This window comes from Bactrocera tryoni, unplaced genomic scaffold, assembly GCF_016617805.1.
Source record: "Bactrocera tryoni isolate S06 unplaced genomic scaffold, CSIRO_BtryS06_freeze2 scaffold_25, whole genome shotgun sequence".
Taxonomy (NCBI): Eukaryota; Metazoa; Arthropoda; class Insecta; order Diptera; family Tephritidae; genus Bactrocera; species Bactrocera tryoni.
In genome coordinates, this window is record NW_024395977.1 from 22265503 (window position 1) to 22409681 (window position 144179).

Below are 144179 nucleotides of genomic sequence, written 5' to 3' on the forward strand. Positions count from 1 at the left end.
TAGCAAACAACCCGGCTAAAAAGAATTAGTAAAATGTTTTCCTTTGAATGAAAACCACTGACCAGTTACGTCTTTAGATTTACTTAAACAAATAGTTACTAAAGGAAATGCACCTGTGAAAGGTATATTAGCTTCAGTGCAGCGAAAGTTAACGTTTTTTCTTGTTGATATATTGAATTTATTCGCTTAAAAACTTATCTAAGGTAACTTTGCATTTTTTTGTAGACCTTCCTTAATTTTGATTTAAAGCTCAAATTCTAGTAAATTCTGCCAAATTTTAATGAAAAAAGAGGCGAAAATAGCAAAAAATATGGTAGGAATATAATGGGTTGTCAAAAAAGTCTTGCGGTATTTTTATTGATTTTTTTTTATTGAAATTTAAATGAATTTTTGATGACTCATGCCCAGCCCTTGACCGATGCTACGGCTGCTGCTATGCCGGTCTCTTTCGACCAATTCAGCGATTTTATCGCAATTTTCGACGACAGGCCTTCCGGAGCGTGGCGCATCTTCGACCACCCCTACACCAGAACGAAAACGTTGAAAAAAGTGAATCGTTGTGCGGTGGAAATGGAAACTGTATCGGGTCCATAAACTGCACAAATTTTATTGGCGGCTTGAGATGCATTTTTGCTTTTATCGTAGTAGTACTGTAAAATATGCCGTATTTTCTCTTTATTTTGCTCCATGTTTGCGACGCTATAACTCACGACCGACTTAAAAGAAACGACAATCAATCAAACACGTGCTAGCGCGTGAAATGAGCTTTCCAAAAAGGTATAACATGACGATGCGATGAATAAAACTAGAACTACGCGCTTTCAGCGCCAACTAGCGAAAATACCGCACGACTTTTTTGACAACCTATTATATACTTATGTGCTGATAGATGCGTATGAAAATTTAAATGTTGAAATGTGATATACAATAATAAGTAAGTAAGTTTTTTAGGGTATTATGATAGTATCTCATATACATACTATATATAGCACATATTCATATATGAAATTATATTATATTATATTATCCAACAAATCATGTTTTGAAAATAGCATAATTTAATTAGAATGTTATCAGTTTTGCATGAATTCATAAAAATACGCAAAATGTTAATTATACCAATTAATATGATTGTATGTAAACGTATAAAAATATAAGCAAAAAGACAACATACATCTGTAATAGAAATGTATATTTCTGATCAGCTCTGTGCACGCGCCACTGTCAAAATTTCTCCTTTTGAACATGCTGTCGTGAAACACGCTCATCGCATTTTGTTAGCCAAAAATATTTTTACGTTCTCCGCGCTGTGGACCTTCTCTATGACAGAGAACGTTTATCATAGACAGAGAACGTTTATCGTAGAGAAGGTTCACGGCGAAGGTTCAGCTCTGTCCATGCGACACTGTTAAAATTTCTTTTTTACACGCTTGTCTGTAGTTGGACTTTCTCTATAATTTAGGCACTTAGGTAACCTTTTCGCTAACAAATTGTTTCTTGAAGGAAATTCAAAGTAATCGTTAAATTCATCCTCAATTAGTTAAAATCATTATTGTGAAGTATAGTCCACTTTGAAATTTTGTATAAAAACTACCGATATTCACATTCCTTAAATCGCAATCAAAATATCTATATACTTACATATATAAGATCTTCAAGAATAATAGAAACAAAGATTGCGGAAAGACGAGTTCAAATTTTCTTCGTTCTGCACATCTACATCAACGTACAATCAGCTGATTTTCAGTTGTGTGTTTTTCTTTGCAATAAGAAGCAATTTTGTATTGCAAAAGTTAACATCAATGTGAGTGAGTATTAATAAAAGATATCAATATAAGTGAATATATTATAGTGAACATTTATCTATATATTCATTTCATTGAAATTTCATTGTATTATTTCATTTTGTCTCTTTGCTGTGTTTGACACCTGAAGCTATATCAATTTTCTTCGACCATCATTGCAGAGTGCGCACACCTGGAATAGGAAAGTTGTTTCTCCTTAAGAGCTTGTACGCTTTCGGGCGCGTTGAATATAGCATGATCGACTTAGCTATGTCTTCTTCTTCCCAATCGCGCCATTTGTTTCCGTCTCTAAATTCTTCAATCTATGTATGTGTAATGAACTTTAGTATATTTTGCAACATACTTTTTAGAATTTGGGCACTTACCTGGCTGTTGGTGAAAATGCAGCTAAGTTTTTGCTCCACATTATTTCTATGGAATTCCGCGGGTTTAATGGAAATCTTAAGGCGTTTAATTTCGCTAACTGCTCATTTTTGCCTTTGTCTAAAAATAATAAGAAATACACATACTTATGTTAGTAAAAGATACTTCATATCAATTAGGACTAACATTTCTGTTTGCAAATGCAGTATTTTTTCGTCTTTCTCATGGATGACATCCTCTCTTGCAGTTTGAGGGGCCTCTGCAAACTCGTATTTTTGATTTACATCAACAGGGGCGGTATTCTTCAAGATTGTTGTCAACAACCCTTTTTTGGAACGAGACTCCATCCTTTTCTGCCGTTCTTTACCCTCTGCAGGAGCAGTGGTTAACATCGGAAAAGCGCTAGGTATCAACTTCGTTGGATTCCGCGAACTTAAACTTTCAAAAAGTGTTTGGTTATAAAAGTATTGTAAGCAAAATGCTATATTTACCCATTTCAAACTGCAAATTTCTTTCGAAGGCTTCTGGCGCGAAGTGCACTTCACAAATGCACGTTAATTTTGTCCGTCCGACGACATAAATGAATCCAGTGTTTTAGTACTGTTTTATCCTTAGGGAAATGGAAAAATCTCCACTTCGTAGCACTATTTTTACCATTGTTATTATTACAACCAAACTGCGCATCGCATTTCAAAAAATATAGAATTTCACAGTCAATACTTCACTTGAAAATATAATTCGAATTCACATTCATAGGCGCGGACGAATAAAACGTCAACCGTGACGTAAGCAAAAACAGCTGACTGAAAGCAAACATGCGCACTGCGTAATCTCTTTCTCTATCATTCTTGTGTTTTCTTTGTTTATTTGTTTTCTCTTGCTCTTCTAATGAGGATCATTGATAATGCGTAACCAGCTGTCAAAATTACTTGACTACTGCTGAAGAAATAATTAATTTTTGAAGTGAAAACAGCCATTCTCGCGACAGATGAGATTTTACACAGATATACTCCTGTAAAGTTTTACACACAGAATTTTTGAACATTGTAAAAGTTGAATTGTAAGTTATTAACTTGCGTTGGATTGACCAATAAAGATTCAATATACTTATTCAAGCTTTTGGCAAAAAAATTGCTCATAACAGTACACCTCTGCTTTGTATTCAATTTGTTAAAAATAATTAAAACATATCGCTCTAAATTTATTTACAGCAGTACGGGTGTTGCTTGTATGTTATCAAAGTGTTGTCAAACCTTAACCCTTTTGTGGAATTACTATTTGCAACTCTGTGGCAGTGACGCCCGGAACACCTAGAGCGCGACAGACTGCAAGCCAAGTCTGTGAAATATTAAAATACATATGTATGTACGTAGTAAACTACCGAAACTGTACGAAGCGAGCTACAATTCGGATACAATATAATTGGATTTTTAGGTATATACTTTTTGAGTCATTTTAAAATTTTGAAGCGTTTTACTGCTCTTAAAGCTTATCCTCTAGGCACAAATACGGTATTCATAATATTTACATACATATATACATACATCCATATAATATTAACAGCCGTAGACAGTGGGCAACTAAATTCTATGTATAACTCAATGTCGATGTCTTGCTGAATGTTAAGCAATAGGGAAAAGTAATGATGCAGTTTGGTTTTAATTATATTTTTATTCGGAAATAATAAAAAACCCGTATTTCAAAAAATAGTTTTAATATAAAAACTTCAATAAGGTACTAAAACTTAAAAATTAGGATTTTGTTTGCCCGTTGTGGGAATCTACTTGCATAACTGCTTGTAAACATTTAGTCGTTGAAGTACCTAAGATTTTCAGCTTGAGGGGCTAAACCAGTGTGACACTTTCAAAAAAACATTTTTTGCTTTTTCGATAGTTTATATATTCAAAAATATCCTGTGAAATCGGAAATCGGCAAGGTCGTATCTTGAATAGTTTTTGAATGGCAGCGTTCTAAACAGCGACCTCTCAGAGCTGCAAACATATATAAATGAAACCTTAAAAGCGTTTTTCTCGAAACGACATTTTTCAAAATTGCTGACATCATAACTCAACGAGAAATTGACCGACCGACTGGGTGGGGTTAAAACTGGGTATAGTTGAATACATTTGCTATTCAATGAACTACGATCTTTTTGATTGGTTGAAAATTGTCAATTGGGCATTGAAAAAACGACCATTTTTTTCGTAAAAAAACGATTTTTTGAAGTAAAAACTTCTTATGGCGCGTTGGGCACTTTTGTGGGTGAGCATTTTCAGCCATTCTCGCAACAGATGAGATTTTTCACAGATATACTCCGGGTGTATTCTTATAATATATGTATACTATACGCGGTCTTTGCATGGGCATTCGTTCGTGCTCTCGCGACAGATGAGATTACATACTTATATGTATACTCAGACAGAGAACATGTGACCTGGTCTACAAAAAGGGAGCTAACGTGCGAAAACTAGTTTTCTGGGAAAAGCTGTTAAAAATAATCGTCAGTTTCTCGTTATCTCATTAATTGTTCTCCTTTTTTTGACACCTAAGCCCCCTTTCCATAGACCAGGTCACACATAAAGACATAGAGAAGGTGCAAATTGAATTCTGTATGATGTTCGATTGGACGGCTAACAGAACTTATAAGATTGCGTGGCAGAATTTCACCATTCTCGCTGCTATTTAGCAGAAATTAATACGTTCTCTGGCAGAAATATATGTAAAACGACTGAATTCATGCGAGAATGAATAAAGAGAAATGTTTTGAAGAAAAATATACAAAGTCACACAAAGAATGTAAAGAAGCATTCTCTGAGTCACTTATGCGTGATTTATCTTGCATCATATGACCATTTTTTTCAGAAAAATGATAAAAATTTTAATTTTTTTTACAAATCGTGAAAAATTAGGTAAAAAATAATTTAATTATATTTTTAAAATTTTTAATTATTTGGAAACAGATATATTTATATATAATTTCTTCGAAGAAAATTGATGAGCTTCATGAAATAAGCATATTCGCATTATTTCGTTATCATTTCCATATTTGCACCAATAGAATTTCTATGGCATATACATAAGTATGTACATATATTAAGTATTTCTTTGGCACGTTTGTCTGTCTGTTTGCGAAAGCAAACTCGAGCCACATACATATGTACATACATTCACAATAACAAGTGTCGCACGCATCTTTCGCATCTCTGTTGTCGGTCAACCAATGACCGAAACTGGCGTTTTGTCAAAGAGTCGAGTGCTGAACACATTGAGCGCGACAGACTGCAAGCGACATCTGTCAAATATTAAAATACACACGTTCTTATGGACACAGTTATGTAGTTGTGCAGCTGCCTCTATTACTGTGTCCCTAAGAACGTGTGTATTCTAATATTTGACAGATGTCATTTGCAGTCTGTCACGCTCATTGTGTTCAGCACTTGTGTGATGATAGAAAATCCAAGCTGTGCCGAAAAAAATAAACGAATGGCCGCCGATTGTCAACGCTTAACTTGCCGCTGTAACAGCTTTGCCAACAAACGTGCGTAAATATGTATGTATGTATACGTATGAGCGTGAATACATATTGACGCAGATTTTTGCGAGTCACGAAAAAATATTTTAGAATAGATAAATCAGCGTTTGAAAAACTACGCTACTCTCGTAGCATTTCATTTCACTCTTGCTACTGCTCTCACTTTGTCGGGAGCCGCAGCATAGCCTTAGCATAACAATGTAAAGTATGTGCTCTACTCTGCTCCGAGTTTTATTAGGTAAAAAACTATAGCTGGAGCGGGAGCAAAAAATTAAATTCTGCGCTATGCTCTGGCGTAGCGGTAGCAAAAAATTGAAAGCGGTAGCACAGCAGAGCAAATGAAAAATTTTCATGTGCTACAGCTCCCGAATGTGTTTGTTGTTTTTTTTCTTCTTTGCTATTTTCTGGCATAATATTTGAATTAATTGAATAATTCAAACAAAACAATGTTATGCAAATCATTTTGGCACTTGTTGCGTCAAGTGCCTTTATAAATCTAAAATCAAATATTTTAAGAAATATATTAATAAAGTGAATTAGATAATAATTGAATAAATTATAATTTTTTTTTTATTATGTAAAATATTTACCAATTTTATATTACCAAAAACATCATCTATTCCAAATGTATTACAATACTCAATTACTATGAATTTTCGAAATTAATTTTAACTATGAACATATACTTTCCCCCTTTTTATATACATTAGGGTGTTTTTTTTTTTGAACTATTAATTTTTTTCAGTCCAGTCACGAAATTTCCTTGGAAATACCCCAAAAAAAAATTCCCTGAAAATTTTAGCCCTAAATATTTACATTAAGAACTGGACCGAGGCATGTAAAAATTTTCCATAGAAAATACACTACAATCTTGGTTTTTTATCTTTAAATTCCTACAGATCAGAGGTATTTTATGGCATTTTTATATGTGCGGAAGAAATTGCGGGAATATAGCGCGGGAATTCCCGCAATTGTTTAATTGAAGGAAACATGAATGACGGGAATTCCCGCAATTTACGCGAATGTGTTAATCCATTGCACTGTGTATTTGCAGTTCTATTCTACCATTCCCAATATTTAGTAATTTTATAATTTTTTAGGAAGAATCAGTTTGAAATTGTACGCATATACATACTTCAATGTATATTGCAAAGAATCGAAAAGATTTCTGTATATCTAAAATTATAATAAACCTTTTTATCAACACTCCAATTATTCCGCTTTATCTTTATGTTAGATATCGCGTTTGGTTTGTTATGGATGCATTTGCGTCCTTGACCAATTATCTAGCAAAGTATCCGCAGTGCCTTGACGATGAAAATTCCAATGCCATTTTTTGTTGTGATATTAAATATATCGGACGGGCTCGTCTTAAAAAAAAGCTACCTGGTTAAGAAGCAAAATCAGTATAACCCATATACTAAGCATGTTTGGAAATGAAAATTTTTACTTATTTCTTTCTATTTTTGAATTACTAAAATTTTCCAATGATTCTTACATAAATTTTGAACAAATGCTTATGATTTGAAATATAATTTTTGTATTTATAAGCTGTATTGAATTTTAGCATAAAGAGATAAAATGTATCCTTTGTCCTTACCCTGCTTTTAAACTACCTCCCCACCACTTTTAAGCCAAATCGGTTCAGCCATTTTTGAGTTATAAACGACTTTCTTTTATATACCAACTTGTACCATACTTGTAAATGCCAGAAAAAGCAAAAAAGAAAAAAAAAACAACAAACACATTCGGGAGCTGTAGCACATGAAAATTTTCATTTGCTCTGCTGTGCTACTGCTCCCAATTTTTGCTACCGCTACGCCAGAGCATAGCGCAGAATTTAATTTTTTGCTCCCGCCCAGCTATAGTTTTTACCTAACAAAACTCGGAGCAGAGTAGAGCACATACTTTACATTGTTATGCTAAGGCCATGCTGCGGCTCCCGACAAAGTGAGAGCGGTAGCGATAGCATAGCAATAATTTTAGAAATTTTGCTGCTACGGAGTAGTAAATGAGAACCCTGAGATAAATATTATAAATCGACAACTGCGTTGTTGCCACTTTTCTCACTTCTTTCTGTGAAGAAGTATCAGAAAGTTGTTCAATTTATGACTTTTAGCATTTGCCATCGTCGCGAAAAGACGCTTGTTGGCAAAGGCATGCTCGGGGAGATGTTATGGCGTCTGTTTTTTTTTTTATTATGTTATGTTTATGAATGAAGCGAGGTCGCTTGTGGAATTTGCGCCTGCGTTTATGAATGAAATCGTTTTTGTTGTAAAATTTACTACATTTGCCCTTGGCCAATTTGGCTGCCATATTGACATGTGATCCTTTTGCTATTTGAGGCAATTGTTTTTGTAGAACAATGTTTCAATTTTTTGTTGGTGACATATTCACATGTGTACGCATATGTATGTTTGTATGCTTGTGCATTATTTGTTCGGAAGTGTATACAAATATATGTACATATAAGTATAAATGAATGTATATGAACATGCAGATCAATCCGCGCACATGTAATATATATGATAAAATCATGATTTGAATTTCTGAATGCGCACATGCGTATACATGGAATCATATGAGCAGATAATAAGATTAATATGATAGACGATATATTTATATATTGTTGTGATAAATTCAATTAATATTACTAAGAAACATAATACAAAAATATTTATTAGTATAGTATATTATGTAAAAATAAAATAAAATTGTTAAATATGCAAGTCCAAATTGGCTATAAATATTACTATCCATGCATTCATACAAAATTGTACTCATATCATAATTATGTTTACATGCCAATATGGAAATGCCGACGGCAAACGCAAAAGTATACATATTTGCATACATTGCGATTGCCTGGTTCAAAGCAAAAATTGAAGCATGAAAATATCACAATGCTGTGGTTGGGAGTATCATAAGGAGCCTACATACATACATATATTTACGTCTTCTTATTCTTGGGTATGGGAGACAGAGAACACAATCAAAATATAAGTTAAAGTTTTCACTTCTGTCTGCACTCCCGGAGTGCAACCCTTCGGTTTTTGGAGCAATTACTTAAAAGCTAGATACGGACCTTTAGTCCTAATATCATGTTCAGACCGAAAATTTAAAAGATTAGAGTAGATTTAAGCATTTCATAACCCAACAGTGTTCTCACTGCCGTTAGAAAGATCAAAAACCAGCTGTTATTGTCATTCCAGAATTCACATCGTTTAATATTTATCAAAAGAAAAGATTGTCATATAGTATTTTGAAATAAAAAGACGGCTTTTTTAATATTTTCCATATAATAGAAATAATGGATGCATTTTTTCATTTGTTAAGTCGATTTTCAGATGAAATTAGATTCATTGTTTTAAAAAAAATTTGTTTGTTAACATATTTTCCTTTGTGTCTAAAAGCGCCCATACACGAGCACACAAGTGCGTTCGATCGGTATGTGTGCGCTTGCGGTTTATCGTGTATGGGCTTGTTCGCGTACCGATCCATGTTCGCGAAAATGTTTGATTTTTTACGATCGGTGCGCGAACATGTTTATCGTGTATGGCGTTGTCGGCGCACAAAATCTCATTTTTCTCGTGTCGCCGAACAGTGAAGATCGCGGACAATGGCAAGTGTTAAGGGGAGAGCCTGCTTTCGAGGCTTCAAAAAATCGATTTTTTTGAGGATTTTGTTTGGGAGGGAAAGAAATAATTGATTGAAGAGAAATTTCTAGGCTTTATAGTTATATATTTGAACATCTTTCACAAATTTTTTGGATACGAAATCTTTGATATTCTGTCTTTGGGAAGCAATTACCCGATGCATCTCGCATGTACATTTTTCGGACGGCGGGCAGGATGCAGGTCGCAATTTCTATCGGAAACAAAAATTAAAGAGATTAATATTTTTATTAATTTATCTTCTAGTTAAACTAAGAAAATTCCAAAAAATGTGTAAAATTTAAAATTTTATTAAAAATTGAATAAATAGTGGCTTCTGATCAAAAGAATTTTACTTTATGCTGTTTAAAAATATGTTAAAACTTGACTTTTCTTAATATTTTTTTTAGTTTAAATATAAGATAATTTTATGTCAATGATAATAAACTTTGCCCTAATTCCATACGACTTTTAGTTTTTTTCCTATCCTGCCCGTCAGTTAAGAATAATCGTAAAAATTAAAAACCGAGAAATCACGCTTCAAAGTTTTCGCTTTTTGCCTAAACGCTCATACATATACATATTTAGTGTAAGAAAAATAAAAGTTTGAATAACTTATTAACGAAATACAATGAAATAGATAAAAATGCTACATTAGAAATAAATTCCAAGAAATGTTCCGCTTGCCTGTCGCATATGTTAACTCTGTGAAGAACGAACGCAAAATGGATTTGTGTGTCGTGTATGGGCAAACGAATTCATACCGATCGAACGCACTTGTGTGCTCGTGTATGGGCACTATAAATCAGCTGTGATAATGTAACAGATTTCCAGTGCTGACAAGTAGATTGCGCAAAATCAGAGTCGCACAGAGAGATTAAGCGTGGATCAGTTTCAAATCATTTCAATGAAGTGATTTGGAACTGTCATTTTTGTATGGCGAAATCTTGATAAATTTTTAAGATTAGTGGGATAATCCATTCAACAACCGAAATCGTGTGATTAAATGTCGGTCTAAACATGGTATAAGGAAAGTATTTGTTACCCTTAAAGGGGCCATACACGACACACATATGCATTCAATCTGTATGAAATCGTTTCGCCATACATGACATACAAATCCATTTTGCGTTCGTTCTTCACACAGTGAATATGTCCAACAAGCAAGCGGGAAATTGTTTGTCCGCGATCTTGCCTATTCGGCGACATGAGAAAAATGAGATATTGCGCCATACATACACCTCTTAAAAATAGGTGTTTCCCCTTATCATGCATGGGCCTCAGGAAACTGGGGTAGGGGCATCGTCACGGAGGGTACACCCGTTCCTGTCTATTTCGGCCCGACCTCTCTTGCACACGAGGAGCACGCCCGACTGGGTGAATTAAAGCATAATGTGTCAAGCCAGACAAAGGTTGTCGAAATAACACCCAAAAGGCCACGTGAGCAAATGGGGAGAAGAACGCCCAAAAAAAACTAAAACCGGCCATGAAGTGCTATCGATGAGAACGGTAGTCGATCTGACAAGTGAGGACAAAGGCAGCTATCCTAAAGATGCTAGAGCGAAAAAAACTACAGAGAAAGAACGGGCACGGTTCAGCGTAGGGCACAGAAAAATAGATTGAGAAGAATGCAGGCACGACACAATTTCTTCGAACTGATGCTATCGTGATTGCAAAAGTTAGTGAAATGACGTACGCAGACATTCTTCGAACAGTTAGCCAAAATGTCTCGAGATAAAAACGACAGCCAAAGGAGAGATTCTACTTGAACTAAGGAAGGAGCAAACAGGAAGCACCGAAGGATATAAAGATAAGCAGTATATTGGGCGACCAGGCACAAATCAAAACATTGAAGCAAAAAACCACAGTGGAGTTGCGGTACCTGGACGATATCACCACACAAAAAGACATAGCGGAAGCAATCCGATCAGAAATTAAAAACTTTGCCTCTTTAATGTATCAGCAATAAAAACCATCAGAGCGGCCTACGCGGGCACCTAGATAGCAGTGATAAGTCTTCCTGCGCAAGAAGCAAAATATTTACTACAGGCCCCGAAGATTAAGATCGGCTGGACAATCTGCAGGATAAGGGAGAAATCTCAACTGTAAAGTGCAGAGAAGAGGGTCACTTGGCGAAATCCTGTACTAATAATACCTTTTGCATTGCGTGCAAAGAGAGGGGAAAAGCGAACAACGAACACCAAATAGGCAGCCGAAAATGTCCCATTAACATAGCAGCGTGCAGTAAAAACATTTCACCTTATGATCCTGCAAATAAACCTAAACCACTGTGAGGCGGGTCAGGAGCTATTAACGGAAACAGTATATGAATATAGTATTGACATAGCAATAATTTGTGAACAATGCAAAAATAAAACGACTGACAAGTGGATCTCAGATACCACAATAAAGGTAGCAATATGGGCATGTGGATACAAAACGTTCCAGCACAACCCATTAACTGAAAGGGCATATTACGCAAGACTGAAAATATATGGGATCAACTTCTGCAGCTGCTACATACCGCTAAGTATCCAACTTGACGACCATGAAAAATACTTGACGAACTTGTGAAAGATCCAACGACAACTATACCAAACATAATTGCGAGGGACTTCAATGCCTGGGCGATAGAATGGAGAAGCAAAGTAACTTTACCGAGTGGAAGGGCTTCAAGCCTTCGCTGTGCTAGACGCTGTCCTGCTGAAAACAGGGACAAAGAACACCTTTGAAAAGAATGGACGTAGCTCCATTATTGACCTATCCTTTGCTAACAGAACCTTAATTCAATCAACTGACGGGCGGGTAAGCGATATAAGTATATACCCAGTGTGATCAGCTGGCTATATTAATAAATATCAGTAAACCCACGCAAGGACTACGCAGAACTACTTGGCGCCAAAGAGTGCAGTCCAAAGGTTGGAGGGTCAAAACACTTGACGAGGACCTTTTCCAATTTATGTTGGACGATACCCTGAAGGAAGATACTGATGTAGAACTCCAAGCCAAACTGCTGGTAGAACACATATCCAAAGCCTGCGATGCGGCTATGTCCAGAAGGAAGCAAATAGCCCATAGAAAGCCGGTATACTGGTGGAACAATGAAATCGCTTTACTGAGAAGCGAGTGCCACAAGGCGAGGCGCCGATTTCAACGTTGCATAGCTAGCGGCGATTGTACGAGGCTAAGAGAAATTTTCGAAGGAAAGGGCAATGACCTCAAAAAAGCGATAAAGGCGAGCAAAACTTCTTGCTTCAAGATGTTATGCGACAAAGTAGATGAAAACCCATGGGGAGAGACATATAAGACAGTAATGAGAAGGACAGGAGGAGGCAAGGGGCAAGCACCGACCTGTCCCTGTTTGTTAAGAAATGTGGTAGAAACGCTATTTCCTAAGCAAAGCCAAGAAGGTGGAAGTTTACTTCTCAAAAAAGTAGAGCCCACAGATGCAGCACCAGTAAATGATCTCGAAGTGCTACAAGCTGCTGAAAGGTTCGGCAATACCAAAGCACTAGGTCTGGATGAAATGCTGAACAAGGTCCTAAAGCTTGCAGTGAAATATAAATCAGAACCATTTGTGGAGCTTTTTACACGATGCCTGTAAGAAGGAATTTTCCCCAAGATATGGAAAATGCAACATCTAGTGCTATTACAGAAGGCAAATAAACCAGCAGGGGAACCTAGTTCTGGATGCTGGATTGGATTATCTGTGCCCGACTAGAAAGTTACCTAGAAGGGGAGGCTTGCAGCCTATCAAATAACCAATACGGCTACCGCAAAAAACGCTCAACTATTGACGCAATTAAGAAGCTCACAGGTATTGCGGAAAATACCATAGAAGGAGAAAGATGGATGTACGGCAATAAAGAATAGTTACAGGCGACAAAAATAACAACTTACTTGTTGAGCATCATACGGAGCTATTTGTCCGAAAAGCTGCTGCTCTATGACACAGACGAGGGTCCAAAAGAGTATACTTTAACTGGTGGTGTGCCACAAGGTTCCGTATTGGGTTCACTCTTATGGAATGTCCTGTATGACGGAATATTACGCCTCCCGTTGCCTAAAGAACTACAGATTATCGGATACGCCGATGATATAGCGGTAACCATGGTGGCCAAAGAACTCTACCGAATTTAGACGATATTTAGTGAGATGGTTCCAAAAATAAAACTCTGGCTAAATAGCTCAAAACTTCAACTCGCGGAACAAAAAACGAAAGCAGTGCTTATTACAAGCAGAAAAAAAACTAGAGAATATCTCCCTCAACATTGACGGACACAGCATTACAACACAATCAGCACCAATGTATCTTGGTGTAATGATTGACGCGAGACTGAGCTACAAAGTTCATATTGTGAAAGTCTGCAAAAAGCAGCCCATGTAAATGCGACCCTAACAAGAATTATGGCCAACATAGGAGGTCCAAAACAAAGCAGCAGAGCACTGTTGTTCAAGGGACTTATGCAAAAAACATTTGTAAGAATGGCACAATCAGTGTTCCGGCTAAGCGCAATTAGAACTATTAGCGCATTCCGCAAGGTATCTCATGGAGCCGCTGCCATTATATCTGGGAATGGCAAAATCACCGATTAATCGGAAAAGTACAAGAATGGGTGGAACGAAAGTATGGCGAGACAGACTTTTACATGACGCAGTTTCTGACAGGACACGGATATTTCAGAGAGCACCTGCAGATGTATGGTTATGACAGTGGAGTTACTTGCTCTTTCTCCGGTAACAATAGTGAAAATGCGGAGCATATATTTTTCTACTGCGCGAGATTTACGTCAGAGCGCCAAGCCCTGGAGATAGAAGTGGCAGGCCGGGTAACACCTGATAACATAGTGAATCATATGTTGCAAAAGAGACGAGTATGGTTTGCCATGGAGAGGACGACAGCTCTGATTCTGCAAGAGCTGAGAAGAGCCGAACACCGAAGAAGCAGTGAAGCTAGAGTCGCAAATACCGAGCTCATGACGTGAGCAAATAGGCTAAGCTGGCCCTGCGATGTAATGCTTAGCGGCGGTCCATAAAGCTGCGGATGACGGAGTTAAGGGTTTAGTACGTAGCCGTACTGTTCCGCAAGTCCAATATTGGAAGATATTACTTATTAGGCGTGGTCCCGAATGAGGTGCACCTTTAGCGAGCAGTACGAATCGAATACTTGTATGCACACCGATCGTAAAAAATCAAACATTTTCGCGAACATGGATTGGTATGCGCACAAGCCCATACACTAGTAAACCGCAGTCGCACACATACCGATCGAACGCAAATGTGTGTTGTGTATGGCCACTTTTAACGGGGCATCTCGACAGAAAAAAAATTATGTTATAGATACTAACTGTATTGCTTGTGGATTTTATCAAAAAATTTATATTTTAATTTCTAATATATAAATATTGTAATAAAATTTTATATGTCTTAAGATATGATTTTTTTTTTGTTCAAGAAATACATTTTGTAAAAAAATGGTGAATTTCCACTTTTTTTATTTTCCACATAAATTTTTTCATCTTTATAAAAATTTAAACGGTTCAAGAGGTCAAAACATGCAGAAATGAATATGTTATGATTATAAATGCCCAAATACAGTTATAGGCAATGACAATAGATTTCATCGTTAGTATGCCATAAACTTTTGTCTGTCGAGATGCGGGGTACCAGACTGTAAAGAAATTTGATAACAAATGTACATCATTCTATTAAACAAAAGATAACTAACAAGATACGTAACATAGAACAAGACAGCATGTCATATTTGCAATTGGTCAGAGCGAGAAAACCATTGAACATCTAATAGCGATGTGTTACATTATTTCCACTCTCTGAACAAAAGTAACAAATAATTTAACGTGTGCAAAACTGAAGAATTACAAGTCTCGCACATACGAGACTTGTAATTTATTTATGAGGAAAACGAGCGTTGCCACATCTTAGAAAACAAATAAAAAGCATTTTGCAACGACAGCGTTTTCGTTTTTTGTACTTTCGCGAGGGTATATTTTCTTACAGCCCTATCCACATGCCGTCAATATTTTTAAAGAAATTTGCAATTATTTTATTGAAATATAATGGAGGAACTATTCTTCTAAATACGCATCTAATATATATATATAAATTTGTCTATTACAGTAAATATGTAACTTACGGTATTTGTACATTTTACTTCTCTCTAAGTATGAATAAATGGCACAATTCCGATTTCTTTGGCGCCGCGATTTGAAGGTACCATTGGAAAGAGGAAGTCCTTCTGATTAAAAAATATATAGGGTTATAGGTACCGCAAACGCTTAGTTTACGAGATATTCGACCTTAAAGTTCAAAAATTCCCAAAATTCGAGCATTTCAACAAGCTATTTTACCGCATTAAACACACTTTATTCACATTTTTAACTTCAAATTAATTAATTTAAACTATAAACTTTTTAATAAATCCACATTTTACACTTTTAACAGTTTTTTTACCGAAGAAATCTTTATTTTAAAAATTACATTTTACACTCGTAGTGAACATCATGTGTGTGCTAAAATTACGACGAAATGGACCGCTGCCATGTGATAATAAGGAAATTCGCTGAAATGCCTTTTTTCCCAAAAATTCCTCTATCCATTCATATGGATATGTTCTTTATTTAATTTAATAATATTATATAATAATATTATTATATATAATATTTAACCATTAAAAATTATTATTATTATATAATAATATTTAACCATTTTATAATGAAAACTCAAACTTTGTTTGAATATTAGTGCAAGATAACCAACAAATATAACCACTTCACAACGGAACTCAATATATTTTTTTATTTTAACGCAGAAAGGAGTACTATGCGAAAGTACTTCAGTGACCCCGGGTATTCGCCCGACCAGGGTTATTTTTTTAAAGCGCGGCCGAAGGCCGCCAACGCAGAAAGGAGTACTACGCAAAAGTACTTCAGTCACCCCGGGTATTCGCTCGACCAGGGTTATTTTTTTAAAGCGCGGCCGAAGGCCGCCAACGCAGAAAGGAGTACTACGCAAAAGTACTTCAGTCACCCCGGGTATTCGCTCGACCAGGGTTATTTTTTTAAGGCTCGGCCGAAGGCCGCCAACGCAGAAAGCAGTACTACGCGAAAGTACTTCAGTCACCCCGGGTATTCGCTCGACCAGGGTTATTTTTTTAAAGCGCGGCCGAAGGCCGCCAACGCAGAAAGCAGTACTACGCGAAAGTACTTCAGTCACCCCGATATGATATAAATTTTACAATATTGTTATAGATTTTTACTTCTTTATTTTTATTAAACATAAATCGCATATTATACATATACATACATATGTATGTATAGTATATATGTATTCATATATGGAACAAGTTTTCACAACTCAATATTATAACTTGAAAACTGTTGGAAAGTATTTTTTATTATAATTAATATAGAAAAAAGAATCACGCAAAAGAACAAACAAAGAAAAATCGTTAAGAATCCTACAAATTTGGTGTTTGAGATGTGGCAGCGCTCGTTTTCCTCATAATTGTAAACAATCTAGCCTTTGCAACGATGAGTGTTCTAAGTGATTTTTAAATTAATAAATATAGGTAAAATATTACAAAATAAAAGTGAAATGTGAACTTATTTCAATCTTTAAAGTGTATATTTAAATATAAGAAGAGGAAAATGTTAAAAATCTTAGAGAAAAATAGAGAAATAACATGTTTTCTTAGTGCAAATTTTTGAATTTTTAAACGTGAATATTTCAAAAAATATTAGTTATTTTTACATTATTTTTGGATATTCCTCCTCTGAAGAAGTTACCCATATCCCATTTATATGGAAATTCGTTTTTTTTACCCCGCCGCCAAAGTAATCGGAATCGTGCCCATATGTGGGTAAAGAGATATTTATGTTGACATAATACTCTGTAACTCCTGAGTTGTTCTTTTATATTTTGAGATCCTAAAAACAAATGAAGCTAGTATATATGCACCAAATTTTATAGATTCGAAGAATTACTCACTCTTTTTTTGTAAAATAGCTGGTTACAGCAAAGTGCTTTTCACCTCATGTGGTGAGTGTTTTGGGGTTTTTTCTTGTGTAGTTTGAACAAGAATAACCTCATAAGCCCATTGTGAGGTTTCCTTAGAATATGGCTGCACGTTGAAAAAGTTAGAGTGCGATGTAACATCATGTGAGTGTATTGCGATTGGAAAGGAATTTCTTGATCGTGTAACGTCCCGGTTACTACTGTCTTTTACGGCAACAATAGTGATTTCTTATCAATAGTTCAGTGCATATAGAGAAGTGAGATTACTTATATTAAAGTTGGTTCAGATTTATAAATAAAGTTCAACGAGGGAAAAAATAAAGTTAATGAATAGTACTACTAGTATAACTGTGATTTCAATTCCTTCTTATAATGGGTAGCATTGATAGAGCATGCATATCTGGATTTCTTTGTCGTCTTTGCTCTGAAATGCACAGAATAGTAATACATATATATGGTGATCAGGGCAGGAAATTATGTTTAGTAGAAAAGATTAACGGGTATCTGCCAATTACCGTAAGTTTGCTAGTAGAATTTGTGTTATATAGTTAAATTTATTATTTTCTTAGATTTCTCCAACGGATCCTTTACCTAAAACTATATGTGAGACATGTTTAAGAAGAGTGGAACAACATTATGACTTGCTGATGAGACTAACGCGAATAAAACAAGGCAACTTTCCTAAAATCAAAAAGGTAAAGTTTGTTAAAAAAACTTCGGGAATCTTTAGGATACGGTGCCTGTATTTCATGGATAAAATGGGTATGGGCCGATAAAGGGGATTCTCTTGATCAATAATTAATATATAGATATGGAAGCGAGGGGTCGGCTTTAGAATAACGTCCCATGATTTCGGGAATAAAATGGGTATGGTCGGATACAGGAGGTTCTCCAGAAAAATAATGTAATTTTACTATACTTCAAATATTGGTAATTTTCAACTTTAAGCGCAAATATCTCGAGAACTATAACTACAGTGTACGACAAAACTAAAGCACGGAATCTGCCTTGCCGGTTTTAAATTAATAAAATTATATAAACTAGGTATAAAATTTAGTTTTATAGTTAGTTTATTCATTCTTCTTTTTGAATTAGAAAAAATTAAACAAATTAACTTATTAAAAAAATTTATAAAATTCCAGATATGAAAAATTCCAAAAATGTGGTGAGACAAAACTAAAACACAAAATAAGGTAAAGGTTCAGGAGAGCGGCTTTTCCGAAAACGTGCCCCAATTTTCACGGGAAATGTCTTAAAATTCGTGTTTTTAATTCCAATTTACGAATATATACGGCGCGTTATCTATTTTTGTGTTTTTTTTGTAGTAAAAACAAAAATTATGATTTTGCACGATATTTACGCTATAAATGGCATCACTGTTCGGAATTAGTGATACAAGCACCGATCGGTTTCGAAATATGGATACTCTCGATATTAGAGACTAAACAAGAATTGATAAAAATGAGAGAAACATAATAGAAAAATAATAATAGTTGGAAAAATAGAAAGAAATTAAAATATCGATATTCTCAATATTCGAGTCTGAATGAGAATTGGTAAAAATGAGAAATACGTAATAGGAAAATAATAATAATTGGAAAAATAAAAAGAAATTAAAATATCGATATTCTCAATATTCGGGTCTGAACGAAAATTGGTTCGAGCGCTCGAAAAAAAATAACCCTGGTCGGTCCAACACCCCGGCGTTCATAATTCTTCTGTGTCCAACTTCTTCTTCTTTCTGCAATAATAATGAATTATAAATTTTTCTATTATGTATTTCTCCTTTTAACCAATTCTCGTTCAGACCCGAATATTAAGAGTATCGATAATTCGAAAACGATCAGTGCATAAATCAATAGATTCGAATTTACAACAGCGATGCCATAATTTCGAACATAACCTTGCCATTTTCGTTGAAGTGAAGTGATTGTGAAGTTTTACATATTTTTATAAAAATAACAATAAAAACCATTTCTCTAATTAATTAATTAAAGAACATCAATAATTACGTGTATATAATTGATAGAAAATATATTGTTAACATCTAAAGGCGTGTAAAGTGCAAACGTGAATTTTTGATTTTGGGAAATACGATGTTTTTCTATTAAAACAAAGAAAATATTGTTTTTAAAAGCTCGCGCCTAACATATTCGTAAAGTAAAACTAAAAACGAGTATTTTAAGACATTTCCCGTGAAAATTGGTGCACGTTTTCAGAAAAGCCGCTCTCCTGAACCTTTACCCAAAATAATTTTATGATTGAAAAATTTATGTCTTTCAATATTTGGTTGTGCATATATTTGGCACGATTCCGATTACTTTGGCGGCGGGGTAAAAAAAACGAATTTCCATATAAATGGGGTATGTGCGGATAGGGTAACTTCTCCAGAGGAGGAATATCCAAAAATAATGTAAAAATAACTAATATTTTTTGAAATATTCACGTTTAAAATTTCAAAAATTTGCACTAAGAAAACATGTTATTTCTCTATGTTTCTCTAAGATTTTTAACATTTTCCTCTTGTTATATTTAAATATACACTTTAAAGATTGAAATAAGTTCACATTTCACTTTTATTTTGTAATATTTTACCTATATTTATTAATTTAAAAATCACTTAGAACACTCATCGTTGCAAAGGCTAGATTGTTTACAATTATGAGGAAAACGAGCGCTGCCACATCTCAAACACCAAATTTGTAGGATTCTTAACAATTTTTCTTTGTTTGTTCTTTTGCGTGATTCTTTTTTCTATATTAATTATAATAAAAAATACTTTCCAACAGTTTTCAAGTTATAATATTGAGTTGTGAAAACTTGTTCCATATATGAATACATATATACTATACATATGTATGTATATGTATAATATGCGATTTATGTTTAATAAAAATAAAGAAGTAAAAATCTATAACAATATTGTAAAATTTATATCATATCGGGGTGACTGAAGTACTTTCGCGTAGTACTGCTTTCTGCGTTGGCGGCCTTCGGCCGCGCTTTAAAAAAATAACCCTGGTCGGGCGAATACCCGGGGTCACTGAAGTACTTTCGCATAGTACTCCTTTCTGCGTTAAAATAAAAAAAATATATTGAGTTCCGTTGTGAAGTGGTTATATTTGTTGGTTATCTTGCACTAATATTCAAACAAAGTTTGAGTTTTCATTATAAAATGGTTAAATATTATTATATAATAATAATAATTTTTAATGGTTAAATATTATATATAATAATATTATTATATAATATTATTAAATTAAATAAAGAACATATCCATATGAATGGATAGAGGAATTTTTGGGAAAAAAGGCATTTCAGCGAATTTCCTTATTATCACATGGCAGCGCTCCATTTCGTCGTAATTTTAGCACACACATGATGTTCACTACGAGTGTAAAATGTAATTTTTAAAATAAAGATTTCTTCGGTAAAAAAACTGTTAAAAGTGTAAAATGTGGATTTATTAAAAAGTTTATAGTTTAAATTAATTAATTTGAAGTTAAAAATGTGAGTAAAGTGTGTTTAATGCGGTAAAATAGCTTGTTGAAATGCTCGAATTTTGGGAATTTTTGAACTTTAAGGTCGAATATCTCGTAAACTAAGCGTTTGCGGTACCTATAACCCTATATATTTTTTAATCAGGAGGACTTCCTCTTTCCAACGGTACCTTCAAATCGCGGCGCCAAAGAAATCGGAATTGTGCCATATATTTCAATACAGTGGCACATCGGCGAGGCATCGACTCAATTTAGTTAATGTGTCGCAGGAAATGCTTTTAATGCTTCCTTTACTTGGATGAATAAAGCGTCCTTCCTTTTTACAATTCTCACATCTGATTTTTCCATCTATAATTTCCTATTGGTCCTCTATGGGATTGAGATCTGGTGATTATGCGGGTCGCTTTAAAAACCCAATCCTGTTATCAACAAACCACTGTTTTACACAAATAGCAGTGAGTTTCTGGTCGATGTCGTGTTGATAAATCCATTTAAAAGGCATTTCTTCTGCAGCATGCGCCAGTATAATATTATGAAAAATAATTTTATACTTAATTTTGACCATAATACTATGTATATGATGAATTGGCCTTATTCCATCCCCTGAAAAACAACCCAACACTAGTATATTGCCTCCACCATGTTTCATGCCTGTAGTATAACGTTGATTTAGGCATTGTCTTTTCGGTCTGCCTACCAGCTTCAGTCCATCTGAATCTTTCATATTAAACTTCGATTCTTCAATAAAAAGTACAGTTCGTCTTTAGGTAATGGTCCAATTTATGTGCATCCTAGCGATATTCCAGTCATGCCAGCCTGTTATTTAAAGAAATATATGGCTTTTTTGCACTTCTGTAGCATGAAAATCGCACTTGCACAGCTCGACGTTGTATGGATATAAAAGGTAATTTTTTATCGCCCGAATGACTTCCTTATTCTCTGGTTCGGTTATTTTCCGCAGCCTTCCACCTCTATGCACTTCAAGGGGGGGGGTTTAGTGTTTTTTGCGGCGGACTGAGTAATATAATTTTATTAAATTTAATGACATGTTGTACAACTTTTGAAGTATATACATAAGTGAATCTCTATAAGGGCCTTGATAAACAGTGGTGAACAATACAACTCGTTACCGGATCATCTGAAACAAAAAAATTGATATGCGTTTTAAAGGTGATGTGTTTCTCGGTGGAGTTTTTTTTCCATATTTTTCTTTTTTTTTTATTAACAAGTTAACCGCGATTTGGGAAGAATTTAGTATACCATCCCAGGATTTCGGGAATAAAATGGGTATGGTCGGATAGAGGAGATTCTCCAGATCAGGAATATAGCTTATAGCCGCAGGAAGCTTATAGTTTTCGAGTTATTCGCATTTTAAGTTGAAAATTTGCAATATTTTAATTACATATTTTCGATCTATAAAATTAATTTTGCACTTATATTTTTCACTTTTATATACGCTAACACATCACTTATTCATTTGCACACATTTATTTTATATAATATAGTGCAAAAATAGCTTCTAATAAACATTTAAAATATTGTTGAATTTGATTATTTAAGAATAACAAATCAATTACAAACTGTCATACAATCAGTGTTACCTTATCGACATCATTTGTAAAATAACTAAATGAAATAAAGGGAACAGATTATACCCCAAATACGAAAATCAACAACCTATAAAAAACAATATCCCTGGTCGGTCCAACACCAGGGTGTATCAGAATTTTTTCGCGTTGAACTCCTTTTTGCGTGGGCGGCCTTCGGCCGCGCTTCAAAAAAATAACCCTAGTCGGTCCAACACCGGGGTGTATCAAATTTTTTTCGCGTTGAACTCCTTTTTGCGTGAGCGGCCTTCGGCCGCGCTTCAAAAAAAATAACCCTGGTCAGTCCAACACCAGGGTGTATCAGAATTTTTTCGTGTTGAACTCCTTTTTGCGTGGGCGGCCTTCGGCCGCGCTTCAAAAAAATAACCCTAGTCGGTCCAACACCGGGGTGTATCAAATTTTTTTCGCGTTGAACTCCTTTTTGCGTGGGCGGCCTTCGGCCGCGCTTCAAAAAAATAACCCTGGTCGGTCCAACACCGGGGTGTATCAAATTTTTTTCGCGTTGAACTCCTTTTTGCGTGGGCGGCCTTCGGCCGCGCTTCAAAAAAATAACCCTAGTCGGTCCAACACCGGGGTGTATCAAATTTTTTTCGCGTTGAACTCCTTTTTGCGTGGGCGGCCTTCGGCCGCGCTTCAAAAAAAATAACCCTGGTCGGTCCAACACCGGGTATATACATTTTTTTTCTCCCGTAGAACTCATTTTTACATTGGCAGCCACTTAAAGTTTTTTATATTTTTCTTTAATGTTTATCAACGATTATGTTTCCTGTATTTAGGGTATAATATTTCTTTATATCTTTTTTTTTAAATTAGTTTGTAAAATATTTTACCATAGTAACACTGATTATTTGACACATTTATTTTTACAAATTATGTCGATAAGGTAACACTGATTATATGACAGTTTGTAATTCATTTGTTATTCTTAAATAATCAAATTCAACAATAATTTAAATGTTTATTAAAAGCTATTTTTGCACTATATTATATAAAATAAATGTGTGCAAATGAATAAGTGATGTGTTAGCGTATATAAAAGTGAAAAATATAAGTGCAAAATTAATTTTATATATCGAAAATATGTAATTAAAATATTGCAAATTTTCAACTTAAAACGCGAATAACTCGAAAACTATAAGCTTCCTGCGGCTATAACCATATATATTCGTGATCTGGAGAATCTCCTCTATCCGACCATACCCATTCTATTCCCGAAATCCTGGGATGGTATACTAAAGCCGACCCCGCGATTTTTTTTAGCTAAAATCGCGCTAAAGTGGGGTTTAGAAAATCGTCGGGTAAATTTTAGAATGGCAACCCCCAATGTGGTATGTACGGATATAGGAGGTCCTCCAGATCAAGAATATCTATATCTAAATATAATTGCCGCTGACTTATGCTTTTTGAGATATTTGCATTTAAAGTTCAAAAATTGAACTATTTGTACAAAAACTCACCTTAAAGGCCGCACTCACACTTTCTTTTAAGGGGGTATTCTGGTCTAGAAGCATGAATTTCAGGTAATTTTTCAAGTGTCGTAAAAAAAAGGCAATTAATATTTTTAGTATCCATTTTTGACCACAATTCCGATTTCTTTGGCGCCGCGATTTGAAGTTACCGTTGGAAAGAGGAAGGCCTCCCGATGAAAAAATATATATGGAGTTATAGGTACCGCAAACGCTTAGTTTACGAGATATTCGACCTTAAGGTTCAAAATTGCCCAAAATTCGAACATTTCAACAAGCTATTTTACCACATTAAACACACTTTACTCACATGTTTCACTTCAAATTAATTAAATTTTTTACCGAAGAAATCTTTATTTTAAAAATTACATTTTACACTCGTGGTGAACACCATGTGTGTACTAAAAATTACGACGAAATGGAGTGCTGCCATGTGATAATAAGGAAATTCGCTGAAATGCCATTTTTCCCAAAAATTGCTCTATCCATTCATGTGGATATGTTCTTTATTTAATTTAATAATCAAATAAGTAGTATTATACAATAATATTATTAATATATTATCAATATATTATTTTTATTTTAACGCAGAAAGGAGTACTATGCGGAAGTACTACGGTCACCCCGGATATTCGCTCGACCAGGGTTATTTTTTTAAAGCGCGGCCGAAGGCCCCTAACGCAGAAAGGAGTACTACGCGAAAGTACTTCAGTCACCCCGGGTATTCGCTCGACCAGGGTTATTTTTTTAAAGCGCGGCCGAAGGCCGCCAACGCCGAAAGGAGTACTACGCAAAAGTACTTCAGTCACATAAATCACATATTACACATATATAGTACATATGTAGAAAGTATTTTTTTATTGTTAATATAGAAAAAAGAATCACGCGAAAAACAAACAAAGAAAAATTGTTAAAAATCCTACATATTTCCTGTTTAAGTTGTGGCAAGGCTCATAATTGTAAACAATCTAACCTTTTCAACGATGAGTGTGCTAAGTGATTTTTAAATTAATAAGTTTAGGTAAAATATTGCAAAATAAAAGTGAAATGTGAACTTATTTCAACGTTTAGAGTGTATATTTAAATATACAGAGTGAAAAACGTGAAAAAATTTAGTGAAACAGAGAAATACCACGTGTTATTAGTGCAAATTTTTGAACTTTTAATAGTGAATATATTAAAAAATAGAAGTTATTTTTATATAATTTTTGGATATTTCTCCTCTGGAGAAGCTCCCCTATCCGCACATACCCTATTTATACGGAAATTCGGTTTTTTTACCCCTCCGCCAAAGTAATCGGAGTCGTGCCCATTTTTTTATTAGTTATTTGTTAATTTTAGAAGAGTGGAGAAAAAAATTAAAAAGTAAAAAATTTCAAAACTTATGAACTGACGAAGTGGGGGTCTCCAAAGATTTCCTCGTGATGATACCCATGATTTCAACCCTCCTAGTTATCGGAAACCAAAAAAAAACAAGAAAAAAAGTTAACGTCGGTTGCACGGAAGCTATATACCCTTCATTTCTGTTAGTAAATATGTTTTCAGTTTGTATGGAAGCAATATGCTATAGTTATCCGTTCTGAACAAGTTTTTTAGAGATTACAGTGTTGCCTTAAAAAATAATCTATACCAAATTTCGTGAATATATCTTGTCAAATGTGAAAGTTGTCCATACAAGAACTTGATCCCGATCGTTCAGTTTGTATGGCAGCTATATGCTATAGTTAACCGATCTGATCAATTTCTTCGGAGATTACATTGTTGCCTTAGAAAATAATATATACCAAATTTCGTGAATATATCTTGTCCACACAAGAACTTGATTCCGATCGTTCAGTTTGTGTGGCAGCTATATGCTATAGTTAACCGATCTGAACAATTTCTTCGGAGATTACGTTGTTGCTTTAGGAAATAATATATATAAAGTTTCGTGAATATATCTTGTCAAATGTGAAAGTTGTCCATACAAGAACTTGATTCCGATCGTTCAGTTTGTATGGCAGCTATACGCTATAGTCAACCGATCTGAACAATTTCTTCGGAGATTACATTTTTGTCTTAGAAAATAACATATACCAAATTTCGTGAATATATCTTGTCAAATGTGAAAGTTGTCCATATAAGATCTTGATTCCGATCATTCAGTTTGTATGGCAGCTATATGTTATAGTGGTCCGATATCTGCCGTTCCGACAAATGAGCAGCTTCTTGAAGAGAAAATAACGTTTGCAAAATTTCAAAAAGATATCTTAAAAACTGAGGAACTAGTTCGTATATATACAGACAGACAGACGGACATGGCTAAATCGAATCAGCTCGACATACTCATCATTTATATATATACTTTATAGGGTCTACGACGATTCCTTCTGGGTGTTACAAACTTCGTGACAAACTTAATATACCCTGTTCAGGGTATAAAAAGATTACGGGTCGGCTTTAGTATACCATCCCACGATTTCAGGGTTAAAAGTAGTGGTTGGATAGGGCTGATGCTCCAGATTAAGAAAATATATAATTATAGCCGCCGCAAACTTATAGTTTTCGAGATATATCCATTTAAAGTTAAAAATTTCGCAAATTTAATTTGGCAATTTCTCGATTTATAGTAACTTTTTCTTTCACATTATGCACTTTTTATACACTTACACTTCACTACAATATTTCTACATATTTATTTTTTATTAATATTTTAGATATTTGATTAAAATAAGCATTTTATATTTTACATAAATATTATTACACGCACAATAACAATAAGTGTTCCGTGTTGTCAAATAGTAAGTATTGCCATATCTACACATTTATCAAACGAATAAAAAATAGGTTTATACGCCAAATACATAAATCAAAAAAGGAGTTTTACTCGAAAAAAACCTGGCACACCCGGTTGTTGGCACACCCCGGTGTTGGATTATTTTTTTGAAGCGCGGCCGAAGGCCGCCAACGCAAAAAGGAGTTTTACTCGAAAAAAAAACCTGACACACCGTGGTGTTGGCACACCCCGGTGTTGGATCGGCCAGACTTATTTTTTTTTGAAGCGCGGCCGAAGGCCGCCAACGCAAAAAAGAGTTTTAATCGTAAAAACCTGACACACCCCGGTGTGGGATCGCCCAGGGCAATTTTTTTCCTGCATTTGAGCTTTTTTTATTTATTTTTATTGTTTTCAATCGTTTGGGATATGGTAGCACTTATTATTTAACAACACGGAACACTTATTGTTATTGTGCGTGTAATAATATTTATGTAAAATATAAAATTCGTATTTTAAGCAAATATCTAAATAATAAATATAAAATAAATATGTAGAAATATTACAGTGAAGTGTAATTGTATAAAAAGTGCATAATATTAAAGAAAAAGTTACTATAAATGGAGATATTGCAAATTGAAATTAGCCAAATTTTCAACTTAAAATGCAAATATCTCGAAAACTAAAAGTTTGCGGCGGCTATAATTATATATTTCCTTAATCTGCATCAGCCCTATCCAACCATACCCTGAAATCGTGGGATGGTATACAAAAGTTTCCCCAAGATTATTAATCTAGAATAATGTCGCAATGGCCGGAACTACTATTATTTTTCACAAAATGGCGACTGCCTGAAAAAAAAAGTTTTTTTGGATCACTTTTTCTGACTATTCCGAATTTTTTAAAAATAATAAAAATAAAAATGTGGGGATAGGGCTAATGCACACCATAGACAAGCCTATAAAGAAGACTCTATGAAAATTTGAAGTAAATCGGTCGAGTAGAACCTGAGAAATCGTGGGTATAGTTCCGAAAAAGTCAGTTTTGAGAAAAACGCGTTTAAAGTTTCGCGTAAAGTTTTTTGTTCGATTAGTTCCGGCCGAACCAGTTTGGATGCCGTGTCAGAAAAATGCCTATATCTTTGAAAATAATTTGAATTTTGAAAAATCCTCTTGTACACATATCCTTGAATAGTTAAACTTTGAAAATATATAAAAAAAAATTCGACTTTTTAAAATTTCTAGACCAAAAAACAAAAATGCACAAATTCCGAAAGATCGTTATTATCTATTGATCCTTACGAAAATTGTTATAACAAAATGTGTTTAACTGATGAAAATTATTAGAAATTGAAATTGTTTTTAAAAACGGTAAATATATATTATAGATACAATAAAATGATCAAAGGTAATTATAAATTGAAAACAGTAGTTTTTAAAAAACGTTAAATGTATACTGGCGGGTATCTGCGAAAAGGAACAGGGATGCTGCGAAAAGCGGAGATGTTGGTTTGGTCGATCGACGTCGTAACGAACAAAGGTGCGCGAGATCCTTTCTCTTTCCCTTTTGTTCTAATTGGAATGTTGGATGGTGTCATCGTTTTTTCGTGCATGTACGTGTGTGTGTGTTAATGTATAGTTCTCTCTCGTGTGATGAGGTGAATGCGTGCTTTTGATTGGGTGTGGTGAACTGATGTAAATGTGATGTGACGTCGCTACTCATTTAGCCATCCCGGTTCCCCCTAGGCGAGTATTTACCCTAGAAGGCACTGTAGCGTAACTACAACGCTACTGAGACCTGCTGACCGGCGGGATGGCGGCCTAAGCTGTTGGCGCCGTGTTCATGTTGCCCGATTTTGGCGCCAGGGACGGGATTCTGCTGCAGAGGGTCCGCGCCGGCGGTATGCCGTCAAAGGAGTTCTTTGAGAATGCCTGACGTTACCGCTGGTGCGAGGAGCCGGTGGGCGCCCGGAGTCGCGTCTGGTAGTGTGGTGCAGCAGCGTGTGATGCGCCCGCACACAGATTTGGCAACGATTATTTGATGGGCACTCCTGTGTTGCGTGGGAAGTTGCCAGGCAATTCAGGCATACCCGTGCGCCTTTGCCACCTTCTGGCGTTGCATCGGCGGCATGACTTTAAAGATACCGCAGTGCGATAGCCGATGCGGACTGGGACATAATGGACATCGAATGCGCTGCGGATCCGCTGGTAATGCGGGTGTTGCTAGTGTGCTTTTACGGGGGGCCGTTGTCGCGGTGGAGCCTGTCGTTGGTCGAAGCGCTGCCGGTGCAGGCATTGGGCCAGCTTCAGAGCGAGGAGCGGAAACTGCCGAACGCATGGTTGGCGTTGATTAAGATGTCATATCCACGTCCATATTGCTCTGTGAGAGAAATGGTCATATTAGTTATAAGTTGTGGAATTTACAATAATATGGACCTTATGTGACATGAAAAGGATGCCATTTTTTTGATTCATTTGAATGGCAGTCTCACAACATAACGACCATATTCGTTTCTTGTTGTTGTGGACTCGTAATAGGCTTCGCATGTCTGATCTTCTTCTGAAAGTTGAGTAATCTGAGGTACTTATTCTACTTCCCAGAATTTTTTAAGTACATTATTTAAATATTCGTTTGTGATATCTTCCACTTGTGTTGTGAAAGAATTTATTTTTTCAGTGACTTGGCCACTTATAATCAGGGTTCTCATTTACTACTCCGTAGCAGCAAAATTTCTAAAATTATTGCTATGCTATCGCTACCGCTCTCACTTTGTCGGGAGCCACAGCGTAGCTTTAGCATAACAATGTAAAGTATGTGCTCTACTCTGCTCCGCGTTTTGTTAGGTAAAAAACTATAGCTGGAGCGGGAGCAAAAAATTAAGTTCTGCGCTATGCTCTGGCGTAGCGATAACAAAAAATTGGGAGCGGTAGCACAGCAGAGCAAATGAAAATTTTCATGTGCTACAGCTCCCGCATGTGTTTGTTGCTTTTTTCTTTTTGCTATTTTCTGGCATAATATTTGAATTAATTGAATAATTCAAACAAAACAATGTTATGCAAATCATTTTGGCACTTGTTGCGTCAAGTGCCTTTATAAATCTAAAATCAAATATTTTAAAAAATATATTAATAAAGTGAATTAGATAATAATTGAATAAATTATAATTTTTTTTTTTTATTATGTAAAATATTTACCAATTTTATATTACCAAAAACATCATCTATTCCAAATGTATTACAATACTCAATTACTATGAATTTTCGAAATTAATTTTAACTATGAACATATACTTTCCCCCTTTTTATATACAGTAGGGTGTTTTTTTTTTTTGAACTATTAATTTTTTTCAGTCCAGTCACGAAATTTCCTTGGAAATACCCCAAAAAAAAATTCCCTGAAAATTTTAGCCCTAAATATTTACATTAAGAACTGGACCGAGGCATGTAAAAATTTTCCATAGAAAATACACTACAATCTTGGTTTTTTATCTTTAAATTCCTACAGATCAGAGGTATTTTATGGCATTTTTATATGTGCGGAAGAAATTGCGGGAATATAGCGCGGGAATTCCCGCAATTGTTTTATTGAAGGAAACATGAATGACGGGAATTCCCGCAATTTACGCGAATGTGTTAATCCATTGCACTGTGTATTTGCAGTTCTATTCTACCATTCCCAATATTTAGTAATTTTATAATTTTTTAGGAAGAATCAGTTTGAAATTGTACGCATATACATACTTCAATGTATATTGCAAAGAATCGAAAAGATTTCTGTATATCTAAAAATATAATAAAACTTTTTATCAACACTCCAATTATTCCGTTATATCTTTATGTTAGATATCGCGTTTGGTTTGTTATGAATGCATTTGCGTCCTTGACCAATAATCTAGCAAAGTATCCGCAGTGCCTTGACGATGAGAATTCCAATGCCATTTTTTGTTGTGATATTAAATATATCGGACGGGCTCGTCTTAAAAAAAAAACTACCTGGTTAAGAAGCAAAATCAGTATAACCCATATACTAAGCATGTTTGGAAATGAAAATTTTTACTTATTTCTTTCTATTTTTGAATTACTAAAATTTTCAAATGATTCTTACATAAATTTTGAACAAATGCTTATGATTTGAAATATAATTTTTGTATTTATGAACTGTATTGAAATTTAGTATAAAGAGATAAAATGTATCCTATGTCCTTACCCTGCTTCTAAACTACCTAACCACCAATTTTAAGCCAAATCGGTTCAGCCGTTCTTGAGTTATAAACGACTTTCTTTTATATACCAACTTGTACCATACTTGTAAATGCCAGAAAGTAGCAAAAAAGAAAAAAAAACAACAAACACATTCGAAAGCTGTAGCACATGAAAATTTTCATTTGCTCTGCTGTGCTACCGCTCCCAATTTTTTGCTACCGCTACGCCAGAGCATAGCGCAGAATTTAATTTTTTGCTCCCGCTCCAGCTATAGTTTTTTTACCTAACAAAACTCGGAGCAGAGTAGAGCACATACTTTACATTGTTATACTAAGGCTACGCTGTGGCTCCCGACAAAGTGAGAGCGGTAGCAAGAGTAAAATGAAATGCTACGAGAGTAGCGTAGTTTTTCAAACGCTGCTTATAATCCACCCAAATATTGTATTTTGGACTAACAATTTATTGGAGATTTTCTCTATAACTTCAAGAATTATTTGAGGTATTAAGTCACTGCCTAATAATATGTCGCTTTGTGATGGGGTATGACAGTTGGGATCTGCTAATTTGAGATGTGAGCAAAATTTGTAAGTTGCGGTAGAACGATTGCTTGTGCATCTATTCGTATATCCGCATTTGGAGAAACTATGGTGATTGAGCAAATTTTGTTTGAATTTTGTATAATTCTTCCGCCCATTCCCGAAATGTGGAAATTTTAATTTTTGACAGGCAATTTTAGCCGATTTTGAGCTTTAGATGATATAAAGGTTCTTTTAGAGCCTTGATCTATTAACGCTCTTAGTTTGAATAAATCACCTTAACGTTCAATGGTGATGACCGCAGTGGGTAAAATAATTTTGCTTTCATTTTCTGAATGAAGCGCTTGAAATTTTGCTGCTTTAGAGCAACGTGGTTGTTTTTCCCTTTTTTCGGGATTTGAGGTTTCGAGATTACTTGATGTAGTTGTAGCGACTAACCCCGTGGTTTTTTGAACATTAAGCAATGAGTGGTGTTTTCGCTGACAGTATACACAATTGAATTTGAATTCACAGTGTTTTGTCATATGAGAATTCGACAGACAGTTTATGCAAAGTTTGTGTTGACGGACCAGATTGTTTCTATCAGAAACGGATAATTTTTTGAATCTCGCAAGATCTTAATTTATGACCTCCCTTACAGAGTTCACACAATGATTGCCATTGACTACTTTGATTTGACACGAATGTGTGACTTTTATTAACGTGTCTATTATATTGTATGTTATTACTGGCTTGGGGTTTGAACAAGTTTTTACTTGAGTCATTTTGATGACCTTTTGGCTTTATAGTTTTTTGTCTATACGCTCAGCTTCCTCGTATTGAGCAGGGAGGAATGTTTTCATCTGTTGCCAGGTGGGCATTATTTTTCTTTCCACTAGTGATTGTTCCCATCGTAATAACGCAGCATCAGGCAGTGTTTCTGCGCAATTGGTTACTATAATAGGGTCAAACGATTCTGTGGAGATATTTTGTGTTTTTAACACTGATAAACAATTGGTCACTGACGAGCATAAATTTTGAAATTCCTGCCTAGTTTCTTGTTGAATTTTTGCAAATGCAATAGAGTTTTTATTGGGTTTTCTATCATAACCCTTTCATTTTTGTACCTTTCGACCAGTGCCTCCCAAGCCACTTTAAAATTTTCGTCATTTAAAGCGAATTGCTTAACGATACTGCCTGGTTTCCCTTTTGTTTTATACCTGAGATGGTATAGCTTTTGTGCTTGTGAAAGTTTAGGATGGTTTATATAAACGGCAGTGAACATGTCTCGGAAGGACGGCCATTGGTCATAACATCTATTAAAAACTTTAGTATCACAAGCTAAGCTGGTACTTTTAGATACATGCCTTTATCTAGGTCACCTTTTGGTGTTGTAACTACTCTGGGAGGGGGCGTAGTGACTCTACTTGGCCTTACTAAACTTATTTGTTCAGTTATCATTCCCTTTGTTAACTCGTACTGGTCGCGGCAGTTATCTCACTTGGCTGTCGCCGAAGCTTTTGTGTTTTCTGGGAGTTCTGCGTCGTCAGTATCTAGTACTGTATCGTACGCTGCCAGAAGGCGTGCCCATAGATTGTTAACACTTTCTAGTTTTATATTCAAAACTGATTCCATGACATCAGTAACAGGGAAAGCTTGAAACCTAGTGCAATATCTTATAAAGCTATCACTTTCAGTGATAAATCTCGATATTGTGTGATCTTTTGATCTCTTTTCCTTTGTACCGTGCTTAGAGCGTGTAGCTTCTGCAGGTGTTTATCGTCGTAAGCCATTTTTGAAATTGTAAAAAAATAAAAATTTGATGAGATTTATCTGATAAATGCCGAAAACCGAAAACTCTTTTAAGTAAATAAGAGTTGTTATTCCCGTAAATTTACTAAAATACGCGTTAATCGTTTTTCTTAACCGCACTATTGTATTTATTTATTTATTTAACGCCAATCGGCACTATACATCTAATAACAATTATAATGCTAAATAAGACAACATATAAAATTAGGAATTAAACTCGTGACCTAGTTCGTATGCTAATATTTTAATAAAGCTTTTTTAACGATCGTTTTGAGGTTCTGTAGAGACCCGCTGAAGAAGTTGATGTCAACGTGCAAAGAGTTTACCAATCTACAGATTCTTTCCTTTGAGCCATTGATTACATAGTTTTTGTTCGATCTGCAAGTTTTCAGGATCCTCATCTGTCTAAGGTTAAGCTCATTTGGTACGATTTCAAAGTCTGCAAGGATTTCTGGGGCATCAATTAATCCATTGAGTATTTTGAATAAGATGAGGTCTGCTACCTGCCGTCGAGATTTCAGGTCATTTATTTTCAGGATTCTTCGGGCGTCTTCAGTTGAAATGATATCGTTTCTGTGTCTGTTATGAAATAGCAGCGCTTTGCAGAACTTGTGCTGGATTCTCTCTACTCTGTTGATCATTGAGTCCGTGAATGGGGACCAAATCACTGTTCCATATTCTAGAATAGCTAGCACTATTGCTGAGAATAGGCAGGTTAACGAGCAATTGTTCCCAAATTCCCTACACATCCGATTAATCAACGCTAGTACTTTGTATGCCTTATTTATTTATTTTTTTTTTGTTCAATACAAATTCCGGACCGCTTATTGTATGTAATTAATGCTGTTATCACAGCTTCTACTAATTTAAGATTTATTATTGTTTTTTTATGTTTTAGATATACCCCTAAATCAGGGTATGTACATACTTATATTATTATTAGGCTTGTATTACAGCGTAGGCAAAAATAATACTGAATATTATGTAATTTATAAGTATGATTTGGGTAAGTGCATATGCATATTAGGGTGTGTAGTTCTGAGGCAACCTTTTTTTCAACTGAAAAACAGGCTAAAAACTTCCGAAAATGTGAAAAAGAAAGTTACTCAAAAGATGAGCTCTTAATATTAATATTAAGAGGTGTCTATTTCAAATTTTCTGTTTTCCATATAAATTACATGGAAAAAAAATCATTTTTTTGTGGTGGTTATTATGCGGAGGTTATAATATGTGCACGCGATGGCTGCTAGTAGGGATGGTAAACTCGAATCCGAATCTACTGGAAAATCGAGTTTTCCCGTAAAATAATCGATAATATTAATATTAAGAGCTCATCGTTTGAGTGAAAGTTTTGAGCGTGTTTTTCAGTTGAAAAACAAAGGTTGACTCAGAATGACGCACCCTAATATATATATATCATATTAAATGTAGATCATTTGGAACATAGATAAACTCACTAAATTTGCAACAGCATATTATATCAAAGATACAAATTGGAAAACAACATTACAAATAAAAGCTGAGCAATTTACAAAGTTTGGTAAACCCAAAGCAATAATAATGGACAATAAATTCAGAGCAGAACAAATAAATAGCAAGCTTTTTAAGCAAAGAGTCATGGTGTGTAGATGAATATGACACATACTAATAAAATCCCTGAGATTCATTAAGGTACCTCACATACCATTACCAATCATATAGAGTAAAGTCACCCGAATATTATATTGGGGCCCCCTACATAGGGTTGTGCGCTGAGTTTGGGACCCGCCAAATGATATGGCGAATTAGACAGCGGCTACGCTGGCTAGGTCATGTTGTCCGAATGGACGAAAACACTCGAGCTCTGAAAGTATTCGACGCAGTACCAGGAAGAGGAAGACCTCCACTCTGTTGGAAGGACCAAGTGGAGAAGGACCTGGCTTCGCTTGGAATATCCAATTGGCGCCACGTAGCGAAAAGAAGAAACGACTGGCGCGCTGTTGTTAACTCGGCTATAATCGCGTAAGCGGTGTCTACGCCAATTAAGAAGAAGAAGCAGTTTAAGTTCTAAGATACACTGTTATCAGTACAACATCCTCTCTCATTTTCATTGATATAACTCACACGTTGGCCGATATATTCGGTATAAAGTCACCTAGAAGTTTGAAAATCGTTTTGTTAAGTATGGGAGATAACTGCACGATTCAAGCCATTTTCGACACACAGACATCCCGTTGCCAGGAAAAGTTTATCCCTGAATTTTAAATATATGTCTCACACATTGATCGATATTTGTCGTAAAAAGTAAACTAAGGATCTGAGCTCCAAATATTCGGTGCAGTATTTTTTGAATTTGGACAATTGTCGGTCATAAGATGGCGTACGCTAAAGGTATTATTCGTGAAAAATTTTATTCCGTTATATTTGTTTTGTACACTGGAAATGAAAAATTCAAATTGAATTTAAAATTGTGTTATATGGAAAGTGGCTGCAGTCCGAATTCGCACATTTTCACACTGTAACATAAGAATGTTAGAAGAACTGAATCTGGTTAAAATCAAACTAGCAGGCCCTGAGATATGACATTTAACCTAATAATTGGCGGTTCCACGCCCATTGTCGAATTTTTATACCGGCTATTAATAAAGAATCTGACCTGTTTAGTTATTGATTTATCGCTGTTTTAGTAGTTTTTAACAATACAAAGTACAGAGATACATTAAGGATCTCGCTGGTCTAGAAAATAGCGCCGCGATCAGGTTCGTAGAACTGAAACCGGTGTTCGGGGCCGCGGGATGATTTTAGTAAATTCTTTGAGAAAAAATCACCAAAACTTGTAGAGCACTTATGCCCGCAGAGAACTCCAAGCCCTGAAAGAATCGTCCCCCGTTAAGATATTTCGATAAAACTTGGTATGTGGTACAAAAAAAAACGAGTTCGTGGATGGGCCACGCCCGCAAATCGCCATTAACCGAAAACATATAAAGTGCCATAACTAAGCACTAAATTAAGATAGTACGGGGCACCTGTGGGCAAAATTTTTTGAAAAAGTTGGCGTGGCCCTGCTCTCTAACAAGTTTAATGTACATATCTGATAAATCACTTAAAATACAACAACTAAATTTGCTAAGTGCAAATCTTATGAGACCGACCGACAATGTGAAAATGTATGAAATCGCTCACTTCCCATATAGCGGTACTATTCCAAACTACCAATAAATCACTAACTAATTACGCCAGAGACATTATATTTTACATCCAACATGGTATTCGAGAGCTTTACGGAGCTGCTGTGAAAGTTGGACGATGGGCTTGACACCGCCCACTTTTTGGTGAAATCCCATATCGAGGGACCCGACCTACCGATTTCGTGTAGCAGTACGTGACATTCTTCTTCCACAATTTTAAATTCCACTTGATTCGTTTAGTTTTCTGTTCACAAATCAAGATGCAATTAATGCAACGGGATCACACTTTGCACGAATAATGTCCTTAGTGTGTGCCACCTTATACTGAAAATGTTTAAACCTAATAATAATTGTTCAAGCCTCATGCCTCCAGCTATCGTCCAATATGTGAGTTATCCCAATGAAAATAAAAGAGCGTGTTTTATTCATAACATTGTATCTTTGTACCTACAATAGATAAATTTGAGCAAAAACTTGACATAGCCTCTATATAACTAATACCACGATTTTCTTTACTCTATATCATTGAATTTACACTTTAAAATATTTCCCTGGATTTGATTCTTCCAAGTTGCAAGAGTATAACCTGTGCGGATGCACCCGAACTTAGCTATTCCTAATCTTCTTTACTGGCGTAGACGGCACTAACGCGGGCCAGTCGTACCTTCTTTTCGCAAGGTGGCGCCAATTGGAGAAATCTTTTCTCCAAGAGCAGATGGAAGAAATCGCACGATAGTGACTCGCCTTGTCTGAAACTTCGTTAGGTATCGAACGGCTCGGAGAGGTCTTTTCCGATCCTGACGGAGCTTTTGGTATCGCTCCTACGTCAGTTTACACAGCCGTGTTAGTTTTTGCGGGGATACCAAACTCAGACATTGCAAAAGCAGCTTTGAAATGAGACCATCTCTCGTGTCGATTCTCTTTTCACGGGTCTTTTCCAAGATTTGCCACATGATGAATATCTGGTCAGTTGTTGATTTTTCTGGTCTAAAACCACACTGATAAGGTCTAGTCAGTTCGTTGACGGTGTGCTTTACACAATACGCTCGATTGCACCTTATATACGACGTTGTGGAGCTTATCCCACGGTAATTGGCGCAGATTATGGTGTCTCGCTTTTTGTGCATTGAACAGAGCACACTTAAATTCCAATCGTCGGGCATGCTTTCGTCCGTCCTATTTTACAAAAAGGGTGATGTATGCTCCTTATTAGTTTTTCGCCGCCGTGTTTGAATAGCTTGGCCGTCAATCCCTCGGCCCCCGTCGCTTTGTTGTTTTTCGGGCTATTCGAATTTCTTCATGGTCGGGCAATGGACGGATTTTCCATCTCCTGGTTATGGCTTTACTGCCATCCAGCTGGCTGGAGAAGGGTTCTACAAGAGTACGCACGTCTAAAGCACTGGAGACGTGTCTTCCGTCTATCAACATATGATCGATGTGGTTAGGGAGTGTTTGATCCGAAAACAGCCAGGTAGCTTGATTAATCTTTTTATGCTGGAATCTAGTACTACAGATAACCATATTTCGGGCCCCCGGTGAAGTGGATCAGCCTTAACCCATTTGGAAATGTTTCATCATAGAAGCTGGACCGAAGCCGACCGTAATACCAAAGATATCGTCTTTGTCCACCCTGACGTTAAAGTAGCCAAGCACGATTTGGGATCGTGGGGGCGGCGGCTCTCATAGGTAAGCTCCAAGCGCTCATAGAAAGCATCCTTGATCACATCGTCCTTACCTTCCGTCGGGAAGTGGGCGCAAATCAGCTATATTTTGAAGAACTTGAACGAATTGTGGCTATACGTTCATTAGCCGGGATGAATGCCAGGTCTTGGCAATAGAGACTCTCTTCCACCACGAATCCGAAACCGGATTTGCGCTCCTTTATATGGCCACTATAGTAAATGCCACAAGGACATACTCGTTTCAGTCCTTGTCCTGTTGTTGTTTTTGTTTTAACGGAAATTCAATCCCCTTTGGGATGGTAAGTGTCATTTGTGTTGTCGTCGATGTTATCTAACGGGAGGCCCAAGAAACATGCTGTTTCGACGGGGTCGGACCAAAGGGAGGAGGGTGTTAGATGAGTAGGGTTCGTGGGGCATGCAAAGAGGTGGTCAGTGTCATGCGGAGACTCGTCGAGCTCAAGTCTATACTCCTTCGTCCAGTTTGTAAATATGGTCGCTGTGGATTTGGTGGGGGAAAGTGTGAGATTTCGTGCAGTAAGGAAACGAGAAAGGTCGGAGAGGTAGCTGTTTACCTTCGAACACATGCCATCGATTCCATTGCCCGACGCCAATATCGTGCAGTCATCAGCGTACGAGGTTGTGGAAACTCCCTCTGGTGGTTGTGGGAGTTTCGAGATGTAGAAACTAAACAGTAGCGGGGAGAGGACACCACCCTGCGGAACCCCCTGTTTAATTCTTCTTTAGATGTTTCACCTCGAAATAGTACGGATGACTGCCGACTGCACAAATAGTTCATGGTCCACCTCTTTAACCCTGGAGGGAGCGTAGTTTTTTCAATGTCCTGCAGTAGCGTTGTGTGGTTGACCGTGCCAAAAGCTTTTGACAGGTCCAACGCTACGAGGATCGTTCTTTCGCAGGGTGATTTCTGGTTGAGGCCACGAGCTATATGGGCGTTTATGACGCTAAGTGCTGTGGTGGTGCTGTGCACTTTTCGGAATCCATGCTGGTGGCTGGCTGACTCAGGTGGTGAGTAAAGGTCGGGAGTAACATGGCCTCAAGTGTCTTCACTACTGGGGAGAGGAGAGTTATCGGACGATAAGATTCCCCTTTGTTGAAGGGTTTCCCAGGTTTCAGTAGTGGGACCACTCTTCCGACTTTCCACACATCGGGTATTTGAAGAGTGGTCAGCGACAGGTTGAGGACCTTGGTGAGATATCTTACTCCCGTCGAGCCTAGATGCTTTAGCATTAGCATGTTGATTCCATCAGGGCCAATGGATTTGGAGGGTTTAGCTTTTTTGATGACACCCTGAACCTCCTCATCGGTGGAAGTAAGTGGCGCGCCGTCGTTTGGCATTTTGCGCAGCCGTCGGTTAACACATCGTTTAGCTTTGTCAACCGAAGGGTGTAGTGTGAACTGCCGGCTAAAATAGCTCGCGCACTTCTTCGGGTCCGAAGAGGCATGACCATTGAATTGAACTTCAACTCGGTCGTCATGTCTCTTCGGGTTTGACAAAGCTTTGACAGTAGCTCAAAGCTTACTCACACCGGTGGAGAGGTTGCAGGACTTCAGGTGCTCTATCCATTTCGTCCGCTTATGTTGGCTTACCATACGCCGAATCTCCAAATTGAGATCCCTTATTCGGGGATCGTCATGGCGTAAGGTGTCGCGCTCATTAGCTAAAACGGCTGATTCGGCTGGGAAATTAGGGCGGATTTCCGCTATTCTTCCAGCCGGGATGAAGCGAGCGGTAGCGTACGTATACGTCCGTAGGAATAGGTAGAGCGTTGAAGATGCTCTCAGTAAATTCTGTGAAGCCGACCCAATTAGCTTTGTTAAAGTTAATGTAGGTGCGGTTGTCCACAGAAACAAAATCAGGAGGTTTCTCGATCGAGATAATTATGGGCAGATGATCTGATGCAAGAGTTAGCATAGGTCGCCAGGTTATGCTATTTATCAGACCACCGCTAGCAATGGTAATATCCGGCGAGCTATTACAGGTGCCCATAACTCTGGTGGGGGCTTCGTCATTCATTGTGCAAAATGTCGAATCGTCAATCTGTTCCGCCAGTTTCATCCCCCTACGATCATTTCACAGGCAGGAATGCCAAAGATCGTGATGCGCGTTAAAGTCGCCTAGTACCAAACGGTTTTCATCACGAAGTAGCGCACCTATATTCGGGTGATATCCTGTTGCGCAACATGTAACTAGGGGTATTTATTTATTAAATATTTCGAGCTCGACATCGCCTGACCGGATAGCTATACCCTGACATTGTAGGGTAGTATCCCTGCGGTCGATGTCTTTATCAATTAGACGATACTGCGCGGTGTTGTGCAATATGACGGCTAGGCCACCACCATTATCACGCTCGCGATCTTTACGTAACACGTTGAAACCGGCACAACTCAGAAGACCGGTTTCTTGGACCGCTGCTATCGATACACGTTCCCGATTCATAAGTGCAACTATTCCTGGATCTTACTCTAGAGTCCGTTGCAGTTAAATTGAAGTATTCGAGTTTGTCGCGGGTGTCCGTGGGTGATCCTGGAGGTGAGGGAGTGACGTGTAGGTGGTATTTGTTGCAGCTGCAGAACCCGCAGGGTCGGTTGTCTCGCTTGGGTGTTGGTTGGCGACGCCACTGTTGTGAGTTGCAGGGGTCGACTCCTGCAGAATGGGGCAACGTACGATATACTCCAGTCATGTGTGGTGCGAGGGCCGGAACACGCCGGGAAGTGACACCAGCCAGTGCAGGAATTGCACTTAACTGATGTAACACTCCGACGTATGACGCTCTGACACACGGAACAGACTGTACGAGGAACCAAGAGTTGCTGGTTGGTTCTCGCACGAGGATTGGAGCGGGATGAAGGTTGGGGCCGGGAACAAGTCAGAGTGGAAGCTATGTTGCCTGATTGAGTTCCTGGGGACCGTAGAGGTCCTCTGTTGGCCACTCTGATTGAGTGGCGGCGCGGCTCGCGAACTATGTGCAGATTGCACAGCCGTAGAAGCTTGTTTCGCGGTATTGCGTAAGCACCATGGGGCCACGTAACGCGTAGTCCACTCCTTGTGAGTCTTAAAGCCAGAGCAGGTCTTAAGATGGCTCCATCCAGCCTTTTTGCGCATACGCAGCAGAAAAATTCCTCCGGGCCTGGGTTGGACTCAACGCCAGCACGAGTCAGGAGGATACGGAGCAACCCTACTGCAAGGCATTGCTCCAATGACGACAAAACACATTAGTACTCACCAATCCAAGCGGGGTTAGATCGCCGAAAAATCAGCCCTTGGTCGGATGAAATCCGAGTCAATTCCGGTGCGTAGAACCGGCTGTCGTGGGAACCGCACCTTTAATCGTAATCCTTAACACGTTTGCAGGAGTCGTTTTCAAAGAGGAGGTCTCTGATCTCAGGCTGTTTTCTTTTCATTGGTAGTGTTTTTACATGTCGGGGCCCCAAACCCAGTTCACAACCCTGGAGAGGGCTGGGTCGCCTTTTCACTTTTGCTCGCCTTCACAGATGTCCGTTGCTACCCATGGGATACATTGTCTAAGACCGAAATTTGTGAGCTGCGTGAGCTATATGTAAAAGAATCGTTTCTGGTCATTCACTGTCAATTAGAAAACGTTCCTTACTTGCGTGAACCTCTCCACATTTCTCCATCCTCGCTTTTCGAGCCCTTCCTTGTTTTAATTGGAGTTAAGAAAATGATATGTTATTTATCAAAAATATTAAAAAGTAAAACGAGACTCAGCTCAAAAGGTAAGAGACCAGCAAAAAAGCAAAGAAATTAATGCTCTTGTTACGCACGTGACCCTTTATTATTTATTTACGAAATAATGAAGGCAGAACGATGTAAAAAGGTCAAAGCGGATAGCATTGGGCCTTTTGTAGAAAAGCAATATGAACATTCTTTTCATGCTGTCGTCCAGAATGACTCAGCTCCATGCCATCGCGCAAAATCAGTATGTTTATTTGTTATAACAAACTGCTATTGTAAAAATATATAAAACTCCCGGCACTCATCCTTTAACAAACGGCGACAAATTCGACACAATGAAAAGCTGAATCTGGGGAGGCGGCTGTTTAAACGTTTGTGGGCACGTATCGAGAACAGAAAAGGACTGTGTTCCGTACGTCGGTCCCTTTTGTTAATGTGGGATGGTGTCCTCATGTGGGTTGTATTAGTGATGTGGTAATATTAGTGTGCGTGTGATGTGGAAGGTAAGAAGAGGTGTTTATAAAGTCAGAGGCTCATTTAGCCATCCCGGTCCCACTAGGTGAGTGTTTAGCCTAGGAGTCGCTGGAGCTGTTGTAGCGTTGCCACGCTACGCTGCTAAGACCCGTGGATAGTCGCGGTTTTGGTCCAGGCTATCGACGCCGCAACGAGGTTCCACTCCGCTGGTGTACGACGGGATACGCGGCCGCGATGGATGGGTGGCCGATTCACTTCTTGTATCGAGTTGTCATGTAGCAACGTGTGATGCGGCCTGTTATAAATTTGGCACAGACCCCTTGACTCACACTTCGGAGTGGTATGAGTGTGCGAAAGGCAGTTTTGACAATGCCCGTGTGCCTGGGTACGGCGTTGTTGCCGGTGCAGATGCTGTGCTGGGCGTTGGTGTAGGCCCGGTGCGTTGCACATCGGCCGCCGCCCGAGCAGTTTACGTTGTTGCTACTGACGTATCTACATCTATGTTAATCTGCATAGAAAAGATTATTGATTATAGATTTCTGTCAGATAATTCGACATGGTGATCATGCCAGGATATGTGGCATGAATGTGTCGTCGTATTGATCGACCATTTTTTCTTAATTTTCTTTGTTATTTTGAACAGTTTGATAATCTGACCGGTTGTTATGGGCTTATTTATAGTTTTTATTGTTAATTTTGATGATTTTATTGTATCGCGATAATATCGGTATGTTGTTTGTGGTTTTCGGATTCGCGATCATCGGTGGTTGGTAAAAAGCACAGTTTCATGAGCGGTCTGGTTATCGTTCCGTTTTGTGTACGGAGATCAACGACTCGTATGTGACCGTCGGAGCCATAATGTAGATTTTCTATGCGGCCAGCCCGCCATTCGGGAGGGGGCAGACAATCTTCATGGATGAGGACACAATCTCCAAGTTTTGGCGCTTTTCAGTAGTTTTCCAACGATACTTTTTGTGGAGATCGTTTATGTATTCTTCCTTCCATCGACGGGTGAAATTATGATGGATAATTTTAATTCTTTCCCATCGATTTACTAGGGATAGCGACTCCACGCCTGGCTCAGGGATGGCCAGAATGGGTGCTCCTTTGAGAAAATGCTTTGGAGTTAAGGCTATGAAATGAAATAATGAAATCCAAGGGGACTTGCGAGAGTACTGTTGAGAACAGCTTCAATGCCATTTAATAACGTCGTGAACTCTTCCGAAGTGGGATTTGAAGCTTTTCACAGCTGATTCTAATAAACCGCCCATATGAGCAGAGCTTGGGGGTATAATTCGACACCTGTTGTGATGCAAGGCAAAGCGAAATTGCGGCGTTGAGGTGGAAGTGCTGCTATAATCTGCGTTCGTATTTTCTTGCATCTTATGTTGCATAAGGCGCTGTTCGGCTTGTAGCATTAATATGTGGATGTAATTCAGGAATAATGTGGCAAATAGAGACCTCTCTGGAATTATTATGTGGTGGCCTTCGTTGTATGTTAGGCTTGAATTAGCAAGCCGACCAATGGCACGAACCAGACCTTTCGTGTCTAGAAATGGGTTTAGAACTAAAAGTGAGCTCTTTTTAATAATCGGCTTCAATTCTCTTAGAAGTGATATATTGTGGCTGAAGTAGCGCGCTGGGCGATTATGTTGCGCATGGGTGATTGTAGCTAAGAATCAGGAGACTCTATTAACCATCGGGGGCCATTCCACCAGAGGGTGGTGGTGGCAAGGTGCAGGGGCTTGCACCCTCTTGTACCTAGATAAGCAGGATTGTCAGCGCTGGCTACGTGTCGCCAAGTGGCTGACCCCACTACGTCAAGAATTTGAGACGTTCGGTAAGAAATATACGTCTTCCATGCATGCGGTGTTTTTTCTAACCACTTTAGTACAATTTCAGATTCGGACCATAGATATAATTTACATTTTGTCATGTTTAAATGCATTTGCACCATTGCTACTAATTTTGACAGTAGTAGTGCGCTACAAAGCTCAAGACGTGGTAGACTTAGTGTTTTTAAAGGAGCCACTTTTGCTACTAATTGGCTTGTGATCGTGGTGTCACCTTGCGTGCACAAATAGAAAGTAGCGCAGTATGCCTTCTCAGAGGCGTCGCAGAAGCTATGGAATTCGACTTTGTGTTGGGGGGAATAGTTTACCCATCGTGGAACTTGTATCTGAGAAATATTATTCAAATTGTTAGCGAACTGGGACCATTTTTCTCAGCGAAGAGGTTTCACTTGTACGTCCCAGTTGGTTCCATCTAGCCATAATTCTTGTATTAAGATTTTCGTTTGTATCATAATTGACGAAAGCCATCTTGCGGGGTCGAAAAGTTTTGCCACCGAGGATGAAATCTGTATTTTTGTTATGGCGGATAATGCGGATATGGACTCAGTCGTGTATGAATATAAGGAAATTAGTGTCCAACAAATTTTCCTTTGGTGTGTTTTTAATATAGTTGGGTGATTTGCAGTAATCTTTTTTAATGGAAACCCTGCTGATTTTAGGGCTTGTATTACCTGTGATAATGATTCGTATGCTTGTGGAAGACTGTGACTTCCAGACAGAATATCATTTACAGCTGTGTTCAAAATAATAGGAGTGCCCCTGAGAAAAATATTTAACCCAAAAAATTTATCATGTCAGATCATGAACGTCAAGCACTTTTCATGAAATACTTCTAACGGTATTCAGCAGGTAAAACACAAAGCATGAACTTCAGCTGTTTACATTATTTCCAATATTATGAGTTCAAATCTGTGTCGGTCACTAAATCGCGCTGTTCATAAAAATAGGAGTGTGAGCTACCAAGTGGTATAATACATTTTTATTTAAGCAAAATCTGTAAAAACTTAAAAGTAAGTACAAAAAAATAAAAAGGATGGGATTTTTTAAAGGATAGGTCATTTATTTGAATTAATGGGTAGAGGAAAACATCGCAGCGACCAAAAGCGTGAAATCATTAAAAATCTTAGAACAAACGGGAAAACTTATAAAGAAATTAAATAAATATTCGGGTGCTCTGATCAAATGATATCAAATTCCCTGTCCTACAAAAATAAAGCCGAACCACGTGGACGAAAACGCAAAACTACTAAAGTAATCGATCGACGCATACTCCAGTCGTCTAAAAAAAATACCAAAACGGCGTCTAGAGAAATAAAAAAGCGTCTAGATCTTAATGTTACTGACGTAACAGTTCGTAGACGCTTTTTGGAATACAATTTATTTGCGCGAAGTCTGCGAAAAGTTCCATAGTTGACAAAGAAACATAATTAGAACACGGCTCCAATTCGCCAAGGAACATGGCAACTGGCAACCGGAGAAATGGAGAAATATGTTGTGGACAGAGGAATTTAAGGTAGTTTTATTTGGTGGCACAGGGTCTAGGCAGTATATCAGTCGTCCACCAAATACGGAATATAGTCCGCAATACACCCTTAAGACCGTCAAACAAGGTAGTTCATGGTGTGAAAGTTTCTTGTACAACGGCGCACATTGGGATTTCCGTGGCTGAAATTCAAAAATGGCATGTTGTCTGATTTGAATGAAAATTTCACAGTTTGTTACCATCTATCTATACATTATTTTCCCAAAGTATTAGGATTCTATCTGCATTAGTTTTTTGTCCAGAACTGCCCAAAGTTGGTGAATGTGGAAAACATCAAAATTAGCAAAAAATTTACTCAAAAGTCAAATCATTGATACAATAAAACAACTATTGAAATTCAACTTTATTATTATTTTTCATTTATAATATGTATCAAAGAAAAAATGTGCATCAAAATCCATTAAAAAAAATAATGCATAAAAAATATTGTGGAACATCATAATTTGGACGTCAAAATTTCAATGTTCTTCAAATTCAAAGTGGTGCATCTTTTTAGCGCTGTCTACCGCTGTCGACATACATACACCGAATTAAAGCCTGAAGTCTCAGCTAAACGATAAAAAAAAAAATTCAGCTGCCCCAAATTGCCCCCTTGAAAAAAACAATGAGATACTCTAAAATGCCAAGTTACCGCCCAAAAGTATGCAATATATATATAACAAGGATTACAGGAACTATAGGATGTATCATTCCAGAAGAATTGGACGCATATCCACTAACGAAGATGTGATGCATCACTTATTAATGTCTTCGGGTCCGTACATAAACATATTTCGTATTAAAATAAAATTAAAAAAATTAGACTGTCACGAAGATGTAAAAAAGTTGCTAAAAGAGACTTGATAAAAGAGAATTTAGTTTGTATGGGAGGTGGGCGTAAAAGTGGGCGGATATTATTGAAATTTAACACCAACATATATAATGTCATAAAAATGCTATGTACCAAAAATCAGTGCTGTAGGTCAAAAATTAAGTTTCACCTTATATGAGAGGTGGGCGTAAAAACGGGGGCGTTATTTTGATTTTTTCATTTTTTTCTTGATTGGAATCCAAAACAATGATGTACCAAATGTCATCGTCCTGCGACAACTCCTTACATTTTTAGCCGCAGTATGCACTAGCAGAAACCTATGAGCGGCGTGGCACCAATCCATCTGATAAAAGAAACCATGGATCAATACGTGTATGTGTATATATTGAAAAAAGTTATGCTGCCATCACGGAATGGAATGGCTAACTTCGAAATCGTCAATTGCTTTGCATACGAACAAAGTTCGAAGTTCGATAAAGCATCCGCAGTATTTATTACATTACATCATATTTTGAAGCGCTTTAACTCGGTAGTCGATACGCAGTGATACAGAAAATCGTGCATCACAAAGAAACTTGATGCTTTTCAAAGTTTGAACGCAACGATGGTGGACTCGGATTGGTAAGCATAGCTTTTATTGGTTTATTAATTTATATTTAAATGGTTTATTTTTAGTGAATCTAGCAAAAAATGGAATTACGAGCGCAAAAAGTTGCTTCTGACAACCCGACTGCGTTATGAGGGCGATTTCCCTGCCAAACGCAAAAAAGGTCAGTGCTGTGGGAAAGAATTTTAAATAATATTAAAGAAGTTGACGCCAAATTCCCATTCAGTCGTGATGATATAACCAGGAAATTTCTTAATTTTATGGTAACGTAGAAACGAATTAAAAAATGAAATAATACATCAGGAGAAGCTGCCACCCACTGGCAATTTTACGAGGAAATGGACGATGTTTACGGCACTCGCAGCGATGTGACCGTTCCTCAGGAGACTTTAGATTCATCGCTATATGATACATATGTTGAGTGGAACTGGTGATTTTCGTGAATTAGATAGCAGACTGCCACAGTCAAAATCAAAATCAGATCGAAAGAAGTTCGAGGTTCTAAAATTTTTGGAAAAAGCAGCCTCTGCAGACAAAACAATTTTAAAAGAGTTGATGCAGGTAGAAAAAGAAAAGCTGGAAGTGGAAAAACAAAAAGTGGAAGAAATGCGAAGCCTCCGTTTGCTACTGACATCGATGTGTAATAACCAATAGAATACATTACCGACAGAGTCTAGTTAACTGTGCATAGCACATTTACGACTTATTTTAAACGTTTTTCTCAATGTTATATTTTTAAATAATCGAAACGAATATTTAATTTTTAATGAATTTATTTATTCATATCTCTAAAGCACATGAAGTACAAATTATAAATAAATGTTATTAAAACTTTAAAAATGAAATATTAAATTTCACAATTTAATAGGGAAGTAAGTATATGATTGTCAAATATTTTATAAAAATACAGTAAGCTGAAATTCAAATTAAAAATTTTAGATAAATTTAGCAAAAAAAAACATTACAAAGGGACTGAAAATTAACATGTGGACTCCTGCTTCAGCCATTGCATATAAGCATGTAAATATTAAGCTGAAAGTAAAGTGGTTAGATTAGTTCTTTTTCGCATGGCTTCTTCTCTTAAAATATTTGTGGACACATCAGGTTGTGAATTATATTCAACGTCTATTGGATTTATTATAGTTTCTTCATCAATATTACAATCATCGTTGTCAATAATAAAATTGTGAAGCACCATACAATCCATTATTATGTGCTTTGCCAAGACCAAGTTCTGGATTTCAAGATAATTAAGAATCCGAAATTTTTTTTCAAAATACCGAAAGCCTGCTCTATGAAGACTCTTGTCGAACTTGCACATAGTTGAATCTTTTTTGTTCTTGTGTAAGATACCCATTATCTTTGTATGGTACCATTAAAAAAGTCTCTAAAGGATAGGCACCGTCTCCCAATAAATGATATTGTGGCGAAATTTTAAGCGTCTTGTTTATGATAGCTTGTCGTATTGGGCTGTTGCGCCATATGGTTGCATCATGACACCGTCCTGGATATCCAGCGAAGACATCAGTAAAACGCATTTTGCTATCCGCTATTGCCTACATATATTGAAGTTACATTTTAGTGTTAAATATACCTGAAGAAGATAATACTTGCCTGTACAACAACTGAATATTGTCCTTTTCTATTGTAATAGTTTATGCTATCAGTTTTAGGCTGCTGAATGCGAACATGCATTCCATCAACACACCCTAACACAAATGGAAAAGGGCATAGTACGACTAGACTCACACTGCTCGACAGTAGCTCGTTGGCTTTGGTCGGTTGCTGGAAATTTTATTAACTTTGCTTTTAAGCGACCAATTGCTTTTATTGTACGAATAAAGTTGTAATATGCAGTACCAATACTTAAGAGAAAACGATCACTTAATTCACGGAAACTGTTTTGGTAGCTAAGTTTCCATAGAGCTATGTATATACATCTTTCTAACGATAAGCAAGGCCGACCAGTTCGAGGTGTTCTCCATAATGGCTTTAACATAGTTTGAAGCTTCTGTGAATGTATTTTTTGTAAATTTTGTATATAAAACGTATACTTATGTACATATTGTATGTATAGTTACCTTACACGTATCCTAAAGTGGGAGAAAAATACATCAATTGGCATTTCGCTAATAGTTTTCCAGAATCCAGAATTTTTAGGCACCTTTCTTCTAATGTGCTTTTTATCATTATTATATTTGAAATTATTTAAAATGCTCACTCTTTTATATTTTGATTTAAATATTTTACGAAAAATTTGAATGTTTCTGCATTTATTTTCAGAGAAGCGTGAGAAAACGTTTATAATTGCACTCTTGGCTTTATTTTGATCCACTTTGATATTTTTACGCTCGCTGAATTTAAATTTCTTAAACAGCTGCTTGCGAAAATAAACTTTGCAGTAAAAGTCTTGTAAAACGTCAAACTAACAATGCATAGTAATACAATGTTATTTGATGTTGCATACAGATGATGTATAAATACTGTAGTAAAACCGCATCAAAACTTTGCAGTAGTACGTTTTCGATGTTAGCCAATATGCCATTAAAGTGGTTATTTCAGCAAGATAACGACCCGAAACATGCAAGTAAATCTGCAAAGGAATACATTCGGGTCAATAAAGTTGAGGTTATGTCGTGGTCTGCTCAGTCGCCTGACCTTAATTCCATAGAAAGCTTATGTGCAGATATTAAGATGCTGACCGTAGATTATCAAATACAAGGGAATTCTGGAGCACAGTCCACGAGATATGTCAGCAAATCCCGCTGAACAGGTGTAGTGATCTGATCGATACCATGTCCCGCAGATGTGCTGCAGTAATAAAAAATGGCGGTTACTCGACTAAATATTAACTAAACAAACTTATATATACTAGTCATAATTTCCAATTTTTTAATTTATTATTAGTTTTATTGAATTTTGTGATGCACTGCTATTATTTTGAACACCGAATTATTGAGGTTTTTATTTAAATAATTTTTTTTTTCATTTACTGTGTATTACTAAAAATTTAAAAGTGCATAAAAAGCCTGCATAAAATGAACAATTCGTGGATTAAAATAAATTAATAAAATTCTTGTTTTTGTTGAAAAACAACTTTGTATTTTATGTTGTGATGCACTCCTATTATTTTGAACACAACTGTACATACGTTTGAGTTTTTAACAAAGGTAACTGTTTTTAATTCGAAGTCGGGTACTGGACTGGTGGGGGACCTTCGGAACATAACACATTGAAAATCTTGGTCGCCTTAATGCAGTGGTCGGCATTTCTTAGCACAATTGTACATTCACACGTACGCTTACGCTCTATCGTTCAGTCGTCGTCGAGCCAGCAACGAATTAACATCACGCAAGACTATAGCGCAAAACCAAATATGCCCTGCGAGAAATATTTTATGATTCTAAATGCCTTTGGTGCCATGCAATGCCTTTTATGTTCCAAGTCTTTTAAGGATAATAGGGAATATATCCTTAAAAGACATTTTGTTAATTTTTTTTATAATATTAATTATTTAGATGAAAAGAACGAAAATGTCTTTTTAAAGAAAAAAATTCATTTAAATGTTTATCATTTTTCCCTCTACTTATATATGTATGTATGTGAACAAATTTTTTCAGATTTGAAATTTATTTGTTCCAAACAACGCAATAAAATTTCTTCAACCCATTTAAAAAATATTATTTTAATAAGGAATCATAAAAAGATTGATATAGATAAATGTATTAAAGATATAACATTAACCCTGGTCGAGACCAACGGTCTGATACACTTAGTCGAGACCAATGGTGCTTGGCTAGGGCAAGTGGTGTTTACATACATTTGTATGGAAATACTTGTTGTATTTACGCTCATATATGTACAATATAGATACATTTTTGAAATTTCTTACCTCTCGATTTAGTTGAAATCAAATTGACTGCCTTGTTCACGCTTGGCGTGGCAATAGCGTTGACAAAAAATGTAACATTTTGAGAAAAATTACATATTTTCTTAACCTTTTAAAACGCTCTAGCGGCTAAAGTATTTGACCTAGGTGGATCAAATAAATTGCACCGGTTAGGTAATTTAAACGAGCTTTCAGCAAATGTATAATTCGCCCCCAAGGCCCTACCGTGGGCGTGGTAATAGGCGAAACTGGGTTTTCACCATGTCCCCCCTTTTGTTTCACTACAGTTGGGGGGTATGGGGCCGGGGGGGATCAAAACCATTTTGCGAGTTAGTTCATCCCTGGGGCTTTCAGGAAAGCCCTCAACCTCCCCTCTATCCCTACCAGGGGCGTGGCAATAGCGTTCACAAAAAATGTAACATATTGAGAAAAATTACAGTTTTTTTCTTAACCTTTAAAACGTTCTAGCGGCTAAAGTATTTGACCTAGATAAACATACAAACCAATTTGGACATGTAACGAACAAGAAAACATTTATATGCCGTGCGAAGTGATAGAAACATATATTTTCATACAAAATATATGGGGTCTAGCCAAGCACCATTGGTGCACCAAGGTGTAATATTATAATATCCTTTTTTCGTCCTTTTCGATATCCTTGAATTTTTTTTCTGAATTCTATAGACAATAAAATTCTAGGAAGCTACCTGGAAGCGCAAGTCGTTTGCTACACTCTAAATATATTTAAATAACATTTAAAAACAAAATATGCCTGGCCAGACCCGAGGGTCTCGATGAGGGTTAAACCATTAGTTTAAGCTATATTTATATTATATATATAAATTATTCCTTTCATTTAGAGAAACTGCAGAACTTCTTATTTATCTGTTTATTATTTGCTCTGAGATTTGAATAATCGTTTATTTATATATAGCTTTTAGTTTTATTGAATATTTTCATATAATTTTTGCTTCAACGTAGTGAAAACATACTTATTTAATTTTCAAATTTTATTGAACAATAATTTATTTTTTAATTTTGCTTAATTTTAATTCCAATTTCTGGGCTACATTTTTTTCGTGCTCACCAACACAGTGACAGATCCTCTCATGCCGACCACTGCCTTAATGTACGACTATTTGAAGATACAGTTTTTCAACGTCCCCATTGAATGCGTATTTCAATATACGCAAATTTAATATCAGGAGCATTAAATCTGGTTGGAGTGTGGGTCTTCTAAATAAGATATAATTTAGGGAATTCCCCCAGATAGTGAGTTTTGATGCAACTCTTGCTTTTGTTGTTTTTTTTGTCTGGCCTTACTACTGCATAAATAGGTAGGTAAAAGGAGTAGTATTTGCTGTTGACGATTTTTTCCCTTGGGTTTATTTCCTCAATGTGATTTAAATGGAGGTATTCTTCTAACACACCATCATATTCTGATTTGAGTTCACCTTTTTTAAATAAGTTTCTTGATATTTCCTCAATACCTTCGAGTATTATCTGTGGTATGAGATCGCTACCTAATAGAATATCTATTTGAGATGGGGTGTTGCAGTATGGGTCTGCTACCTTTAGGTGTGAGACCTTCTGCCAATGCTTTCTATTTATATGATAGCTTGGTAGCATGTTGGTTAATTGCGGTAAGACAATAGCTTCTGCTTGTATGCGCTTATCCGCTTTGGGGGAAAAGAGGGTAATGGGACAGATTTTATTTGAGTTTTGAATAACTCTTCCGCCCATTCCGTGATTTCAAAATTGGCCAGTTTTATTGGCAACTGTAGCGTGTTCTGTGCCCTAGACGCTATAAACGAACTGGCTATTACTTCAGCAGCATCACTTGAAATTGTTCGGAAAGCACTGATAACTCTTAGTGCCGACAGCCTGTGCACTGTGTTTATTTGTCTGGTATATGCGTTGATCCCTAGTACCTGGATCCATATTGGAGAAGCATATAACATAACCGATCTCATTACCTTTGCGAGTAAAAGACGTCGGCTGGAACCCATGCAGCCTTTATTTGCCAGCATTCCTGATAAGACATTCAGAATTTTATTCGCTTTATCTGCAGTGTTTTCTAAGTGATCTTTAAATTTGAACCGTGAGTTTATGATTACGCCCAGATATTTTAGGTGTGGCTGTGAATGAATCTCGCACTCCCCTATGGTGAGAGATATACTTTCTTCTAATTTTATTGTACTTATGAGCAAGACTTCTGTCTGTTGCTCAGCCAATTCTAAACTCGTTTAGGAGAACCATTTGCACAGACCGTTTATGCACTCATTGCATTTGCTCCGGAGGTCATCGAGGTGTTTAGCCACTGCTACCGCAATAAGGTCTTTTGCATATGCTACTAATTTAATAGCTTTCGGTTGGTGTTTCCTTAGCACCCCATCAAACATTATGTTCCATAGAAGGGAGTCTAGTACCGAGCCTTGCGATACTCCACTCGATATAAAGTAGCTCTTGGTGCATTCATCTGTATCGAATACAAGTCGCTTGTTTTCAAAATAACTCAACAATTTTCATAAGATATTGAGGAGCGCGAATGTCATATAGAGCCTTGATTATATTTGCCCACTTTGCTGAGTTGAAGCCATTATTCACAACCAGGGTGATCAACGCACAATATTTTTTTGTTCCGCCTTTTCATCACTTGCCACCCTCTGTGCATTTCGCAGCGTCTACGACATCGTATAGTGCGTCAATGGTGGACCTCTTTTTCATAAAGCCGTATTGTCTTTCTGATAATCCGCCGGTATTCTGGTTTGCTAACTCCAAGCGGTTTTTTACAATACTTTCATATACTTTGCCAATAGTGTCAAGCATGCCCAGAGGTCGATATGGTGAAGGTTTTTTGGTTTAGGAAGTAGAACCAATCGCTGGTCTTTCCTTGGGTCAGGAAATATTCCTTCTTTTAAACACACATTGTAAATTTTTACGAATAATTTTGGTTTCAGAGTCATGGCTTCCTTTATGGCTCTGTTTGGTATGCCATCTAAGCCAGGCGCTTTGCTCCTTTTAATTTTTCCGGCTATGTCCAATATTTCTTCTTCACTAACTAGCAGTGGTGGCTCTACGACTTCAGTTCGAAGCTTAGCATAAGAAATAATGTGGTGTTTTGGAAACAAAATTTCGACGACATTTCTCATAAAGGGTGCGCTTTTGGGTTGTTGTGCCTTGTTTTTGAATTTTGACATACAGATTTTGTATGCTGTTCCCCAGGTGTCTTCGATTGCTTCCTCACAGAGTTTTTCAAAGCACTTCTTTTTGCTGCGGCCAATGGCTGACTTCAGAAGCTTCTTCTGACTTTTAAATACTTTTCGGAGACTGTTTTCATTTTCTTCACGTTGATTACGTAGTAGGCGGCGTCTAGTTGAATTGCAGAGTTTTCTGAGCCCAGCTATTTCTTCATTCCACCAATACGCTGGCGTCCGGTTGTTGTGATGTACTGTCCGTGCAGGGTTGCGTCGCAAGTTGAGAACAAATCCTTACGCACTGCGGATGCCAAGTGAATGGCGTCTTCGCCTTGTATATTTGCTGAACTTCAGACCATCTCAAAAAGTTCGGCATCAAAATCTTTTTGTTTTTTTTTTTCCCAGATCCGTTTTTGGCATGTGCTCCTGCTTCGGCGTTCCATCCCTTCGACATATCAGCAATAATAGCCATGTGGTCACTGTTTGTAAATATGTTCGACACCTTCCACTTACTGTACCTGCTAAGGGTGTCGTTGGCAAACACTTTGGAACGCTTCGGCTCTCTTATCCGCTTGGTTTTTCAGTTCTAATAGCAGGTTTCCTATCAACGTTTTCCTTATCGCTTCTTAACAACGTCCACCCATATTTCGCATGCAGTGAGTCTAACCGCTGTATTGGCTTCAGCCAATTTCGCTGTCTCGCTGTAGGTGGGCTGCTCCGCTTTATTTATATTTTTCGCCTTTTTAGTTGTAGGATTAAAGATATCATTGGCGTTTCCTCAGAGAGTTTGACGCCTTAATTGTATTACTGGCATCTTCGCATTTTTTTGTTGAAGCCGCTGCGGTGAATATCTCACTTTTTCCATTAGTAGAAAAATAGTTGGGAGCTCCTAACTATAAGTATGTTCAGTCACTGTCCCTAAAACCTTGCTTATATAACACCAAAGAGAATACGAAAAGGAGAAACAAAAGGAGAGCAGCTGAGTAATCAAAACAAAACGGCAATGCAAAAATTAAGCTTGCGCTTTGTTTGAATTGCAGCTACAGGAGAAAAAATAATGTGTATTCTATAAAAAGCCACAATCCTGCGTCTACAGACTGTTGTGCAGTCGTTTAGCAGGTGTTCTGGTGTTTCAAGCTCCCTGTCGCAGAACCGGCAGTTTACGCAAGAAGATAGGCCCTTGTTGTATAAAAGCTTATTCATCTTTCAGTGGCCGGTGAAAAATGCGACCAGTAGCGTAAGTTTTTCCCTAGGGAGGTAAACTGCAAATTTAAACCTGCTGAGATTGTACCCCCCAAGCCACCTGCCATGTCGCATGCCATGCAGTTGTTGCCAATGCATTTCTTTGCATACTTCTTCTTCCTTGCGGAGCAACTCCTTTATGGTATGGGGACCCACTCCAGTGAAGGGTTCGAGTCCTACCATGTTAGTCGAAGCGGCAGAGCGGGCGAGCTCTTCAGTCAGTTCGTTACCAGCTACACCTCTCTGACCGGGCACCCAGATGAAGTGCACCTGGTTACGTTCCGCTAGGCTGTTCAGTCGTTCTCTGCACTCCTGCGCCAGTAGCGATTTCATCACGTAGGAGGAGATTGCTCTCAGTGCCGCTTGCTATCACTAAGTATGGTTATACGCTTATTACGATAGTTGCGTTAGAGGTTTATCTCTATGCACCGACTTATGGGAAAGACTTTTGCCTGAAAAAGAGAGCTTAGTCCGTGGACCTACGATCCCTGCACCAATTCCCTCCGACGTTTTCGAGCCGTCAATGTACCACTTGATCGTACTATTCCTCAGCAGCAGCTCAAGAGTGGAATCGTTCCACTCAACCTTGCTGCCAACTGTAACCTTGAACTTCTTCGTGAAATTAACCTTTTTGGTAATGCTGTCCCTAAGAGAAGGCCAATGGTATAGGGCCACTTATCTAACCTTACCTTTGCCACACCCCCTGCCGTTATTTGCAGAAGTGTGTCCTTGGCTACTTGACCGATCACTAAATGAAGCGGTGTGAATTCAAGCATGTCTTCAAGTGCTGCCGTCCGACAAGTGCGCATTGCACCCGACATGCAGACACAAGCTTGTCGTTGTAGCTTCGATAGTTGCAGCCCTACCGAAGTCTGCGAAGCTTTTGAGGCCCAGACCACCGCCCCATACGTCGGGTTGCACAATCATGGTGTACAACCACCTAACAATCCGTGGCTTACCGGCGCTGGATTATCCTGCCAGCCGATCGCTCACCATTAGTGCTTTTGTCGCCTTGACCAACAAGGTCAGGTCAACATGCTGCTTCTACCGCAAAGTGGAATCCAGCGTGAGACCAAGATATTTAACCACTTTAGTCATCTCTATCTCTCTGCCCTCATGTGTAAGGTTTCTGAGGCCGGGTGGGCTCCTACGTCTCGTGAATGGGACGATGGTCATCTTAGAGGGATGTTCAATTCAACCCCGCTACACCACTTTGCAGTAGGTGGCAGAGAGTGTCAATGACTTTTTGTCTTTGAAAACAAATACAATGTCCCATTTTGAGCAGCCAAGACGAATCCTTGTATCTCTTATTGTAGTTTCAGTAATTCTGGTGCGTAGTACGGCCTCTATCCCTCTGCGCACCGGTGCTGTCACATTCCTTTTCTCCAGTGCCCTGGCTACACTCCTGTGGGACGTGTTGTCAAAGACAACTTCGATGTCTAGGAAGGTGCAAAGTATCACTACCCCTCTCTCCTGCGAACTCTCTATATCCGTGGTTAACTGGTACAGAGCAGTATTGGTCTATCTGCCTGCTCTGTATGCATGACCTGAAGGATTTAGCTAATAGTTCTTACTTCCTACATTGGGTATGAAGATCACCTTCGTGGTCCTCCATAATTCAGGGATGTACGCCATTGCGAGATTTTTCCTCATCAGCCGAACAAGGTATGTCAGTAGATCCTGCTCTCCCTGTTGTAAATGCGGTGGAAAGATGCCATCCACTTCCGGAGACTTCAATTTTTCGAATGAAGCCATTGCCCACTTGATCGAATCCGCAGTAAATAATTGCCTTGCGATTATCCAATCCGAGCGAGATGGCTTGTGTTCGACTACGGGTAGTCACTGGTCTTCCCGAATTGTTTCCGGGAAAAACGCCCGCAGAAGCGCCGTAGCTCTATCTTTTGCGCTGGTCGTAAATGTCCCGTCGCTTATTTTGATTGCTAGTACTCTGTTAGTCTTGCCTCTGGCCAGTGCCTTATGTTGCCTAGCTGCTTCTGGTGTGGAGGTGACATTTTCACAGAATCTCCTAAAGCTTGCCTGCTTTGCAGACCTAACCTCCTTAAAATATGAGGTTAGGCTGCCCCTATATTCCTCCCCGATCCCCGTACGTTTCGCTTTGTTAAATGGCCTCCGTACCTTTTCCCTGAGAGTTTTCTTGACCACCACCCGTCTATGATGGACTCGTTTAACGCAGACAGACTCTCCAGTCCTGGACCCGTAACGCTATTATCAGTCTGCCCCTCCGGGCTCAACTTCTTACTTAGTATATCCCGGAATGTATTCTAGTTTGGCTTCCGAGGGTTACGTCTGGGGGGGGGAGTTGCTTCACCTCTACCTTTAGCGCGAACCTTATGATTCTATGATCCAACAAGGAGGGCTCCGTTGACACCCTCCATTGTGAGACCAATCCGTTCACAGGCTCGTTGCTCTCCTGCTTATTGTAATGAAGGTGGGTTCACACTCCACATTCTATAGCTAAGTTGCTACTTGTTATATATTCTAAAAGAGATTCATCTCGTGTGTTGCAGTCCGTACTGCCCCATTCCGTGTGATGGGCGTTCGCATCACATCCTATGATTAGGAGCAGCGTGTGTCTCCTGCAGTACCTTACCAGTCTATCCACAGCCTCTGGGGGTGCTGAGGATGCCTATCCTGGGAAATATGCTGATGCCAGGACGAAGTCTGTGTTCTGTAGCTCTTGTCATTTACGAAATAAAAATACGAATTTCGTGGAAAAATCAGGTTTAGAGCCCCATATTACCTCCCCGGTGTGAGTTTAGACTTTGTCGCAATGAGCACTTTAGTAGAGTGTTCAATTCTGAAGAATACGATTTTCGTGTACTTTCAATGGAAAATTTGTACATACCTTGGTCGAGTCCTTAAAGTTAATATTAGGGGCTCAAATTTCCAAGGAAATTTTTTTATGGTATTTCCGAGGAAATTTCATGAGGGGATTGAAAAAAATTTGTAGTTAAAAAAACACCCTAATGTATATTTGTAAATGTACAGATTTGAGTATGGTGGTATATATGTACTGGGTTAATGCTCTTTTATGTTATATAAATATACATATATGACATATATGTATGTATGTATGTGTGTATATAAAAGATTTTATTTGTTTATAGCTTTTTTTTTGCTTATGATTACCTTAGCTTATTTTAAACAATTCTGCTTATACTTCATTAAATATAAGGGGTATTGCTAGAAATTTCTGCAACTAAATACTTGAATTTTTTTTTTATTGTTTTTGGGATAATTTTTGTGTTATAACACAACGGTAAGCATTTACCGGCAATCAATAATTCGCTATATACAGTACGAAACTGCTTTCTCTTTTAACGGGTTTTCGGTTTTTACCGGTAAATAAATCGAATACCGAAAACAGTTTGGTAACGGTTTTCCCTTTTTTTCGACCGGAATTTCGGTCAGAACCACAAATTTAATTTTGTTGTTTTAAACCATACACATATGTACATATGTACATATATAATATATAAATATTGAAAGGAAACGGTACAACTCACTCTGATTTCCGCCAGGGGCTTTTGGGGATAATATGACGGATAGCCAGGCAGCGCTCCTGGCCTTGTCTTCACCCATGACAAATTCCAGTATAGTTCACAACTGCAAGAGAGCACTAAGCGCAATAAAAGACAAGCTCGAACTAGACTTGATCTGGGTTCCCAGCCACTGAAACATTTTCGGTAACGAAAAAGCAGACGAGTTGGCAAAGGCAGGAGCTTTCCTCAACGAATCCGAGGCGGAGCTAATACCAAGCCCGCTAGGATCGATCAAAGGAGAGATCAATAGACAATTTCAACAAGTTGCAAATAACAGGTGAAAAAACATTACAAAATGCGTCATAACTAAATAATTATGGCCAACATATGACAGGAAAAGAACCAACGACTTATTAAATAGGTCAAGAAAAAGTATCTACAGAGGAACAGCTACCACAACAGGGCACTGGCCATTTGGGGAACATGCGTCCAAAATGGGTATGATGCCCTACAACGACATCTGCCGAGGCTGCGGAGTAGCAGAGAACAAGGAAACAATTTTCCACTTTCTTTGCGAATGCCCAGCTCTAGCACAGATCCGACATAAAACACTTGGAATTCATCAAGCACCAAACCTTGAATGGATTTATACTAAAAGCATATCAGACATACATAAGTAGTTTCATCGAAACCTCAAAATGGTTTGAGAGAGAAGGTGAAACATAATAGCAGATACAGGAGGTTCTACGAATGGTGTATCAAAATGGCATATCAAGTGCTAATTGAGCCCGATAGAGAACAGGGCTGCACTCCCACCTACCTACCTACCTACCTATGTGGTGTTCTGTTTTTGTGTTTTTTAGTATTATCTAACTTTACTGGACTTGCGTAACAGTACGCCTACGTACTAAACCCATAACTCCGGCTGCGTTAGCTTGTATTAGGTCCTGCGGGACCGCCGTTAGGTATTACTTCACAGGACCAAGCTGGGCAAGAATACCTCTACACAAAGTCCTTGCAGGATTATGCAGCTGGTCTTAAGCTTCTTCGCTGTCGTTCTCTTATCCGGAGTTTGTGGGATCGTTATTGCGTCCCACTCTTTCATTTTCGCCCATACCAGCTTTGATTGCAGCATGTGTCTTCTAATGTTATCAGACGTCATCCTCTAATAAACCAAATCTTTCGATGGTAGTTTTCTCCACTTCGTATCTCGAGCAGAGAAAAAGATATGCTCGGCGTTTTCATCGGCACTGTTGCAGAATGAAAATTTTGTGTCATCGTCATAATCGAATCTCTAAAGGTACGAGTATTCCCTGAAACAGCCATGACCTGTTGAAAGTTGCGTCAGATAAAAGTCTGTTTCCCCGTGTTGTCTCTCAATCCAGGCTGATACGTTCTTAATGAGCTTGTGCGTACATCTTCCTTTTTCTGCCCCGTCCCATTGTTTTTGGCACTCTTCGAGTCTCACCTGTCTCTCCTTTTTTCGCTCGTCAGCCGTTAGATGCCTATTCATATCTTTAGATTTTAAGTAGGCTCTACGTAACTCTGAGGCCATTAAATCCGGAGTCATAAGACCAGATATGATACTGGCCGCTTCATGTGAGACCGTTCTGAATGCACAGGCCACTCTGATGGCGCATAGCGTGGCCATTGACTTTGCCTTATTGGCATTTGTTTTGTGGTCCATTGACAAAACTTCGACCACTGATGCTATTCTTCTGCTCGTATGCTGCTCTTGCGATGGGAAAAGCGTTTTCACCACCTTTTCTAGCAGCGTAGCACAGGTTGGTGCATGGTTTTTAACCCCTTGCCTTTTGCCATTACTATTTTATAGGCACCACCCCACGGATTTTCATCTACCTTCTCGCATAGTTCTTTAAAGCTTAAGGTCTTACTTTTTTAATAGCCTTTTTGAACTCATTTCGCTTTCTTTTAAAGTATTCTCGCAGTTTTGTGTATTCTGGTGTACCTAATCTTCTTTGGCAGAAGCTTCTCGCTTTATGACACTCGCTTCTTAGTGCACTAATCTCCTCGTTCCACCAGTATGCGGACCTTCAAGGTGCGTTTTCTCTTTTTCCACACATGGCCGCGTCGCAAACTTTACTTATGTGACTTACCAGCATTTCAGCTTGTCGGTCTAGCTACCCAATCTTTCATCCAGCATGAGGTCGAAGATGTTCTCATCTAGCATTTCCACCTTGCATCCCTTTTTCCGTGTTTTTTTTAGACTGCCTTGGTTTCGCGGCTGCTTGCGTATAGTACGATTTCCTCAAGAGCGGCTTGTCTTGGAAGAAGTTTTCACCACAGCCCCATATGGCAGCTTTGCTTTCTTTGTCGGAAATCCAGGTATCAGCATTTATGTTTTTATACTGCTCACAGACTACCACCACATCTATCTTCTCGTAGATTGTCTGTTTCAGTAAATCTTGGGCCGCTTCGCATTGATTTAGTTTTTTTTGTGCAACTTTCATTTCGCCTTTTTACATGCCGCTTGGGTGACCCGTAGCCTTTTTTCCGTTAGCTTTGCATGACGCACAGGACGGTTTTCTGTGCCCCTTTTCACCACATTTTTTCCACATTCTGTCATCCTAGCAGGTACACGCCCATATTCCAGGCATCTGAAACACTTCCTAAAGTTCGGGTTCTCCCTTCTCCTATCCCAATCTAGATTTTGCGAGCGTCAATCAGTTTTCTTGCGTCCGATGCCGGAATGCTGATCACCGCCGTCTGCGTACCCGCGTATGCCTGTCTCATGCTTTTAATTGAGCTTTCCCTGAGGGAGCTTGAATTGCATGTACGATGTCTTCTTTTGTTGTTACCTCATATAGGTCGCGGATCTCTACCGATCTTATCTGTGCCTGGTCACCTAACACCTTACATATCTCCTTTTCATATGTATGCATGTTTGTCGTTTGCGCCTTTTTCATTTCCAGGAGTATCTGGCCTTTTGCCGTCTTTCTGATTATCGACACGTCCTCTCCAAGCTCTTTGAGGGCATCATCCTTCATCGCTGTGCGACATGTTTCCAAGCCGTGAAATTGTAATTGCATCTGGTCTCGGACGTGAAACATAGACAGCCTTCTTCTTCGTGTTTGGTGTTTTGCGCTTCACCTGGGTCCATTAATTTTCTTTTTGCTCCTCCTTTTGTAGGAATGACGCCTTTATTCCTCTTGCTAGCTGTGGACTTCTTTTGCATTTTCTCATGAAATGCTTTTTTCTCAGGCGGGGTCTTTCGCGTCAGTTGCTCATCCTCGCGAGGCCTTTTCAGTGTCGAATCTACTCCTGTGTGTCTCAAAGGGACATTTCAACTGGTTTCTTTAACTCTGTTGTTGTACTCGCTTTGTGCGCGTTCGTGAAGCTTTGGCACAGAAGTTAGCAGATCACCGATCTGATTGTTGATCGATCTTTGAGACAGTTTCATTGCTTCAGTTAGTCTCATGATCATATCTCCCAGTTCAGACATAATGTCTCCTTTTGGTTGCGTTATCTATAGGCCGTTCGGCTATCCACGACCTGCCAACCCCCTCGGTAGCTTAGAGCCTAGCTAAAGCACGCAAAGTTTGGGTGCGTGCGCCTGTACGCATTGCGGTATGCGTCTTTAGTGCCGACCGGATCATTAGCACCGACCACCCAAGCGGTCGATTAAGGGGCTATACCAGTGTGACGCATGAAAAATTAGGAGTTTTTGGTGAATTTTTTTAAGAGAAAGTTCGCGATTGAATACTTCAAATTTCTTTGAACGTAATAAGGTACAAAAATGCTGAAAAATAACGGAGTTATGGGCTGTCTTCGGAGGTGCCAAAAAAAGTGCCGAACTGCTGGTATGATCCCGGCCGAATGAGTAGCTGAAACAAAAATAATTGAAAACTTGATTAAACTTAAAGATATTTCCTATACAGTGACCTACGATCTTTGAAAAACATCAGAAATTAACAAAATGGCGTATTTAAAAAAAAAAAAATCGTTTTTTAGTAAAAAATGGACATAGTTTTAATGCCAAATTGACAATTTTCAACCAATCAAAAAGGTCGTAGTTCATTGTATAGTAAATGTATTCAAAAATACTCAGTTTTAATTTGAAGTCGATCGGTTAATTTCTCGCTGAGTTACGACGCCAACAATTTTGAAAAATGTCGTTTCGAGAAAAACGTGTTTAAGTTTCACTTATGTATATATGTACTACTGTGCCCAAAAAGTGAGTAAGGTGACATTTGAATTTAAACTGCGCGCGTCGAAGGATTTGGAGAATTATTTTTGTTTTTAGGTTGGTAGTACTGTCAGTCATATTTATGTCAAATTTCATGTCAAAATATGCATTCATTTGAGATACGTGTCGTTTTGTGAGCTGCTAAAAGTGAGTTTTTCGTTTTTTGTGATGTCGAAATTTGTTGAGCAAAGAATTTGCATTAAATTTTGTTTACGGAATCAATTTTCTGCTGCGGATACGTTGAGGATGGTGCAGAAAGCCTTTGGTGATGAGGCTATGTCTAAAAAAAATTTTTGATTTTTTACAAATCAAAGATTTGGTGTTGAAAAACCGTCGATTAATAATTAGATATCTTGCTGATGAAGTTGGCATATCGAAAGGCTCAGCCAATACCATTTTGAAGGATGTTTTGGGCCTCAAGCGCGTCAAATGTCGACTGGTACCGAAAACATTGAATTTTTTGGAAAACAGGCGTCGCGTTGAAGTGTGTGAAACGACGATTTCCGTCTACCAGGGTGTCATGAAACGCATTATAACTGGCGATGAGACTTGGATCTATGCTTACGACCCCGAAACAACCGATCAATCGAGCGAATATCTTGCCAAAAGAGAGCCGAGACCAAAAAAATCGCGCCAAAGTCGCTCAAAAATCAAGGTCATGTTGACTGTTTTCTTCGATTATCGTGGTGTTGTGCATTACGAATTCCTTCCAACCGGTCAAACAGTCAACAAGGAATATTATTTGAACGTTATGCGTCGTTTGCGTAACGCTATCCGCTTAAGAAAGCCGGAATTGTGGAGAGACAATTCTTGGTTTTTACACCACGATAATGCACCATCCCATACTGCCCTCGTAATTCGTGATCATTTCGCCAAAAACTCAACCCATATCGTTCCGCAACCACAGGATTCACCTGATCTGGCGCCGTGCGACTTCTGGCTGTTCACCAAGCTCAAAAGGCCGCTCCGGGGACACCGTTTTTATACTATAGAGGAGATTCAAGCCGCAGCGAAGACGGAACTGAAGGCCATCCCGGAAAGTGACTACAACCAGTGTTTCGAAGATTGGAAAATCCGTTGGCATAAGTGCATTGCGTCGGGAGGGGATTACTTTGAAGGGGATGAAATTGATTTGGAAGAATAAATAAAGAATTTTCAAAATAAATACAATGTCACCTTATTTTTTGGGCGCAGTAGTATGTTTGCACCTCCGAGCGGTTAGAACGCTGCCATCCAAAAACAATTCAACAGACGACCTTCCCGATTTCATAGGATATTTATGGAAATATAGCTATCGAAAAAAAAATGTTTTTTTTGAAAGTGTCCCACTGGTATAGCCTCTTAAACTGGAACAGGTTACTCTATTGGCCGCCGGCCGGAGCAGTGTCCCCGTAACGGTCCTGACCCTGCACCGAATCGATCCGTGAGCTTAAAGTTCTATACTGCGACAAGAAACGCCGTCCCCAATACTGGCACCAGCTCCTTTCGGAAGTGTATGTGGTGTGCACGTATCTGAATGTGTGTGCTTGTGCTTCTTTCTCCGGTCCTATTGTTGCTGTTGTGATTTCCTGGTAGCTTTTTGTATGAATTTTGTTTTTTTTTTTGTTTGTGAGTTATTTGTCACAGCTCTTCACAGCTGTGAAGAAAATAAATTTTCAAATACGTTTTTAAAAAGGAAATAAAAACGAACATGATTTTAAATGCTGGCGCATAACTCAAAAACGCCCAATTTTGCCAATTTTTTTTTTTAAATTCGATTAATTGCCGGAAACCCCCTAAAAAGAGCCCTTTTCTTTTTCCCATACAAAGGAATGAATGCTGTTAGTAACGCTAAAGCTCGAGAACAGCTGAACAAATCTTGATGAAATTTTCAGAGGTTGTTCGCTGTGGATCGAGGAAAGTTTAGAAATAAAAAAACCGTATGCTTTTCGTGAGGAAAAGTCGAAAAGTTGGACAATTCCAAAAAAAATAACTTTTTTTCATACAAAAATTTTTTTTCAACTTTTTTCCTTTTGTTTTTCAATTGTCAAATTTGTCGTTTGCTTTCTTTATTCCGGTTATTCAAAAAAAAATTATTGAAATTTATTCCGTGAAAACGTTATGTGTGTTTCACACAAAGTGCTCAATTACAGATTGAAATTTGTTACCATGCCACGAAGAGAGTGCTGGATGTACTCTGTTGAGAGAGGTTTGCCGCACGCACATATTCTTCTTTGGATGGTGGATGGTGGTTACACCAAATCAAATTGATGAAGTCATTTCTGCGGAAATTCCTGATCCAGAGATTGAAGCAGAATTATACGAAACCAATATGGTTCATGTACCTTACGGACATCACAATACCACATCGGTTTGTATGTCTGACAATAAATGTACGAAACACTATCCAGGTGCTTTTCTTTCGGACACACAAACTAGAAATGATGGATATCCAATGTATCAGCGTCGCTCACCAGATGACAATGGCAGAACATTTAGCATTCAATTTAGAGGCGCATGGGTTGCGAAACCGGAATTTTTTGGAAATTATATTGCCTAAACTGTACTTTTAATTGTATCGATGAGAAACTTCTACAGATTGGTCAGAATGAAATCCCAAACAGAATGAGTGAAAAAAAAATTTACACCGAAAAAAATTGTTTGGTCAAATTTTCAACAAAAGTCAAAAAAAAAATTTGTTGAATTTACAAAAAAAATTTATTTTAATTCTTCTTTTATTTCTGATAAATACCCTATGATTAGTTTTTTAAATAAAGTATAGGGTGGTCCGAACAAGAATTATAAACGTCAAATTTTCATGATTTTTCGATATTTGTTGAAAAACTCTGAAATTTTATATAAAACCAAATTCTATTTCATTTCTTATTTGAAAGGTGGCAATAAAAGCTTTAATTTGAAGTCAATAGCTTCAGTTTTAAGAGAGTTATGCTAATTTTTGTGGAGTGCTAGAATAGATGTAGAATAAAAAAAAAATTTGAAGATACTATTTTATAACACAGGCATATTTTATTGCATTCTACAGAAAAGTTACAAATTATCAGTCATCTACCAATAAGTTCATTGCTTCCTCTGATAATTTCAGGTGTTTCTTCTCCTTCAATATTTTCCTACTTGTGATTGCGGGATCAAAATTGGCGAGCAGATAATGTAATATGTCTTCACAATTGTCTTTTCTTGATGTTTTCCTCGCATGGTAAAGCCTTGTGTTTCTGAAGTCCTTGTTTCCTGCTTCCAATGCTTCTTCTGATAGTTGCCTAATGGGAACCAAAAATGAACGAAATATTTCAGCTCCATGAATAATAACCTTGTGGACAGTTGGTGGCATATAATGCCACGAATATTTCTTTACATAGAGACCAGCAGTTTCTTTTCCGTACTTAGAGAACTTATCGCAGTCTATCTTATATCCAGAAGTTATAGCTTGAAGAATGCTAGAAAACCTTCTTATAAGTTCGGTATCTACTCCTGTGGCCAGAGCGGTTTCCTCAGGATCACTAAAGAATTTCCTTGCTTGTGTTACACTATATAAAGACGGACACACATGCGGACTAATTGGTGACAAAAAAGAAAAGATGGCGATTAGCCGAAACCGGTCTGAAAATAATAAAAATTTGACGTGGGATGACGGAAAGTTACCCGAAAACCATTATGGAATAAATACTGAGAGTGATATACTAAAATCGCTATAACTCCCAGGAGGGCAGGTATGGGCAGCTAATTTTTTCACAGTTCGTTGAAAACAAATTATGTAACATTTCTGTAGTGCTTTGGAACTGGGACTCTCTGGGACTTTTTAGATATTGCTTACCTAACCCACATTTAAAGGAAAAATGAACCTTAAGTCGGGTTTTCGCTCTAAAAAAAAGTGCATATGAAAATGTCCCAAACAACATTCCTTTGTTTTACAGAAGATACTTGTCCGAAGGCAGATTGTTTTTCCGAATCAAAATATCTGTCACCAAAATCAAATGAGACCATTTTGAATACAGCCCTGAAATCCCCTCCTTTCGTGAAAATTTTGTATATTTGACTTCTAAAATCAATTAAAAATCAATGGGCCAACATAAAAATAAGCTTTATGTGTTTTTTGTTTACTTGGAATGTCTGTGACAAAATTGCATCATTAAAAACACTGAAAAAAATAATCGGAGAAAAGTTACTTTTCCACTAGCCGCAACACAGTGAGGCGTGAATATCGAAGTTAACAACACATCGAAGTCGACAACATATGGATCGTACCATATTCGCCACTGTTGTCTAATTCACATTCAAAAGTCATGTCAATGTTGCGTATTGCAGTTTGGTGTAATCGATAAAATACGTGTGTAAATATGTCACCAAAGGAAGCAACATGAAGGATACTGATCTTGATCGATACGGTCGATACGTGAACTGCAATAAAGCGCTTTGTATGATATTTACTTTTGCGATTCATGAACGTTTTCCGACTGTTGTGCGTCTCGCAGTTAATTTGGAGAATGACCAAATACACTCAGTCCTTTTTTTACGCGATCTCTTTTTACGCTATTTCACTTTAACGCGGTTATTTTTGCAGCGCAAATTCCTTTTTTTACGCGAATTTCTCACTTTAACGCGATTGCTTTTTTCGGTTTTTGCGTGGTCTTAAACTTGCAGCAGATTGGAAAATTATTTTGTAGCAAATGATACTGATGCCGAACGTGCACGAATTTTTCAAAAAGAATTGAGTCTCTGCATGTTAAGATATAAAGAACTACATCGGAATTTATTGGGTCCAAAGAGAAGCATTCAAACAAAATTAACTGAATTTATGGTGCAAACTCAGTCGGAGATGCTAAGTCAATCAGAACATCAATCCATAGTTCTTACTATTGATTCTGATACAAATTCTAGTGATATCAGTGCCGGCCATCAAAATAAGCGGCTAAGAATAATTTCCACTACGGATAATGTCCGTGATTAAACAGCATTCAACGATTTTTTTCAATAAATCTACCTATTTTCTATTTTCTTCTCTTTTATATATGGTTTTTGTTTTGATATTATATGTTGTTATGAATGAATAAATCATAAGTCTGAAATTTGAAACTTATTGTAATGTTTTTGAATATTTTTTTGCGCGTATATTTTGTTATACGCGATATTTTTTATATTCGGAACCAATTCGTTAGTTAATATTGGAAAACTAACCATTTTTACGCGATTTTTTTTTTACGCGATTAGTGGCAGAACCAAAAATCGCGTAAAAAAAGGATTGAGTGTAGTCTATTTCAACACAGAGAATACAGTACAGACAGAGAAAACACCCCCAGCAACAAAATTAACATTTACGAGTTTTTTTTCTCAACTTTCGTCAGTGAACCGTTTGCGAGAACTTGCTCTATTCGGAAATATTTTGATATTATACATACAATTACAATTACATTTGCTGGAACATGATAATCACTGGAATGGAGTTCGCATACTTTTCGCGATGATCAGCCATCAAATTATCGTCAATTATGGAATACGAACAAAAATGGCATTGCCGAAGACATTTTACATCGTATTCGCTAAGAATTGGAAATGGGTAAATTCCGGTTGATACTTCCGGTGGTTTGATATCAATTCCATCTTCCCTTTACCAATTCACCAAAGATGAACTCATCACGAATATTCGGACATTGGACAAATTATCGTAACTACAATTCCTTAAGTGCACGCGCAATGTTAGTTGCCAAAAATACTGATGTTGTTGACTTAAACTGGAAGATTCAAAGTCAAATTCCGGGAGACTTGCGTTCATACAAATTGATCGATCGTGGAATTTCTAAATTCTTTGAATAGGCTTGGTATGCCACCGCATCATTTGTGTCTCAAAGTTGGATATGTCGTTATTATGTTCCACAATCTTTAGGCGTCGAAACTGTGTAATGGAACCTGACTGATTGTGACGCAGCTATCGAATACAAAGGGGCAGAATGCTTGATTCTACGAATTCCTCTGAGTTCTAACGATTTGCCATTCCAGTTCAAACGTATTCAGTTTGCAGTGAAAATTGCATTTGAGACACAAGGATAGTCGCATAGTGTATGGTATACATTTGGAAATGATATGTTTTTCACTCGGCCAGATATACGTGGCCTGCTCACGAGTTGGAAACCCATCTTTTCTATACACCGGAACAGAAACCAAAAAATGTTGTTTATCAAGCTGCGATACATTGAAAAAAAGTGAAATGATAAATTCAACTTTTTTATTTCTAAACACATAATTTCACGCAGGACAACGACTGCGGGGTCAGCTAGTATATACATACATATGTATGTACATGAAATTTTTTTTCAAATTTTGTCACCACCGTTATTTTTTTCCTTTTTGCCAAATTTTTTGTCTCCAACGAGTGCTTGTTTTTCAAACTTCGACCGTTTTTTTTTTCCAAATATCACTACCGGTATTTTTTTCCAAAGTTTTTGTCACCAACGCACAGTGCTGGGTCTTGTATGGAATCAGCGGCCAAAAATACTTCCACTGCCTATATAAAAGTGAAACTTTTGCAAAAGCTTTTTATAATTTCCCTCTCCCAACATTTCCCATTCCGAGATTTAATTTAATTTAATTAATTCTATAAACTTAAAAAAGTTGATAAATTAAAAAAAAAATTTAATATTACTCAACAAAATAAAAAACTGATTTTAATAAAATTGATTTACTTTTTGCATGATAGTTTTGACTGGTGATGGAAGGATCTAAGCCTAAAAGGGGTTTAGCAAGTCCCGAATTGTAGCGATCCGTTAGTTCTTTCGTGTATGATGTAGTCGATACATCTTAGCGTCCTTAATGCTTGGCTCAGCAGATTCTTCTGAGAGCTCTCCAATTGAAACTGGTGCATATTGAATAACATTGGGAGCGCGAATTAAAATTTTATGGACGGACGAAGGAAGATAACACCAGGAATATTTTAAAGTTAATTCCCTTGTAGTGTCTAGCGCAAATCGAATGCATTTAGGGTTGATTGAACTGATTCCTTTTGTAGTTGAATGCGAACAGGACGGAAATAGCAGGTGGACGAAGGTCTGGGTTTTTCAAATTTTTTGTGCTCTTCATCATTTTGCGAATTTGTTATCAGTTGTCGTGACAAATAAATTATTGTATTCCAAATTATTATTATCAAATTTCTGCTTATACTCGCTCTGCCCAGGACTGCCATCAAAGCCACATTTTCCTATTAATAATAGGTAATTAGAGGACTGATTGCGTTCATTAATTATATTTATGACGCAGTATGGTCCAATAATTTTTTTATCTCAACTTCAACATCAGATTCTGAGACCTTTACTTGCCGGATAACTGTTTTTCCTTCAAAATTTTATCATAACAGGGTAGTTTATATAATATGTATATGATGCTTTATTAAATTTGCTTCGGTGATAAGTGATATTACTTCAAACATTTTCTAAACACCAAAATTCAAAAATATATGGGCGGGAAAGTTTACACCGATATGGTGTGTCTGAATAAAAGTACGTATAAAACAAACATTTGATAAATGTGAGATAATGATAAAATGAAAACCAAAACTCAAGTATATATTATATCACAAAAAAACATAAAAAATAATAAAATATACACGTATATACATAGAAGCAAATACAAAAAAATATTAAAAATAACACACAAAAAATCGTATGCTTGGTAGAATAATATGAATAACAAAGAGAGGTGCAAAAGGTTGCAGCTGAAATCAAAAGCATAGACTTAGAAAACATTAACTAATTTAAATAAACTTGACTCATTTGAGGGCGAGACAAGGATCACAACTTTTTTGTTACTTATTTCGATGTACAAAGAAAAATATATTACTCAACAGGTCACTTGCAAAACAATAGTTTTAAAACAATAAAACAATTTATTTAGGGGTTTCACATAGTCTCATAAAGTTATAAGTTATCACGATTCGAAAACATGGCGGTCAGAGTTGTATTTGCGTAAATTTATTTTAGTATATAAAATTTATGATTTTATGAGTTCACGATGTGTATTGATTTATGTATCACCTTTTCCGTACTCACCGTATATGTATATGTATCAAATTTGAATATAAAAATTCGTCTGCATTTCAAAGTTGTTATCAACTTTCGAATTTATTCGTCACAAAAAGGTATGAAATATTTTAATTTAACACAAGAGGTTCGCAAGAAAAAAAAATAGCTAAAGGAATCGTGTGCGGATCGGACCGATGTCGTAGCGCCAGAGTGGTTTCCGATCATGTTGTCTGTCCTTTTGTTATTCTATAGGTGTTGGTGTGTGCTGCTCTCTTGAGTGATGAGTGTATGATGTCATTGTGTGGATGTTAGAACGTGGTGTGGAAACTGAGTAAGAAATGATATGGTGAGTGTGGGGAATGTGGCGTACCAAGGTTGTATATTTACATAGATGTGTGGGATGGTGTTGACGTGCAGAAGTGGGAAGGTTGATACTCATTTCGATTAAACACGATTTTATATTGCAATTTAATTTATTATAAGAGATAATTTTTCAGCTATTTTCACTGCACAGTCTGCGTGTTTCTATTGTCTCACTTCTCTCGCTTTTCGTAGCGCGTACGAACAAGATAGAGCAAGAGTGTATTTACCATTAGTTTTATTAGTTTTTTAAGAAATATGTAGCTTTGATACAAACAGTAGTAAATTTCAAACCTTTACCTTTTTATTCCTTATCCTATGAAATCGACCAGTGTGCAACGACTTTCTTTTTCTAAACATTGTCGCCACCGATCTTTTTTCACTATCGGTTTCTTTTTTTTTTCTTAATTTGTTGATTTTGTTACCGCATCACGTGATTAATTTGTTGATTTGTTATCGCTTCACCGTGATCAATTTGTTACCACTAGTGCCGTCCGAAGGACCATGTAAAAATATATAAAAACTCCCGGCACTCACCCTTTAACTCGGCGACGAATTTGACACAATTAAAAGTTTAATCTGGGAAGGTGGCTGCTTAAACGTGCGCACGAGTTAAATAATAACAATATTGTGTTTATTATTTTATCTATTTGTTGACTTTAATATCTTCACGTTTGATGGCAATACTACTACTATCGACAGAATATTCATGTTGTTCTGTTGTGTTCTTATTTTAAGCTGATAAATATGTATATTTGGATAAGTTCTTATCTGTTACTGATAATTACAATACGCCATTATGTGTATATGTTAGGATGCATGTTTTTATGGTAACAGCTGATAAGGATTTGTTGATATATTTGGGTTCGTGATTACGATAAAGAATGTTATCTTCCTTAAATGTTAATGTTCCCTCTGTTAAAATGAAATGTCCTCATTTCAAAGGCGCTGTGTTTGGAGTCGCTGTACTTCCATTTCATATACACTCGGCGAAAAAAAAACCCACGCAGGCGAAAATTTTCTAATATTCCTATTTTGAACTGTCACTATTTGCTCAAAATTCACTATTTGTCTTATTTAGCTGTTTTGTCATGTGACTACATTATTTTACCTTTATTTTTAAAGCCGTTAGCGTCCGCACGTGTTTATTGCAGAATTCGCGGTTTTTTTTTTTAAATAAGTTGTGAAAACAAGTAAAGTTGAACATGGTGGTGTCAAAAAAAAAGAAAGCAGAAATCGTAGCTTTATATGAAATAAATTATGCAAAGGTTAAATAGGTCGTGAAATGGGCATAAGGGATTGAAACGTGCGTATTATAATTAAAAATTCTACTTATTTTAATTGATTAGCTCGAAAAAAGGGCAGCGGACGTCCGGAAACAGTAAAACCTCGTCAAGAACGAGAAATTAAACGGATGTGCATTAGTGATCGCTTTCAACATGCTGGAACAATCAATGCAACGATTTACGAAACCACCAGCCAAAAAGCCACTTCTCATTATACGAATGAAGAAACAGCGACTAGAGTGGGCAAAATTGCACAAAACTTGGAATCGGAATTTAATTTGTTGGAACCTGACGGAAATGCCACAGTGCGTCGTAGGAAAGGGGAGCGTTTTTTGAAAAACTGTGTTTGGCCCACCGTAAAACATTCGCCTTATTTAATGGTGTGGGGAGCTGTAACTAAGTTTGGTGTTGGGCCTCTAATTATTCTAAAAAGATCTGTGAGTGCCGAAATATAAATTGAAATTTTGAGAGAAGGCGTTTTGCCAACTATTGAACAGCTGTCCGAACACGCCCAAAAAGTTTATTTTCAGGATATTTCAGCCTCTTGTCATAGAGCCAAAGCGGTAACCAAAGCATAAAAATATTGAAATAGATTTTTCAATAATTTATTACAAACACTTACAGGTATCAAAACAAAAAGATTTTATGGACTCTCTCTCACGTGGCCAGGAAACAGTCCAGATCTCAATACAATTGAGAACTGCTGGCATTATTTGGGCAAAATGGTGGGCAAAATGATAAGAGAAAAGCGTCCAAAAAGTCTAAACGAAATAAAAAACATTGTTGAAGCTGTGCGGAATGAAGAAATTAATAAAAATTATCTTCAACGTTTTTTTGAATCCATGCCGAGGTTATTAGGAGGAGGGGGTGTTCTACAAAAATCTAAGCATTTTTTTATACAAAATATGTTATTTTGTAAACTATTCGTTTTTTATACAAAAATACTTGAAACATAAACTAAATAAAAGTGGTTGACCCTCAAAGAAAAATGTTTATCTTAAAATAATATGAATTCAAGTTTTGCGCTATATAAAACACTCTGTAGAGTGCTTAGGTTTTTTTTTCGCCGAGTGTATGTTTAATCTGATAACATTTACATGCCTTTACTGAGGTGTATATAAATAATCCTAATATTATTACTAAAAGAATAGCATACCTTAAAAATTGTAAAGGACGCTTCTCAACAGGAATTGTGTAATTGTACATTTCTTGTATATTAGAAAATTTATAATTCGATTTGGACTCTAATATTTTCATAACTTTAATTTTTTTCATTTTGATGACAATGTATTATATTTTTTACTTCTTGGTCATGGTTAAAATATGTCTTATTATCTAAAGTAGTGCTAATATTGAACTGAATTAATTTTGTGCCTGTAATATGTTGGCCGTTCCATATATGGTTTCCGTCAATTATAATATTTCCGTGGTCTAATATTAATAATGACACATTGTTTTCTTGAACAATATTACAATATGTTTTGCCCTTATTTAGTTAAGGGATGGTACCATTATCTTGCAATTCTTATTTACAAATATTTACTCTTACATTATTTTTACATTTTGATACTCTTATAAACTTATATTCACATTTTGCTATTTTTCTTTAAATTTTTAATTTTCCATTTTGTAGGCTAACGGAATTAAATTGTATAATTTATATATTGTGATTATCGCATTCCTGTACATACAAACGTGAATATCCGAATATTGTAATATATTTATGACAGGAAAATCAAAAATTTCCACTTCTATCAAAATTAATTGTATTTGTAATTGCCTCTAACTCTTTGTAAACTTCTCTGATTACAAATTATTCTACAACAGATTTCGGATCTAATTTTTATAATAATTTTAAAATTTTTTTTTCTCTGTTTGTTATTGTTTTCGATTAAGTAATTTAAGTCTGTTTTTATTTCTATTAAATCGTCATAGTCTGGTGTTCCTGTGACGAATTTTATAATTGAAACCTAAAAAGTTTAGTGAACGTCGTGCCCTGTAGTTTGTGGGTATTAACTGTGATTTTTAAGCCTCTATTTTACTGACAAGAATAGCCTTTTCTTCATTCGGATTTGCGTTATACCTGTTCCTCATAATATTTTCGTACGGTGTAAGTAGTCATTAAATTGGCTACATGGTACAAAAATGTGTGTCTTTAAATAAATACATTACGTCTGTCTCAGTCGAAACCAATGTTCTATTACTGAGGTCAGTCACTAAATCTGCAAAAGACGAGTAAATTGTAAATAATATTATAATACCGCCGTACATGCTATAGCCTGTTTTCGAATGCTGTCCTTATGGATAATCTTTCCTCTCTCAGTTAGAATTTTACAGTATGTTTCTTATATTTATTGGCACTTTTATTCCGTCTGTCCGTGCGGGAATAAATTATACCACCTGACTTATATGTAATTGTCTTTCTATCTTTTTTGTGATAATTTAACACTTTTCCTTGATTGTTGAATAAAATATCTTCTATTTCCGGAAACTTTTCCGGATTGAAGAATACGTTTTCCGGTTTGCATACTGTAGTTGAATGGATAGTTTTGTCGTCTTTACTACTAGTTCTATTTGTTCGTCTATGTTTATAACATCTATCAATAGATGTGGTAATATTACAAATATTATTTGGAAAAATTGTTTTCGTTGATATGCCTACGTTTGCTGGTTATGACCCATGATAGGTACAATTTGTGTTTTAAATGAATTCAATAGTTGTTTTTGTTGAAATGTTCTACAGGTGAACTTTCTGCCGAATGTTGAGAACAATCAGTAGTCGCATTTATTTTTGTCTTGATTAAACGTCTGCTACAACATTTTGGTGTCCTGGTTTATAAACAAGTTTTGCTCTATAATAATTAAATTTTTCCACCTTTTTAATTTCGTATTACGATTCTTGTCTGATATTGAATATATGAGGGATTGATGGTTTATGTAAATAGTTAAATTTGCTACTCCATATAGATAGTTTCGTAACTTTTGAAGTGACAAAACTATGGCTAATAGTTCTTTTTCATTTGTGCTATAATTCTATAATTTGTTGTTTATTTTGAGATAGGACTGTCAAAATAGCAAAATTACTTATGTACATCAGTAGTTAAATCAAATGGTTTCGAGAAATCTTTTTGAAAGACTTCAGTTTGTTCCCGAAGTGCTATTTTTATTTTTTGTAGTGCATCCAGTGCTGCCTCGTCTAATTTTATGTCTACTTTGGCGCTCTGATATTTTCTTATCATTCCTTGATCTCCTCTTAAATGAATAGTTAAGAATTTAGTGATAGATGCAAAATTCCCAATAAATTTTCTATAATAACTAGCTAATTCTAAAAATGACCTTAGTTCTTTAAGAGTTTTTGGAAATGGGAATTTTTTTATTGTTTCAATCTTGTTCGGATTCACAGTAATCTTATTATGCTTAATGGAATCCTGATTCTAAATCTATAGTTGAAAATACTTTTGCTTTCCATAAATTTTGGATAGTCATATTACATCAGTATTGGATATCTATCTGTGATTGTCTGAGCATTAATTTTTTGGAAATCAACTACCATTCTCCTTTTTGGCTTGCCTTGTTCATCAGTGCCCTTTTTTGGAACAGCCCATATGGGTGAATTATATGGGCTTTTACTTGGTTTAATAATTTTATTTTTTAATAACTCGCTAATTCTTTATTCACAAAGTCGTTATCCGCAATGGGATATGGATATTGTTTTGTCCATATTGGATCCTCTGTCTGGGTCCTAATTGTCGCCTGAAAAGTAGTAGTGAAAGGAAGAGTTTCACTTATTTGAACGTGTTTTTAGCATTAGTTTTCTTCGTATTGAGGGTTATCGATAGTAAAATAAATTCTTTTCTCTACGTTATCGGTCACTTCCTTCTGGTACTTTAAACTATAATCAAATAAATTCACTTCTTCTTTAAGAGTTCTAAGCCCCTGTTCTCCTAATATCATATCGAATTCATTTAGCTTATCTATTTCATAACATACCAAATCATATCCATATCTCCATGTGAAGTTTTTGTTTTAAAAGGAATATTTTGTATTGACTTACCGATTTGACATTTGTTGCTAATATAATTATTAGTTGATCCTATGTCCACTAAAATTGTAACGGTTGTGCCGGTTAATCCACATTTTGTTTCTATACAAGGCAACCCGTTTACTCGTCTAAAAATGTACTCCGTGTCTCAATATGTTCATCGTAGTCTGCTTGTGCAGTTTGATGGATGCGCTGCATTTTTGGTTGATTGAAGTTTTGCGACGAGACGTTCCTATACCTTTTCAATGGATTTGGATGGTGAGTCGGATTCCTTTGTTGGTTGAAGTAATGTGTTGGTCTATGGTACTGCTGCGAATTGTTCACTTCCATTGGTTCTGGTGCAAGTTGTTGTTGCGGTTGATTATAACACCGGTCAACAAAAAACATATTTTTTTTGGGGGGTTTCTGTTCTCATGCTTGAATTCTGATTCTAGACATTGAAAAACACTTAAATATCAATCTTTGGTTCTTTAAGTTTGCTTTGGGCTGATCTACATCGATAAGTATATTTGGGGTTTAATACGAGAGAGCTCATATGAGCATAAAAAAAATCCAAAAAATATTCACTTTTAGACAGTAATTTCTTGTTATTTTACATTTATATATTATTGTTTATTACACATCTTGAATAAAAACGACTCTTGTATCTAAAAAAAGTTGTCTAATTATAATCTATAGTGAAATTGTAGAAAAAATATGAAAATCATCGAGAAATTGCTCTAATTTCTACGAAAGCAAACTTTAACCGGAAAAAACATTTTTTTCCTTATTTTTGTCATAAGAGAAACTAAAATTTAACATGTAGATGTCAGACCCAAAAATCGTGTTGACCGGTGTAATTTCTAGGCTGATATTTCCTCTGTATTCTGACGTTTGGTCCGTTTTGATGATGTTGTCTGTCCTTTCTATGTGAATGAAGTTGGCCTTCGTTGAAGCGAGGATTATATTTCCTTTTATCATCAGGTTGCTGGAATATTTGTTGCTTGTTCCCCCTTGGGAGGTTAGAATGTACCTCGGATTGGCGATTCACATTGTCGTGGTAAATAGTACTAGCTACTGCGTAAGCTGTTTCCAAATCCTTTGGGTTATGACTATACAATGTCCCACCTGTATATTTGCTATTTAACCCTAGGATGAAGTTCCCTACTGCTTACTGGTTCGCATAGTCTTTTGGTTTTCGGACATCTCAATATTTTATATTGCCAAATTAAGCGCTTGGCTCACTTCACTGTGGACTTCGGCTAAGGTTTTCTTTCTTGTACGATCTTTTTCATTTCCTCTAAAAGGACATATAATGGCCTTTGGTCCGCAAACGTGTATTCCAATCTATTTATTATGGAATAAAAATTCATCTTCGTGTTGTGGTTTGTAGGAATATCTGCTGCTGCTCCTGTTATTTTTGTGCTTACTAGGCCAAGTGCACTCTAGTATCTAGGGTGGTTGGAAAATCCTTTTATACCATCCATAAAGGTTCATATTTGCGATTTCCAGGATCTATACTGATCTTTGTTTCCATCGAACCGTGGAAGTGCTTTGAATAATTTCAGGTCAATTTCTATGCGGTCGTTAACGTGCAAGTGTATTGCTTCGTTTTGATTGACCGTCGATACTCCTTTAAACGATTGGCTTGAATCAATCGCTGATAGTCGATTCTGCTTCTCAATGCTTTGCTGCTGCAAAGTTTGAGTTAGTACGTCGATGTGTACGCGTAGTTGTGCCATATCTGATGTCATCGTAACTGCTTCCGATTTCCTACGACTGCCGCGGAGTTTTGTCCTTTTTTCCGACCGGAAGTTCTTGATGTGCTCCAGTCTTTAATGGTTCCTCAGAATTCTGTTTTTGTTTCAATTTTTCAGCAACCTGTTGTGTCTTTCTTGAAGACCGTGGATTTTGGTTTTTTAAGTCTTTTACTTCAAAGACTGGCTGGAAAGCAAGTTGATTTGCGATCCCGGTTGACCTCCCAGATAAATAACAATAATATTGTGTTTGTTATTTTATCTATTTGTTGAGTTTATACATATATCTCCACCTTCACGTTTGATAGCAATACTAAGACTGAGGGACATTAGGTTTGCTCACAACTATTTGTTGTTGCTCAATATAAGCTTAAAAATAAAATACAACTAAAAGAGTTTTGATAAAAGTATGGGAAGAAATTTCAGAGTTAATTCCCACTCGCATTGAAGTTGTAATATCTTCTAAAGGTGGTATTTTTATTATTCTTTTATTATTTTAAATTGAAAAACAAATTTGGTCGCGTTATTAAAGTAAAACGTTTGGTTACAGGTAAATAAAAGATCTTTGTGTTTTATTCATTAAACGCGACAAATTAAGGACTACAATTATATCTTGGTAATTTAATATAATTTATTTGCGCTTACTAAATTCAATATCAAAAAATTTTTGAAAAAAAGCCCGAAAAAAACATTAAAAAAATTTAAGAAATTAAAGTGGTAAGGTGTGCGTGGCCGCAGGTGTATATATTGGTAGTAAGAAACTGCACACATTATATGAAATTGTAACCCATATAACTTCAAGAACAATAGAAATCAGTATTTGATCATACAGAAACAGAAATCAGACACTTCGACCGTTCTTCAAAAAAGAAGACAACATAAGTTTCTGTAACGAATGGCGTTTATTCAGTGATGGTTCCAAATACAGCCTAATAGCTGCTCTTCTCCACAATTCCCGTTTCTCTTCCCATTGCTCATGCAGTACAAACGAAATAATGCTACGAAACAATGCGGAAGATCATGTGCTTCATCAAATACAATGATCATAAATGGAAAATATGTGGCGATCTAAAGGTTTAAACATTGATTCCAATTAAATCGAAAACACTTATTTTTTATATTATTTCAACAGGTAATTGGTATCTTAACTGGGATGCAATCTGGATTCACCAAATTTTGTTGCTTTTTATGCTTGCAGGATAGCCGCGCAACTGAACATCTTTATGTGAGAAAAGAATGGCAAAGTCGTACTCAATATGAGCCTGGACAGCAAAACGTCTCCGCTGAACCACTTGTAAATCCACAAGACATTTTCCTGCCACCTCTTCACATTAAACTAGGCCTTATAAAGAACTTCGTCAAAGCATTAAACAGTGAAGAACCGGCTTTTCAGTATTTAGTTAAGTTGTTTCCTAAATTGTCATATGCAAAAATCAAAGAAGGAATATTTGTCGGACATGATATTAGAAAATTAATGGCTGATAAACAATTTACAAAATGTTTATCGCCCGATGAAGCAGCCGCATGGGCATCTTTTCAAAATATCGTTCACCACTTTCTTGGTAATCACAAATCCCCTAATTTTAAGGAAATTATTGGCGATATGTTGCAAAACTATCGAAAGATTGGAGCTAGAATGTCTCTAAAGATCCATTTTCTGCATTCCCATCTCGATTTTTTTCCCGAAAACTTGGGTGATACGAGCGACGAACAAGGAGAGCGGCTACACCAAGATCTAGCCAACATTGAAAGAAGATACCAAGGATTTTGGGATGAAGGCATGATGAGCGACTACTGTTGGACTCTAATAAGTGAAACAGATACTAAACAGTACAAAAGGCAAAGTTCCACCAATCTTCATTTCTGATATGTTACTTTTGAGTTAATAAAATGAATAGGGGGGGGAATGTTGGGCCACGTTTTGATTTCGATTAAAAAGTCACATAAAAGTTATTTTTTGTGAAAATTCCAAAGCATGGATTTGTAGTGCGAGTCGTAACCTTCCTTTTGATAACATTGGTTTGATAAAATTCTACAAAAATTTAAAAGTTATAGCCATTGGCGCAAAAAACCTGATTTTGCGATTTTGAAAAAAGGTGGGGAATGTCGGGAATGTCTGTAAATCGATTAAAACATGATTGTTACCGATGAAAAACGTTTATTTATCAATGGAAATGAAAGAGAGATTCATAAATAATAAGAAAAATAGGAATTGGCGAAAAAAATTATTCCGACTCGCAGTGGATGCAGGTGTAAGTGTTCGGGTTCGGTCTGGCTCATTTCAAGTGAACCCCTCGATCAAAAACGATGCAATGGGTCGTGTTTTGACGATTCTCGTGCTTCGGCATCTTTTTCTTGCAAATCGAGCAAAAATCGAAGTCCTCTTCGATGTCGGTTTCGGTCGGAGACGGGCTTCTCTTCCGTGGCGTCTTCGATTTGCCACGGCCTTTTTGCTTCTTGGCTGCTGTTTCATCGGCTGCCTTCGTCAATTTTTGCCGCTTTTTTTCGGCCTTGTCACGCAGATCTGCGACAACCTCAGGCGATGTCAAAATCGTTGACTCCATTGTCTTGCGGCCACGTTTTGTGATTTCGGCACCAGTGTGCCCAATTTCAACGGGCCAACCGATTTCAATGCATCACGGAGCTGTGGTGCCGAAACAAGAGACAACGACGATGATGCAGCACCACTTGTTGAAGCTGGGGCACTTGTCGAAAATGCCTCCGACGTTGACACCTCCTCATTCGCAGCAGTCACAATGGCATCACCAGAGGCAAGAACTCGACGTTGATTGTCGGCGTCTTTCTCTTCGTCACCGAACAAATTTTCGCCGCTCAGTTCCGAAGCGACAAAGTCAACTTCAGTGAAAATTTGCGGGTTAAACGGGATTTGATGGTTTTCGGCGTTAACATAACACCGAGGCACTGATCAACAAGGAGCGGCGCATGATGCAGATCGAAAGTGACACCAATGTTGGACTTTTTCCATGCATCATGCTTCACGGTCATCATGCCTTTAAATGGTGCAAATACCGCAACATCTAGCGGCTGCATTTTGTGCGTGCATTTCGGCGGAAAAGACAGCAACGTGATGCCATGATCCAACGCCAAATCTATCGCCTCGATCGATAAATGCGAACCGTGGTTGTCCAGCAGCAACATGGTTGGCGAATCGGCATTAGCACCGGTGTGCTTGATGAAATGACGCATGAATTGAGGGAATACGTCAGAGTTCATGTAACCAGAACCGTTCGCAACACCAACAGCGCCATGACTCGCATGAGTCATAAAAATCTCTTTCATGTTGACTCGGGGAAAGAGGAAGAATGGCGGTATAGACTGGCCACTAGCGCTGACGGCCACAGCCAAAGACACATTGGTGCCTTTTTCAGCAGATGTTGATGAGCCGACCTGCTTTTGTCCTTTGCGCGCGATGGTTTTGACAGGTCTGGTTGGCACGGTCGGGCACCCGGTTTCATCTATGTTCCATATTCGGTGAGGTTCAAACCGCGTCTTACCGAGAACGGATGAAAGGTTGGCAAAGAATGCAAAGACATTCTCTTCGTTGAATCGCTTCGCACGGCTCTGGCTTACTTGCTCTGGTGTTCGCAGTGACAAATTTTTGTGGCGTTTCATGAACGCCAACTGCCAATCCTTACTCGCCTGTTGATTGTCGTTCCATGGATCCGGATACGACGCGCCAACTTTCCGAGCAAATTCATACGTGAGCTTACGAAGCTCCATCAAACTAATTCCATAGTTGATGTCGCTGACCTGGAGAATGTAGCTTATCAGCGCCTTCTCTTGTTCGATGTTGAAGATCTGAAATAAAAAAAAAATTATTCATTATTCGATGAAAGAAAAAGAAAGAAACCAGCAGAACTCACTGTTTTTGTGCCCATCGTCGTGCTTTCAGCCAGCAAATTCTTCATTACATCGGCATTGGCAGTAGTAACGTCGATGCTCGCACTATCAAATGCTGCAATATAACGCATCAGGTTGGTCCTCGGAATTTTGTGTGCCGTCGCAGATTGTCGAACGCTGTTGTGATGTATTTTCACCGACTTGATCGCCTCCAAAATGTTGTCGAAATCAACAATTTTCTCTTGTTTGGGATAGAACCGCGGCATAATGACTAAAAAAAATTTTTCGGAGCACGAAACTATCAGGAAATGTTGAAAAACTATTGTGTTGTTGAAATTCTGCACGAAAAATCACTTATACACGTCAAATATATTAAGTTAGCATGTCAAATGTAAAAAACTATGTGGCCCGACATTCCCCGTAATAAGATTCCCCAAACGCTCATGGTTGCAAAATGGCGGTGGATAATGAACACAATGTAAATTTGTGTAAAATTTATTTTGTGTGTCGAAGGCTAAAGGCTCAACTAATATTATAAACATATTTACCTGGATGAATTTATTGGAAAATGTGAAAAAAATCAACTGTACACAGAGTTGAAAAAAAACTTTCGGAGTGTCGAATTTCTTTTTGTTGTCGCAGAGAGGTTATAACACGTGTTCACAGCTCGAGTGCTATATAGAAACTGAGCTTAGTATGAGACGAGCCGATGACAGTTGGTTGCAGCTGTCAACCTATACTAGGGAAAAAAATATCGCGCTGGCCCGGGATTCCCCTATTATTTGACAAAAATCATAAAAAATTAAATTCTTGATTATTTCAAAAACTAGAATCAATCTTAAAAAACGAAATGAAGATTCGGATTCAGTGTCATCAATTGTCATAGAAACCACTTTTGGTTGCTCAGGTCCAAAACCGTGTATAAGAATCTGTAGTGGCTAGAAGGTGTATATTTATTATGTATATTTATATATACACCTAATAAAACTTATTCTCGAAGCTCGTAACGCACATGCTCGTTATAGAATCAATCTTAAAAAACGAAATGAAGATTCGGATTCAGTGTCATCAATTGTCATAGATTGGTTGCTCAGATCCAAAACCGTGTATAAGAATCTGTAGTGACTAGAAGGTGTATATATAAATAAAACTTATTCTCGAAGCTCGTAACGCACATGCTCGTTATACTGAAACATTAAAACAGCGAAAAGAAAATGAGCAGACTACAAAATTATTAGAGAAGAAAAGAAAATTAGCTACGATTCAACTACAAGAATTTTAAGCAAAAAAGGGTATCCTTGAAAATATGCGTAAGCAATTAGAACAAGTTGATGAGGAAATGAAAATGATCAAACATCAGTAATTTATCTCTAATTTAGTCATTCGAATGCTAGTCAATCGTATTGTAGACAATGCTTAATATTATTTGGTGTTATTTAATTTCTTATTTTATGTTTCTTCTTTTTTGTGATCAATAATATTTAGAAAACTGACTGTATGGAGAATAGTTGGAAATCTGAGAAAAAGTATAAAATAATTGATAGTTCCACATTCTTACTCAATTCCGGGTATTAGGTGTAAACTATACCAAACAAAAATTATTTTTAAAATAAATAATTTACAATTGTAGCGAATTTTTGAATAACAATTATTTTTTTTTGTAGGTTCTGGAATTTTATTTTCGGTCAGGCAAAAGTCATGGAAAGGTTAGGCTTAATCAAGCCTTTAGTCGATTTATCAATTTTGACGTTTATGAAGCCACACATCCTTTCGTTGCTATGTTTTTTTTTTTTTGTTTTATCATTTTTGGTTTGTAAGTAGCGGAAGTTTTGTTTACAGTTTTACAACGCTAAAACAGCTTAATCTAAAGACATTGTGAAACTGTAAACAAAACTTCCGCTACTTGCAAACCAAAAATGATAAAAAAATAGCAAAACAGTTTAATTTAAAGGCGTAAAACTGTAAACAAAACTTCCGCTACTTACAAAGCAAAAATGATAAAAAAAAACAAAGGATGTGTGGCTTCATAAACGTCGAAATTGATAAATCGACTTTTTGATGATTTCTTTATAAAATACAGTTATAAAAAATTTGTTTTATGTACATCTATTTTGAACCGAAACCAAGATTAGACCAAACACCAATTATACAATGATGTAATAGTGCAACAGTTATATTCCGATCTCATTTGTTTTAATTTTGAAATACCTTTTAATAAAAGGACGTAGAGTTAATATGAGTTAAATAGACATAAATCTTTGATCATAGTCCTTAAATATATTTTTTTTTTCCAGACTCAACAAGCACTTCGTACCATAGGTGACGTTTCTAGTACAGATGTTTCTGATGATGAACATTTTGACCTTACTATATCTCAGGAAGCGCGAAATTCTATAAGGGACACAAATGTACTACAATTATCAACAGATGTTTCGTCCCAATCGTCATTAATTGGTACGATGCAAGCGACTACTGAATATATTAGCCACCTACCCTAGAAATAACTAAACTATGGAGAGTATATTAAGAATACGAGATGATTATGCCGATGTGCGAAAAAAATATTAAATATCATGTAAATGACAGTTTCTAAATCGCATACATTATTAATATTAGAATTTAAATTTTTGGGTGTATATTCGACTTAGGTTAAATAAAATAATAGCAATAAGACAAATACAATTAAAAGTTATGTAACTCCAAAGAGCATTTTATGCAATAAGATTTAAACACTTTGCAGGTGCTATTTGGAAATTAAAGCAGACTTTTTTTTACTGGCGTAGACACCGCTTACGTGGTTAATAACAGCGCGCCAGTTGTTTCTTTCTTTCGCAATGTGGTCGGCCTCTTCCTCTGCTTCCCCCGGCGAGTACTGCGTCGAATACTTTTTGAGCTGGAGGGTTTTCGTCCATTCGGACGACATGGCCTAGCAAGCGTAGCCGCCGTCTCTTAACTGAACTTTGTAAATGCCGTCGTATATCTCATATAGCTCATCGTTCAATCGAATGCGATATTCGTCGTGACCAACACGCAAAGGACCATACATCTTCCGTAAAACCTTTCCCTCGAACACTCGTAACCCCGACTCATCAAATGTTGTCATCATCCATACCTTTGCACCATTCTTCTTCTTCTTAATTGGCGTAGACACCGCTTACGCAATTATAGCCGAGTTAACAACAGCGCGCCAGTCGTTTCTTCTTTTCGCTACGTGGCGCCAATTGGATATTCCAAGCGAATCCAGGTCCTTCTCCACTGGGTCCTTCCAACGGAGTGGAGGTCTTCCTCTTCCTCTGCTTCCCCCGGCGGGTACTGCGTCGAATACTTTCAGAGCTGGAGTGTTTTCGTCCATCCGGACAACATGACCTAGCCAGCGTAGCCGCTGTCTTTTAATTCGCTGAACTATGTCGATGTCGTCGTATATCTCGTACAGCTCATCGTTCCATCGAATGCGATATTCACCGTGGCCAACGCGCAAAGGACCATAAATCTTTCGCAGAACTTTTCTCTCGAAAACTCGCAACGTCGACTCATCCGTTCTTGAAATCGTCCAAGACTCTGCACCATATAGCAGGACGGAAATTATGAGTGACTTATAGAGTTTGGTTTTTGTTCGTCGAGAGAGGACTTTGCTTCTCAATTGCCTACTCAACAGTAGCACCTGTTGGCAAGATTTATCCTGCGTTGGATTTCTAGGCTGACATTGTTGGTGGTGTTTACGCTGGTTCCAAGATAGACGAAATCATCTACAACTTCAAAGTTATGACTGTCAACAGTGACGTGAGTGCCAAGTCGCGAGCGCGACGACTGTTTGTTTGATGACAGGAGATATTTCGTCTTGCCCTCGTTCACCGCCAGACCCATTTGTTTTGCTTCCTTGTCCAGTCTGGAGAAAGCAGAACTAACGGCGCGGGTGTTAAGGCCGATGATATCAATATCGTCGACATACGCCAGCAGCTGTACACTCTTATAGAAGATGGTACCTTCTCTGTTTAATAGTTAGGCTCGAACTATTTTCTCCAGAAGCAGATTGAAAAAGTCGCACGATAGGGAATCGCCTTGTCTGAAACCTCGTTTGGTATCGAACGGCTCGGAGAGGTCCTTCCCGACTCTGACGGAGCTTTTGGTGTTGCTCAACGTCAGCTTCCACAGCCGTATTAGTTTTGAGGGGATACCAAATTCAGACATCGCGGCATAAAGGCAGCTCCTTATCGTGCTGTCGAAAGCAGCTTTGAAATCGACGAAGAGGTCGTGTGTGTCGATTCTCCTTTCACGGGTCTTTTCCACGATTTGGCGCATGGTGAATATCTGGTCGCTTGTTGATTTTCCAGGTCTGAAGCCACACTGATAAGGTCCAATCAGTTTGTTGTCGGTGGGCTTTAATCTTTCACACAATACGCTCGATAGAACCTTATATGCGATGTTGAGGAGGCTAATCCCACGGTAGTTGGCGCAGATTGTGGGGTCTCCTTTTTTATGGATTAGGCATAGCACACTTAAATTCCAATCGTTGGGTATGCTTTCGTCCGACCATATTGTACAAAGAAGCTGATGTATGCTCCTTATCAGTTCTTCGCCGCCGTGTTTGAATAGCTCGGCCGGCAATCCGTCGGCCCCTGCTGCCTTGTTGTTCTTCAGGCGGGCAATTGCTATTCGAACTTCTTCATGGTCGGGTAATGAAACGTCTGCTCCATCGTCATCGATTGGGGAATCGGGTTCTCCTTCTCCTGGTGTTGTGCGTTCACTGCCATTCAGTAGGCTGGAGAAGTGTTACCTCCATAATTTAACTATGCTCTGGGCATCAGTGACTAGATCACCTTTAGGGGTTCGGCAAGAGTATGCTCCGGTCTTGAAACCTTCTGTAAGCCGCCGCATTTTTTCGTAGAATTTTCGAGCATTACCCCTGTCGGCCAGCTTATCAAGCTCTTCGTACTCACGCATTTCGGCCTCTTTCTTTTTCTGTCTACAAATGCGTGTCGCTTCCCTCTTCAACTCTTGGTATCTATCCCATCCCGCACGTGTTGTGGTCGATCGTAACGTTGCGAGGTAGGCAGCCTGTTTTCTCTCCCCTGCGACAAAAGGGGGTCTCTCATCCGAGGCTGATTGCTAATTTTCATTGGTAGAATTTTTTACGTGGCGGGTCCCAAACCCAGCGCACAACCCTGCGGAGGGGATGTTTCGCCTTCTCACTTTAGCTCGCCTTCAAACGGATGTTCTTAGGCTACCCAGAGGATACCTGGTCAAAGACCGGAAGTAGTGAGCTGCTTAATGTAAAAGAATCGTTTCTGGCCACTCCCAAGTGAATGGCGATCAGAGAACTTTCCTCACTTGCGTGAACTTCTACATATGACTCCATCCTCCACTTGCACCATTAGGACGGAATAATGAGTGACTTATAGAGTTTGGTTTTTGTTCGTCGAGAGAGGGCTTTACTTCTCAATTGCCTACTTAGTCCGAAGTAGCACCTGTTGGCAAGAGTTATTCTGTTTTTTGCTGTTAATACTGGCTCCAAGATGGACGACATTATCTACGACATCGCACTTATTACAGTCAACAGTGACGTGTGAGCCTAGTCGCGAGAGCGAAGACTGTTTGTTTGATGAGAGGAGATATTTCGTCTTGTCTTCGTTTGCCACCAGACTCATTTGCTTCGCTTTGCAATAGGTGAAGATGTGGTGTGTGTCGATCCTCTTTTCACCGCTTTTTTATCCAAGATTTGGGACATGGTGAATATCTGGTCAGTCAGGGCTAAAGTCAAACTGATAAGGTCCTATTAGTTTGTTGACGGTGGGCTTTAATCATTCACAAAATATGCTCATATACGGCCCTAGCCGCTTTGTTGTTCTTCAAACTGGTAACTGCTATTCAAATATCTTCATGGTCGGGCAATGAAACGTCTACTCTATCGTCACCGATTGGAGTTCGGATTCACCATCTCGTGATGTTATGCCTTCACTGCAATTGAGCAGGGTGGAGAAGTTTTCCCTTTATAATTTTTGTGTGTTCTGGGCATCAGTCACTAGGTCACCTCATGGGGTTCTACAAGAGTATGCTCCGGTCTTGAAACCTTCTGTTACTCGCTGCATCGTTTCGTTGAGTTTTCAAGTATTACCCCTGGCGGTCCGCTTGTCAAGCTCTTTTACTTACTCATTTCGGCGTCTCATGTTTTGTCTTCAAATGCGTCTCGTTTCCCTTTTCAGTTCTTGGCATCTATCATTCACCGCACGTGTTGTGGTTGATTGTAATGTTGCGAGGTAGGCAGTCTGTTTTTTCCCCTCTGCGACAAGGCACTCCTCATCGTACCAGCTGTTATTTTGCCGTTTATGAAAACTAATGGTTTCGTTTGAAGCTTTACGTAAGGAGCTCGAAATGCCGACCCACAGTTTCTTTATACCGAGTAGCTGATGAGTGCTCTCAGGGAGGAGGAGTGTAAGGAATCTGGTTTGCAGTCTTATACTTGACTTATCTCAAAAAGAGAGAGAAACATTGTTAATGCAAAAAGTAAATATACAAAGATGCCAATGTCACTATTTTTATTTGAATCAGAGCCATCAGCAAATAACAAAATTGTATTTGATATTAATTTGTAGCGCGGTAATCAAAATCAAACCTCCTTGCTAATTTAATGATTTAGTTCAGTACCATTGCTGTCAGGAGTTTGGACATACTAAACGATACTGTAAAAATGCGTACAGATGTGTTAGTGCAGTCTGGACCACCAGCCTGCTTTTTACGAAAAAATACTCTGGTACTCCACCAAAATGTGTACACTGCTTGCAAAATCACACTACCAACTACAAAAACTCTCAGGTTTATCAAGCACTAGTATGCAATAAAGATCCAAACAAGTCGACTGTAAACAATCCTAGACCTAAAATTAGTGTTTCCAAACAAATTGAGCTAAACTCAACGTTAATAATAATAATGTCTTCTCTTGTTTCAAGATTATGCCTTATAGATTAGAAGTTGTAAGTAACAACATAGACAAGTCAACTTTAAAATATGAGATATTAGAAACAGTATCGTCTCTTCAGTTCAAGCTGCGACCGTTGAAATCACAAGCGTTAATGAAGGGATTGTCATAACCGCACGGTATCTACCTCCGCGTTTCAAAATAAGTAAACAGTCATTTACAACATTTTTCAACAAACTGGGGTCGAATCGTTACATCCGTGCACCGATCGGTAAACATGCGAGAGAAAATACAGTGATACGTCCATAGTATACGGTGATTGACATTATGACATACGATAGCAAACGGATCGTAATTGTTTTAAATTCACAATAGTTTTTAAAATCCACTTTCCTTTGGATCGTGTTTTTAGGTCACAATAGATGTGCAACTGTCAAAACAGTTATAAACTTTCAATAAACTAACAAAAGCTAATTAAATATCAAAATGGATCCGACTTTGTTTTTTATTTGAGCTCTAGTGAAAGTGATGGGGATGAAAAAATAGTGCGGAGGTAGCTAAGATATCGTATCAATAGCGAAGGTAAAAAAATTAAACAAATTATAAAACCTCACTAACAAAATTTCTTTTTGTAGATGTATCGTTGAACGAAGCATTGGAATCTCAAAATGATGGACAATTTTAGGATATGCCAAAGGAGGAAGGTATCATCCCACAAAAGTGGCAAGATTTGCTAACGTTTGTGCGGCATAACATAACATCTGCATTCTGATCACACATTAGAAATAGATACCTGCGCACTTAATCACATCCAAATTTGTAGGTGACAGACGGCAGCTATGCGAGATTGAAACTCGTAAACTGCTGGTTGTCATTTTTATAATATTTTCAATTAAAATGATAGACGATAAACATTGTGGTTGTTAGCCGACGAATGTTAATTTTCTATTACAAAAACATATCAACACGTTATTTTTAAAACTGCGTCATAACACAACATAAAACTTTTTGTTTTATTATTGAAAATTTGAAAAACTGTTGTCAGTGTTACTTGTTTTTCATTCGCAAGAGATCAAAATTCACAATTTTTAACAATGCTACCAACGCAAATGCAGTCAACTCTCTAAAATTTTGAGCATTGAGTGTTAGTTAGCAACGGAGTTATCTTCATTCATAATTCCTGAATTAATCCGGATTAATGCTGCCGTCTGTCAATGCTATTACGTTTGGTATTTTTCATTCGAAAGACATTTCGAAGGAACGGATACGTTTATATACTCGTTTGCGAATGTCATCATGCCAGATTAAAAGAGAAGCGTTTTATTTTTTATTATGACTGTTAAAGTGTCAATAAATATTTGGAATCGGGAATTCTCCTAAAGAACCAGGGAATACGGAAACGATTTCTTTTATAACGGAAAAACATGCAAAAGTTTTCGAAAATCCAGATGAGGCTTTGCCGTTTAACACTAATGTGGTAGCCACCATTAGGACAGTCGATAACGAACCGATTTATTCCAAGTCATACCCTTATCCGATGGCCACTTCAGAATTTATAAATCTAATTTCCTGATTTACTGTGAGATGAAATGATTCATTCTTCTTGAAAAAAAGGGATAGAAAATGCTGACATATTTACACCGATGATGTAATTATATTCTCAAGCAATGAAGAGGATCATCACAGAGATGTCGAAAAAATTTTAACGAAACTTTACCAAGCCAACATGCGAGTTTCAATGGAAAAATCAAAATTTCTTAGGGAACAAGTGGAATTTTTTGGATTTATTATGTTATTTCGAAGGAAGGGATAAAAACTTGTCCTGATAAAGTTAATGACATTCTGAATTATAAAACACCTAGCACTCTTCGTGGTTTACGAGCATTTTTGGAGCTATCTAGTTTATTAAAGATTATGCCTCCATAGTAAAGCCTCTGACAAGATACTTAAGGGGAGAAAATGGTCATGTGGGAACGAATCAATCAAAAAATGTTAGAATTGAGTTGGACAACGACGCATTGTTGGCTTTCGAAAAAGTTAAAAGAATTTTATCTTTTAAGGACGTATTTTTGCTATAACCTGATCACAATAAACCTTTTGACTTAACAACCGACGCTTCAGAACACGCTATTGGGGCGGTATGGCATGGCATGGAGTAAAACAGCTGAATATTTTTACCGATCATCAGCCTTTGACCTTCGCTGTCTCGGATAAGAATCCAAACACGAAAATAAAACACTGGCGAGCATTTGTGGAAGAATTTTAGAGCAGGACTCCTCATCTGTTAGTATGCGAAGTGAAGAATCTCTAACAGAAGTTATTCCAAAAGCGGAAAACCCTGTTAATTCAAATCGAAATTAGACAGGTATTGAAAGACTAATATTTTCCAAATATGCGGAAGAAATTAAAGGAAATCACTGCCAACTGCAAAATTTGTAAACAAGCCAAGTACGAACGGCATCCGACTAAACCAGAGTTAGGAAAGACTCCGATACCATCCCATCCTGGGGAAATGTTCTTCTTCTTCTTAATTGGCGTAGACACCGCTTACGCGAGTATAGCCGAGTTAACAACAGCGCGCCAGTCGTTTCTTCTTTTCGCTGCGTGGCGCCAATTGGATATTCCAAGCGTAGCCAGGTCCTTCTCCACCTGGTCCTTCCAACGGAGTGGAAGTCTTCCTTTTCCTCTGCTTCCCCCGGCGGGTTCTGCGTCGAATACTTTCAGAGCTGGACCTAGCCAGCGTAACCGCTGTCTTTTAATTCGCTGAACTATGTCAATGTCGTCATATATCTCGTACAGCTCATCGTTCCATCGGATGCGATGTTCGCCGTGGCCAATGCGCAAAGGACCAAAAATCTTTTGCAGAATTTTTCTCTCGAAAACTCGTAACGTCGACTCATCGCTTGCTGTCATCGCCCAAGCCTCTGCACCATATAGCAGGACGGGAATTATGAGCGACTTATAGAGTTTGGCTTTTGTTCGTCGAGAGAGGACTACTTTTCAATTGCCTACTCAGTCCGAAGTAGCACCTGTTGGCAAGAGCAATCCTGCGTTGGATTTCGAGGCTGACATTATTAGTGGTGTTAATGCTGGTTCCTAAATAGACGAAATTATCTACAACTTCAAAGTTATGACTGTCAACAGTGACGTGAGAGCCAAGTCGCGAGTGCGACGACTGTTTGTTTGATGACAGAAGATATTTCGTTTTGCCCTCGTTCACTACCAGACCCATTTTCTGTGCTTCCTTGTCCAGCCTAGAGAAAGCAGAACTAACGGCGCGGGTGTTGAGGCCGATGATATCAATATCATCGGCATACGCCAGCAGCTGTACACTCTTATAGAAGATGGTACCTTTTCTGTTTAGTTCTGCAGCTCGAACTATTTTCTCCAGAAGCAGGTTGAAGAAGTCGCACGATAGGGAGTCGCCTTGTCTGAAACCTCGTTTGGTATCGAACGGCTCGGAGAGGTCCTTCCAGATCCTGAAGGAGCTTTTCGTGTTGTTCAACGTCAGTTTACACAGCCGTATTAGTTTTGCGGGGATACCAAATTCAGACATCGCGGCATAAAGGCAGCTCCTTATCGTGCTGTCGAAAGCAGCTTTGAAATCTATGAAGAGGTGGTGTGTGTCGATTCTCCTTTCACGGGTATTTTCCAAGAGTTGAAGCCACACTGATAAGGTCCAATCAGTTTGTTGACGGTGGGCTTTAATCTTTCACACAATACGCTCGATAGAACCTTATATGCGATGTTGAGGAGGCTAATCCCACGGTAGTTGGCGCAGATTGTGGGGTCTCCTTTTTTATGGATTGGGCATAGCACACTTAAATTCCAATCGTTGGGCATGCTTTCGTCCGACCATATTTTACAAAGAAGCTGATGCATGCTCCCTATCAGTTCTTCGCCGCCGTGTTTGAATAGCTCGGCCGGCAATCCGTCTGCCCCTGCCGCTTTGTGGTTTTTCAGGCGGGCAATTGCTATTCGAACTTCTTCATGGTCGGGTAATGGAACGTCTGCTCCATCGTCATGGATTGGGGAATCGGGTTCGGCTTCTCCTGGTGTTGTGCATTCACTGCCATTCAGCAGGCTGGAGAAGTGTTCCCTCCATAATTTAGGTATGCTCTGGGCATCGGTCACTAGATCACCTGTGGGGGTTCTACAAGAGTATGCTCCGGTCTTGAAACCTTCTGTAAGCCGCCGCATTTTTTCGTAGAATTTTCGAGCATTACCTCTGTCGGCCAGCTTATCAAACTTTTCGTACTCACGCATTTCGGCCTCTTTCTTTTTCTGTCTGCAAATGTGTCTCGCTTCCCTTTTCAACTCTCGGTATCTATCCCCTCCCGCACGTGTTGTGGTCGATCGTAACGTTGCGAGGTGGGCAGCCTGTTTTCTCTCCGCTGCGACACGGCACTCCTCGTCGTACCAGCTGTTCTTTTGCTCTTTCCGAAAACCAATGGTTTCGGTTGCAGCTGTACGTAAGGAGCTTGAAATGCCGTCCCACAGTTCCCTTATACCGAGTTGTTGACTAGTGCTCTCAGAGAGCAGGAGTGCAAGCCGAGTAGAAAATCGTTCGGCTGTCTGTTGTGATTGCAGCTTCTCGACGTCGAACCTTCCTTGTGTTTGTTGGCGTGCGTTTTTTGCTGCACAGAGGCGAGTGCGAATCTTAGCTGCAACAAGATAGTGGTTCGAGTCGATGTTAGGACCTCGGAGCGCACGCACATCTAAAACACTGGAGACGTGTCTTCCGTCTATCACAACATGATTGATCTGGTTGGTAGTTTTTCGATTCGGAGACAGCCAGGTAGCTTGATGAATCTTCTTATGCTGGAATCTAGTACTACAGATAACCATATTTCGGGCCCTGGCGAAGTCAATCAGCCTCAACCCATTTGGGGATGTTTCGTCGTGGAGGCTGAATTTATCGACCGTAGTGCCAAATATACCTTCTTTGCCCACCCTGGCGTTAAAGTCGCCAAGCACGATTTTGACATCGTGGCGGGGGCAGCTCTCATAAGCGCGCTCCAAGCGCTCATAGAAGGCATCTTTGGTCACATCGTCCTTCTCTTCCGTCGGGGCGTGGGCGCAAATCAGCGATATGTTGAAGAACCTCGCTTTGATGCGGATTGTGGCTAGACGTTCATTCACCGGAGTGAATGATAGTACTCGGCGACGGAGTCTCTCTCCCACCACGAATCCAACACCAAACTTGCGCTCCTTTATATGGCCACTGTAGTAAATCTCACAAGGACCTACTCGTCTCTGTCCTTGTCCCGTCCATCGCATTTCTTGGACGGCGGTGATGTCAGCCTTTATTTTTGCGAGGACATCAACCAGCTGGGCAGCGGCACCTTCCCAATTAAGGGTCCGGACATTCCAGGTGCATGCCCTCAATTCGTAGTCCTTATTCCGTTTGCCATGGTCGTCATCAAAAGGGGGGTCTCTCATCCGAGGCGGGTCCCAAGCCCAGCGCACAACCCTATGTAGGGAATGTTTCGCCTTCGAACGGATGTTCTTAGGCTACCCAGAGGATACTTGATCAAAGACCGGAAGTAGTAAGCTGCTTGAGCCATATGTAAAAGAATCGTTTCTGGCCACTCCCAAGTGAATGGCGATCAGAGAACTTTCCTCACTTGCGTGAACTTCTACACATGACTCCATCCTCCATATGGAAAGTTACATATAAATATTTATTCCACTGATAAACATAATTTTTTAACCTGCACCGACATATTTTCAAAATTCGTCATCGTTATTCCAATTGTATCAAGGGCAATTATTGACGTAAAACAAACTTTATTACAAATCCTTAATTTTTAATTGAAAATACGAGGAATGTGACGGCTGATAACCAAAATTCACTGAACTCACAAACAATAAAGTCCTTTCTTAAGGATCGTTTTGGAGCAGAATTTTTTACAACCCCTCCTTTACATAGCACAGAGAGATTTCGTACCATCTTAATTGAAATCGCTGGATGCACTAAGCTAGAACAAGCTATAAATGATACGAATGAACTAATACTTCTTGCTACTGCAAGATAGATGGATCGATTTGAATTTTTCAATGCATTTGGACCTTAATCGAAATAAAAGGCAAGTTAATTAAAGCCCAGGAAAATTGGCAAGGAACAATGGCGGTAAACTTACGAGGTTTTTCAAGGCAGAAGACATAGTTTGTGTTAAGAACAATAAAAGAATTCGCAATAAATTAACAAAAAAAGCAGTTTTAATAGGTAATAGGAAGTTTCATAAGAGTAACCTTAGTTAATAATTTTTGTTTTTTTTTCTCACCTTTACAGAGTTATTTTACCACTTTTGCGAACTCAGGGGTCCGACAGCAAAATGATTAATTTTACAAAAGCTAACCAATTATTGACGGAAATGTTGCAGTTTGAGACAAATATGACAACTTAACCTTTAACTGGTGACAAGCGGTCTCACAGGCCGAGCGGAGTCAGTGAACATCATTTCACCCCCTGATTTTAATTCCTACATAGATTGTATTAGAAAGTTTGTAATAGCGAGCCTATTGAGTAGTTTTATTTTATCATTTTATATATTCATTTCATGGTTTAAAGACTGCAGCAAGCTATCGTCTTAGGCCGCTTGTCACCAGTTAAATTACACAAAAACCATGTCACCAGTTAAAGGTTAACGCATCGAACGAATTTGACGAATTACATCACGGTCTTGCGGGAAATTAGTGCAAATCCCAAAATGTTGGTCAAAAATTAGCTGATAAAGTAAAAAAAATTCTTTGGAAAAGACTGTAGTGCGTCAACAATTCGCCGTATCTTACAATCACATGATTTTTGTTGGCGACTTTATCTCAAGAAGCCATTTAATAACCAGAAGAACAGAGTTACCCGTCTGACATTCGCCAAAAATCATGTTTTCAAGGACTCAACATTTTGGGACACCGTCATCTCTTCAGACGAGTCCAAATTTAATATATTTGGTTCTGACGGAAAATCGATGATGTGGCGGAAACCCTATAAACAACTGTTTGTGAAGAATATACAAGGAAGGAAGAGTTATGGCTTGGGCCTTCATGGCAGCAACATACAAAAACATGTATCTTACCTTGTACATCACTGTATGTATATGTTCGCTGTACATGTCGTTATTTGTCGATATATATGTATGTACAAAAAATTTTTAATTTACAAATATGTACGTATATATGAAAAGGTTCAAGTTTAAAGATTTTCTCTATTTTTGTCTGCTTATGATTTGCCTTTACCTTATTTTAAGCAATCCTGCTTGTACTTGATTAAGGTGAGACGATCCTTAATCAAGTATAAGTGTGACCCTCCGAAAAATCACATTTAAAAATGAAAATCATATTTACTGGGTGCAAAATAGTTAAATAAATTGTCGAAATGACATGTAAAAGAAGTTCCTGTACGATGTCCCCGATTGCGGCTGCAATTTTGGATTAAAACTAAAATTTCAAACAGATTATTATTATATAGGAAAGTCGCTTTCGCGCTAAGGAAACTTTTTTTTGGTTTTTTTAAAATTTGACAAAATGTCGATGGTTTGAACAAAAATATCGAATTTGGCCCTTTTTCGACAGTTTTTCGTAGAAAAAATAGAAAGATTTAAAAAATATATATGTAAACTTCCAAAGCGCGAGAGCTAATGACGTTTTAACACATCGGTAAGCATTTACCGGCAATCAATAATTAAATAAACCGAATACTAAAACAGTTTGGAAGTCTTCTTTTATTTTATTTGAACGGATTTTTTATAAAAACCGCAAATGTGAAGATATTAAACATACATACATATGTGTATTGAAATACACAAAATGCTAAATGGAATCAATACGACTCACTTTAATTTCCTTCGGGTGGTTTTGGGGACAAAATGTGTTTATCTATGTGCGTATGTGTTCCACTCCTTTGCTGTGTTTGTGCTGATTTATGAGAGTTGTTGTTGTTTTTGTTTTTTGATTGCTTAAATCGCGCCCACTCTTTGCAGTTATGATTTTTTTTGCGATTCGCGTCTGCTATAATTTTAGTTTTGTATTATTTTTGAACCTCAAAAAAAATACACGTGGGTGGCCCGAGTGATTTTGGATCTTGATGTTATCTGAAATCAAATATTCTTGATTATTCTTAATCTATAGGCATGTCATTCTGGTAACTACTGAAGTTAAGTTTCAAGGGTAAATAACAAAATGGGGGACTTAGAAAAAAGTTCTTTTATTTTAGCAAAGACAGGGTTGAAAAATAAATATTTAGGGGTCAAAAAAATTCTCGTTTGTACCGACGAGAACTATAAGGGTGTAGAATAGTCTCTTAAAATTTAAAAGCAATCGGTTCAGTAGAAAAAAAGTTAGGACCCGGGCCGACCAGAAAAACAATGTTTTGAGGAAACTCCGAGGCGCTCTAGGAAACTTGAGACTGTCTGTCTGTCCACCTGTCTGTTCATCGGGGCAAGCTGTAACTTGAGTAAAAATTGAGATATCTCGATGAAATTTGGTATATGGTTTCCTTAGTTAAAAAGAATTTCGAGTTCGTAGTTAGGCGTAATCGGACCACTGCCATAACTCAGCACTAAAATAAGACATAAAGCTATAATTTGGTACAGAGGACCGCTGTAGCAAGGGGCAACTGTGGGAAATTTTTTTTAAAAAGTGGGCGTGGCCCCGCCCTCTTAACAAGTTTTATGTACATATCTCCTAAGCTACTTAAACTACAACAACCACATTTGCTGAGTTTACATCTTATGAAAACTTCTACTGACAGTGTGAAAATGGATGAAATCGAATGATAATCCCGCTCACTCCTCATTAAAACGGTACTGTTAAAAACTACTACAAGTGTGATAAATATATAACTAAATACGCTAAAGACATTTAGTTTTACCATCGAGTTGGTAGGAGAGAGCTTTATGGGAGCTGTTGCTACGATGGACGTAGCATTTTTTGGTGAAATCCCTTATCTTGGGTACTAACCAACCGTTTTCGACAAAATTTAGTACGTGGCTCTTCTTACATTCTTATGTCTTCTTGTTCTTCTTTACTGACGTAGACATCGCCTACGCGATTATAGCCGAGTTAACAACAGCGCGCCAGTCGTTTCTTCTTTTCGCAAGGTGGCGCCAATTGTAGATTCCAAGCGAAGCGAGGTCCTTCTCCACCTGGTCGTTCCAACGGAGTAGAAGTCTTCGTCTTCTTCTGCTTCCCTCGACGGGTATTGCGTCGAATACTTTCAGAGCTGGAATGTTTTCGTCCACACGTACGACATGATCTAGCCAGGGCAGCCGCTGTCTCTTGATCCGTTAAACTATGTCAATGTCGTCGTATATCTCAAACAGTTCATCGTTTCATCGAATGTGATATTCACCGAGGCCAACGCGCAAAAGGACATACATATTTTGCAGAATCTTTCCCTCAAAAACTTCTAAGGCCGACTCATCAGATGTTATCATCGTCCATGGAATAATGAGTGACTTATAGAGTTTAGGAATTTACTTCTCAATTGCCTATTCAGTCCAAAGTAGCGTAGGATTTCGAAGCTGATATTGTACTTGCTCGATTAAGTTCTGCAGCTCGAATTCTTTTCTCCAAGAGCTGATTGAAGAAGTCGCACGATAGGGAGTCGCCTTGTCTGAAACGTCATTTGGTATCGAACGGCTCGGAGAGGTCTTTCCCGATCCTGACAGAGCTTTTTGTATTGCTTAACGTCAGTTTACACAGCGTATTAGTTTTGCGGGATACCAAATTTACACATCGCGGCATAAAGGCAGCTCCTTTTCATGCTGTCAAAAGCAGCTTTAAAATCGACGAAAAGGTGGTGTGTGTCGATTCTCTTCTCACTGGTCCTTTACAAGATTTGGCGCATGGTGAATTTCTGGTCGGTTGGTGATTTTCCTGGTTTAAAGCCACACTGATAAGATCCAATCAGTTTGTAGCTGGTGGGCTTTAGTCTTTCACACATTCACACAATACAATCGATCCACCAGACCATGACAACAAATACACCAGACCCAACCTGCGAAGACAAGAGTAGGACAGCAACCCCTATATGGAGACCCTTACACCCTTCAGTCAATGTGAGTCGTATCGATTCCTATTAGTATCTTAGCACTGTATATGTGTACATATGTGCATGTTTGAAGCCCATATTGGCAATACTAGTTTGAAGTCTTTCAAAACGGTTGTGTAAAAAATATAAATCTAGCTAAACTTATCTTCGTGTAGTTAAACACACAAAACAAAAAAAAAAAGAGATATACGTATGTATACATACCGGCTAAATACACAACATAAAATCAAACATGCATAGATATTCAATATACATAATATATAAAGTTTAAAACAAACTATATACAACCGCGCGAACGCTAAAACTGAAAAACGCGTATTTCATTACTTTTAACAGAAATTAAAGCTCTTATCGACGTGAAAGAGTTTTACAGTTCTCAAAATTTATCCGTTTGCTTTAAATCGAAAGAAAAAATTATATATATGTACATACATATATTGCCATTTTTCATCTAAATGAACACAGATTCAAAGGAATCTAAATCTCATCAATTTCTGAAAATACCAAGAATGATTTCGGATGAAAAAAGTCCATGTACACCGGCAGAAGCTACACGCTCGAAGCAAGGTGCTACAAAACAAAAACGGGGTAAAGATATTTCGTACGCAACATTTTTATCAGAGTGTGACAGCTTAATACAATACTGCACTCGATTCTCATCTTCGCCGATTCTAGATAACTCTGAATCGGTACTAGAAATCAAGAATCAAACCATTGACAATTTTTGGACACGTCTCCAAGCGGCCTATGACGCCATTGTAGAAACTGACGATTCGGATCTTCCGGAAAATTTCAAAATCTCGGCTTACTCCAAATATGAAAATTGCCTTGACCAATATGAAGAGACAAAAGCCATGATCTCTGATCAATTAAAATTAACAAGGTCAAAAGCACCAAATCCACAACTGAGAGTAGAGCTACCACAAACACAGTCCAAAAAAGCACTTACGCCGACACACGCGCACACCGGTCCGTTACCCAAAACCGCAACATAAAAAGAAAAATTGAATTTACTTAACATTAGAAGTGAGATTGTGAAATTTATATAGTAAAGAAGCGATTGTAGTGAAAAAGATATTATAAAGTTTATATAGTAAAAAAGAGATACTGTGAAACTTCTATTGTAACAGAAAAAAAAATTAAATAAAATATACTAAAGCGTTTCTGCACCCTAATAATTGGTGAACAGAATAAATATGGTGATCGATCATGGTAATTTAACCGCCGGCTTAGTATTACTTCGTGGGAGCGAAATGTCTTGTCGCTCCTCCTCTATTAGCCGGACTAACGCACGCGTAGTCTGTTGGAAAATTCTTTTTTGGTTTGGATGATGAATCCCACCGCTCCTGCCACATTTTAGTGCTCTTTTTTCTCTCCCCTGTCCTTGCCGATACAGTTTTAGGCGCTGATAGCTGATATAAAGGCTCGAGTTCATCTCCCTGGATGTCAATGAGCGGCATGCTGGCTAATACTTCAGCAGCGAAGGTTGATATCCGGGAAGGATCCGAATTACAGAAAGTCTATGCACTGTAATTACTTGTTTAGCATACTCTTTTATATCTATTGCTTGTATCCGTAATGGTGCCGCATACAGTATTACGGAACTCATTGCTTTCGCTATTAAGAATAGTCGGCTGGAACGGATACAGCCTCTATTAATCATTATTCTCGATAGGGCATTATAAATTTTGTTTGCTTTACCGGAAGAATACACCAGGTGCTCTTTAAATTTTAATTTGGAATCCACTATTACTCCCAGATACTTCAGTTGCGGCTGTGGAGTAATCTCGCACTCCCCTATGGTAAGCTCTATTCGTTCTTCTATCTTCCTAGTGCTTATGAGTAAAACTTCTTTTTTGTCTTCCGCCAGTTTCAGACTTACAGAAGAGAACCATTGGCGTAGACCATTTAAGCACTCATTTCACATATTTCTCAGGTCGGATAATTATTTGGCCACTGCTACCACCATGAGATCATCCGCATACACTACTAGTTTCACGTCTTTTGGTTGCTCTCTTCTTAGCACCCCGTCATACATAAGGTCCCATAATAGTCCGTATCAAAAATCTGCTTTCTGTTTTTAAAATAACTCGTTATGTTTATGAGGTATTCAGGAGCCCGTATGTCATTCAGGGCTTTGATTATGTCTGCCCACTTTGCCGTGTTGAACGCATTCTTGACATCCAGGGTAAACAGCACGCAGTACTTTTTGTGCCACCTTTCCATCTTTTGCCACTTTTCGCATTATCGACGACTTCTCGCAGTGCGTCAATAGTGGATCTCTTTTTTATAAAGCCGTATTGTCTCTCTGATAATCCGCCGGCTTTCTGCATTTCTAACTCCAAGCGGTTGCTTATGATATTTTCGTACACCTTACAAATTGTGTCGAGAATACACAGAGGTCGGTACAATGAAGGCTCTTCAGGTGGTTTGATTAAATTAGTACACAGTACTGTCTTAATTAGAATAAAAGTCATTTTTGACAATATTATTTAATAAACGAAATAATAAATGATGAAGCTAATTAAAATTAAATGTCGACGAGTAGGGCGGCGAGAATCCAATTCCAACTTGCCGGCGTTGGCGTTCTAATTGATGTAGATCGTGGTCGAGCGGTTGTTGCGAAAAACGAATATTTGAAAAAAGATTTCAGCGCACAGGAACCGAGTTGTTGCAACGTTTCTCTTTGAAAGTTTAAGCGAGTGTAACAAAAGCAGCGATGATCCAATCCTTTTGTTAGTTAGATAGTTGTCATCCTGCTGTGGTGAAATACAATTTGTCTCCAGGTGTGTTGTATTAGTGCATGTTCCGATGTTAAGTGTTTTGTTCTTCTCAGGGGAGTTGAGTTGTGCTAGGGTGCGCCAGTTTTTCACGGATAGAGTGGGGGAGGCTTAACTCATTTAAACATTCTGGGCCCCCTAGGCAAATATTTTGCCTAGTATTATACGTATGTAAGTGCGCTATATGCGATTGCATGTATAGCGGAGTACTTCTGGTAGTGTACCCGAGAGCGCAGAATACCTGTAAATGCTAAAAACGGCTTTGATTTTAAACATATTTGGTATGCATTTACTTGTGTTTCTTTGATAAGTTTACTATTTGTGGTTTTATTGAAAACTTCTTTACCATCGGTTTGTTAAACTGGTTGTTTATTAATTAATTTTGTAAGCTGTAGATACATTGTCACGCACATTGGGAATAAAAGTACCGCGTTATTTGAGTAGTATGATATATTTATAATTATATCATTTATTAAGTCTTTATATGTATTTTTACAACGATTATTTTATTAACATAAAATATTCAATTATTTGGGTAACCCACATAAAGCAGCGTATGTATAATAGATAGCGCGCCAGATCGCTTGCTGCGTCAAGCGACAATATATATATGTTTAAACATAAAACTAGAATTAAGAAATTTGAATTATAAGAATTGTTAAATATTGAGTTATTAAAAATCAAATTAAAATACTCACCTTAATATTGTATTCATTATACCAATCGAATACTTACCTTAATACTTTCCATAATCTATTACAATATTTAACGAAAGTTGAAAATGATTATACCTACCCCTTTTTAATACATATTTATATTACCACTAGTTTAAGCCGTTAGTTTCAAGATCTATGCTTAGCAATTAGATTAAGAAATAAAGAACTCTCTGTTGTTATTTGAACGTGAATTCGAACGGACGTGTCTTTTCATTTGTCGAAATATTTTTCTTTTCCGTGACAGGCAATTAGGTTTCTTTAATTATTCGCGCATTCCCAGTATCTATTTTTTCGCTTCTCAAAAACGCTTGAGAATTTTCATGGCGCCCGAGCATTGACTAAGTGCGTGAACTTAGTACATAATTTACTTTCGCTTCGTTAATTAACTATTTTCGTGACTAATTGCCTGTCAATACGTTTGGAGGCTGAACTTACCGACCGTAGTGCCAAAGATACCTTCTTTGCCCACCCTGGCGTTAAAGTCGCCAAGCACGTCTTTGACATCGTGGCGGGGGCAGCCTTCATAAGTGCGCTCCAAGCACTCATAAAAGGCATCTTTGGTCACATCGTCCTTCTCTTCCGTCGGGGCGTGGGCGCAAATCAGCGATATGTTGAAGAACCTCGCTTTGATGCGGATTGTGGCTAGACGTTCATTCACCGGAGTGAATGATAGTACTCGGCGACGGAGTCTCTCTCCCGCCACGAATCCAACACCAAACTTGCGCTCCTTTATATAGCCACTGTAGTAAATGTCACAAGGACCTACTCGTCTCTGTCCTTGTCCCGTCCATCGCATTTCTTGGACGGCGGTGATGTCAGCCTTTATTTTTGCGAGGACATCAACCAGCTGGGCAGCGGCACCTTCCCAATTAAGGGACCGGACATTCCAGGTGCATGCCCCCAATTCGTAGTCCTTATTTCGTTTGCCATGGTCGTCATCAAAAGGGAAGTCTCTCATACGAGGCTGGTTATACCTATTCACTGGGGGTGTTTTTTACGTGGCGAGTCCCAAACCCAGCGCACAACCCTATGCACGGGATGTTTCGCCTTCTCACTTTAGCTCGCCTTCAAACGGATGTTCTTAGGCTACCCAGAGGATACTTGGTCAAAGACCGGAAGTAGTGAGCTGCTTGAGCCATGTGTAAAAGAATCGTTTCTGGCCACTCCCAAGTGAATGGCGATCAGAGAACTTTCCTCACTTGCGTGAACGTCAATACATGACTCCATCCTCCGTCCGTTCTATGTCCTCTACTCGTGTGAAATTCACATTTGCACACTTTAGAAACTTTATTTCTTCTGAGCCATTATTAGTTATTATTTTTTTTATTTTAGATCTATTGTTGCGTTTGTTTGTTCGAAATTTTCTCTTTGAGTGGCAAGTGCACTACAAACTGCACTTTCCACTAATGCCCTTAATTGGTCTGGTTCCAGCGCCATTTCTTGTATTTTGTCTGCCACTCTGTATTCTGTCCACCAATTTTCTGTATTATCCCTATTGTTGCACTGTCTCTTATTAACTTCTATTCCGTTAAGGCTCTCAAATATTTTGTCCAGGTCCTGATCACTCATGAGCTTGAAGTAAAACCGATACCAATAAGCTGGCCTGCGCAAAATTTATTTCTCAAAAACTCTTGCAAAAATTTACAGTTATATTTAACACAAGTTTTCTGTTTTAGCTACTTTTTTTATTAGAGCAATTCAACATACTATATTTTTTGCACTCTACTTACATATTTTTGAATCTTAATTCTATTGTTTAATTTTTTGTAGAAATTTTCGACCCCCTTTGATCCGTGATTCCTTTTTTTGTGACGTCTCTTCCTTGATGGGTCCGTACAATTATTCCCGAATAGTTTTTTTTACTATTTTTTATCGAACTTTTTATTTCCGAATAGTTTTTACTATTTTTTATCGAACTTTAATTTTTGTTCTCGAATAGTTTTTACTATTTTTTATCGAACTTTAATTTTTTTATTCCCATATAGTTGGGCGCCAATTACGAATAACCGTCTTGTTTCTTTATTATTATCACTTTATTAATCAGATCATGCTGTCTGATGAGTTCTCTGTTACAAACTGACTTTTCATTCTAAAGCTAATGTCTTAAATAAGTCCCTGCACCTTGTCTTAGTTGTTGTGTCCCACAATTCGTTGTTAGTAGTAGTTGTAGAGTTATTGCAGCGGATATGACACCGACGCTTGCGTTGGTAGTTTGCCGCTACCGCTGTGCCTAACCCGTCAGCATGGGAATGTAAATTCGTTGACTCAAGCCACGCGCGGACTTTGTTGTTGACAAAGTGCTGCTTATGTTAACTGCTAGCTGCCAGCGTGAGAATGTGGATTCGCTGACTCAGGCCACGCGCGGACTTTATTGTTGACAAATGGCAGCTTATGTTTACTTATACATAGCCTAAATATATAGTAAAAGTGACTAAGTAGTGTAGTGCAGAAGTATAAAAACACAAAAAAACGAAGCGCTAAAGTTATCCTTAAATAAAAAGCGAAAAGTGATTAATACTTACAACATACATACATACGTGAATTCTGGGTTTCATACAGTGGCCAAATACGTATACATACAAAAAAAGGGAAAAATAATAATTCAAACATATATACATACATATAGATATACAACGTTAAAGTGGAAGTGTTTCTTCTAAGTGCAGTGATTCCTATATAAGCGTAAAAAAGAGAATTTAAATACATATGTTTATATGTATATACATACATATATACATTCAATAGTGAACTGATATGTACAGCGGCAATTCTTAAAAAAGAAACAAAAGAAGTGATAAAATAAAATACCTACAATAAAAATACATACATATATACGCGTATACGTGACGAGGAGAAGGTGCGGTACAGTGAGTTTCACGTTAATAACACCAAAAACAAAAAAAAAAATTTCTACATTGTGTAAAAGTGTCGTATGACAAAAAATTTAAGTGTTAACCGTGAAGTGCAGTTAGAAACTACCGCAACAAAATACCGCTTCTTGGGCCGTATGAGTGAAGTACCACTATTACTTACCGCTTCTTGTGCCGCTACCAAACCCCGTAGATAGTGCCGCTAAGTGTCCAATTTTGCTACGTCAATACCATCGCTGCTGCCATCAAGCCGTTGCTGCCATTAATACGCTGCTGCCACAACGTTGCTGCTGTATCAAATCGCTGCTGCCATCAAGTTGCTGCTGCCATCAAACCGCTACTGCCATCATTCGCTGCTGCCATCATTCGCTGCTGCCATCACTCGCTGCTGCCATCACTCGCTGCCGCTGCATCCTGTGCCAAAGTGACGTAAGCGCCTGCAAACAGCTTGGCTTTCGTATACTTGAGAATCGATATTATTTTTTTTTTTTCGTTTTCGTAACCGATTCCAAATATATTTGTTGCCAACTTTTATTGCATATTAGTTTGGCTTTCGTATATTTGGGAATCGATATATATATACATATATATTTTCGTTTTCATTGACGATTCTTAATATATTTGTTGCCAAACTTTATAGTCTCTTTTTCGGAAATTTAAACAAGCAAAATGAGCAAGCCGAAGCCAACTCTCGCAAACCTGTCTCCAAGTAAGGAGTTGACGGACTTAAAATCGTTAAGACGTCAAAGAACGGTTGCGAAAAGTAGTATTTTGCGCATTAAAACGAGCCTTCTCGAAAAGACTATGTCTTTAGATCCAATAGAATTGGAATGTCGTCTCGATATATTAAATTCACATAGTGAAAGATTAATGAAGTGCCAATCAAAGATTGAAGAAATTGATGAAGACGACATGACATTGTTGAAACGAAATCCATAATTAAGTTAATTTTAGCTAAAAATAAAACTTCACTTGCCGAAACATCTTTTGTAGCTTCTCACAGCTCAAGGCTCCCTAAAATGAATTTGCCGAAATTCAAGGGAGAATATTCAGAATTTAAAAATTTTATGAGTTTGTTCGAGAGCTTGGTTCATAACGATCCAAATATCCCAGATATTGAAAAATTTAATCATTTGGTTAATTGTCTATCTATAGAGGCTTTGGGAAACGTTAAAGCGTTTCAGATGTCGGATGAAAATTATCCGAAAGCGTTGGCAAGTCTCAAAAAAGTTTATGATAATAAATGTTTGATATTTTTCAATACAATATCTAAACTTTTTGAGCTGCCAACCATCCCAAAGCCATCCGCTCCTTCATTGCGTTCAATGATTGACGAAGTGTCAGCGGTATATGACTCATTGCTATCGCTGGGCGATGAGAAACATATAACAAACGCTATTATTATACACATAGTGATGACAAAGGTCGATTCAGCTACCCGATCCAAATGGGAGGAACAGCTGGATTATGACAAGCTGCCACTGTGGAAGGAATGTGAAGCAACCCTAAATCGAAGATTCAAGCAGTTATCAGCGGAAGAAGCATCAAATTCAAGGACGAAGCCCATATCAGTGCGAGTTATAGGAAACAACAACGCATGGACAGGCCCAAATCGGCGCTCGTTGCAACAAATACGAAGCAGTCTCTTTGTCAGCAGTGCAAATCCAAGGACCACTATTTGACTGCCTGCCCCACTTTCAAGGCGCTTCCGGTGCAGCAGAGGTTCGAGTTCGTGAAATCGGTGCCCTTATGCATAAATTGTTTGCGTAAGGAGCACACGGTCTCTAAGTGCAGGGCGGATCGATGTCGTGTGTGCAATCGATCGCATCACACACTGTTGCACCGGTATCCAGTCTCCTTCTCCGCTGCACCTCTTCCGCAACCATCAACCACTCATGCCATGCATACAGTCAGTATGCCGGATCGGGTCATTTTAGCAACAGCAGTGATTCAAGTGAGGACCAGCTGTGGAGATTACCTTTTTTTTATTTGTTTCAATATCTTTTTATTTATTGAATCTGCTTTTTGTTTTAAAAGCCTAACAATAAGTTATAAAATCTTAAATCTTATTAAAAACTAGGCACGCTCAAGCAAATGATTGAGCTGTTTTGGTGATACATTGCTCCTTAGTACGCGGGCATATCTCTTCTTTTAAGGCGTATTTGATTGCAGGAATGTACCAAAGCATTAGCCAAAGGGCTTGGGTGATCACGGAGTTTAGATATATATTTAATTTTGCTGTCTTCTACTTCTTTCTTTACCATAGAAATACCAAGGTCTTTATGGATATTTTCATTACGCATGTACCATGGCGAACACGTGATTGCTCTAAGCATTTTTGATTGGAACCTTTGTATTATGTCTATATTAATTGCACAGGTCGTACCCCACCTTGAATACCATACATCCAAATCGGCTTTATTACCGCTTTATATAAAAGCACTTTGTTGTCTAGGCTAAGTTTGGAGTTTTTATTTAATAGCCAATTTAAATTTGCAGCTCTTATCTTCATGCAAGTTATTTTACTAGATATATGTTTTCTCCACGTAAGTCTTCTATCTAGGTGAATACCAAGATAAGTTACTTCATTCGCTTGTGGTACTAAAATATTATTAATTTTTACTTTCGGACACATTTTTGGTCTAAGCGAAAATGTAACATGCTTACAATTTTGTTCATTCACATTTATACGCCAGTTGGCTAGCCATTCTTCGACAAACCTTAAGTGCTCGGCTAATATTCTTGTTGCTATTATGTGGCATTTGTTACGGCTCACTAAAGCTGTGTCATCCGCAAAAGTTGAGGTCAATATATTATTAGCTGTTGGAAGATCTGCTGTATATATGATGTATAGTGTTGGGCCTAAAACACTGCCCTGGGGTACACCAGCCCTTATCTGTCTTTCATCAGATATGAAATCTCCCACTTTTACCATAAATTTTCGATTTTTTAAATAAGACTCCAATGTTCTATACAATTCTGAAGGTAGAATATTTTTAATCTTATATAAAAGGCCCTCATGCCATACCTTATCAAACGCCTGAGTCACGTCTAGAAATATAGCTGAACAGTACTCTCTGTGCTCAAATGCTTTTCTTATTTCGTTAGTAATTCTATTTACTTGCTCTATCGTGCTATGTTTTTCACGAAACCCGAATTGGTGCTTTGGTATTATATTATTTTCGTGGAGGAAAGGAGATATCTTTGATAACAACACTTTTTCAAATATTTTAGAAAGACAGGATGGAAGACTGATTGGTCTGTATGAAGACGGCTGTGTTAAGTCTTTCCCATGTTTGTCTATTAAGATAATCTGCGACTTTTCCCATGAATTAGGATAGTGTCCGAGATTAAGAATTGCATTGAAGAGCAAAGAGAGCACTTCTACGGCAATATTTGGTAACTCAATTAGCATTTTTGGGGTAATATTATCATATCCTGGTGACTTTTTTGGGTTAAGTTCTTTTATTATTCTAGTAACTTCAGAAGTAGAAGTCCGAATAGACACATGCGACTCGTTTGCGGTATTAGGCAAGGTTGGCAACTCAAAGTTGTTCTTTGGGCAATTGGGTTGAAATACCTTTTCTAGGTGATTTACAAAGCAATTTGCTTTATCCTCTTTACTACGTGCCCAATTACCATTCAACTGTTTTAGAGGCATGTTGGAAACTACTGGTGGCTTGAAAGATTTTTGGGCTTTCCAAAGGGAGTTTTGCTTGCTAGAATTTGGACACAATTTTTTTATATAATTTTCAGTGTTGTGTTTTTCTTCACGTTTAAGCGCTTTTTTAACTTTCGTACAGCAGATTTCAGTTGAAGCAGAGTTGAAAGGGAGCGATTTAACTGCCATTCCCGCCTAGCTCGCCTTTTCTCATTTACAAGTTTCTATATTTCATTATCGGTGATCTTTCTAAAACCAACTGGTTTATTGTTTCTTTTTGGTGTTGCCAATACAGCTGCATTAGTTATTAGGTCATTAATTTCTCTTATATTTTCATCAATGTCTCTTTCTGTATTTATTTTGCAATCAATATTGATATGGCTGCTGATATACTTTCTATACTTCAACCAGTTAGTTTTATATGATGTTAGAGAAACTTTTGGCTCAAATATTATGGGCTGCTCGTATAACTTTATTAGTACAGGAGAATCAGATGATAAGTCTGTACATGTGTCAGCCGTCATAAGCGATCTATCTATATTTTTGACTACAGCAAAATCTATTAAGTCTGGTATTTTTCTTCTATCATTGGGCCAGTATGTTGGCTTACCAAGAGATATTATATCCAGCTTATTATGCTTATTCATAATAGTGTAGTACAACTGTCGTCCTTTCGGATTAATAAGACGTGAGCCCCAGTACGTGTGTTTTGTGTTGTAATCTCCACCTGCTAGAAATCTTTGGCCTAGTGTCCCAAAAAAGTCTTTAAAGTCGATTTCTGTAATTTTAAAACGAGGTGGACAGTATATAGCCGTAAGGTTTAAGTCACAACCCCGATTTTTGAGTGATATTGTTGTAGCTTGTAACTGTGGAGTAGCATGATATTCTAGGGCATAGTGGTTTAAACGATTTCTAATCAACACTGCCGTGCCACCATGCGCTTTTCCATCTGGATGATTTGTGACATAGAGTCTAAATCCCGGTATATTGAAATTATTTTTATTTGTTAAATGAGTTTCTGATATAAGCATTAAATCTATATTTTTTTCAGACAGAAATCTAATAATCTCTAATTTATGTTGGTTAACACCGTTAGCATTCCATATACAGATATTTAGTAAGCTCATTTTTTACTTAATAAATTTTGCAGCATTTGATTTGGAGATTACCTGCCTGCGAGAGCGTTGCTGGACTCAGGCTCCCTGGTCAACTTTATGACGGAGGACTTGGCACAGAAGTTGCGGATTCTACGTCAGCGTAAAACATTAAGCGTAATTGGAATTGGCAATTCCAATACAAAAGTGGGGGCAAAATTAAGCGCGTTTGTTAAGTCGCGGGTAAATAATTACGAGTTTTCGGCGGAATTCTGGATAATGCGAAGTATTTCGGCAAATCATCCAGACAATAACATCAATGTTAACGGCTGGAAAATTCCGCACAATATTGAATTGGCGGATCCAGAATTCCACAAATCTCAAAAAGTGGATATCCTATTGGGTGCTGAAACATTTTTCGAACTTTTAGCTGTTGGGCAAATTAAAAATGGTCCCAACCAACCAACAGAAAACCCTATTAGAATGGATTGTATCTGGCAAATACGTAGATAATATAAGTTCACCTCCCAGATTACATAGCACATTATGCCAAGCTGAAGAAGACTTTATGTCAATAGATTCAGTAGTCCAAAAATTTTGGGCTCTTGAAGAATTACCTTCAGAATCAAATGGCATCAAATTCACACCAGAACAACAAGAGTGTGAAAATTTTTTCGTAAATACAACTCAAGTATTGCCTTCAGGACGGTTTCAAGTAAGAATGCCTTTTAGAGCTGACCGTAAGTTACTCGGTCACTCCTATGAAACCGCAGTTCGGCGGTTTCAGGCCCTGGAGGGAAGGACATTAAAAGATTCAGAACTTCGCAAAATGTATCTGGACTTTATGAATGAATATAGAGCATTGGGTCACATGAGCCCAACGAACAATAAGATCCCGAGTGAACCACACTACTTCATTCCGCATCAATGCGTTTTAAGGCCCGAGAGCACAACAACCAAATTATGTGTTGTATTTGATGCCTCGAGCCGATCTTCAACTCAAATAGCGTTGACTGAACTTTTGATGGTAGGTCAAACCATCCAAGAAGAGTTATACTCAACTCTTCTTCGTTTTCGCTTACATAAGTATGCACTAACAGCGGACATTACTAAAATGTACCGTCAAATAATTGTGCATGAAGAAGACAGAAATTGTCAGCTTATTGTGTGGAGAGAGCATCCTTCTGAGCAAATTAAAATTTTTCGTCTTAACACCGTAACATACGGCACTGCACCTGCTCCATTTCTCGCAACACGGTGTTTGCAAATGCTCAGTGATGCCAATACAATGAAATATTCACTCGGTTCATTGGCCATCAAAAGAAACTTTTATGTTGATGATTTATTAACAGGGTCCGAAAATTTTGAGTCTCTAGATCAGTGTTTCCCAAAGTGGGCGATAACGCCTCCTTGTGGGCGCTGCAGGTGTCAAGGGGGGCGGTAAGAGACCCAGAAAGAAAATGGGGGCGTTATGTAGAGGCCTGGGGGGTTATTTGTAATTTTATTTAGCTAGGAGGCCTCTTAGACAACGACTACATGAGCTCTCGACTCTCAACAACAACTTGTGAACATCAACTAATATGAATTAAAAGATTGCTCAAACTCGGTTCTATATTTCTCCCCGCGTAGTTCATATATCTGTCCTATTTTATTGAATATAGAAAAAATTAAAATCATGTCAATCGGTCGCTCCGTTTCATAACGGGGCATCTCGACAGGATAGAATTTCTAGAATACTAACTGTCAAACGTATTGCTATTGCCATTGCCAAATCTGTATGTGGGCATTTGCTATCATAAGATAATCATTTGCGCAAAGGTGTAGGGTAGGTAGGTTCGAGCTGATGTAGCGAATGCTTTGAGCTCTTGAATAATTTATTTTATCACTTGCGAAATGACGTCGGGTAGGTAGCTGATGTAACGCACGTTTTGAGCTTTTGAACTCATTAAATCTTTTATGTGGAAAATAAAAAAAGGATCTTTATCCTTTCCTACAAATGTATTTCTGGGGAAAATAAAAAAAGGATAAAAACCCTTTTTTTCAAATGTGTTTCTGGGAAAAATAAGATAATAAGAAAAGGAGAAAGATCCTTTTTTACAAATGTATTTCTACGAAAAATAAGAATTAATATTTTTGGACTACTATATAATAATTGTGCTTAAGCATTCCTATATAAACAATGTAATATTTATTTTATATTTGTTTGTGGTTTTGCGCGCAATAGATGAGCATTACTTGCGCCTCCTTTACACTACTCGCGAAGTTAAACGTATTTCTCAAAGCAAAACAATGTCGGAAGTAAAAAAGAAGAGACGACAATACTGTGCGGAATACATTAAATTCGGATTCTAAATGTCTAAAAACATTTTCGAATGAAGCAATGAAGCCTTCAAGACTGCAAGATCATTTGAATAAAAAAAGACCTAGAGAAGAAGCATAATACTCAGCCAAGTGTAGCAAAACTATTTTCGGCGGCTGCTAAGCAAGTCTGCGACGGACTTCGAGCTTCGTACAATACCTCTTTGTTAATTGCTCAAAACGGCAAACCACATAACATCGCAGAAGAGTTAATATTGCCTGAAATAAATGAAGTAATAACTACCGTGCTTCATAAACCGGCCGCAGATATTATCCGAAAAATTTCTTTGAGTAATAATTCTCTGCAAAGACGAATTGATGAAATAGCTGAAAACATTGAAGAATCATTGTGCGATCACCTGAGGACAAGCCAATTCTCAATTCAGCTCGATGAGTCCACTTTACCAACTAATGAAGCATTGTTGTTGTTTTACATGAGGTTTATTAAAGATGAGAAAATATGTGAAGAATTATTATTTGATAGAAATTTAGAGACCGATACAAAAGGCGAAACCATATGCAATATGTTGTAAAAGTTTTGCGTTTAGAAAGAAATTCCTTTGAAAAATATTATTTCAGTTGCTACGGATGGCGCTCCGGCTATGACAGAGTGCCATAAAGGCTTCATAGCGTACTTAAAAAATAAAATTCCAGATGTCCTTGGTGTACATTGCGTTATTCATAGACAACATTTAGTTGCTAGAAACTTAAGTGAAAAACTATTTCAATCACAGCAATAAGTCATCAAAGCAGTCAATAAAATTCGCAACAGCTCTTTGAATGATAGATTATTTCATCAGCTTTGTGTTACTAATGGCGAGGATTTCAATCGTTTGTTGTTTCATACTGAAGTTCGTTGGCTATCAAGAGGCAATTGTCTGACTCGATTCTACAACCTGTTTGACTCTGTTATAGAATTCTTGGAAACTAAAGATACAGAATTTCAAGATTAGCTCATAACATTAAAGAATGATAAAGCTTACATGACAGACCTGTATAAATTGTTCAACGACATGAATCTCCAACTGCAAGGCGATAAACTAAATTTAATTAAAACAAAAAACGTCGTTGCTGCTTTCGCAGCCAAACTGCTTCTACACAAAAAGAATCTGGGCAGACGTGAGTTTCACAATTTTCCGAATTTATCAGTATCATTCAGTAACGACGAATCGTTTGCCTACTGCCATCATTTGGAAAACCTCCACATTGACTTCACCGAACGATACCCGGACATTTTAAACTTGGAAATACCAGACTGGGTGTTGGATCCGTTTTCAAATGTCAACATAGCAATGTCACCTCAGCTGGAAGAAGAACTTATATAATTGATAACAAACGAGAAAATAAAAATCAAGTTCAAAAATGGTTACCAAGAATTTTGGCTACAAAAACCGACCTCGCAGTTGTACCCTGGATTGTGGTCAATCGTTCAACGATTCTTGATAGCATTCCCATTCCACACGCTATATTGTTGTGTTTCAATAATCATTCTTATTGGCAGGTGGAGCCCGTAAGAGTTAACTTGAGACTTAAGCGCCGTTGTATGTTACCTACTGCGCTTAGGTTTCAAGTTGCTGGTTATAGTAAAAGTTTCGTTTAGAATTCTCCGTTAATATACATATATAGGTCACAATATTTAATTTGAAGTTATAGTGGTTTTTAAATAGGTGAAAAAATGGGGACGCTAAAAAAATATTTATTCTCAAAGTGGGCGGTAGAAAAAATAAGTTTGGGAACCACTGCTCTAGATCTTTTGAGAAGTGAGGTAATACAAATATTAAACTCGGCCGGATTCACCTTAACGAAATGGTTTTCGAACCACCCTAATTTTTTCGACAGTGATTGCACTGAAAAGTCATTAAGCTTTAATGACAAAAGTTCCACTAAAACGTTAGGAATCTATTGGTTGCCGAAAGAGGATTTGTTTCGCTTTGTTTAAGATGACAATTTTAATGATCTGCGAGCCACTAAAAGAAATATATTGTCAGTTTCTGCTCGCCTTTTTGATCTTCTTGGATTACTAGCCCCACTAGTTACCAAAGCAAAAATCTTATTGCAAGAGCTTTGGATCCAAAAACTAGATTGGGATGAGTCGATTCCATTGCGCCTTAACACTAGCTGGCAGAACTTTAAAGCCAACCTAATGCAGCTCTCATCGATAAGCATTCCTCGTTACGTAAACGTTGAGTCGAGTGCTATCTGCCAAATACATGGCTTCTCCGACGTCTCAATAAGGGCGTACGGTTGCTGCTTATACATACGAAGCCAATCTGCTAGTGGTATTAAATGTATGCTGCTTACTGCAAAGTGTAGAGTGGCTCCGCTGAAGACAAAATCTCTTCCGCGTGTTGGGCTCTCGGCAGCCCGAAATTATCGAAATTATGGCCTATGTTCAGCCGACATTTCGAAAATATTACATTTTGGACAGACTCTGAAATCGTTTTACATTGGATTAAAAAACATCCATCCTCACTACAAACCTTCGTCGCAAACAGAGTGTCCGAAATTCAAGAGTTGACTGACAAAATACATTGGCGACATGTGCCAACGAAACAAAATCCTGCGGATCAAGTGTCTCGGGGTTGTAACGTGGACGAATTGAATAATTCGATATGGTTTGGCGGTCCATAGTTCCTCCTAGAAGACCCTGCATTATGGCCAATTAATAACCACTTTCAGCTCTCACCAGAAGACGAAGCATTAGAGAAGAAGAAAAATACATTTACACTAATTTCAACTATTGAGAAAAATTCAATATTGGACCTATTTGAAAAATTCTCTTCTCTTAAAAAACTGCTTCATGTGATCGCATATATATTACAATGGGTCAGACGACCAAGAAAATCCTCCAATGGACAGGATTTGAAATCAGATGAGTTAAACATGAGTTTTTTAAAAATTCAAAATTTTCGGATGTTATTCAAAAATTGTCTAAAGGTACCACCCTACCCGCAAACTTGCTAAAACTCAACCCTTTTTGCATGAGTACTCGGATACCACCCGTAAAAACATATATTGCAGTTTTCGTTTGCTTTACTTCCAAAGGAGTACATTTAGAATTAATTTCAGACCTGTCAGCTAATTCAATTATTTTCGCCCTAAAAAGGTTCATTGGTCGCTGAGAATGCCCCAGAAGATGTTCAGCGACAACGCAACTAACTTCGATCGCAAGCTGCGCGAGCTGAAGGAGGCGTTTTTGGCCCAGGCTAAAGAAATTCGCCGCAGACGAAAGGTTCAGCTTCATCTTTGTACCACCGCGGGTGCGGCACTTCGGCGGATTATGGGAAGCCGCGGTGAAGTCCGCCAAACATCTCATCGTTCGCACAATCAGCAACGTGCTCCTCACAGCAGAGGAACTATCTACACTGTTGGCCGATGTTGGACCCAATTCATTGCTGCGAGAGATGGCAATTTGTTTGCTGTCTCAAGCAACAGTTTTGGCGACAAAGGTCCAAAACATACCTTACGAGTCTTCAGGAACGCAACAATTATTAATAATACATCTATATTAACTTAATTTATTACTTACCTTAATTTAATCTATTACAAGTTTTAACGAAATTTCGAAAAATAATTATACTTACCCCTTTGTAATACATACTTACATTATCACTAGTTTAAGCTGTTAGTTTTAAGGAGGTATTCTGGTTTAGAAATTAGAGTTACAGCTCATTTTGTGACTCCGACTCCGACTGCGCGAGTTAATACTTTAACCTTTAATCACAACCTTATGTTTTAGTAAACATTAAAGAAAAATCATCAAAACAACTTTATCTTAGAACAATAGAAGCGCACTATCAGTACAACAAACAATAACAACCCAAATAGTTATTTACTAGTAAACAACCAGCATCTCAATAGTATGAGCAGCGATAAGCATAGCCTATATAAGCAACTGGAGCAATAGCCTCGAGGTCACTTTCTCATTATCGACTGCCGAGTAACAAGTTACCACTACACTTGTACAGTTTAAGTGTAATATATTCAATATTGAAGTACATGTGTATACGGTGAAATATTATACAAATAAAGGATCAGTTAAAACCATTATTATTATTATCATTATTTGTAGTGCTATCCAAGATTGAGATGACACACAAGGAAGAACGAATAGTCCAAGTATTCACACAAGAAATCCAAGCTAAAGCTGAAGTCTCAGTCGGTCATTGCCATGCCGCCAATTTGCATCGAAGTCACCACCTTCCGAGGTCGGCGAGACGACTCGAGTCTAACTCGATCCTGGGTAGGCGGTGAATGTGAGAGGCGTTGGCAGCTAGTGTACTTTATTGTGCCGATACTATACGACACCGGATATTATATATCCCAGTGTCGAATTTTGGGCGATGAGTTGGCCCATTGCCACAGGTTGTAACCCTGGCAACATGAGCCGGGAGTAAACGTCCGGGCAATGTCGCTGAGACGAATCGAGTCTCATTCGATCGTTGTCATGCCGCCAATCCGAATGGAAGTTACCAGCACGCCGAAGTCGGCGAGACGACTCGAATCTGGCTCGACCTTGGGCGTGTGGTATGCGGGAGAGGCATGGTTGATCAGAGCTCTGCGGATGCTTGACTGTTGACGTCGGTTGACATGACTCCGAATCCGTCGTGCCAATTGTCAACGAATTTTCCTCCATTTCCGCTGCCTCGACCTGCTGTGCCCATGTCAATTCAATGACATCGTCGTCTTGTTCTTCGGCGTCTGAACTGATGCCATGAAGCATCGTGTGGTGTGGGATGCCGCAACGTTTGCAGCGTGTTACGCTGTCGCATTCATTCTTTGAATGGTTTGAGGCGAGGCAGTTGCTGCAATAGCGGTGCATCAATGTGGTCCTTAGCCTAACTTCTGGGGACATCTGCCGGAACTTTGGGCACCAGCGAAGTAGATGGCTATCTACGCATAGGGGGCAGTTGATTGTCGTCATTTTTAATAATTTCCTAAACGAAAAGGAAGATTATTAAGGTGTGGATTTTGTAATATAAAATTAACATTGATTGGGTAAAATTATAATTTTTGTTATCGGCCTAGAAATTAAGCCACGTTGAGTTGGTCCAACCCTGGATGTACTTTGATGATGCTGCCTACTCTCCATTCATTTGGAGGTACATTTTCATCACGAACTACCACCAGGTCGTTGACTTGGACGTTCTGTTGGGAATGTTTCTATTTTTTTCGTTTCTGCAGTTCCTTTAAGTATTTGGTCTTTCATCTCTGACAAAAGTGGTGACTTAAAGCCTTTAATTTTTCCATTGGTTTACTAATGATAGCGGTCTGTCGGTTATTTCTGGTTCTGCCAATGCATTTCTATTCCGCTGATTGCTATTGTGTTGTTGCTGCTGATGATGTTTTCGTTGTTGTTGTTGTTTAAGTATAAAATTAGAAATTTTTACACTACAAAAATGATTTTGTGTTTGTTGTTGAGTTATCGTTGAATTTTGTCTGTCGCCTTTACCATTTATTTTTGTTTCTTCGGAGGGAACGGAACCTGTTAAAATCCAACTGTTCACATGAGCTATGAACGTTCTGCAACATACCACATCGCACCACCTCACATCACATCACATCACGTCACAACACCTCATCACACAACCGTTCACAGCATACCACTACTACACACACACGCATCAAACACAGTACTTAACACCGCTCATTATTACAACACTACAACACAACAACCACACGATTATCAACGAGACGACTCGGAATAATCTAATTCACCACCCAAACTATCAAAAGGGATAGATCCGAACGGGATCCTCCTCTTTTTCGTTTCATCCGCAAAGTAAGACGGTCGATCCGCAACTATTAATTTTTTTACAAAACGCAATCACGCAGTGACGTGGAGCGCCGAGTTTGCTAACAGTGCCCAACAGTGGTCAGACACGGTGTTATATACATATGCAATAATATAATATTACGATATAATAATACAACATTATTCTTCAAATAAAGAAAATAAATATTTTATAACGAGTGTGGAAACCAGGGCGTTATTTTCCACCACATAGGTATACTACAATATAACAAGTAAGTATACTAGTGGCAAACGTTAACAAATGGTCCTTCGAGCCTTTCCGAAAGGCCCTAAGAAAAAAAAAATTAAAGCGAACAAATTAAAGAACAAAGTTACAGTGAAAAAAGAAACAAACCACAGAATCGCACGGAAAATAGAAAGTGGCGTGAAAAGATACATAAAAGAAATTGAAATATAAAGAAACAGTGAAAGAACAAAAAAAAAACAACTACAAAAATCAAAACCGGGCGCGAAATAAACTAAAAACCAAAGCAACAAAAACAAAACCTATTAAAATCAAATACGGGCGCGGTATAATTATGTACAAAGTTTAAGAAACATGCAAACTTAAAACTAAAATAGCAAACGGGCGTGGTGTAATAACATATACACAAAACACAACTACTACACATAGTCACGGGAGACTACACCAACAAACAACGAAGAGAAATACAGCATATCAACAGGGACAGCGCTGGACGTACATAAGAGGAAAAGGAACTGAAAAAAAGGGTATAAGTGCAATGACCCCAAAACCCTTGGCGGAAAATAAAGTAAGTCCGTTCCATATATAATTTGATATATAAAAACATATAAATTCAATTTTTATGCCCATATATATATGTATGTATGTTAAGATACAGTTTTGACGGTATTTCGGGACACCGTTAACTGTTCTTAACAGTTCGATATATGTATATCTACAAAAAAAATAATAACTGCAAAAAAGTACAGTACCCGCGTTTTGCTTAGCTTGTGTCGTTAGACACCCCATTATATAATTTCCGAAAAAAAAAACAATTTTCCTAAGTCATGTATAACATACTTGCGATACCCCTTGGGCTATAAAAAAAAGCAACAAGCAGGATCGCTCAAACCTTAAGCAAAAGCGGAAGATACGGAAAGTAAACCAATATACTATACACATATAAAATTAAAACATACATATATATAAGCATATTTTTCTAAAATTGCAATGTACATACTTATATGCATACATAATCATATGGTACATACACACCATAATTTAGCATAACTCTATAATACATAATAATACTAAACTACATGCTTGGAGGCTCAATTCGTGTCTCCAAACACACTACCAAAACCCATAACAAAAACAATTTACAAAAGACAAGCACTCGTTGCTTGCAAATTTCCAGCGATACCCCTTGGGCTATAAAGCAACAAGCCCGATCGCTTATAACATTCGAGCAAAGGTAGGTAATAAAAAACTAGCAAAGAAATAATAAAAGAATAAAAAGAGAAAAAAAAGGCATTACATTTATGTATGTATGTACCAATGTGTGCAGCTTCCGTGTGACATATGTACATACAATATTTTTTTTTTTTGCACATTACATTTCAATTATTCTTTCTTCATATTTGAACAAATTATTTAGTACATACACATTTATGTATATAATTCTACCCATATTGTACATACTTACATAAATATATAAACATACATATACTATTTATTTCTATTTTTCCGCGCTTTTATACATTTATGTGCGATTAGCGAAGAGTTATATGTTACATTTTTACAACATATATACATACATATAGGGAATACATAACTACAAGGGATACGAGCAAAGCTAAACAAAAGCAAACATACATAATATGCATATGCGAACATACGAAAATAAATAAATACATACAAACAATTTTGCGTATTGATTTTTTTCTTTCGCGTTCTTAATTCGTTTGCAGATACAAATATACAAATAAGCGCGAGTGAACTGAAGATACTTTGATACACTTCAAAAAATTTTCAGTCACATAAAAAAAAAATCGAACTTTTTCATAAAAAAAAAAAAGAATTAATCTTTGCGGTAGCGAAACGAAAATTTGATCACATAATATATTTTACAAAAATATATATATATTTACAAAAATAAATCTTCTATTAACAAAATTTTTAATTTGTACTCTTTCTATTTGACTGCATTGCAGTAGCAATATTAATTTTGAAACAATTATTTAGTTGACAAAACTTTAAGCTAAAAGCTACAAACTCTATTCAAATTAATGCAATCTGACAAATCGAGAGAGGTTAAGCCAAAAACACCTCCATCATTAGAAATTCCTAAAATGGCTGATGAAGATAAGCCACAAGGCACACCTGCAGAAGCTACACGCTCAAAGCAGAGTATAAAACAAAAAAGATCAAAAGATCAGACAATATCTAGATTCATCACTGAAAGTGACAGTTTTATAAGATATTGTACAAGATTTCAAGCTTACCCTATTACTGACATCACAAAATCAGTTTTAAATATAAAACTAGAAAGTGTGAACAATCTCTGGGCTCGCCTTCTGGCACCGTACGATACAGTACTAGATACTGACGACGCAGAACTCCCAGAAAACGCAAAAGCATCGGCGACAGCCAAGTGTGATAACTGCCGCGATCAGTATGAATTAACAAAGGGAATGACAACTGAACAAATAAGTTTAGTAAGGCCAAGTAGAGCCACTACTCCCCCTCCCAGAGTAGTTACAACACCAAAAGAAGACCTAGATAAAGGCATGTATCTAAAAGTTCCAGCTTGTGATACTGAAGTTTTTAATGGATGTTATGATCAATGGCCGTCCTTCCGGGACATGTTCACTGCCGTTTATATAAACCATCCTAAACTCTCACAAGCACAAAAGTTATACCATCTAAGCTACAAAACAAACGGGGAAGCAGACAGTATCGTCAAGCGATTCGCTTTAAATGATGAAAATTTTAACTGGCTTGGGAAGCACTGGTCGAAAGATACGAAAATTGAAGGGTTATGATAGAAAACCCAATAAAAACATTATTACATCTACCAAAAATTCAAAAAGAAACCAGCCAGGAATTTCAAAATTTATACTCGACAGTAACTAATTGCATATCAGTATTAAAAACACAAAATATCTCCACAGAATCGTGGGACCCCATCATAGTAACTATTTGTGCAGAAACACTCCCTGATGCTGCGTTACTACGATGGGAACAATCACTTGTGGAAAGGAAAAAAATGCCCACATGGGAGCAAATGAAAGCATTCCTCACTGCTCAATACGAGATAGCTGAGCGAATTGACAACAAAAATATAAATCTAAAAAGTCATCAAAATGACTCAAGTGAAAACTTGTTCAAACCTCAAGCCAGCAATAATATGCAATTCAATAGACACGTTAATAAAAGTTACCCTTTCGTGTCAAACCAATGGTTTCGTGTCAATACATGGCAACCACTATGTGAAATTTGTAAAGGAGGTCACAACATAAGATCTTGCGAGAAATTTAAAAAACTTTCCGTTTCTGATAGGAACAATCTTGTCAGACAACATAAACTTTGCATCAACTGTCTATCGAATGCTCATACGACAAAAGACTGTGAAAGCAAATTTAATTGTGTGTACTGTCAACGAAGACATCACTCATTGCTGACTCACTGACAATGTACATTTGCGGCATGTGCCAACAAAACAAAATCTTGCGGATCAAGAGTCTCGGGGTTGTAACGTGGACGAATTGAATAATTCGATATGGTTTGGCGGTTCACAGTTCCTCCTAGAAGATCCTGCATTATGGCCAATTAATAACCACTTTCAGCTCTCACCAGAAGACGAAGCATTAGAGTAGAAGAAAAATACGTTTACACTAATTTCAACTACTGAGAAAAATTGAATATTGGACCTTATTGAAAAATTTTCGTCTCATAAAAAATTGCTTCGTGTGGTCGTATACATATTACGATGGATAAGACGACCACCAAAATCCTCCATGGGACAGGATCTGACTTCAGAAGAACTAAACTTGAGTTTTCTAAAAATTGCACAGGTGGTCCAACATTCAGAATTTTCGGATGGTATTCAAAAATTGCATCAAGGTACCACCCTATCCGCAAACTTGCAAAAACTCAACCCGTTTTTGCATGAGTACTCGGATATGTCGCTGTCATTCAAATTAATCCGAGTAGGAGGTGGCCTATTAAATGCACCTCTCCCATACGATGCCAAATTTCCGCATTACCACTAGTTTAAGCCGTTAGTTTTAAGATCTAGGCTTAGCAATTAAATTAAAAATTAAATAACTCTCTCTTGTAATTTGAACGTGAGTTCGAACGGACGTGTCTTTTCATTTGTGGGAATATTTTTTTTTTTCCGTGACAGGCAATTAGGTTTCTTTAATTATTCGCGCATTCCCAGTATCTATTTTTTCGCTTCTCAAAAACGCTTGAGATTTTCATCGCTGTTGACGAAAGGCTTACTGTAGCGCGCAGGTCGGGTGTTGTAAACGCAGTGTGAGTGCTTACGCGGCACAGTGTGTGGACGAATGTGTTGTTCGAAAGCTTTAAAACGAATTGTGTCAGCTTCCCCGTTGTCCATTCCTTTTGTTGGTTGGGTTGGTGTAGAGGTGTGGTGAGTTAAATTGGTGTTGTGTTTCAGTAGCATCATGTGGTGAATTGCGCTGTTTTATTAGGATGCGCTAGTTTTAGCGGGTAGAGGGGGTGGATAACTCATTTAAACACCTTAGTTTTGGAAATAGAACGAAACGTTGTACTTTTCAAGATTCGGAGAATATTTTTTCTTTTTTACAATCGTTGTACATTTAAGCGAATACTCGAGGTTTTGAGCTTATAGCTTCCTTCAGACCTTTGTTGGTATGCCGTCCAATCCATTCGCTTTGGTGTTTTTGGTTTTCTTTGCTATTGCCAGTAGTTCGTATTCCGTCACTAACGTGGGTGACTCTGCAGCTTCGTTTCATCGCTTGGCATAGGAAATCCGGTCGTGTTTCGGGAATAATGTTTCGACGGCTTTTCCCATAAAAGAGGCTTCTTTAGGTTGCTGCTACTTGTTTTTGAATCTCGAAATACAGATTTTGTAAGCAGTTCCCCAATGTTTGCTTCCTCACAGAGCTTCTTAAAACATGATTTTTTCCTTCGGGCAGTTGCCGGCTTCAGGAGCTTCTTGTGGCTTTTAAATTTTTCCCTAAGGCGATCGCATGCCGCGACCAGTTCTTTTCGCTCTGCCGATACCAAGTGAGCGGCGTCGTCGAGCGGAGTCGAAATCCTGTTGCTTCCGGTTTCGTTTTTGGGAGGTGTTTCTGCTAAGAAGTTCCTGCTCTCGGGAGTACGAAATTTGTGCTATAATTGCAATATGATTCCTGTTTGCGATATGTCAGAGACCGCCCACTTAATGTGATTATATTATAGATCCTTTATTCCCTTTTTGGTTTTGGTCTGAGCCGAACTCCTGCTGCTTCCAGCTTCGCTCTCTGCTAAGAAGTTCCTGCTGTTGGTGGTCTGAAATTTGTGCTATAATTGCTATAAGATCATTGTTTGCGATATGTCAGACACCGTCAATTATAGATCCTTTATTCCCTTTTTGGTAAGTGTTTCGAGTTCCAGTGTTCATTATTGTTAAGTGCGTTTGACTCAGATATTCATGAATTAGCCGCCCACGGTGGTTTGTACATCTGCTACCCCACGCAGTTGAGCATGCATCGCCATTATAAGAGGTGTTTTGCCTCTGGTTTCTAAAGACAGCTTTATGAGGAAATCTTCGAATTCTGTGATTGCTGCGCTGGGACGAGCATAGCAACATACAAAATAAATCCCCTTTATATTCTCCCAAGTGAAGATATTATGGGCTTCTCTCGAGTAGGTCTTAAATGGTTATCCTTTACAGGACCATATTGCTGCCTTAACAGATTTGTCTGCAATCCACGTGCTTTCCTGACGCTGGGAGTATTGCTCACTTAGTATGACGACATCAATTTGTCCAATGGTCGCCAACCATAAAGGCAAAATACAATTAACTGCACGCTGCTATAAGGGGAAAAAAATTAAATTTATTTTGCAAATTGGCGTGGAAAATACAAAAGATTAGATATGAATAATTATAAATCAAACTATATTTATTTAATCCCGTAGATTTGGTGTCCATTTTGGTGGTTAAACCTCCCGGAACGTCTGACACAAAAAACTATTTTTTCAATATAAAAAACTAGAAATTTACTCAGAAATTTCGGGATCGCTAAAAAAATTCATCTACCTCACACGTCTATACACATGTTCATGTATCTCACGGTAGTTGGCGCAAATTGTCTCCCTTTTTGTGGATTGGGCAAGGCACACTTAAATTCCAATCGGTGGGCATGCTTTCGTCCGACCATATTTATATAAAAGCAGATGCATGCTCCTTAATAGTTCTTTGCCGCGGTGTTTGAATAGCTCGGCCGGCAATCCATCGGTCCCCGCCGCTTTGTTGTTCTTCAAAAGGGCAATTGCTATTCGAACTTCTTCATTGTCGGGCAAGGGAACGTCCTCTCCATCGTAATCGATTATGGAATCGGGTTCGCCTTCTTCTAGAAGTACATACAAATGTATATTTTTATAAAAACTTTAATTATTAAACGTGTATGTACATACATATATTAAAAAAAACATTATAATTTTAAATTATTCATTTTCATCTTCAAGCAGCAGCGTCAAAATCGAAAATCAAAAGAAACTATAAGTCGAATGCCTCGTTTTTTGAGGCTTCGACTGCCGACAACTTCCGAAAGACAGCTGCCACAGCATTGACTTTCGGCTACGATTGAAAGCAACAGCAAATCAGAAGCAAGAAAACGAGAAGCGGGGCCTGCTGATGATTTTCGCTTTTCGTTGCTTTCATGATTTTGGCCTATGCTTCGACTGCGACTTCTGATTTTTACAAAAGCAGAAGCAAAAGCAATTGCTTATTTTAGAATGTTGCACACAGTCGAAAAACCGAATAGCTTATATTTTGCGATTTCTGCTAATTCGACTGCAGTTTTTTAAACACTGCTTGCATACATAACGACGCTGATTTTGCGAGCCACGGAAAAATATTTTAGAATTGACAAATATTGTGGAATTTGCGCCTGAGTTTATAAATGAAATCGTTTTTGTTGTAAAATTTACTATATTTGGGCTTCGCCAATTTGGCTGCCATATTGACTTGTGATGCTTCAGCTATTTAGACAATTGTTGTTTTTGTAGAACAATGTTTCAATTTTTTGTTGGTGACATATTCACATGTGTACACATATGTATGTTTGTATGCTTGTGAATTATTTGTTCGGCAATGTATACAAATATACATACACATGTACATTTCAATGCGCGAGTTGCGTCGTCAAACGACTCCACCACTTTCAAACTTGTCGATATACCAAACAAGACAAGTATTTTCTAAATAGTTTTCATTCCTCTAAAATGTAAGTTGAGTCTTCAGATTCAACTACATACATACATATTAACATGCATTAATACATAAATAAAGAAATATGCATAAGCAAGTAATCATCTTTTGAATTCCTTTAAAAATGAAATCCAATGCCCCTGTTATTATTTGATATGTTTATTTAAGATATGCCGTTGATGCTGAGGAATGTCAAGTCAGCACAACGCCTCCAAGTAAATTTAGCAAATAAGATTTTTATAAAGAATAAAATGATTATTGATAAACTGAACGGGAAGCCGCACAGCACGGAAAACTAGCCGGAGTTTTTTATTCAAACGAAAAATATGTAATTTCTGATAAATTTATTATATGTAATTTAATTTGTAATTGGCGCAGTCGGTAATTCGGTGTTCCCCATTTTTCTACTATACATCGTAACAATTTTAGTGCGTTGAAAGCAAAAGTTATTCTGAACCTTATACTAAATAAATGAAATATTATGAAGTAAATGAAACTATATAAAATACGCTAAATAAATAAATTGAAAATGAATTATTATAAATTATTAATAAACTTTGCTAAATAAATGTAAGTTGCAAAAACAAAAAAAAAAAACTAATTTTTTAAGGCGTCATATGTATGTAAAGCATATACAATTTCGCATAATTTGTTGAAGTAAAAAAAAAGAAGTGAACTATAAAATAATTTAAAAAAAAATATATGTAATTGTGTACCAGAGATATTTGTAAGTGCCATACAAAAGCAACATCAGCAGCAACTACAACAACATTAACAAAAGCAACAGCAACAATAACAGTAACAACGGCAGCAAAAACAGCAACAACATTAACAACAACAACGACGTCAGTAACAGTAACAACAGCAACAACAAAACAACAACAGCAGCAGCACCAACAGCAAGGTAAAATAATATTCAACTAATAATTTAGTAATTTAAGTAGTAGTTTTATTTGAAGCCATTACTTTCTTTGTAAAAAACAAAAAGTCAACGCAGAAATTATACTCACTAAATGTTTCAATCAATTCAAAAGCAATACCGTTAGAAAAAGAAACGAACAAACGAGAAAAGAAACAAGCCAACAGAGTTGCAATTGTTTTATAATTTTTGTTGCAAAAAAAAAAAAATAATAATAATAAAAATAAAAAATATGGCAGAGCAAATAGAAATGCTAACTCGATGCTTGGCATCGTTAACACAGATAGCTGCATTAAATGCAGCAATAAATCAACTTACAATTATACCATGTTCAGACCGACACTTAATCACACGATTTCGGCTGTTGAATGGATTATCCCACCAATCTTAAAAATTTATCAAGATTTCGCCATACAAAAATGACAGTTCCAAATCACTTCATTGAAATGATTTGAAACTGATCCACGCTAAATCGCTCTGTGCGACTCTGATTTTGCGCAATCTACTTGACAGCACTGGAAATCTGTTACATTATCACAGCTGATTTAGACACTACAAAGGGAAAAAAATGTAAACAAACAAATTTTTTTTAAAGCAATGAATCTAATTTCATCTGAAAATCGACTTAACAAATGAAAAAATGCATCCATTATTTCTATTATATGGAAAATATTAAAAAAGCCGTCTTTTTATTTCAAAATACTATATCAATCTTTTCTTTTGATAAATATTTAGCGATGTGAATTCTTGAATGAGAATAACAGCTGTTTTTTGATCTTTCTAACGGCAGTGAGAACACTGTTGGGTTATGAAATGCTTAAATATAATCTAATCTTTTAAATTTTTGGCCTGAACATGGTATTGGGCAAAGAGTCGTGTTTAGGCCAGCGCCTAATTTCTTTTTACCACCCCTAGTGAGTATATAACAAACCATTGCCAGTTAGCCGTTAAGAGTTTTCACTCAACGGTTAATAACTTTCACTCAACTGGCAATGGTTTCGTTGAAAACTCCCGCGTAGCAAGCGAGCCTGGGAGTCGCGCACTTTCACTTTTTCCTAGCGATCGAAGCATTCAAGACGTCGTCCACCGGCCATCACAACCAGCATCACCACAAGCACAAACCGTAAGTAATTTTGTTGGTAATCACAATTTAATAAAGAACTAATATTTTAATTTGGTATATTAAATACAAACTTTGTGGTTTCATTTGCTAATACACTCCCTTTTTTTCCTGTTTCATATTCTCAACGATCGACGCATCGTCCGCGAGTGACTCGTCGAACGTTCGAGATATATTCATGGTCCTTCGAGCCGGATTTTAATCGACTATATTTCACAAACCAGCAAGCAAGTTTTCAACACCACACCAATTGGGATTCACGAGGCGCCACAAACCCAAGCAAGTTTTCAACACCACACCAATTGGGATTCACGAGGCGCCACAAACCCAAGCAAGTTTTCAACACCACACCAATTGGGATTCACGAGGCGCTGCACACCAGCAAGCAAGTTTTTTAACACAATACACTTCACACCAACTCAGGCAAATCTAAGGTACGTGAGTGCTTTAATATCACTTGGATATAAATCGTTAAAAAAAAAAAAAAAAGGAAACAAAGTCGTTTTTTTAATCGCATTTTTAATATTGGTGACAATTATAAATCTTTATATAAGAAAAGTGACAAAGTGACTAGTGTTTTTTTAGTGTTTTAGTGAAATAATTGCAAAAACAAAATAATCCGTAAGTGCACGGTTACGTTTACCGGATTTTGTGCGGTAATACTTTTCTCATACATTTTTTCACAAATCACTTACGGCACTAATTTTTTGATTTTTTCTCAATTTTCGATTTTGTGCGGTAATACCTTTTTCACATATCACTTACGGCACTAATTTTTGATTTTTCTCAATTTTCGATTTTGTGCGGTAATACCTTTTTCACATATCACTTACGGCACTAATTTTTGATTTTTCTCAATTTTTCGATTTTGTGCGGTAATATTTTTTCATATATCACTTACGGCACTGATTTTTGTTTTTTTTCACTGAGACACTGCACTTTTTCACTTTCAAACACTTTTTTGTCACAAACTGATTTTCGTTGGCGTATCTTGGGTGGCGAGCCATATAAAGTGTTGCATATATATACATACTTACGTACGATTACACATATATTCTCGTTTTTGGTTGGCAGTGGTGTGCTGCAACTCACATATATATTAAATAAAGTACAATAAGCCAGATATATTGCGATATCGGCTACTAGTTGAAAATTTTGTTTGCTAAAATATATCCAATAAATCAAGTATTATTGACGAGCCAGATATATTCCGATATCGGCTACTAGTTAAAAATTTTTTTTTTCGTTTGCTGACTTATATTCAATAAATCATATATTATTGACCAGCCAGATATATTGCGATATCGGCTACAACAGTCAAAAAATTTTCTTTATTCTATTTTCTTGTTTGGTTGGCAGTGGTGTGCTGCAAATAAAAATTTACAATAGTGGGGAATTATTTTCAAAGCGATTCCCATATTCTTTAGGCCAAAGTCTGCTCAGTCTTGAGTGCTACTATATTCCTTTAAATTTAAATTTGAATTTTCAATTCTTCTTGTCACTTATACCAACACCATGGAAGCTTTCACGCGCCTAGTGGACTACGTTGTCGAATACGAGTCTGAATTCAGTGCTGCATCAAAGGACATCTCGAAGAACGCTCTTGTGATGCAACAAGACGAGCTGAGAGAGATGTGGTGCAAAGCGAAAGCTGCCCATGACGACCTCAACAGCAAAGGGGACATGTCTGCAAAGGACTATGCCCTTATTAAAAAAAAAATTCAAGCTAGGTGGTCAATGCTACATACGTTGCATGGGGGCAATGAAGGATATGTCTGAGATCCTCTCAACCCCCAAAGACACAGAAAAGTCTGCTGAGGTAGACAATAACCACTCCCTTCCGCCTTGCGATACCGATGTTTTCAAAGGAGACTACCTTTCATGGCCAACATTCCGGGATATGTTCACGGCCGTATACATCAAAAGCAAGCGCCTGTCACCTGTTGAGAAATTATACCATCTCAACAAAAAGACTCAAGGGGAAGCGAAGGTTATTGTGTCGAAATGCCCTCTTACAAATGATGGCTTTGCAATGGCATGGAAGGGTTTAACTGACATGTACGAGAATGAGCGAATTCTCGTTGAAACCCAAGTCGACATACTGCTCGACTTACCGTCAATCGACAAGGAGTGCTCGGTTTCGATAAAATGGCTACAGCGGGAGATCAACAGCTGCATCTCCTGCCTGACAGCCAATAAAGTGGACATTGGGAACTGGGACCCAATCATAATCCGCATATGTTCCAAGAGACTGCCACAAGCAACATTAGCCCTGTGGGAACAGTCTGTAAAGAACAAAACAAAAACGTCAAAGTGGGAGGAATTGGACAACTTCCTCACGGATAGATACCGTGATTTAGAGGCAATCGAACGTGCCAAGAAATCGTCCAATTCTGTAAAGCCTGTCAGTGCACCCACACAGAACAGAAACAACAACAATAGCCATCAGAACAGACTCGGCGCCTTCCAAGTAAGCGTTGAGAAATCAACATGTCTGATGTGCAAAAGCGCAGATCACAAATTAAGATCTTGCCCCATGTTTCTTAACATGGCACCGGCGGACAGGATCAAGTTCGCTAAGCGCAACAATCGCTGCATCAATTGCCTCGGCTTTGGGCATTTAGTGTCGCAATGCACCAGTGCATTCAACTGCAGCACGTGCCACGCGAGGCATCACACACTACTACATTTGAGGACAGTGCAGCCTAGCAGCCAAAGAGGCTCATCTACGCCATCGGACGAGATTCCGTCTACGTCCAGGCAAGCGCAGCAGAGACGCAACTTCAACAAGTCGAAAGGCAAGCCAACGACTCAAGTACAGTCGTGCTTCGCTAACAGCGACAAAGGTGTCTTGTTAGGAACGGCACAAATAAATGTAAATTACAGCGGCGTTACTTATGCCGCAAGAGCACTCATCGACTCGGGGTCAGAGTGCTCTTTCATCACAGAAAGGCTGAAGCGCAGAATCAACTTGCCAGTGCGGAAGATAAATGCCCAGGTGTCAGGCATCAACAACACCGTATCTGCGCAAGTGAAGGAATCATGTTGTGTCGAGTTGCGGTCACCAATAGACCCACTTATATCGATCACAACGAACATGATGGTTCTGCCGAAATTAACGGAAACTTGCCGACTTGCCATATTAGCGCACTAACTCGGCAGGCTTTCCCAGATCTCACGTTGGCGGATAAGAGGTTCTTCGTCAATGAACCCGTGGACGTCATACTCGGTGGTGACGTCTATCCCCAGATTATGCTGGATGGCATACGCAAGAACGTGCTGGGATCACTTCTTGCGCAAGAGACAGTGTTCGGTTGGATAGTCACAGGGCGTGCTAATACAATTAAGCCAACCAACACTTGCGTCTCTTATTATAACGAAATATCGCTGGAAAAGCAGTTAGCTTCGTTCTGGGAATTGGAAGAGATCTCCAAGGAAAAGAAATTAAGCGAGGAGGACAGGTACTGTGAAGAGCTCTATAAAGAGACAACGAAGCGAAATGAAGACGGGAAATACGTTGTATCGCTACCATTCAGGAAAGACTATCCGGTCAACATTAGTCTAGGTAGTTCCTTAAAGATTGCGTACTCCCAGTTTTATCGCAATGAAGCTCGTTTGTCCAGAGACGAGAACCTGCAAAAAGAATACAACAGAGTGTTAAACGAATATGTTGAGCTGGGTCATATGGCAAAGATACATACCAATCAAACGGCCGACTCTAGTAACAACTATTACCTGCCTCACCACGCCGTAAAAAAGGAAGAGAGCACATCGACAAAGGTGCGTGTGGTGTTCAATGCATCGCAAGCCACTTCAAACGGCACTTCGCTGAATGACATCCTTCTCCCCGGTCCAGTTCTTCAGGCAGATTTGACCATATTAATTCTGCGATGGCGTTTATTTAAATATGTTTTCAATAGCGATATTGAGAAAATGTATCGCCAAATCCTATTGAAAGCTGATCAAACGAAGTACCAGCGAATCGTTTTCCGCAACCATCCGACCGAACAAACAAATCTTTTGAATTGAAGACGGTAACGTTCGGAATCAACTGCGCTCCTTATCTGGCAATAAGGACGTTACTCCAATTAGCTGACGACGTTGAAAGCTCACTACCAGTAGCCTCAAACATACTCAGGAAGTGCATGTATGTTGATGATGTCTTAGCAGGTGGACACTCTATAGAGGCTGCAATCAAAGCTAGAAATGAGATAAGGACAGCATTGGAGTCGGCAGGTTTCCCATTAAGAAAATGGACAGCCAACTGTGGAAGAATTTTACAAGGCCTTCCAAAGGACCACTTGCTAAACAAAGAGTTTTTAGACTTCGAAGACACAAGTGATGTCAAGGCTCTTGGGATAAGATGGAATGCACATACGGACTTCTTTTATTTTAAAACAAAACCAATACTCAGCCCAGAATCATATACAAAGAGAGCTATTCTCTCAGATATCGCCAAACTGTTTGACCCATTAGGATGGCTAGCACCGATAATCGTCACAGCCAAAATGATAATGCAACATATTTGGTTGGAAGGTACACAATGGGACGAGGTTGTATCTCCTACCACATTGGATCGTTGGCACACATTCATGGATAACCACAGGTATATAAACAACATTAAAATTCCACGATGGGTCCACTTCTCGCCGACGGACGATGTGTCCATTCATGGTTTCTGCGATGCATCAGAGAAAGCATACGCAGCAACGGTCTACCTGCGCGTAAGGACAAGCAACGAAGTTTTCGTCAGCCTACTATTGGCAAAAACCAGAGTAGCGCCTGTAAAAACTATCTCTTTACCGCGTCTGGAACTGTGCGGCGCCGTATTACTGGCCGAAACAGTTGAATCTGTCGTCAACAACCTGGAGCTGACTCATCTTAAACTTAAACTATGGACGGATTCGACCATCGTTCTCGCATGGATTCGCAAGCCACCATGTTCATGGTCAACGTTTGTATCCCATCGAGTGACAAAGATTATAGAAAAGGTTGGCAACGCAAATTGGAATCATGTCGATTCAGGATCTAACCCTGCAGACTTAGCCAGTCGGGGACTTATGGCACAGGATTTGGTGGAAAACACCTTGTGGTGGCAGGGACCTTCTTGGCTGCAAGAAGATCAATCCAAATGGCCATTACGACAAAATGACTACGAGACGACAACAGAGGAAAAACAGGTACGTGTACATGCTTGTACAACAATACAGGGGGATTCTAACGACATCCTTGACCGTTTTTCGAGTTTGCCGAGAGCTTTGAGAGTGTTATCATACGTTATGAGATTCTCTCAAAGAACTCATCCAAACACAAAGGCTTCTTTTCAACAAAAGTCTTGCTTAATTTCATCCGAAGAAATTAAAGCAACGACAAAACGGTTGATAATAAATACGCAGAAGCAGAAATATGGTCAAGAGTATGGTTGTCTGAAATCCGGTAAGCCCATCGATGCAAAAAGTGAAATCCTCTCTCTTAATCCATTCCTCGATAAAGATGAAGTGTTGAGAACTGGTGGCCGTCTCGGTGCGTCTCTCGACTTGTCATACAATGAGCGCCATCCAATCATCCTTCCATACAACTGCGTATTGTCTCGTCTAATAATCCATTTTATTCATCAAGTCTCTTTGCATGGAGAAAATCAGCTGATGTTACGGCTAACGCGGGCACAGTATTGGATTCCAAGGGTGAAAAACTTGATCCGATCCATCATCCATAACTGCAAGACGTGCACGATCTTCAAAAACGCGCTCAGACGCAACTTATGGGTGCACTTCCGTCCGAACGATCCACATTTTCACGCGCTTTTACAAATACGGGGGTAGATTTCGCGGGTCCGTTCGAAATAAAAGCTACCGTGGAAGAGGATGCCGTGTATCCAAAGGGTATGTCTGTCTGTTTGTCTGTTTTACAACAAGGGCCATCCACCTGGAGGCCACTACCGATTTATCAACACAGTCATTTTTAGCAGCTCTCTCTAGATTCGTTTCGAGAAGAGGTTGCCCTAAGAATATTTATTCGGACAATGGTACAAACTTCGTTGGAGCATCAAGATCCCTAAGGTCCGAACTTAAAGCCTTCATAGCCGATGCTCGCAACAATGCTATCTCAAAGTATAGCCACCAAGCTCTTACATGGCATTTCATACCTGCTGCAGCTCCTCATATGGGCGGACTTTGGGAAGCAGGTGTGAAAAGCTTTAAGAGTCATTTCCGCAAGATTGCGTCTGGGCAAAAATATACTCTTGAAGAGTTCAACACACTCTTATGCCGAATTGAGTCTTGCCTTAATTCGCGACCATTAAGCCCAGCCTCAAACGAACCTACTGATTTGGAGCCACTTACTCCAGGACATTTTTGGTCGGCGGACATCTGATGGCCCCACCAGAACCGGATATAAATGAAAGCAGTGCCTCTATCGTAAATAGATGGCAAAAACTTAAGGCCTTACATCAATCCTTCTGCAAAAGGTGGAAAACCGAATACCTGAATGAAATGCAGAAGCGTATTAAGTGGAAACATTCCAAAACAAATTTAAAGACAGGTGACCTTGTCGTCATCAAAGAAGACAATTTGTCACCGAACGAGTGGAGATTGGGTAGGATTGTCAATATACACCCAGGTGCTGATACCCGAGTGCGAGTAGTTGACATTATTACTGAAAAAGGCCAAGTTACAAGACCGCTTGCCAAATTGGTCTTACTACCACCCTACGAGGAGGAAAACGAGGATGCACACCCTACTCAACACAACCGTTCCCCAGCCACATCGGAAGCCTAGCTTTCCGACACACTTACTACGATCTGATTAATTGTGCACGTACATATGTATAAAAATAAACAGATTTTAATTTGAGAAAAAATTTACCATACAAAATAATAATAATTGTTAGAATATAAAAGCGTGTTTATGTGTCTTAGTACTTCAATAAATCCGCTTGGCGCTTTTCTTTGTATTTTTTTCTCAATACACATTTTGTCCAAACATTGAAATGGAGTTTTCTTTATTATAATAGAAATAAAGTGCAATCATCATTATACATTTTATCTTTACCATAAATTTGTTTGTCGAATATTTCGAGTAAAATTTCTATTATGTCTTTCGTATGAAGATAGATTAGATTAGAAGGAGTGGTGTCCACTTACCAGTTCATCGCTAATTCGACGAATCGATTTTTGCGCGAAATTCAAATTAAGTCTTACTATGTTTTGCCCACAGTAAGAAGTGTCTATTTTTGTCTATTAGCAAGTAGTCTGCTAACTATTTCTCCGTTCTGGCTTCGGTCGATAACGAAAAGTCCACGGAAAGGAATGCCGGTTTCTTCATCCAACACACCGTAATCACGTGCAATCTTCATGGATTTGTCGGCCAACAATGGGATAGACAAATCACCGAGACCGCCCTGCTTGCGTGGTGTGTTAATCCAAGCTAAATGCGTAAAGTGACTGTCTGTTGAGCAGGCAACAACCTCACAGCCAATATTGCGGAATTCGGACACACGATCCGAGAACGCAATAATTTCGGTTGGGCACACAAAAGTGAAGTCCAATGGGTAGAAGAACAACACTAGGTATTTGCCTTTATAGTCAGTCAGATCGATATCTTTGAAAGTGCCATTAACGACGGCGGTTCCCTTGAAATGGGGAGCAGACTTCTGAATTTTCGGCATATCTTAAATTGTTTTCCGCAAAATTCGCAAGGTTAATTCACACGATGATTTGTTTTACCGGCAGCGGGAGAATTTACTCGAAAACGCAAAAACGCACTTGTGTGAGACAGCAGGCGAGCAAAAAAAATTGTACACCAAACCGAATAACACGAACTTACGTCCAATCTATTCGAATAATTGCAAAAGAATCTGCGCACGTGTGCGCACTTAACCAATAATTAAAAATGTCATTCATAAGGTGATGCCATGCCGTTAGTTTTTTAATTCGCCTTAAAAATTTCATTCATGACATAAGGTGATGCCATGCCGTTAGTTTTTTAATTCGCCTTAAAAATTTTACAAGAATGAATCTAAAACTTCTTTTCCAAACCATGAGGCATAAATCATGCTTATGAATTTTAGATTCAATTTTTTATTGCAAATACCATATTTGAAAAATATGTTTTGCTAGCAAATAACGAAGTTGCAAACCGAAAGTCTCCTTCTACAGCAGTACATGTATGCATTGCCCTTGAACGTACTGAGCAGGAGGTACTTTATTGACATGAAAGAATTGAAAATAATTATTAAGCCAAATTGTATTTAACATTTTCTTTGGTGGCAGGCCACTTTGTCGAAAACATACGACAAATAAAACAATAACGTTAACATAAATTTGATGCTAAAAGCAAAAATGTTTTTATTTAATTATTATTTGCAACACTATGGTAAGGTAAGGCAGTTAACACCACATAAGGCCGCCTACACACTATGGTACTGTAAGGCAGTTCACACCACATAAGGCCGGCTCCACACTATCAATATATATAATATAACTTATGCACTTTTTCTCGCCACCCAATCAGCTTTAGATGATATTCAAAAACAAACAACAAAATCTTCAACAAAGTAATTTTAGGAAGATGACGCGCTACAGTGCCTTAAAGAAGACGGCAGCCCTACACCCAAACCGATACCCGCTTTCTTGCACGATGTGCAAGGGAAAACATCCATTGCGGCTCTGCTCGTCCTTCCGGGCCAAGACACCGGAGGAGCGCCTACGGGAAGCACTCATAGGCAAATATTGTATAAATTGCCTTGCGGTCAACCACAAGTCAGCGAATTGCCCCAGCGACGCACGGTGCCGGCGCTGCAACGAAAAGCACCACACCATGCTCCACATCGGGGAAAATACACGTCGCCGCCCCGCAGTGCCTCAAAATCAACCATGGAGCGAACAAATAAGTTCCGATGATGCTCTCTCCATCGAAGCATCAGACCCTGGAACGGAGACTAGGCCTCTCCAACCAGAACCGGAGGAGGGAGAACTAATTGAAACCGGAGCGGAAACACGGCCTTTCCGCCCATCACAGCGAGGGAAACGGAAACCCGGACTTTCCGCCCCTTGCTGCAACATGAACGTCGCGCGCACAAACGCCGTCTGCGCCGTCGCCAAGAGCACAACTCGGCCAGACTGGAGACCAGGTCTCTCCAGATTCACCGGGCTAGCTCCTTTAGAGCCGGGCTAGCGGATCGAGCCAGCATAGCGACTCCTTCCTTGCTGCCAACGACAGCCATTTTACCAACGGCGGTGGTAAAGATTGAGGCAAGGGGACGTCTACATCTGGTCAGGGCTCTGATAGACGCATGCGCCCCTACGTCGCTAATTTCACACGACCTTTAAAGGAACTGCAACTTGTGCAGACCCATATCGGTGGTCAACGCGGCTGCCTCGTAGTACTGCGAGGCAGACATGGGACGAATACCCGAATGTCGACGCATGTAAGGGTAATTCATGGTTATATGCGCATCAGCCCGACCACTACATTAGACGCGGCCATAGCAGCCCCATACACTCACATCAAACTGGCGGACCCAAACTTCCACAAGTCGTCGCCGATACGCTTGGTGCTCGGCGCGGATGTTTACTCCCGCATTATGACCCAACAGGTCATGTCTCAAACATTTGGGCAGCTCCTCGCACAGGGCTCCATATTCGGCTGGGTGCTTTCGGGTACGGCCCGGTACTAAATTAAGTCATTTTAGTATTTTCTTTTTTAACTTATTCTATTGTTTTCTTTTGCATTCCTATTTAAAATAAGTATTGTTTTTTTGGATTGTTATTTAAAGAAAAAAATATAATTATAATAACAAATGAACTTAAACTATTTTCTATTTAGCTGTACTCATATTGTGCCATAAATTTGTACCTCGTTGTGGTGGTCGATGGACACGTAATTTATTTTTTTTTTTTGTTGCTCACCGCAAGGGGGCCGGTATGTTTAGGCCAGCGCCTAATTTCTTTTTACCACCCCTAGTGAGTATATAACAAACCATTGCCAGTTAGCCGTTAAGAGTTTTCACTCAACGGTTAATAACTTTCACTCAACTGGCAATGGTTTCGTTGAAAACTCCCGCGTAGCAAGCGAGCCTGGGAGTCGCGCACTTTCACTTTTTTCCTAGCGATCGAAGCAGTCAAGACGTCGTCCACCGGCCATCACAACCAGCATCACCACAAGCACAAACCGTAAGTAATTTTGTTGGTAATCACAATTTAATAAAGAACCAATATTTTAATTTGGTATATTAAATACAAACTTTGTGGTTTCATTTGCTAACACACTCCCTTTTTTTTCCTGTTTCATATTCTCAACGATCGACGCATCGTCCGCGAGTGACTCGTCGAACGTTCGAGATATATTCAAGTCGAAAAATACTTAAGATATGTATCTCCCTTTGAAGGAATTGTAATAATATTAACATTTTTTAAGAAAAAATTGTATGCTTTCAGTCGACTTATATGATTTGTTAATAGGAAATGATTTCCTTTTTAAAAACGTTAAAACCATTGATATCGAAAAAATTACAATAATTTTGAAAAATGGTGTGAATCTTCCATTCTATATGAAAACTATGCAAGAGCAAGTTTATTCATTAGATATAAGTGAAGTAAAGAAAAAGATGGATAATTCAGGAATACAAAAATTCAGGCTAGTGGTTGATTATAGGAGGTTAAACCAATTGACTGTAGACTATAAGTATCCTCTACCGAATATCGAAGGAATCTTAGATAAATTGGGCAAAGCACAGTACTTTAGCACCATAGATCTAGCAAAAGGTTACCATCAGATTTTAATGGCAGAAAGGGACATTCAGAAAACAGCTTTTGTCACTCCGGCAGGACTATATGAATACGTCCGAATGCCTTTCGGGTTGAAAAATGCCCCAGCTACTTTTCAGAGATTTAAAATGCCGAAAATGTAGAAGTCCATCACACAAAACCAAATAGCCATACAGGAAATGCAGACATTAAGAGACTGCACTCAACCTTGATGGAAAAACTAACAGGAATTGAGGACTCTAGTCTTTCAACAGAAATAAGGATACAAATTGTTATATGTAACTATAACGATAGGTACCACTCAACTATCAAATGTTCTCCAAAGGACGCCAAAGAAAACATTTGTCCATCCATATTACAAGATAGAATAAATACAGTAAAACAGAAAACAATAGCCAAACTAAATCAAAACAGAGAAGAATATATGGAAAACAGACAAAGAGGACCAATTAAAGACTACAATAGAGTACGGCATAAAGATCAACCATATTTCAGAATATTTCCCTTACAAAACGTCCATTCGGCAAATATAAAAAGGCCAATGAAATTGGCAAACATAGAAAATCGAAATGAGAATGGTGACGATTCATTCAGTCTAAGGGCATTTAAAGGAGATAATAACATTTAATTTTTTTTTCTATGTACATATACATATATACATGATTTTTTTTTTACCCCAGTGGGTAAAGGGTCTTTCTAGAATATACCCATGGTAAGAGATGCCTGTCGTAAGAGGCGACTAAAATCAAATTTAAGTTTTTTTAAATCAAAACCTAAAACGGACTTTTACAGATAACGATAATAATTATTTTTTTAACAATAATCATATCATTGGTGACAGCACTTTTACAATTACACCAATAATAGAAGATGCGGGGTATACAATTATACAAACAGCGGACATAGAAATAGTTAACGAAATAAGTACAGTTATACATACTATAAATCCGAACAAGATAGCAGACATAGTTGATCAGGTTAAAGAAAATATTGAAAAACTAAATATTGAAAATAAAGAAATTTCGTTTGATGAAATACAAAATATAAAAGCAAAAATCACATCTATAACACCGAATATCAAAAAGAGAAATAAAAGAGGCTTGATAAATATAGGAGGAATAGAGTATAAATGGATGTTTGGAGTCATGGATGATGATGACAGACAAGACATTTTGAACCATTTACAAATTATTGAAGAAAATGGCCATAATGCCATTGTAAATTTAAATAAACAAATAGTAGTGGGACTTATTTAACGTCGCAATTATATAAAAATAGTAAATTTGCAATATAGCAACACAGGTTAAATGAGCGCTCTTTGGCAACTGTGGCAAAATTACTATAAGTCTGTCATTTTTTCATTCGTAGGAAATAAAAAAGCTAAAATGCCGAGAATCAGCAATAAACAAAACCTTTTGAATTTATTGGAAATAGCAGCTTTAAATGATTTAATGATCATTGAATTCTTTTGTGAGGACAATGGTATGAATTTAAATTAAATTGGTTTTATTTTAAATGGCTACATTTTTTGTTTTGCTGAAGAGAGGAAAAGTAAAGAAAATGATATAATGGAGGACCTAATGTATATATTGGCTTTAGGCGAAGAATGCAGATATAGCGTACAATTCATTCAAAATAGTGTACCGAAATCCAGGGTATTTTTAAATGAGATCTTATGGGAACTCGATGAAAACCGATTCAAGAAGATCACACGTGTTACTTGGAAAACTTTCGATGCTATTTTGGATCTAATAAAGGGAGACAATCTTTTCAACAAAATTCGGTCGGGCAAACAATTTCCAATTAAAACGCAACTGGCAATTGTGTTGTATCGCTTGGGTTCTAGCGGTGAAGGAGCTACTCTTTCGAAGATTGCAGGTTTATTTGGAATCAGTGATGGTGGTATCATTCAGGTCAGAACTCGTCAGTTTTCCTCATAATACATTAACATGTTTTTATATTTTAGAATTTAACTGAACGCATATTTAATGCGCTGTTGAATTATAAGGACCAGTATTTATTTTGGCCAAATACGGAAGAACGCAAAGAGCTCGTTTTAGAAACTTCGAGTGAGTTACCTAACTGCATAGGATACGTTGATGGTACCGAAATTCCATTGGCGGAAAAGCCGTCACAAGACCCAGAAGCGTACTTTTCACGAAAACATATTAACTCCGTTAAGGCACAAGCCGTGTGCGATCATAGATTACAAATAAGGCACCTGGTGTTAGACTTTCCAGGTAGCGTTCATGATGCACGTATTTTTAATAACAGCGAATTGTCAATTGAAGCACATAAATTTTTTGGAGAAGGTGAATGGATTGCAGGGGACAGTGCATATAAATTATCGAGTACTGTTATAACGCCATTTAGAGAAAATTCTAGAAATTTAACACCAAGCCAAAGGAATTTTTTTAACAAAACATTCAGTCGATATAGAATTCGAATTGAACATTGTTTTGGAATGCTGAAGGAAAGATTTGGTAGTTTAAAAGGCTTAAGGCTCCAAATAAAAAATGAAAATGGTGTGAGAAAAGTTAACAATTGGATTCTCTGTTGTGCATTGTTACACAATTTATACTCCAACAAGACGATTATTTCGATTACCAACCTGAGGAATCGGAGCACAGTATTGACGAGTCGTTATGGGAGCCAAATGTTCGTACCAATGAAGGGGAGATAAGGCGACGATAAATCTTTGAACAATTGTTTAATCAATAAATATCTTAATTTAAAAATTCTTTTCTCATATAATAAATTATTTGACTAGAAATAACTTAATACGCATAAAGTAAAAAAAAAGCAAGGTGGACCACATTCACTAAGTCACTATAAGTAAAACAAACCATTGTATTAAGAAGAAAAAGTCAAAATGAAAAAAATCTTATATTGGAATACAGATGATTACATTTTGGCAACTTATGAGCTACTTAGCTTTTCAACCGTTCGTGTTCCAATCTGACTTTTTCCATTTCTACTTCCATTTCTTTCTCCAACCGTAATTTCTGCAATTGAAAACTGTTTTCCTCTCTCTCTTTTTCAATTTCCAATTTTTTCATTTCCAGTTCCAACTTCTTATTTTGGATTTCGAAAAGTAATGAAAATGGATTTGAACTGCTATGAGATCTTTTCATATTTCTTCTTGGTGTAGATGTGCATGCAAAATTAGCGTGCGGACTAACTACTTCATTTGCAGACGGATACATAATAACGGTCGGACTGGGTAACGGACTCGAAGAACTTGTGTCGGGGTCTATCTCTGGGGTATATTCTATATAAGTATCGTCCAACGCTGACACCAACTCTGTTGATTGATAAATCGCTGGTGGCTGAACACTTATGCGACGTCCAAATATCACGTGAAGGTCTTCATAAAAAGGACATATTCTTTTTATGTATTCTTCCACACTATGAGGATCACCACTTTCAAGTAAGCCTGCACCAGTCTGGCCTTTCCACTTGAGCGCAGATAAAAAAGTCGCTTTCAAATGCCTCATTTTAGCCCTCATTATGTCCCATTTAATATTTATTAAATTTGGAGCTTATTCGCCAATTTTGTTGTTAAACCTTTGGGCTGTTGGTTTCTAAAAGCAGATCGTTAAATGTAAAATGATGAAATGACAAAAAATATATCAATATTACCTCAAAATGTTTATCAAAAGGTCTTTCGTTTGGCTTTCAGACCAACGAAATGTGCCGTTTAGCCCTAATCTTTTTTTCTATTAAATAATCAATTGAATATTAATAATACAAGCCAATAATTAGTTGTTATGAATTTACTTACCGCTTCCATTTCTTTTAAAACGCCAAATAGACGCTTCCAGTTGATTGCGAATTGCGCAAAATGCTATGGTTGCCACTGAAAACGGTCTCGCATATTTGCAAGACTGTCGTAAAATAAAATGCATGTAAAAATTAACAGCTGTTTTACGATATTGCGAATTTGCGATGTTGCCATACGTTTACGACGTTAAATGAGTACCACTAGTAATTAATGAGCATTTAAATAGATCACTAAACTTATTAAAAGGAACTATAGAATCAGATAGGAAACAAATAATAGAAACTTTAAATATAATAAACAAAGAGAAAAATAGAATTGAAAGAAAAATTTTGTATAATGATGAAATAAATAAACTAAAATTCATAGAAAGTAAACTTCAATAAATACAAAATAATATAGCGGCGGCTAAATACAATATGGTACATCCAAGTATGTTAACTAGGAAAGAAATTGAAAAATATGAGATTGATTTGTACAAACTAAAATTATCAAAAGTAGGAGTAGTAGTATACAGAAACGATACAATATATTTGCAATTCAGATACCAAGAACATTTTTTCAAACTAAGATTCAATTAATAACCCCAATGCCACATGGAAATAAATTACAGATTATTGAAAAAGAAAAATTGCAGAATTAAAATACGATAAAAATGTATCATATGGTATTAATATAACATTGATAATCATTGTAATGATAGTAGTAGCAATCTTAGTAATAATATTAAAGAAAAACAAGAAAAAACGTTAACTTCGGTTGCACCGAAGCTAAATACCCTTCACAGGTGCATTTCTGTTAGTAAATATGTGTTCAGTTTGTATTGAAGCTATATGCTATAGTTAACCGGTCTGATCAGTTTCTTCGGAGATTGCATTGTTGCTTTAGAAAATAATATATACCAGATTTCGTGATTATATCTTGTCAAATGTGAAAGTTGTCCATACCAGAACTTGATTCCGATCGTTCAGTTTGTATGGCAGCTATATGGTATAGTGGTTCGATATCGGCCGTTCCGACAAATGAGCAGCTTATTGAAGAGAAAATGACGTTTGCAAAATTTCAAAACGATATCTTAAAAACTGAGGGACTAGTTCGTATATATACAGACAGACAGACGGACAGACGGACAGACAGACGGACATGGCTAAATCAACTCAGCTCGACATATTGATCATTTATATACTATATACTTTATAGGGTCTCCGACGCTTCTTTCTGGATGTTACAAACTTTGTGACAAACTTAATATACCCTGTTCAGGGTATAAAACCACAAAAATAAAAATTGTAAATACAAGAACTCAGGAGAGTTCAAACAGTAACGCTGGGGGAGTTGCGTCGTCAAGCGACTCCACCACTTTCGAACTTGTCGATATACCAAAAAAGACAAGTATTTTCTAAATATTTTTCATTCATCGAAAATGTAAGTTGAATCTTCAGATTCAACTACATACATACATATTAACATGCATAAATACATACGAGTAAATAAAGAAATAT

The 144179-nt window shown here is 37.8% G+C and overlaps 3 protein-coding genes and 2 pseudogenes across 3 annotated transcripts; 2 read left to right on the plus strand and 3 right to left on the minus strand.

Annotated features, from left to right (window-relative positions):
- Nucleotides 1-17599: 17599 nt before the first annotated feature.
- Nucleotides 17600-85126, plus strand: LOC120780525. Its single transcript, XM_040112791.1, has 3 exons — nt 17600-17903; nt 17957-18082; nt 84717-85126. Exons 1-3 carry the CDS (start codon nt 17760-17762, stop codon nt 84918-84920), a joined length of 474 nt encoding a protein of 157 aa, XP_039968725.1. The 5' UTR covers nt 17600-17759; the 3' UTR covers nt 84921-85126.
- LOC120780524 lies at nt 28466-29085 on the minus strand (annotated as a pseudogene).
- A 50214-nt stretch (nt 85127-135340) lies between the features above and the next one.
- LOC120780362 (peroxiredoxin 1-like) lies at nt 135341-135990 on the minus strand. The gene has a single exon (XM_040112653.1). The coding sequence runs from the start codon at nt 135794-135796 to the stop codon at nt 135356-135358; it is 441 nt and encodes a 146-aa protein (XP_039968587.1). The 5' UTR covers nt 135797-135990; the 3' UTR covers nt 135341-135355.
- Nucleotides 135991-140464: 4474 nt separating this feature from the next.
- Nucleotides 140465-141590, plus strand: LOC120780804 (protein ALP1-like). The gene is made up of 3 exons (XM_040113052.1): nt 140465-140809; nt 140863-141136; nt 141487-141590. The coding sequence occupies exons 1-3, from the start codon at nt 140465-140467 to the stop codon at nt 141588-141590; spliced, it is 723 nt and encodes a 240-aa protein (XP_039968986.1).
- A 57-nt stretch (nt 141591-141647) lies between these two features.
- Nucleotides 141648-142689, minus strand: LOC120780805 (annotated as a pseudogene).
- Between the last annotated feature and the right edge of the window lie 1490 nt (nt 142690-144179).

What these genes read in the sequence shown, in the direction of transcription:
- LOC120780525 (XM_040112791.1), top strand. Translation starts at nt 17,760, where the DNA reads ATGGGTAGCATTGATAGAGCATGCATATCTGGATTTCTTTGTCGTCTT. An exon ending in ACGGGTATCTGCCAATTACC is followed by an intron (nt 17,904 to 17,956) that starts GTAAGTTTGCTA and finishes TTATTTTCTTAG; the next exon opens with ATTTCTCCAACGGATCCTTT. An exon ending in ACTTTCCTAAAATCAAAAAG is followed by an intron (nt 18,083 to 84,716) that starts GTAAAGTTTGTT and finishes TTTTTTTTCCAG; the next exon opens with ACTCAACAAGCACTTCGTAC.
- LOC120780362 (XM_040112653.1), bottom strand. Translation starts at nt 135,796, where the DNA reads ATGCCGAAAATTCAGAAGTCTGCTCCCCATTTCAAGGGAACCGCCGTC.
- LOC120780804 (XM_040113052.1), top strand. Translation starts at nt 140,465, where the DNA reads ATGGAGGACCTAATGTATATATTGGCTTTAGGCGAAGAATGCAGATAT. An exon ending in GTGATGGTGGTATCATTCAG is followed by an intron (nt 140,810 to 140,862) that starts GTCAGAACTCGT and finishes TTTATATTTTAG; the next exon opens with AATTTAACTGAACGCATATT. An exon ending in CCTGGTGTTAGACTTTCCAG is followed by an intron (nt 141,137 to 141,486) that starts GTAGCGTTCATG and finishes TACTCCAACAAG; the next exon opens with ACGATTATTTCGATTACCAA.